The sequence below is a fragment of the Zootoca vivipara genome, chromosome 9 (assembly GCF_965207765.1).
Source record: "Zootoca vivipara chromosome 9, rZooViv2.hap1.1, whole genome shotgun sequence".
NCBI classification, from domain to species: Eukaryota; Metazoa; Chordata; class Lepidosauria; order Squamata; family Lacertidae; genus Zootoca; species Zootoca vivipara.
Window position 1 is genome coordinate 49,239,620 of NC_142592.1, and position 144,179 is coordinate 49,383,798.

The 144,179-nt window shown below is 42.1% G+C and overlaps 5 protein-coding genes across 9 annotated transcripts; 3 read left to right on the plus strand and 2 right to left on the minus strand.

Moving 5' to 3' along the window:
• Positions 1 to 23,848: 23,848 nt before the first annotated feature.
• PMCH (pro-melanin concentrating hormone) lies at positions 23,849 to 25,385 on the plus strand. Its single transcript, XM_035128445.3, has 2 exons — positions 23,849 to 24,238; positions 25,022 to 25,385. Exons 1-2 carry the CDS (start codon positions 23,969 to 23,971, stop codon positions 25,256 to 25,258), a joined length of 507 nt encoding a protein of 168 aa, XP_034984336.2. The 5' UTR covers positions 23,849 to 23,968; the 3' UTR covers positions 25,259 to 25,385.
• On the minus strand, positions 25,323 to 60,883 carry PARPBP (PARP1 binding protein). 2 transcript variants are annotated; one of them, XM_060279904.2, is made up of 11 exons: positions 60,757 to 60,883; positions 51,945 to 52,098; positions 46,670 to 46,894; positions 44,726 to 44,836; positions 43,911 to 44,081; positions 42,189 to 42,343; positions 33,314 to 33,497; positions 31,714 to 31,880; positions 29,968 to 30,049; positions 28,267 to 28,429; positions 25,323 to 26,202 (listed from the first exon to the last, which is right to left on the minus strand). In XM_060279904.2, the coding sequence occupies exons 2-11, from the start codon at positions 52,092 to 52,094 to the stop codon at positions 25,877 to 25,879; spliced, it is 1,734 nt and encodes a 577-aa protein (XP_060135887.1). In that variant the 5' UTR covers positions 52,095 to 52,098; positions 60,757 to 60,883; the 3' UTR covers positions 25,323 to 25,876. The 2 variants fall into 2 exon arrangements, with proteins under 2 accessions (XP_060135887.1, XP_034983884.1); XM_035127993.3 differs by having other exon boundaries at positions 25,323 to 26,205.
• A 60-nt stretch (positions 60,884 to 60,943) lies between these two features.
• On the plus strand, positions 60,944 to 83,594 carry NUP37 (nucleoporin 37). Its single transcript, XM_035127026.3, has 10 exons — positions 60,944 to 61,010; positions 63,677 to 63,883; positions 64,624 to 64,748; positions 66,238 to 66,310; positions 68,771 to 68,865; positions 79,017 to 79,107; positions 79,917 to 80,098; positions 80,287 to 80,337; positions 81,361 to 81,454; positions 83,239 to 83,594. Exons 2-10 carry the CDS (start codon positions 63,728 to 63,730, stop codon positions 83,350 to 83,352), a joined length of 981 nt encoding a protein of 326 aa, XP_034982917.2. The 5' UTR covers positions 60,944 to 61,010; positions 63,677 to 63,727; the 3' UTR covers positions 83,353 to 83,594.
• Positions 83,595 to 91,476: 7,882 nt separating this feature from the next.
• On the plus strand, positions 91,477 to 111,054 carry WASHC3 (WASH complex subunit 3). 2 transcript variants are annotated; one of them, XM_035127028.3, is made up of 7 exons: positions 91,477 to 91,612; positions 94,287 to 94,385; positions 98,835 to 98,900; positions 99,365 to 99,496; positions 99,843 to 99,953; positions 106,799 to 106,863; positions 108,815 to 111,054. In XM_035127028.3, exons 1-7 carry the CDS (start codon positions 91,562 to 91,564, stop codon positions 108,897 to 108,899), a joined length of 609 nt encoding a protein of 202 aa, XP_034982919.2. In that variant the 5' UTR covers positions 91,477 to 91,561; the 3' UTR covers positions 108,900 to 111,054. The 2 variants fall into 2 exon arrangements, with proteins under 2 accessions (XP_034982919.2, XP_034982920.2); XM_035127029.3 differs by having other exon boundaries at positions 99,846 to 99,953.
• A 13,323-nt stretch (positions 111,055 to 124,377) lies between these two features.
• DRAM1 (DNA damage regulated autophagy modulator 1) lies at positions 124,378 to 139,586 on the minus strand. 3 transcript variants are annotated; one of them, XM_035128220.3, is made up of 7 exons: positions 139,328 to 139,586; positions 133,166 to 133,233; positions 131,777 to 131,919; positions 129,730 to 129,907; positions 128,353 to 128,411; positions 125,876 to 125,968; positions 124,378 to 124,953 (listed from the first exon to the last, which is right to left on the minus strand). In XM_035128220.3, exons 1-7 carry the CDS (start codon positions 139,531 to 139,533, stop codon positions 124,909 to 124,911), a joined length of 792 nt encoding a protein of 263 aa, XP_034984111.1. In that variant the 5' UTR covers positions 139,534 to 139,586; the 3' UTR covers positions 124,378 to 124,908. The 3 variants fall into 3 exon arrangements, with proteins under 3 accessions (XP_034984111.1, XP_060135888.1, XP_088532884.1); XM_060279905.2 differs by lacking the exon at positions 125,876 to 125,968; XM_088676758.1 differs by lacking the exon at positions 124,378 to 124,953 and having other exon boundaries at positions 125,697 to 125,968.
• Positions 139,587 to 144,179: the final 4,593 nt, after the last annotated feature.

Here is a 144,179-nt window from a genome sequence, read left to right on the forward strand (position 1 = left end):
TGACATCTGATGGAAGGGCATTCCACGGGGCAGGTGCTGCTACTGAGAAGGCCCTCTGTCTGATTCCCTGTAACCTCACTTCTCGCAATGAGGGAACCGCCAGAAGGCCCTCGGCACTGGATCTCAGTGTCTGGGCTGAATTGAAGAATCATTGCTTCGACACTGGTGATCTTTGCTTCTTCCAGTACACTGATATTAGTTCACCTGTCTTCCCAAGTGATATATAATTTTTTTCAGAAACACCATTGATGGAATCTTTCAAGGAGTTGGAGATGGCGTTTATAAGTGGTCCATGTTTCACAACTGTACAGTAAGGTTTGTAGTACAATAGCTTTGTAAACAAGCATTTTGGTTTCCCTGTGAATGTCCCAGTCCTTAAACACTCTGCACTTCCATCAAGAGAAAGCTGCACTCGCAGAGCTCAGGCGATGCTGGATCTTGGCATCAGTGTCGACCCTTGTGGAAAATACTGTAACTGTACAGGCAGGAAAAATGAATGGCATTTTCCAACGTTACAGCGTTACACCATGAAGTTGGATTTGTGGCACCGCAAAGGGGTTGTTTTGTGCTTGTTGGTACAGCACTTTTATTTTTTGGATGTTGAGAGATAGGCCAAGCTTTTCATAAATTTCTGCAAATATATTTAGGATGGTTTGGAGGTCATCCTCTGAATGTGCACATACTACTTTGTCATCAGCATATTGAAGCTCTATGACATAAGTTATGGTAACCTTACTCTTTGCTTTCAGTCTACTCAAGTTAAAGAGCTTTCCATCTGTTCAATATATGATATCTATTCCAGTGGGGAGTTTACATTGACAATGTGTAGGATCATGGCAATTAAAATAATAGAGTTGGAGCGATAATACAATCCCTGTTTAACACCTGATCCCACTGTGAATGGCTCACTTTGACAGCCATTGTTATCCACAACTGTTGCTGTCATATTATTGTGGAGGAGCCAAAGAATGTTCACAAGTTTATCCAGGCAGCCGATTTTCAGAAGGACAGTCTACAGAGCATTACGATTTACAGTGTTGAAGGCCTTATTCAGGTCAATAAATGCCATATACAGGGGTTGGTTTTGCTCTCTGCATTTTTCTTGAAGCTGTCGAGCGGTGAAAATCATGTCCACTGTCCCCCTAGAAGGTCAAAAACCATTTTGGGATTCAAGAAGGGTGGCCTTGGATATACTGTAGTTGGGAGATAGTTTGCTAAAATCCTTACAAGAATTTTACTAGCCTCAGCTAATAAAGAGATAGTTTCCACAATCTGTTCTATCAACCTTTTAAAAGAGATTGCATTCTCTTCAGTACCGACAATTTGGGACTAGGTGCCAGCTTCTAGCTTCAAACAACTGAAAAATTCATCTCCATGAAATTTCTTTGTCTGTCAAAATACTTACATCTCTTCCCTCTCTCACTGCAGCCACGATCCTATCTCTCTCCTTCCCCCCATACACACCTGCATGGCTACTTACATTTTTAATGCAATAATACATTTAACATCACATCAACTTTGGCCCAGGGAGCTGCAGTTTTGTAAACACATTTCTTCATATTCTAAAGTTAGGTTATCTGTATCCCACTTCATCATTTTTATCTCAGCCAATTATTTGAGGGAGGAAGCATGGATAAATACTTAGAGCTGTTCTACCTAAATCCTAAAACCAGGAGGTTAAATTCTACAGTGTCTTGGCGTTACTGCAGGGATGGAAAACCTCAGTCCCAGGGCCTAGATGTGGCCCTCCAAGCCTCTCCATGGGGCCCTCAGACTCTCCTTGGATCATGGCACTGAAGCGCTTTGTGCCTGGCATATATCTTGGTTGCCTGGATGAAGAAGTGTGTAAGCAGATAGGTGTGTGTGTGTGTGTGTGTGTGTGTGTGTGTGTGTGTGTGTAAATCGTTTTGTGTGACTGGAATGTAGCTTAGTGTAATAAAGATAAGAATCACATTCATTCCTTTCCCCTGCCTAGCATGTGGTCCCAGAAGGTTGTTCACAAGGAAACATGGCTCTCTGATTTAGTGAAAAGTGTTTTCCACTCACAGAACAGTGATCTTCATTCCTCCTCCCCTACCTACAGAAGCCCTTCCCACCCTACACTGTTTTGGAGAGTCCCTGATCCTCACGACCAGCTTTTGGCTCAACAAAAACAGGTTGCCACACCTTGCACAAGGAGGCACACTTTCCACTAGTGCAAAGCTACCATTAGTCACAACCCAGTAATGATCCGTGCAATCTTATGCACACCTGCTCAGAAATAGGCCCCACTGACTTCAGTGGAACTTATTCCTAAGTATGCGTAGATCACAACCTAAAGAAATTAAAACCTGTGCATAAGTAACCATAAAGCCATCCTTCCATCATTCAGACACCCATTGTGTGTCAAATTGAAGCTTCTGGACAAGCACAAAGGGCAGTCCTCTGACAATGCGTGGCAGCTGCTACCCCTGCACAACAAAACTAGGTTATGGGGGCAGTTTCAGGGGTGAGAAGGTCCAGCACTTAAGCAGCCTTGATCACCCTCTGCAAAAGTCGCAGTCTTGTTTCCCCAGCACCTTGAGTCTAACTTGGATTCAGTTCAAAGAAATTCTCTCCTGACATTCTCATTTTGCAGGAAAGCTGAATTCCATGGGCAGAAGTTTCAAGCCAAGCTGTCCTCGAAATGACTTTGATGCTGATTCGCAGAGCGGGGGAAACAACCAGCTGTCATTCCACAGATGCAGAATGAGCCAGAAACAATTGGTACTGATTGTAATGATAGCGTTTGCAGCCTATGTGGAAGTCGAAAGCTTTTTGGACTAGGGAGCCTTTCTATTCGGAAGGAGGCCCAAGTGCTTTACTCTTCCTGTTGTTCCCTTCCAGCATGGCAGTTACAGTGCTAATATCTTAGCATGGTGCCTGATCTTCTGACTATAATCATAAAGGCAGACGGCTACGGAAGAACAATAGACTTTCTGTAGTGGGGTAGGTGACATCATGCCTTAATCTCCTGGCAGAAGAATTAAGTGAGATGGGCAGCAAAATGATGCCATATGGAGTGCTCGCTCTTCAGGGTTTCAGTTACCCTGCCCCCACCCACAGTTTCTATTTTATCCCCACCCCACTGTCAGCATCAGCAGAGGTCACTGAGCATGTTCAATATTCATTAGGCTATTGGAGAGGTCTCCCCTTAGGGTTTTTTTTTTCTTAAGATTTTGTATACTTCTGTAAATCTTGGGGTTCCTCCAAGCCTGGTGACACCTCTGTCATCTGTGTGGGCAGAGCCATTTTAGCTATACAAAGACTAGCATCCAGAATATTAGGACTGCCGTTGGTGTACACAAGTGGGATCTACAACAAAATGCTGCAGAGCTGAGTGCTTCTGTTCCAGCCAGCCATGGCCTCCTACACAGTGCTCCATTTCACCACCACTACCTGGGCCCAAGTCAGTCAACAATCCAGGGTCATCAAGCATGCTCAGGTCTCATTAGGCTCAGGAGTAAAAATTTACTTTTGCCAAATGTTGGTGTTCCCAAAAGCCTACTGGTACCTCTCTTGTTAGCATCGGTGGCACTGTTTTGGCTTACGTAACAGCACTTATAGCCTGCATACTGGATATACAGAATAAACGCAAAACAGCAACTATTCAGTCTGTAAGAGGAGATTTCTATAAAATGTAGGATTATTTTTAGCAACCTTGCTTCCCGCCACCCCTCCATTTCTGTCATTTGGGTGGGGTTTATAAGAAGTTGTCGCTGTAATAAGTATGCTTTTAGCAGTCTGGTCTGTAGCCCAAGTCAAACTGACCTGGCTATAAGCTCTGGGGAGCTGTTCTCACACAGCTCTGAGACTAAGTATTACTTTCTGTGACTGCAGCCAATTTGGGCCACTTCCAGGTTAACTAGGGAGGTTTACACAGTTGTCGTCAGCATAATCATGGCATGGCCACAAGCACTGATGTGCTTCTTAAGCATCTGGGACAAGCGTCCTCCCATGGTATTAGGAAATTATAATTAAGCAAAATGAAACTGGCTTTGAAAGTTTATATCTCAATGCCAGGTGTTACTGGTTTCAGAGCCTGGCCTAGAGGATTGCCTTGGGATATTCTTCCTCATTGCATCACCAGGGAAGCCTAGTGCAGGAACCACAGTGATAAAATCTCAGTCCTATCCACAGGAGTGTGTGCTGTGTTCACAAACAATCAGTTTGTTGGCTCCCCTGCTCATTGGTCTCCTGAAAAATCACAGTTCATGTGCATGTCTCCTCATGCTACTGCTCTGGACCATCCATCCAGATTTTCCACCTTCACCTGATCAATACTCAGGTTACAGGACGGAGGCAACACACGACTCAGTCACTGCACTTTATGACCACTCACCAGACCAAGGAAAACTCCCAGGCAGAGCAGTTTTGCAGCCAAACTGGGCACGAAATGCATGCAAGGTTGCTATCTGTCCTGCCCTCTCCCTGTAACCTGGATATTTGTCCAGATTGCAACTGGGGAGGGAAAGATTAAACCTCTCCCAAGTGCTGTGGTCTTGATAAAAATCAAAGGTTGTGGCACCTGCTGCTATTATTATTATTATTATTATTATTATTATTATTATTATTATTATTGCTTCCTAATGACCCATTTAGCATCATATCTGGTTGGGCCCTCAGCAGTCTAGGACTGATATATAGAGGTAGAATAGGACTATGCCCGCTGGTCTATATCAACAACATTGTGTGCCCCACCAGCCTCAGCCCCCAACATCTGCACATTGTGTGTGTAGTGAACCTCTGCAAAAGTGTGTCCATGCAAGAGGTCATGATTGTGTTCAAGGGGACAACATGTAGTTAATACAATCTACATTCACACAGCAGTTTATTCCATTTCCTTCCTTTTAATTTTGGCATTATATTTCAGCTTTCACGTGTCGTAAAAGCCACTTCCAGAAAACTAATGGATTCTAGCATGTGTTTAGCACTCATTTCCATGTTATCTGATTCCAGGAAGAAAAACAAACCTTTGCAGCCACCTTAACCCAGAGACTCATAGGAGTAAAATGATGAGATTTGGGGCAGTATATTGGCATACACTTCTTTCCTGCAATTTCCATGGGGGAACTGTGGGGGAACAAAAACATCCAGGTGCAGAAAGTGTGGGCGAGCAGCAATATTGTCCGATGCCATTCGTTGTGGTGTTGTACCATGCCCACTGCTGTGAATGAAATTTAGCTCAACATGCCAATATATTAGTCAAGAAGGCACAGTTCCTTACAAAGGCTCCGTCTTGTGCTCAACATTGGGGGGGGGGGGGTTTGCATGTGTGTGATGTCATGTGCACACTGCCTCCCCAACTTGGCCTGCCATCCCCCACCCAACCACCGTCCAACACCATACCTGGTTTTTTTGTCGCTGCCACAAGGCTGAGGCTGCCTCACCGGGGCCACCTGAGGCACTTTGGTGCATTCCTTTGATACATTCCAGGGAGCACACCAGTGCACCTTCCTGAGCCCCCTGCCGCCAAATATTGAGGGGGCCGAAGATGCTCCAACCCCTGGAGTTGATGTAACACAACAGGTACTGCCATCTGAAAGGAACATTGGAAAATGGGACAGAAGCACTAGCATTATAATTAGGAAAACTACACAATATTCTCCATGTCTGAATGCATTTTTTGTTGTTGTTTAGTCGTTTAGTCATGTCCAACTCTTCGTGACCCCATGGACCAGAGCACGCCAGGCACTCCTGTCTTCCACTGCCTCCCACAGTTTGGTCAAACTCATGTTGGTAGTTTCGAGAACTCTGTCCAACCATCTTGTCCTCTGTCGTCCCCTTCTCCTAGTGCCCTCAATCTTTCCCAACATCAGGGTCTTTTCCAAGGAATCTTCTCATCTCATGAGGTGGTCAAAGTATTGGAGCCTCAGCTTCAGGATCTGTCCTTCCAGCGAGCACTCAGGGCTGATTTCCTTAAGAATGGATAGGTTTGATCTTCTTGCAGTCCATGAGACTCTCAAGAGTCTCCTCCATCACCATAATTCAAAAGCATCAATTCTTTGGCCTTCTTTATGGTCCATATATCACTACTTGGGACCCAGGTGGCGCTGTGGTTAAACCACTGAGCCTAGGGCTTGCTGATCAGAAGGTCGGCGGTTCGAATCCCTGTGACGGGGTGAGCTCCCGTTGCTTGGTCCCAGCTCCTGCCAACCTAGCAGTTCGAAAGCACATCAAAATGCAAGTAGATAAATAGGAACCGCTACAGCGGGAAGGTAAACGGCGTTTCCATGTGCTGCTCTGGTTTGCCAGAAGCGGCTTTGTCATGCTGGCCACATGACCGGGAAGCTATACGCCGGCTCCCTCGGCCAATAATGCGAGATGAGCGCGCAACCCCAGAGTCAGTCACGACTGGACCTAATGGTCAGGGGTCCCTTTACCTTTACCTTACATCACTACTGGGAAAACCATAGCTTCAACTATACAGACCTTTGTCGGCAAGGTGATGTCTCTGCTTTTTAAGATGCTGTCTAGGTTTGTCATTGCTTTTCTCTCAAGAAGCAGGCGTCTTTTAATTTCGTGGCTGCTGTCACCATCTGCAGTGATCATGGAACCCAAGAAAAAAAGAGGTAAAAACAATGAGGTCTCAAACTTACCCAGAAAAGGGGTCCCTAGCTTTAAGCAGTTTTCTTCTTGCCTGCTTCCCTTCCCTGGTTTTGTCCCCCTCCCCATGGGCTCTTTTTAATGGATATAATAAACCTCCACACCCCTGCTTTATATATTAATGTGGGGGGAAAATTCACATAAACATTTTTTATGCACCAGTGACTTACTGGGTATATTGAATGCATTCCTACTGCACCTAAATACAATATACCCAGTAAGTCACTGGTGCCTAAAAATGAGTGTATGTCAAACACATATAAGTTTAATAAGTCAAATACAAAATAAAAAAGAATGGTTTGGTCTGGAGAATGTACCGGTAGGATAGACACAAACTTTTCTCCTCTTTTTCACATTAATATATAAAGCAGGGGTGTGGAGGTTTATTATATCCATTAAAAAGAGCCCATGGGGAGGGGGACAAACCCAGGGAAGGGAAGGGAAGCAGGCAAGAAGAATGACCGTTCCCCACATAAAGGGGAGGCGCATTTTGCGCAGTCGCGCGCAGCCCCCTGGGATCTCCGAGGCAGCCCTGGAAGTTTGGAAGCTGCACTGCCTACCTGGGGCTGGATACTGGTGTTCTCCACCCACTCAGTCAGCCGTCCAATCCAGCTCAGGGAGGCGTGCCAGGGGGATTGGCCAGGTAGGAACAGGTAACCTTACCTTGCACACAGTGGAAGTTAAGCCATTCCTGGGAAGCAGCCGGCAGATTCAGAGCTTTCCCACCCTCCACTCCCTAAATTAATGCTTGCATTACAGGTTATTTCCTTCCACAGGCATACACGCACACAGGCGCTGCTACGACAAGGCTGCTGTTGAAGGGCCGGAAAGGAATTTCCCTGCATTGGCAGGTTTCGCCTTTCCCGTAGCAATTCGTCACAACTTGGCGGATGCAGGCCTTGGGCGGAATCCTTTAGTCATTTACATAAATGGGCGGGGCGTGGGGCGGTGACCCCCGCCCCCATTGCGGCGGCGATAACAGGGTTCCTGTAAATGGGGCAGGGGGGCATTGACCATACGCATAGACCGTCATTGCCCTCCCCCTCCAGTGGCTGCGATCGAGGGGGGCGGGCTATCTGCTTGAACATATGTTCTCCAGATTTAGCCCAACCCCCACACATGCTGGACAACCCTGAAAATTACCCCACCCCCGGCTGGGGGCTGGGAGGGATATACACCCAAGGCCTGAGCCAAGGTCTCCCTACATCTGAACTCTTAATAAAGTTGTGGCCAATTTTAATCCCATCAAACGTGGTCTTGTGTCATTATTCCGCTCGGGGGCTGCCCGGGGTTTTTTGGGGACTCCGCCTTACTGCGCAAAACTGCTTAAAGCTAGGGACCCCTTTTCTGGGCAAGTTTGAGACCTCATTGCTTTTACCTCTTTGAAAAGTAAATGGGGGAAAACATGTATTTAGCATGTGCATGGTTTCCCTTCCATGTCTGGTTTGCATTGCTGAAAAAGACAGTAAACAGCTTTCTCCTTGCCCTATGCGTCCTGCTGCTTGTAAGGTTGGACTTCTGCCTTCTCTTGCATTCAGATACATAGAGTGATAGATATTCTTTATGATTTTCTGCTTTTACACACTCCCTGACCCATTCCCTCAGACTCTTTCTGGACATAATGAAAACAGTGGAGCTTCAATAAGGGTTTCAGATTGTGATTTGTTTGTTTTTAATTCCTCGAGAGAAAAGAGCCAGACAGCAATCCCCGAAGTATACTAAGTTTTCAAAATTTCCTTCCTCTCTAATTTGCTCATTTTTCTTTTTGTCCTCAACTTCTTTCGTTCCTTAAACTTCCTTCAGCTCACACTTTAGTAAACCTCCATTGGTTTTCCACTCAGTTTCTCTGTCAGCATTTCTATCCCTTCTACTCTAGGCATATTTTCCCTTCCTGCACAATTTTTTCCCCTCATCACCTGGGCCAGCATTAGGGGTCTGCATAGTCAGGCCCTTCCTGAAGGTCTGGGAGCCCAGAAGGGCCCACTGCCAACCTCTCGGACCTTGCCACCAGGATCCCCACCCACTTGCTATCAGTTCTACAGGGCAGAATCTCCCCTCACCCCATGTGTGTGCTACTTGATGGCATTTTTTATGGGAGCCAGGTCATAAGAAGACTCACCCACCATATTAGATCCCCCAGATTGCAGTGACCAACATCAGACATTACCTCTTGGGGAATTTAACAGGGTGGCCAACCACTGTAGCACAGAGCTGAGGACTGGCTCAGTTCCCTTAATAAGTGTCGCCGCCACCAGGCAATATGCTTGCAGGAAAAAAAGGGCTGAGGTAACTGTCTTAACAGCAGCAGACTCTGATGTGGAAACAGCAGCAGCAGATGGGGGGGCGGCGGGCAGGGTCATATCTATGCCATATATTTAAAGCACGTGGCTTCCCTCAAGTAATTTTGGAACTACAGTTTGTTAAGGGTGCTGGGAATTGTAGCTCTGTGAGGGGTAATCTTTCATTCTCAGGATTCTTTGGGGAATCCATCTGCTGGAAATGTAGAAGATGTGACCCAGGTTGACACCAGGCAGGGGCCCATTGGCAGTACCAGCCTAAAGGGCCATTAAAGTCTGGCAGTGGCCCTGCTTACCACTCTTTTATTCCCCACTTTGCCATTCTTCACATCTCCATGCTATTCCTCCCCCCCTTCACAGCTTTATTTGACCCAAATCTGCATTTTCTGTTTTTATTTTCCTGTTTTTAGCTCAGTATCACCCCCTACTTCCTGCCCTCACTTAGTTTTAGCCTTTCCCTCTCCCACCTATTCACCTCTTTCCTCATCTCCCCCTCCACACACAGAAGCACCACTTCCCAGAGCAATGAGGTCACACTTCCAGAACCTTCCATTGTAAGCCACACCTGTGGAAGGTAAGGAACCAGTGCTTTTTTAGGGGTACACATACCCCTGAACATTTTGTGAATCTTTACTATACTTTTGTCCATTTATTGTATTTATTTTCCCCAATTTGAACTACAAAACTGTTATTTTCTTGAGTCAAAATGAGAGTACCCCTAAACATTTTTTTTAAGGAAAAAAAGCACTGTATCTAACAATGGCAGCCATAAACCTAAGGAAGCATGCTTTTTCCTCAACCAATGAGCAACCTTGGTCAGAAGCTGCCTGTCTCAGGGAAAGGTTTGTCTGAAAGGATGGCAGTTAGGGGGGGAGGGGAATATTTGAATGCACCAATGAAAACAGGATCTCTCACCTCACTGGCATGCCCAGGTAGTACTTCCAACACTTCAAAAGTGAGCAGCCATCTTCTTCTTATTCCCCACCTGCTGTATTTTTCTGCTTTGAATCTGGCAGCAATTTCGGTCAATGACAGCCTAATTTGACAGCTATTTGAGCAGCTATTTTTTCTGCAGGTGAAGATGATACAGATGTTTTTTTCATGAATACACATTGAAAATGATGAATTGAAGCCTGTGCAGTATACAAAAGCATCCGATGAAGAGGGGCTGAAACTTGTTCAGCTGTTTATACTGGACCAAACTGAGTTCTAAGATTAGATGGATTTGGGGCTTTTTGAGTTGCAAATTACTGTTTCAAATACCAATATGTATTTGGGTTGCTCCTCCCCACCCCAATCCACTGACCCTGTTGATTGGAAGGTCAATATAAGAAAAAATTGTACTCTTACTAGCGAAATTTTAATAAGATATCCCCAATGTCTACCCTAAACAGGGTCACAATAAGGGCACTTAAAAACAACAACCCATAAACCACAAGTTATAGTATGTAGTCTGTGTCTCTTCCTTTGGGTTTGCAAACAGTATTTTAAGCTAAGCAGAGATATAAAGCTGCAGCATTATTAGCTCCTAAACTAGCTTTAAAAATATTGTTCTTACAATTATTCAATCAAGGGTTTAGTTGTGTTTTTATCATGGTTTCTGTACTCTACATTGTCCTTGTGTGAATAAGCAGTATATAAATTTTGTTAAATAAATAAAATAGTAATAAAAACCTATTAAACAATCTAAAATAGTCATTTAACAGTACCAATAAAAGCAAACATTAAAACAGGTTACATAAAAGCTTTAAAATATAAACTAAAATCAGTAATTTAAAAACAGTTCATAATAATAATAATAATAATAATAATAATAATAATAATAATAATAATATCACATGCTAAAACCGCATGCTAAAATTAAGTTAAATAGCTTTAAGACTTTCTCTTTTAGTACAAAGTGATATATAAGTTTAATAAGTCAAATATAAAATAAAAAAGAACGGTTTGGTCTGGAGAATGTACCGGTAGGATAGACACAAACTTTTCTCCTCTTACAAGATTAGAACATGGGGGGATTCAGGGCAGAAAAAGAGGGCTTCTTCATGCAGTGCTTAATTCAACTTACAGAATTTGCATCCGTGTGATCTGGTGATGGCCACCAACTGAGACAACTTTAAAGGGGGATTAAAATCACAGCGGATTGGCTGGGATAGCTCAGTTGGTAGAGCAGGAGACTCTTACTCTCAGGGTCATGAGTTTGAGCCCCACATTGGGCAAAAGATTCCTTCCATTGCAGGAGATTGGACTAGATGACCCTCATGGTTCCTTCCAACTCTACAATTCTAGGATTCTACAAATGGCTACTAGTCATAATGGCTACACCACCGCCAGGAAAATACAACATACATCTGAATATTACATGCTGCTGGGCAAAGCAAGCAGGAAAGGACTATTGTACTCACATCTTGCTTATAGGCAAGACATCTGGCTGTCCACTGCAGAAGAATGGATTCTGGACTAAACAGCCCTTTGGTCTGGTTCAGCAGGATGCATAATTTCTTAACTATGGCTAGAATATTACATCTACACTAAGGAAAACCTAAATTTCATCATTGTGTTTTGCACACCTATATACTTTACAATCAATAAAAATGAAAAAGTTTCTGAAATAATTTTTTATGCAATCGTGCAAAAGAGTTTGAAATTTAGGTTTAAAAAGATTATTTTAAAGCTTGCCATAACATTTTACATTGGATCTCTTCACCACAACACTAGCTCCAGACAGGAAATATTTTGGCTCCTCGTCATTTGGATGCTTGTCTGAGGATGTTTATGGAACTTCTGGAAACCACTTCAGTCCTGGACAGACTTTGGTAATGATGCACTGAAATATTGTTTTCAAAGCTGATATAGCTCTTCAAAAAGTCATTAGCAGTTTGCACTTATAGTGCGTCTTGTATATTGTAGATTAGATTCACAAAAACAGTACATTATGGTCTCTTTTTGAGGCCTCTCGCGGGGGAGATAGTTTGAAATTGTCGTTTTTATTGTGAATTCATTGCTGCTAGGAAACTGCTGACTGAGAACTCTGCTATAGTTATCGTTTGTATCAGGCATCCCCAAACTGCGGCCCTCCAGATGTTTTGGCCTACAACTCCCATGATCCCTAGCTAACAGGACCAGTGGTCGGGGAAGATGGGAATTGTAGTCCAAAACATCTGGAGGGTCAAAGTTTGGGGATGCCTGGTTTGTATTCACGAAACATGAAGGTGATTGGAGCCATTTTACCATCATGGTCCCACCAACAGTTTGGGCCCCATCTGTACTGTACATGTAAAAACAGTATTACTTCGTGGCTTCCCTAAAGCATGCTGGGAAGTGTAGTTTGTTAAAGAGAGTTGTTAGGATGCCCTTGTTCCCCTCACAGGGCTGCAATTCCCACAGCTCCCTGGGAAGTGGAACTAAACCCCACCCAACAGATGACATCACATCCATCAGGATGATGTCAGCTGATTTGACAGGTGGGCATTAAGGGTCAAATTGTAACCCCAGTTCGATCCAGACTGGCCTGTGGGTTAAACCCTTTTAAGCATGTTCAGGTTGACTATTGGGGAGGGGAGTGGATAATCAGGAGACATGGAATAGAAAGGCTGGAAACCTGAACAGGAACACTCCACCCCAAAATATGCTGTAGCCCAGACATCCCCAAACTTCGGCCCTCCAGATGTTTTGGACTACAATTCCCATCTTCCCCAACCACTGGTCCTATTAGCTAGGGATCATGGGAGATGAAGGCCAAAACATCTGGAGGGCCGCAATTTGGGGATGCCTGTTGTAGCCGAACTTACTTTGTTGATCCTAGGTGTAGTTGTTGTGCAATAAAAGTCTGTTGGCTGCCTTCAGTCTTTTTTATTTTTCATAGCCTGCCCTAATACTTTGTTGTTTGTTCATAAAATGCCTGTACCACTTAAATAAAACTATATAAGATGGAACAGGGCAGTGTACAAAACAGAGAAGGGGAAAAGGAAGAGCTTGGTTTAACATGTATGCTTTTAAGAGGCATTTAAAGGTCATTACCATCTCCACCTCACAAATTACCTGGGGAAGGTAATTCCAGAGGGTGAATGCTATCTCCTGGAAGGTCCACGTCTCCCTTGTCACCAAAAGATAATCCACACTGGATGTCACCATCAGGATATATATGGAATAGTTTCAAGATTAACTTGGTAATAACTAATGGTAGGGTCCCAACAAAACTCAAATGTGGCTCAGTAGCTACTAGGCAGCCAGTGCAGCTGTTATATTTTTCTCTCTGGGCCACCCATCATAGCACCTGATCTCAATCCCCTCTCTGCTTTATACACAATGTCTCAGCCAGACAGAAGCAATGGTCTCTTCAGCCACCTGCTCCTCATCACTGTGTGAAGAACAAAGTACTGGTAAAGAGGCCTCTACCTCTGTCTTTGTTCACCTGGTAGAAAGTCACTGAGTGAAGCTACCATCTCTTATAGAATCAAAACATGATGCAAGTCAATATTACAGGCTTTTGAACCCTGGATCAGTAGCAAATATGGCCCTGAGTTGTGAAAATAGCAGAAATTATCTGGCATGTGTTAGCCTTTAACTTTCTTTGTCTGTTTAAAAATGGCCAGAAAAATACAGTGCAAAATAAAATGGACTGAGGTCTTTTGAATCTAGCTTGATCGTTGGCAAGCTGGAGCATGTGCAAAGGAGGGCGATCAAGATGACCAAGGTCTGGAAACCACGGCTTATGAGAGCTGGGTATGTTTAGCCAGGTAAAGAGGAGACTGAGAGGAGTTATGATAGCCATCTTCAAAAGGCTGTCACATGGAGCAAGCTTGTTTTCACTTGCTCCAGAGGTGTTGGACCTGAACCAATGTCAAGTTACAAGAAAGGAGATTCCTACTAGGCATTAGAAGAACTTTCTGATGGTTAAGAGCTGTTCAATAGTGGAACGGACTCCCTTGGAAGGCAATGGAGGCTTTTAAGCAGAGGTTGGATGGTCATCGGTCATGGATGCTTTAGTTGAGATTCCTGCATTGCAGGGGGTTGGACTAGCAGGGTCCTTTCCAACTTTTCAATTCTGTGGTTCTGTGTAACAATAGCTTACTACCTAAAAGCAGAGTGTATCTTACTGAATCCAAGTGCTGCAAAATTGCAACAACACTATTTGAACTCAGTATTATCACTGGCATGCATGAAACTGCTGAAAAATGCTGAAAGGTGCAACAGTCTTAGGAACTAGTTACCATCCAAAGATCTGCATAGTCACCTTTGTGAGGCAGGCCAGTCACATAGTCTTGAGTGTGATGATACAGTTACCTCAGCCCTTTTTTTCCTGCAAGACATGGAAGAAACAATTCTCTATTGGTAGATCAAAATCTAACCCTTATGGTGCTAGCTAATTGTATTTGTAGCACCTCAAAACTCTGTCTTCTTCTTCTTCTAATTAATTAAAATTTGTTTTTTTTAAAAAAATAGCATAAAGATTATATAAGACCCCTAAAAAAAATAAAGACAACTCTGTCTTCAGTGCACATAATCTCTCTCAGAATTGTTGCAGTGTGGGTTTTTCAAATAAATTGTGTTTGAAAGCTGGACTATTCACCTACTCCCAGCTGCCCTTTGCTGTTTTCAATGGACAACACAGTTTCAAATCATCTGCAAAAAATCAACTGTAGTCTTGGAGTTTTTGGTACAAAAATGAAATATTCCTGCCAGGTCTTTTTCTGGCTGATACACAAGTCTTGACAAGCAGCCAGATTAACATTACCAGACTACCTCTCTTTAACCCCCAACCTAATTACTCTACTTCTAGAGGGAAAAGAATATTTTACTGAAATATCTCATAAAATTCATCCTCTTCCTTTAATCAGAAAAGGGAAGAAATGAGACTGTGGATGAGGTAATGAACTTTATTAAGGTGAACATTAAACATCATGGACTTTTAACTTGCTTTTGATAAGCTGAATAAACAAACTTTTGCTTTCATGGCATATCCAGGTGCTACTTAGTAGTTTCTTTTTGTAAGTATCAGAAATGAAATGACTGCCAAACAATCTAAAAAAACTCAAGGGGTAGGGAATAGATTTTGCAAGTTGCCAGAAAAGTAAGGAGAATAACATTTTCCTGTTAGCTTTTTAAAACTTTCATTCAGTTATGGGGGTCTGGAAACTTACCCCTAGAGCACTTTTCATTGTGCAATTTACACATAACTAGACCTACAGGATATCTTTACAGGAAATTGTCACAAACTGTCATCCATACAACATTCCCTAAATTTCAGCTAGTTACCACCTACCAGTTTCTGGAAACAAAACAAAACAAAACCCTCTAGGATAAAATGACCCAGAAATGCAGTGAATTTTGCCATTCGGGTGTGTTTATTAACCCAGCCAATGTTTGCGGAATGGGATAGTAAAGCAGCCCCTAGTTTTAAATAGACAAGTGGCCAGGGAAAGGTAAAGACTAGAGTGTGTCAGTAGGTCAGCACAAACCATATACAGTAATGTTGTTTGGGGGGCTGCTCTCTAACCAAGGACTGTTTTCTTGTGAGTTTCTTATTAAAGTTAGAAATACATCTCCCAAAAAGTTTGTTAGTTTTCAGTAGAAACAGATTTTTATTGACAGTTTACAATACTTTCATAAATTTTTTACTTTAAAAAATAGTTTTGGTTGTTTGTAATTAAAAATAAAAACTATAGCTTATTAAAGATTCAGAAATTGTGTTGTTTATTCGGTACAGTATGCAACTGGCATAGGGGAACAATAACTACACAGACAGATTTTACCTTCTCTAAATGTTTCCTGGCTCTTAATGTTCAAGTATTGTCAAGCACACTTAATTTGATGCCACAGAAACAAATATTACCTGGGGTATACATTCTAAGTCACGGGGAGCTCTCGCTCATCCTCGCTCATCTGCCTGCCCGCGGGGTGCCGACCGAGGGGCCAGCACCAGGGCGCAGTGATGCCAACCACGCAGATCCATCACCCAATGGTCAAGGGAAATGAGGGACGAGGGTGGCGCTGTGGTCTAAACCACTGAGCCTCTTGGGCTTGCCGAGCAGAAGGTCAGCGGTTCAAATCCCCGTGACAGGGTGAGCTCCCGTTGCTTGGTCCCAGCTCCTGCCAACCTAGCAGTTTGAAAGCACGCCAAAAAGTGCAAGTAGATAAATAGGTACCACTCTGGCAGGAAGGTAATCGGCATTTCTGTGTGCTACTCTGATTTTGGTGTTCCGTTGTGCCAGAAGCGGCTTAGTCATGCTAGCCACATGACCTGGAAAAACTGTCTCCGGACCAACGCCAGCTCCCTTGGCCTGTAAAGTGAGATGAGCAACACAACCCCAGAGTCATCTGCCACTGGACTTAACTGTCAGGAGTCCTTTAACTTTACCTTTTTATACATTCTAACACACACACACACACACACACACACACACACACACACACACACACACTGAAAAACTCATTGGGGTATGAAATGCACCCCAAAATTATTACTGTGATTCCCACCAACCCACCAAGATTGAATGAAGGCTAAGGGAATTGTCAGAGGCGCCTGCGGCTACTCTTGAGTAAAGACGCTCCACTCCGTCTTGTCTTTCAGAGTTTTATTGTGCATATTATTTACAGTGCAAAGATATCAGCAAACATGACTGCCTAGTCCATGTCAGAACCCCGCAATGGCTTCTTCCAAGTTCTCACCCAGCATAAAAGCCTGAGCACCCCAAAGCGCCGCCCCCTGGCCCTACGGGTGGGCACATGCCTCAATTCGGGCGTCGGAGGGAACGGTCTCCTTTCTGGCAGCCCTGTGTCCAACATCTCTCCAGACTCCTCCTCCCCTGGCCCTCTCTCATAGTGGTGCTGGGGTTCCGATACCTGACAGAGCCGTCTCTCATCCCCACTCACTTCCTCATTCCTTTCTCCTGACTCGCTGCTCAGGCTGATGCTGGGTGAGGAGCTTGTCAGGATGACAGGGGGCGACTCTCTGTATGGCGTCCCCCTGACAGGAATGAAACAAAATTAAAATAAAATTTAAAAAATTCATTCCAGTAGCACCAACTAAGTTTGTCATTAGTATGAGCTTTCGTGTGCATGCACACTTCTTTAGATACCATGCACAGGAAAGCTCATACCAATGACAAACTTAGTTGGTCTCTAAGGTGCTACTGGAAGGAATTTTTTATTTTTATTTTTTTATTTTATTTTTTTGACTACGGCAGACCAACATGGCTACCTACCTGTGGCTAAGGGAATGGTCTTATTTTGAGCTAGGCTTTGCCCTTGGATCTGCCAAAAGTTACTGAGCTCCACCACATGGACGCACCAAACTTGGACCCACAAATGCAGCAGGGCTGGCTTGCCAAATATTTAGGTAAATGAAGTAATGCATAACTAAGGGGGTGGGGCTGTGTGACCATTAAGTTCAGAGTTTAAAGTCACCTCAATGTAACAGTATGCAAAGGATTTCTGCAGCTATTCTAACTAACATATACAGTATAGGTTGGAAAACCTTTTTTTCCCTATAGAAATGAAAGCATTTAAAAGGGGGAGGTAGGCTGACATTCAGATACCTTGCTGCAGAAATCAGCCGTCTTAACAAACTGTAAGTAATCCTCAAGGTCTCATTTATAGCATTGCTTTGACACCTTCCTTGTCATCATCAGTTGTCTCTCACTTTCAAAACTATCAGGTCAAACATACAAACAAGCAAAACAAAGTCACAGGGGGGGGGGGAATATAGCCCTTTCCCTTATGTGAGAGGCTTCTGACCTACTTAAAGTTAAATCATTTAGGCCTTTTTAATCAACTTAATGAACCACAGTTCTGGAGTGGAAAAATAAGTATAGTGTACTGCAAACCTGGTTTATTGAGGGCTCTTCCACAGTCATTTATGGATCGTGAAAGAAAACTCCACCCATTTTGGTTAGCTGTGTGTGTGTGTGTGTGTGTGTGTATTTAGTTCATAATTTGAAAGAAATATCACTGCTCACCTTGAATAAACCTCAAACCTTGTTTGAAAAAGAATACATTCTAATTGCAGTTGGTATATTCAAATATGCCACTGGAGGCAACCATTTTTACAGTGACATAATTCTGTGCCATTAACAATTTGGAAACAATCTTCAGACAGACTACATGAATAGGTTCTAGTGTGACATAATATGACTCATTACCTTAGCAGGCTAACATTTCTTTAAATTGATTTGATGTTGAATTCTAATATTTAATTTCATCATTCTGTCTGACATTCAAAGTCAAAACATTTGAGATCTGATAAATCTGTTACCTTCTGCCAAACATAGTTATTCTGAAAAAATTATATTCAGGTATTACTGCTGATGAGAGATGCTCCATACTGAATAAAAATATATTCAATATATTTGTCATACTTGAGAGAACAGGCCTCCAGTTTTGGGGGAAAGGCCATATTATAGTTTCATAAATGTTTTCATTTAATCCCATAAACTTTTTATATATGTATGAATAGAATTTTATATAAATGTGGGATGTAATCCTCTGGAGCAGTCAAGTACATCATTTCCTGTTTGCCTAGAGTAAACATGCATGGGGAATGTTGGTCCAGCCAGTTGAACTTCCTGTTACACCTGGCTGGAGCATCCTTCGTTTTGCATGTGACTAGTAGGTGGGTGTGACTTCTCCAAATCTGATAATAGGCCAAGTCACATAGGTACCCCCCCTTTTTTTTGTCCTGCCTGCTTCCTTATTCAACTGGACTGCACTACTGGCTGTCACCCAGCAGTCCCTAGGTTATCTCCCATATGGGGTAAACCTGTTTGTACATATTTGCAACTTTAAGCCTAAAGCCTGCCTTCAGGAATCACACTGTGCTTTACCTGATCATGAGTAAAACTTCTTTTTGTTACTTATGAATAAGACTGTTGTGTCTTTATTCTTTTAGGAGGGATCAAAGGGGTCTTACCAGGAATAAGAGAACATATCTCAATCTGGGCAAGCCAGACTGAATTGCTTATTATCTTAAGAGACTCACACAAGTCTACAACCAGCTTCCTGCTGTGTAAAAGGGGGGGGGGTGCACTCTGCTGTATAAAGAAATTTGACTGTGTCGACCACAGCAAACTATGGCAAGTTCTTAAAGAAATGGGAGTGCCTGATCACCTCATCTGTCTCCTGAGAAATCTCTATGTGGGACAAGAAGCTACAGTTAGAACTGGATGTGGAATAACTGATTGGTTCAAAATTGGGAAAGGAGTACAACAAGGCTGTATATTGTTTCCCTGCTTATTTAACTTATATGTAGAATTCATCATGCAAAAGGCTGGACTGGATGAATCCCAAGCCGGAATTAAGATTGCCGGAAGAAATATCAACAACCTCAGATATGCTGATGACACAACCTTGATGACAGAAAGTGAGGAGGTATTAAAGGACCATTTAATGAGGGTGAAAGAGGAGAGCACAAAATATAGTCTGAAGCGCAACATAAAAAAAACCAAGATCATGGCCACTGGTCCCATCACCTCCTGGCAAATTGAAGGGGAAGAAATGAAGGCAGTGAGAAATTTTACTTTCTTGGGTTCCGTGATCACTGCAGATGGTGACAGCAGTCACAAAATTAAAAGATGCCTGCTTCTTGGAAGAAAAGCAATGACAAACCTAGACAGCATCTTAAAAAGCAGAGATATTACCTTGCCAACAAAGGTCCGTATAGTTAAAGCTATGGTTTTCCCAGTAGTGATGTATGGAAGTGAGAGCTGGACCATAAAGAAGGCTGATCGCCGAAGAATTGATGCTTTTGAATTATGGTGCTGGAGGAGACTCTTGAGAGTCCCATGGAATGCAAGAAGATCAAACCTATCCATTCTTAAGGAAATCAGCCCTGAGTGCTCACTGGAAGGACAGATCCTGAAGCTGAGGCTCCAATACTTTGGCCACCCTATGAGAAGAGAAGACTCCCTGATGTTGGGAAAGATGGAGGGCACAAGGAGAAGGGGACTACAGAGGATGAGATGGTTGGACAGTGATCTCGAAGCTACCAACATGAGTTTGACCAAACTGCGGGAGGCAGTGGAAGACAGGAGTGCCTGGCGTGCTCTGGTCCATGGGGTCACTAAGAGTCGGACACAACTAAACGACTAATAAACAAAAAGCGCAAGTTAGGAAGGATATTAATCAATATATCCTCTCCTGTTACCCACAACATTCCCACAAAAAAGGTTCTTGATGCATAAGAGCTTTGAAAAGGGTTTAGGAAAGTTGGTACAAAAATACAGCATCTAGGTTGCTGGTAGGAACTTAATTGTTTGCTCATATAACACTATTATACAAACTTCATTAGTTCACAAATTGTTTCCACGCCCACTTCAAAGTGCTGGTTATCACCATTGTATTCCTGAATAGGTTGGGATGTAGATAGCTAAATGCCTGCCTCTTCTTATATACATTTACCTACAGAAGTGGCTTTGTCATGCTGGCCACATGACCTGGAAGCTATACGTCGGCTCCCTCGGCCAATAATGCGAGATGAGCGCGCAACCCCAGAGTCGGTCACAACTGGACCTAATGGTCAGGGGCCCCTTTACCTTTACCTACATAAATGCTTTAGTCCTCTTTTCAACTGCTGTCTGAGATGAGGCTGGTTGTGCAAAGAACAGGTCCTTCTTAGTGGTGGTATCACCCAAGCTTTGGACTTTTCTGCTCCAGAAGTCTTGCCAGATTCCCCTTCTTTCTGCTTTCAGACGGCATATATATACAGCCATACCTCGGTTTAAGTACGCTTTGGTTTGAGTACTTTCAGTTTAAATACTCCGCGGACCCATCTGAAACGTATTAATCCACTTTCCATTACTTTCAATGGGAAAGTTCACTTCAGGTTAAGTACGCTTCAGGTTAAGTACAGACTTCCGGAACCATACTTAAACCAAGGTACCACTGTACAATACTATATAAATACAAGTTTTATTAGGGCTTTCTACAATATATTTATATCTCTTTGCTGATTTATTGCTTCTGCTACCATTTGATCAATCTTTTTATGCTGTATTGAAATTGTTTCTATAATATGTGTTAACAGCCTTGATGTTCTGTCAACAAAAAAATGAGGGAACTTTAAAAAAAAAAAGAAATATTTTAACCCACTCTTCATTGTGGTGCAAACCTAGCAGTTTCTCAATTAAAACGGGGAAAAAACTCAACCAGCATATATATGTATATTTAAGCAAAACAAAAATACCACAAAAATTGCAAGTGGTGAAATCTTTCAAAGATAAACATATTTGGTACTGTGTTATGCAATCTGAAAACTATGATAAGGAGCAAACAGTAGCTTTCCCACTCAACATCTCTAACCACATATCCAGACAAGCATCCAAACACAAGAAAAATGGCAGAAAGTCTTACCACTTGGTAAAGTCCCTATTGCTTCCCACACTTTCGAATATGTCACAAGGGAAAATGAATGCATATTTGCATGAGTATAGGAGACCAAGTCATCATGTGGTAGAAAAATGAAGCACATGGTAAGCAGGACATCAGATTTCAGCTTGTTTCGATCACTTTTACATTAAGGAAGTCTGCTAAGCAAAACCAGCTCCCAGTTTGAAATGAGCCCAGACAAAATGCCCTCCAGGTGGGCACTCTCCTTCCCTGGTGACCTTACCTGCTGATGGCAGTGCTACAGTCTGTGCCATGCTGCCACCCACCATTTTATTTTTTTATAATGCTCTCAGTGCAACATTACTCTAGGGTAGAGAGTCCCCACCCATTTTTGTGATTGTGGCAGATCCAGGTTCAAACACTCAGATCTGTAGATATCATAATGAGAAACATGTTTACTGCCTGATGCTGATTTTTTCCCACCTTATTTCTTTTATATATCACCTTCTTCCCAGTGTAGAACCCAAGGTGGTTCACAACATACCTTGAAAACAGATACAGCTTTTTTAAAGCACCAGTAAGTTATAAATATTAAAAACAATTAAACAAGATACCATATTAAAAAAACAATACTGAGTTAAAACAACTTAAAACATTTAAGAATGCAATAAGAGAATAAAATATCCACCATTAAGAAACCCTGCCACAAAAGCCAGTTGGTGGCCAAAGGCCTCTAGTAATTTTGGTGACTGAGCGCTGCTTTTTTCATTTGCAAAAATATCAAAGTTCACAAGTAAGTAATAGTTCTGAGCCCATCACACACACACACACAGAGAGAGAGAGGGGGGGGAGGGGGAGAGGGAGAGAGCAATTATTACCTATTTGATCTTGTGGGAATATATATTAGAAATCTGAATACAATGAAATCTGTCTTTCCAACTTTACGGTATTAAAACAATATTTCATCTTCTCCCCCTTCTTACCACATACCTTTCACTGTGCTTGGCAGCACAGCCATTTACGAACAGCCCTGCATCTGCAAATACTATTAGTTTAGAATTTTTTTCCTGTACTATGTTGTTATAAAACTCAATTTTGGCCCCATTTCTTGGTATTTTTTTCATGTTACAGGACATTTCCCCCCATTTTCTTTTCCCTGCATAATGACAGTTTTAAATTCAGCTATTTTGGCCATATATATAAGTAGTTTTCCTGAGGCCAAATAAAATGTCAGCCTGAAGCAGGTCTTGAACTACAACCATGAGCTTCTGTAGTTAATTATACTGTTAAGTGGAGCTGCTAAGGCAGACGGTGATGTGTTAACTGAAAGCCCTGTTGTTTCATTGAACTAAGCTGTTTGACTAACCTCACCCACAGCTCTGGTGATCAGGCAGTGGCCACTTTGCTTGTGATAAAAAACATCAAAACTGAATCTGTCCAAACAGGACTGGGGAGACCCAGGTACAAAACCCAGCTTGGCCATGTAGTTCACTGGGTAACCTTGGCCAGTCTGTCTTTCAACCTCTATGTCACAAGGCTGTGGCAAGGGAATCATGTACACCAACTTGATTGAGCTCCTTGGAGGCAAGGTGGGGTATTAACACAAGTAACATTTAAAAAATCCATTATAGCTGCTGCCTTCCACCTGATGTTTCCATTTTCTTAATCTACTCCTGGTGGCTTCTAGTGTGCTTATCTTCCTCCACCACCTCTTCAGCCCTTTCAATCAAGTCCTAGTCAGAGAATCATAGAATTGTAGAGTTAGTCCAAGCCCCTGCAATGCAGGAATCACAGCTAAAGAATCCCTGAGAGATGGCCGTTCAACCTCTGTTGAAAAACTTCAAACGAAGAAGAGTCCACCACCTTCCGAGGTAGTCTCCTTGACTTTTGAACCACTGTTACCATCAGTCATTGGGCCTAGCTGTCGCTTTGCCTTGCCCGATTATGTGATTGAACTGATAGGCTCATAAATGGCAGTCACTTGGCATTCCCCAATGGTGTTGCTGCAGATCCTTTTGGTTGGACGGGTCCTACAATACACAAACTGTGGCCAGAATGAAGACAGAAGTGTGATCAGAATTCTCTTTAGGCACTTATAGGCAAACTACCCATTACCCCACATAAGTGGAGGGGGGGGCGAGGGCATTTGTAGGAGAGAATCAGTACCTAGTGGTGAGATGAAATTCTAGGCCTGATAAAATAAAGCATTCTCAAAAATTTCAAATGTGCAAGTGCTGATCTTCTAACAAAAATATCTAATGACCATATCCATGCTTAGCTGCCTTTTCATAAACAAAAATGTTCATTACTTTAGACTTCCCTTATTGAGATTCCTCTCTCCATTCTCAAGAAAAGTACTCTCCCCCCTGCCCCCCGCAACACACACACATTTCTTCCACATAAGTGCAAATTAGTACTTTAAAAAAATGGTTTCTATTTAGAAAAAGGAAGAAGTGATATAGTCCTGTGATGTTTGGTATATGATAATCCAAAGTATTTCAAGATTATATTACGAAATAAATTCATCACCCATGGTGTAAAATAAAAGAAATGTAATAGTATACAAAAGGTCACTCTCTTAACTAGTGGCCATCTGAAGAACACATAAGCCACTGAAGTGGTTGCTATTCACTCGGTAGGCTATATAAAGACAGCTTTGTCTGTAAGCAACACTATTTTCAAAGTAGTCTCTTTCAAATAATATTTGAACTTGATTCTCTTCCATGCAAACATTAAGGCACCAGAGAATGTGTATCTCATCCTATGCATTAATACTAATTTTCTCTCTCTTTTCTCAAGGTTTCTTTCTTTCTGTCTCAAAGTCTATGCGAAAAGCAGAAGATGATATGCTGCTCAGTACATTCACACTTGGAAAAGTAATACAGAATGGAGGCAAAGCTGAAAAGGCATGGCCCGCATCTTCTCTTGAGCATTATAAAATGGAGGACAACAGTTTTCTGGATGAAGAGGAAGATGGAGCCTCCAAGTTCTCTGTGAGTTTCATCTTTTGAGCTAATATGGTTTTTTAATACATTATTATAAATTATATGAAACAATATAATCATTCTACCTACAAACTCTTAAGAATTCCTGAATAGTTAAAAACTGATAAATATAATCAATCCTTAAACAGTTACAACTCTATTAGTTTAATCCAATTAGATTAACTAGATTGCTTTGAATAAATCTTTTTAAAATAAAAAAAAATACTGGAAGTATTCTTCTGGGCTTTTCTCTGCTTGTAACCCAGTACTGTATTTAACTTTGGCAATTTAATCATTTTCCAACAATTTCTCAATTCTGTATTGCTGAGGCTTCTTCTTTTATTCAGTTCTGAGCAATGAGAACTTTAGCATCACCAACAAAGAATAAATAAGTTATCTGACTTCTATTACTTTTACAGAACCTAGCAAAATTACAATACAATCTGCTTAAATCTTTACTTGAGTTGTAGCCTCAATTTTCCTTAATATTAACTTGCAAAATTTCTGTATCACTGGGCAGTCCCCAACATATCTGCTTTATGCTATTTAAAACTCCAACATTCAGCTTTCTTCTCAACCTCATTCTCTTTATTCATTTATATTATATATATATATATAATATATACACACACACTGCTCGCCCACTTGAAAAAAATGGCGTCCTCCAAAGAGGCTTTCTTTAAGGACCTGCAATCCACTTCATGTTCTGGAAATGGCTCATCAGATCGACTGAGATCACTACACTTTGCATTCTTTCTTTAACATCTAAATTACATTTTTTAAAAAATGCAGAATATAAATCCTAAACACCATGTCATAAGTCATGGCCAACCCATGAACCTGGATATTAAGCAAATTCCTTATTTTGCACTGGAGGGACCTATGACTTCAGCTGATGCTGATGTTCAGAACATTCAATCTGTACAACAGAGGAGAGAGACTGAAGATGATGAGAACTCAGCTAAATTACCTATTGGAAGAAGAGATTTTGACAGTAAGTATAACTTTCAGGTTATTTCAAGCAAGTAAAACAGCTGGATTATTGCAGCATATTAAGTATCAACTACTGAGACAAACACTTGGACTGGAGTCATTTCCTTTAAAAAGTTTATTAAATAAATTGATTCAGAGATTTTAAGATTATTAGCTTAGTGAAGTTATGTAAGATGAAGATGTTCTTAAGCCCAATTTAAATAAATGTTATGTCTGTTAACTATTTATCTGCACAAAAATATCAATACATTATTTATTGGATGTTTTATGCAGTGCTCAGGTGCATGCTGGGAAGAGTCTACCGACCTTGTTGGCAAGTCTAACAACTGCTGAAGTACATCATTTGGAAGAGACAAAACCATGTTCTTGACAATTCAGTAAAGAAGTAGTTGTGGTTTAAGTATTGTTTTGTGTTTGTATTGATCCTAAATATTTGTACATCAAAATACCACATGATTATAAAATGTAAAAGATTACAGTGCATTATTAAAACTGGGAATTCTGCAAAGCTTGTTGATCCATTTGTCCAAATACTGCATACATATCAATATTTATAATCATAAGGAAGATGGTATTACTGTAGTGTATGCATTTTTTCTTCCAAACCTTAAAACGAGTCAACAATTGTTTGCATAAGAATCACAGTAAGAGCATTTATAATCTAAAGAAATGAGTTAGCTTTGCTTGACCAACAATCAGTTTATTTTTGTTGCATTTTCCAGCCCTCTTTATTTTGCTGTCCAAACTATTCTGGCATTTCACTGCAGTTTTTGGTCTCTTACTGTGTATGTGTTGAAGTGATTCGTTTTCATTACTGCATATGACATTTCCACTAGTCCTGTCCACCTGCTTCCTCTTTGAGCTCTTGTTTCTTGGCTGGCAACTTAGTTTTCCTATTTCTTTACTTTTACTTCCATTCTGATGAACATTTCCAGAACTAGTTCCAAGTGCAGCACTTTCAAGTTGTGAATGTAGGCATTCTGCTGGTTAAGAGAAGACAACATTTTTATAAGAAAAAAAATAAGATAATATTATTTGAGTATTTTTTTCTGATGTGTCACTTAAATCCACATCATTACTTTTACACAGATTACTTTCTTATAAAAATAATTAGCACAACCCAAATTAGCGGAGTTAGTCCACTACAAGCCAAATATGATACAGGATTTTACCAATGATTTAGAAGAAACATTTCAGCAATTGCAATAGGAAATGGACACACAGAGGCCAGAAAACAGGAGGAAAGTTCATCTTTAAAAAGTAAAATATATACAGCAAAATGCAACTATTAGTGGATGTAAGAGAATTAAATCAACCATTTGCCCTATTTAAACACCTTTGTCTTCATCTATTTACCACAGCAATAGACAGGAGGCTATAAAAAGTATGTGAAATTTAAATAACTTTTCAAGAATATTTAGAGTATCAATTTTGAAAGAGGTCAATTCACACAACGTACTTTTACACATCAGAAATTCCTGTACTCAGTTATGCACCTGGATGGACAAATGCAAAAGGCGCATCTGGTGACCACAGATATAGTAGCAGAAATTTATAAGATCACATTACACTTATTCTAGCTGTTGCAGCAACAGGATTTGCTGTTTCCATGACTGCATTATATAGCCCTTGCAAATATATACTCGGTGATATTCCAGTTACTTATTTGTAGAAGCAAGCATAGAATAAATATAGCCCTAAGGCAATGAAAAACAACACTCAAAAGCAATGCTGTTTTCAACACCACTGCTTTGAAGGCCTGAATATTCATGGCCAACGTTTATATAAAGGGCTTTTGTGTAAAATAATTACAGGAGAAAGCAAGCAGTGGTGTCTCCTGTGGATCTGCATTGATATCAGTACTATTCAACTAGTTCATAAACGATCATATTAGGAATTATCAGTGAAGTGGCCAAGTTTGCAGAAGACACCAAATTATCCTGGACAGTGAAACTCCAAGTGAACTGTAAATAGATTGAAAAGGCATATCTGTGAACTGTGTAAATGGGTAATAAAATGGCAAATGGTATTTGAATTATGTGTTCACTTTTACACATAAAGTTATGCACCTTGGGGCAAAACATACTATCTTCACATATACACTTCACATATACATATATACTGCTGGGGTCTGAACTGATAATGATGAACCAGGAAAGATATTGTGGAGTCATTATGGGAAACTTGATGAGAACTCAGGATGTGGGGTGCAAATGAAAAAGGCAAATTCCATGCCATGGATTAATAAATATTGGACAGGCATAGCCTATTCCCACATCAACTCTGTAAAGTAGGTAATACTGAGAAAAAGGTATACAAGAAGCGCATGATTAAAAGAACAAAATGTACATAATAAAACTAGTCTAACAATAAGTTCCATGCTGGCTAAATAGAATCTGGATACTAGTTGCAGATACCAGAACCAGGGGCGTAGCTAGCTGTTCTGGCACGCAGAGTGGCAGGGTGAGCCACCCATGGGGGTGGGGTGATCCACACATGGGGGTGCTGTGGTGAATTGCCCAGGGGGGCAGCATGGCGAGCTGCCCACAGCGTCCGTCTGGCAGACGCAAGCCCCACGCTGCTGTTTCGGGCAGCGCGGGGCCCCGAGCCACTGCATCACTCCCAGGAGAGATGCATGGCTCGGTCGTGCTGCAGGCCATTTTGTCACCCCCCTCAAGGATGACACCTGGGGCAGCCGCACCCCCCTTCCTACGCCCCTGACTAGAACCAGCTGCTGGATATCAGAACGTGGAGACAGAGAGCAGTAGCAGGCATGACTGCCTTCATAACCTGTTTGTGGAGTTCCCAGGTGCCCCTGAGTGGCCAGTGTTGGAAATAGATGAGCTAGATGAGTCTTTGGTGTGATTCAATAGAACTCTGATTTTCTTATACAAAACAATTTTAGATGTGATTAGAATGGTTAATTTGAATTTGGCAACATACAAATCCATCTGGCTTATCAGAAAGATGCAACTATATAGTCATTGAAAAGGGGAAAGGGAGAGCAAAGAGGTCTTGAGAAGTTTGATTGCCGTTTCATTTACCTGCAGTTGATTCATCTTTAGAGTCTGGAACAGCCTTTTCTTTCAGTGCTGGATGTTCACATGTTAGGGCTTGGATTGCCTGGAAATGCTGACCCTTTGCCTCAGTCATTTGGTCATCTTTGTAGGTGCAAGAAAACTGAGACCTAATTAAAGGTTGCTTCAACTAAATTGAAAGAAGTGAAATTATGAAATGCAGGTGGTTGCTATGAACGTGGTTTCCAATATGGAAATCTGATGTGGAAATACTTCCAGAAATTTAGATAACTGTATATTTTACATTATATACCGTATTGGCCCGAATATAAGCCGCACTTTCCCCCCAAATTCTGACCATGAAAAATTAAAGTGTGGCTTATATTCGCAACCTTACAAAAACTGGCTTGGAGCAGGCTTGTCCCCAGATGTTGCCTGGTTTCGACTGGGCCGACTCCCAAGATGGCGGTGCGGTGAGGGGGTACCTGAGAGGGAGTGAGAAGGCGGCAAGGAGGAAGGAAGAGAGGAGCGTGGACAAGAGAGTGAGAAGGTCTGCAAGGAGGAGGAACAGAAGATGCAGCTGGTATGCTGGGACTGGCACTAGCCTGAGGCGCTGCCTGGCTTTAGCCCGCTGAGGGGTGCATGAGTCCCACCAGCTGCCGCCTCTCTCCGCCTGTCCCATTGGGGGCCCATGGTGGTGCTGACCCTCTGGAAGCGCTGCTGCCCACTGCTGCCGGAGTGAAAGTGCTGCCTCCTCGGCCCCCCTCGGCCCCCACTCCTCTTTGTATTGTCATCTCTCTCTTTTTCTTTAATTTTAAAGGTGCGCCTTATATTCGGCTGTGCCTTATATTCGGGCCAATACAGTACAGTATATGAAGATCATCTGGTCTTCTCTTGTTCAGCCCATTTCAGTGTAGCGTAACAGCATTGTATGATACTATATTTGGTGATGTTTAATATATGTACTGTAGTTCCAACCTAACACATTGCATTATCACAATACCAGAGGTTGTGAAATTAGAATGAAACACAGAGTACCATTACAATTACTGCTTTACTGATATAAAGGCCCACAGGATTAGATCTAAGCCATTAAGATTTGCTTAAAAGTTTAAATCCAAATTAACTGGGGGGAAAAACACCTTGATACATATTTTTCAACAAAGGACTCTAAGTATGCTTATTCCACTGCAGGAGGCAAACCAATCATTTACAGCAATAGCTTCTGGAAACTGAAGAATGTTCAGATCCACCCCTGCTGTTAAGGTACTTTCTACAGACAAATAAGCAGAAGTGATCAGTTCACAGAGGACAGACCAAAATGCTCTGTTTTACAGCTTTTTCCATCTTTAGAAAACTTTCAGTATGCTAAAGCCAGGTTTGGGTGAGCACCTCAGCCAAACACATATTCCTACTCTCCACCCCATGCACTAGCTTCAGTGCTTCTTGCCTGGCTTGTATTGAGAGTTCCCCAGTATGGGTTTATTATCTTGCTTAGGAAAGGAAGTGTAGGAGCTGGTGCATGAGGGTAGACAGTGTTTACCCCAGTGCTTGTTCATGGCAGTTTTTGTTGTTTTTTAAGGGATGGTGGGGAGAAAGCAGAGTGAAATAAAAACATTATTCCACCTGAAATTGCAAATCAGGCCTCAGACACCAGACAATATAGATATGTAATCAATTAGATTAATAATAGTTCTCCTCAAGGCAAGGATTTTGCAGTTATCATACCTTAATTTTTTTTTCACCAACTGCTGTCCGAATTCTCTGTCTCAAAACTTTTGGAGAAGATCCACTAGATTGTGCTGGAGATCTAAATTAATATAACAGTGACTGTAAGCAATAGTGACCAGCCCAATATATGAGAACATATTACGGTGAATTTTTATTACATGCATATAAAGATTTGGCGTCTGTTTTTTTAAAATACCAAAATAAATGACTTTTTAGCATATGACCAAAAAGCAAATCCAGTCCCAAAACAAAACCTACTGCAGCTGCTCTGACTTGAGAGATGCAACCTGTATTTTGATCTGCAGAGACCTTTGGCTGTGTGGGTGTTTAATTCATTTTAAAGAAGGGAGCCAATTCATATGTACACAAAAAATGCTTGTGTAAATAGGTTCCCGCAATGAAACAAATGCTTTTTTTAGGTCAGAAATCTGCAGACATACAAAGGAGCTCTGTACCTATTGATGACAGCTTGATTGGAAAAGCTTATCTTGGGGGGGCGGGGGAGAGACAACTTATTTTTCATTGGGCAGTGGTACCTCGGTTTACAAACACAATTGGTTCCAGTAGTCTGTACTTAACCTGAAGCGTACTTAACCTCAAGCGAACTTTCCAATTGAAAGTAATGGAAAGTGGATTAATCTGTTCCAGAAGGGTCCACGGAGTACTCAACCTGAAGCATACTTAACCCGAGGTATGAGTGTAATTGGTTCCGGAAGTCCGTACTTAACCTGAAGCGTACTTAACCTGAAGTGAACTTTCCAATTGAAAGTACAGTGGTGCCTCGCTAGACAAATTTAATTCGTTCCACGGGTCTTTTCTTATAACGAAAAATTCGCCTAGCGAATCCCATAGGAATGCATTGATTTTTTTTATTTTTTAACCCATAGGAACGCATTAATTGAATTTCAATGCATTCCTATGGGAAACCGCGATTCGCTAGACGAATTTTTTGTAAAACGAATTCGTCTAGCGAGGCAATCTCCACTAGAAAAACCCTTTCGTTAAGCGGAAATTTCGCAGGGCATTCGTTAAGCGAGGCACCACTGTAATGGAAAGTGAATTAATCCGTTCCAGACGGGTCTGCGGAGTATTTAAACTGAAAATACTCAAACTGAGGCGTACTTAAACTGAGATATGACTGTACATACTTTTAGTTTTTTACCCTTTTTCTATTGTTTTTATTTTATCACTGTAGCTGTAATGACCATTTCTGGTAAAGTCATAAGTTTACTAAACCTTCTGCTGAAACTGAATTTTTCATTAAGGAAATATGGGTAGCTATAAGGCTTCTCAGTTGCCGTATTTTATCGAACTCCAGGCAACATAAAACTGGCTCAGTTAGAAATTATCTTTAGCAGTACTTAAGTCTTGGTATGCTCCTTCTCAAGTGTTTCACTCCAGTTTTTTACTATGCAATTGTTTTCCCCTTTGTTAATGACTTTATTCTTGTTACACAGAATTCCATGACTGATATTTTATTGACACAATATTGTCATCCTTTTTCACCCAAGAGTAATTCCAGCCGAGGACAGTTGAATGCATCAACCTCCTGACCCATTGTCTTGTTTGAAACACACATTCAACACTTCCTAAGTTACAGTATGCTTGTTGTTCTTTACATAGTCTTAGTATAGGAGATAACTGCATATGAGGTGGCCCCACGTCATCAGCTTCATGGGAATAAGTATTCTTGCTCTCACCTCTTCTGTGAGGCTTTGCCAGTTTTCAGCACCTAGCACTTACCTGAACAACATAAACGTACAAGGGAATCCAAATTCATCACCAAACAACATTTGGGCTTTGTTTTTGGGAGGAGGATCGGTAGCTGCTTCATCCAAAAGTGCTAATAAGGCCTTCACAGTATCTTTGCCACAATAAGCAGTGCCATGGTTTATAGCATGTAGCTTGGGCTGAAATTAAATATTGAGTATTATTAGCTTTGCAGGAGGGGTTTGCATCAAATTTAGGATATAAAACCTCTCTATAAAGCTTAAAACCTGAACATAAATGTTTGTGCATGTGTATCACTGAATTGGCCAGGTGGCGCTGTGGTTAAACCACTGAGCCTAGGACTTGCTGATCAGAAGGTTGGCGGTTCGAATCCCTGCGACGGGGTGAGCTCCCGTTGCTCGGTCCCAGCTCCTGCCAACCTAGCAGTTCGAAAGCACATCAAAATGCAAGTAGATAAATAGGTACCACTACAGCGGGAAGGTAAACAGCGTTTCCATGTGCTGCTCTGGTTTGCCAGAAGCGGCTTTGTCATGCTGGCCACATGACCTGGAAGCTATACGCCGGCTCCCTCGGCCAATAATGCGAGATGAGCGCGCAACCCCAGAGTCGGTCACGACTGGACCTAATGGTCAGGGGTCCCTTTACCTTTATCACTGAATTAAAAGTGACTAGTTACAGGTTGGGATTATCAGATACATGGGTGGAGGTTGTATCACATACTACCGTACATCTACTTATCTTAGACCATACTGTGCCCCAACTTAAGGCAGCAAGAACCAACAAGGTGCACCACTGAAGGTAGTCATGCACAAAGATAATGCCAAGGGATTAAAGCAAGGGAGGGCTAAGGGGGGGACAACACAAAAAGACCTCCCAGAGTTTAGGGAAGCTCTTAATGTTTAATAGATTATTGTATTTTAATGTCTGTTGGAAGCTGCCCAGAGTGGCTGGGGAAACCCAGCCAGATGGGCGGGGTATAAATAATAAATTTTATTATTATTATTATTATTATTATTATTATTATTATTATTATTATTATCATTATTATCCAATCCAGCCAAGGAGAAGAAACCCAGCATATAAACATTAGTAACATAATGGTAAGGGTAATCACAATGTCAACCATTACTAAGAATGAAAGGAAAATCATATTTTTTCAAAATCTAAAAAGGTAGAAGTTTATAATATTTGAGTAAAATTGTTGTTGCTGGTACCAATGTCTTGAGACACTAGACAAAATCTAGAATATTTCACTCTGATGTTATCAGTATTAAATTATTAGAAAAACTCTTTTCTTTCAGAATTCTTTAGAAGTATTGGTCAAGTAAGACACTGTGTGTGTGTGTGTGTGTGTGTGTGTGTGTGTGCGCGCGCACACACACACACACACACACACACAATACCTCAGTGAAAAGCAAATACTTTATTTCAACTAGTTAAACCCATATTACAGGACACCTAGATTGCATAGATAGTTCTTACTTTGTATTACATATATTACCTATTATTGTATTAAACTTGTATTACTGAGTTTCTACATTCAAATCATTAAGAAAAATGTCTTTTCTTTTATATATCAAACAATTTAGAAGAACAAAAGGAGGCCCCTTACCCGGGCTGGACTAATTCCAGTGGTGCTAGCTGTCATAGACTCATGCTGAAAGTTGATAATATTGTTAATCCTCAAATCCAAACATTGTACAACTTCCTCTGCTGCTTGACAGAAGGCATCCCTGCTGTTTCTTCCTTTTATCAAATGCATCTTGATTGTTGATAGAATTTGCCCCCCTGCAAGTCTAAAAACAGACCTAGGGTCATCTCCATATTCATCTTGGCGCTATTTTAATATACTTAATAGTTCTGAAAACAGAGCGTCTTCACAGTTAATCAAAACTGTTCAGCCAACAGCTTTGATCTATTCAGTTGCACAGCATCATGCAATAAGATCTTGCCCTTTAATGCAATCTTTCACTTTTTAGAATTGGGAGATTACAAGAGTCAAGGAGCAGGGACAGTAGACCTCTCTAGTTTACAATTTTAAATAGAAAAGGAAATAATTAAAACTTGCTATGCCATCAGGCTATCATTTGTTCACTCACATTATCTAATTCTGCTCATTAGCCACAAGTGGATTAAAGTTTGAAAAGAAGTGAAATCTGCCTGTTGTTATAGAACATTTCCATTTCCCAAACTTTATAAGCTCATAAGCCAACAAAAGTGTTTTGAGTACTGCATAGCAATAATTAAATAGCTAGCACAAACAGGACATTTACAAACATATTTTTAATAAAAGTGTCTGACGTATGCTTCCAGTAGCAGAGGGAAAGACAAGATTTCTGTATTTTTAATACAGTGCATACTTTATACAATTCAGTTCTCAACATTCCATGATGCATACTAGTGTGTAACCAAGAAAACAGAAATTTAGTGAGAACTATGCAAATAGAATAAGCTCAATTCTTAATCACCAGAATAACTAAGTATAGTAGCAGGTTTAATCACTACCCCACGGTGATTCTTACATGATTGTTGGGTGTTTGTTGGTATATAGGTAGGAGTAAAGAATGGAAACTTTCCATCCTTCTCTGACCCCCACCATTCAAACTTGACAGGCCTTTAGCTAGCTTAGTAAGAAATGAAGCTTCTGCTCTGTTAGCTCAATTACATAGTCAGGAAAATCCTCCTTTTCAAGTCTGATTCTAGTGTGTGAATGGGTAAAGAAACTCCAGTAGCCAAGCATTTTGTCCCAAATATGGCCTCTTATAAAGTGAAATTTCATGTTTTGGGTTTTGAGCATTAGATGTAAAATAATTCCATCTTTAGCATTTATTAGCAATTCATTGAGGCTACATATATATAACCATTTCTGTTTTCAGCTGTTTGGAAGCATCTTTCCTATTTTAAAGTGTACTTGATTTACTCTATGTCAAGGAAGTGACTAATATTTTTAACAGCAATCTGGGAGTCTTCAGCTATTGTGTTCCACATTTCTGCTTTCTAGGTCATGTGATACTTCAGAAGATCTCATACTCTCACACTCCAAGCTGTATGTAGTGTGAAGATGTATAGGATAGTGTAGTAACTAGACTCTGGTAAGCTACTATGTTTCTATCTAGTATGGATTTTTACCAGCATAATTTCAGATCCAAAGAGCTCTGAAGTCTAAAATCTGAGTAGTAAAAACCTATGGTACCTTAACCCAGGAATCTCCCCATACACAAACACTCAGTGCTTTTTTTCCCTTAAAAAATGTTTAGGGGTACCGGTACTCTCATTTTCCTACTCATATTGAAATATTGCCCCTTAATGAGGCCAAACTTAGATTCACAAAATGTTTAGGGGTATGCGTACCCTGCGTCCCCCTAGAAAAAAAGCACTGCAAACACTGCTACCTGCCTTCCAATAAGGGACCATCATAATTAAAACTTCTGTTCATCATAGGTATAGAAAAGACTCTTTCCAGGCCAGGCAACCTACAACAGTCTTTTTATTAAGATTCTTACAAACCAATCTCCCATTAAAAGTAGTCTGGCAATTGTGTATGAGGATCACACCTAGTCTGATTGGATAGTTCTACAAAGAGGGCCATTTAGCTATTATTCTTGTTCTGGCAGCACAACATTCAGGAAAACTAAGATCAATGTGTTTGTTTCTACCTATTATTGCTGCTCCAACAGCTAATACCCCAATGCTCATTTTTCTTTCCACATTCTTCATTTCCAGGAAAAATGTTCCCATTCCCCATCAGATATACACAACTCTAGCTGGAGCAATGAAAGGAAAACTTCATTCATTTTTCATATGAGGAGGCCAAGACAAAGTACTGATCTACTGTGTATGGGAATTAAAGACATTATGCCATGGTTTTCTTCATTTTGCATTAAGGTACAGTATAAACAGATTAGTCTTCCAATCCAATTCTATCCTTGTTTACTCAAAAGTAAATCCTGAATTAAACAGGATTTGCTCCTAAATAACTATGCAAGGGGTTGTACTTGAGGCTGATTTTATTAAGTTGCCCAAAGTATTAAATTTGTTCCTGATACATTGCATGAATGATTTTAAGCTGTGCAAAAAAAGCCAAGCAGTTAAGATTTGGTCTACTTCACTTCCTGCTACGTTACCTGTGCCACATTAAATTAATTTAAACTGATTTCTGTCCTACCTCTGACCTGCAATATTAACAACTGGAAAGTTACACTTCTGGTCAGCAGAGAGTGGAGCATACAGTAAAGGGATAGCTCGTCTTCAGAAGGCACGGTAAGAAACAATTCTAAAAATGTTTGCAGTAGTGAGCTGGAAGAGGAAAGAACCACCCTCCTATCCTTTCACTTGGCCTTGATGATAGCATTATGGCTGCAGACAACAAAAACAACAAAAACCCAGGGAACGAAACCTTAACAGAATAGTATAAGGAAATAGCTAGAAAAATATGGAGAAGGGGTGTATTTAGAATCCCTGCTTGGCTTACCAGAGGGAACTGCACAAATGTGACGTACATATACCATTGAATCCCACCACACTGATTTGACTCAAAAGACAGAGCTGTCTGCTAACCATTGTCTGCTAACCAGAAAGAAAAAAAATCTCTGCTTTACAGTAAATCCAACTTTTCATTCTTCATCAGTGGATTATACAGGAAAGGGATTTACAAATGCAGTACCCTCATGGACTAGGCAGAAGGACAATTAGTAATCACAGCACTTGTTGTAGGATCCTCCTCCCAAAGGCTGCTTCTGTCAAAACATATTTGTCTAGTTTGTAGTACCTGGTGAATGTAGAGGGGTGAGCCCATGTGAATGCCCTGCAGATGTCCTCCATTGAAGTTCAGGTATGCAGAGCTGCTAAATAGGCTCAAAAAACCTGGTCGGTGAGTGCCCCAAGTACTAGGTATATGTCCCATGTAGGGAATCTATGAATAAATGCAGGGGGCTGGCAACAGGAGCAGGGGTGGCAACAGGAGAGCAGAACCACGTAAGAACTGCTTGGCGTGGCTATGGGACCTTCCTCCAATCCAGTAACATTCACTCCAGGGCCACCAAGTGCTTTCAAATCAAGATAAGCTTGCACAAACTCAAGGATCTCTCGGACTCCTGAAGCTGTGGCCTGGACACAAAGGCATTTCCACCAGCAATGGAAAGCTTTCCTGGCCATTTCAGATTAAATTGGTGGACAAATATCTGGAAGCTAGGATTTTCCAGTTTACTTTATTGGGAAAACCCTTTGTCTAAAGTGTCAGGACTGACGGGGCTCCCTCTCTTCACAGCAATCACCATGAGATTCTCCCGACATTTTTATGGACTTTCTTTACAGTATTTACAACAGGCAATTAGCATGTAATGATCATCCATCAGAGTCACTCAGTTCAGATCTCTGCTGAGGCCTGCACTTGCCCCTCCAGCAGCAGTAAAATCACGGAATCTTCGTCTTTCAGCCCTCCTCTTTTCTGCACATCTCGTGATAGCTGGGGCAAACTCCCCCCCCCCCAATTCTGAGCTCAAGCTTAACCCTTGCTGCTCCTGTGAACTTTCTGGCTCCCTAGCCTCTAGACTTACTCCAACCACTCTCCCATCATCATCTCCCTCCCTCTGGTCCCCCTCCGGAGAACTGGAAACCATTGGTTCATCCCTGACATAAAGCCACTCATGGTCTAAACCAGGCATCCCCAAACTTCGGCCCTCCAGATGTTTTAGCCTACAATTCCCATCATCCCTGACCACTGGTCCTGTTAGCTAGGGATCATGGGAGTTGTAGGCCAAAACATCTGGAGGGCCGCAGTTTGGGGATGCCTGGTCTAAACACAGAGCTGCTGCCAACATGGGGGCTTATGGGCTAGAAAATTCAGTTGCACTGGGATATGCCAAAGTGGAGACAGTGGTAAGTCACTAGTTGGACTCTGTATCAGAGTGTTCTGACCTTCTGTAAAAGTTTGGATAGGAAGAGAAACCATCAGAGTATTGACAGGGATGTGGCATTGGTACCAGGTGGCCTATCTTTCTCAAAACTGGGTCCTGGATGGGAAAAAGCCTTGTAGGTGCACCATGCCCATTAGATGGACTTCCTTGTTTTGTCCAGAAGCTTGTCTTCTTGCTCCTGGGACACAAATATTTTGAGCTGGATTGTGTCACCCCCTCCTCACTCCCAGGTGTTGGATCCTCTCAGTTGTGATGAGAAAGCTCTTCAGTTGATTTATCATGAAGCCATGTTCCTCCAGTACTAAAGTGGTGGTCGCGATGCCCTTGCATGCTCTGGCCTTGGATACTCACAAGTCTGATCCTATAGTAAACAAGTTGCTGGCGGCATAAAAAGAATACTACTACTCAATATAGATTTTATAGTATGTACTATTTCTGGGAACTATGGGATGGAGAGAGCAATACAGACTGTCAAGAATATGGACAGTATTCAAAAACCTGATAAGACATAAAACAGCTTCCCCAACATCTATTCCAGGAACAGGAAACCATATATCAAAATCCTATTACAGAGGTATCAGCATTTTTATTCCCCCTCCCCTCCCCCCGGTCATGGCAGTTACAGAAAATACACATTGCAATTTATAACAAATATAATGTATTATACCATGTTGTTATACAATAGAAAGACAGCTCATGATAGATTGTGGGCATCAATCAGCATGAGAACTTATGTTATTTTACCAATTACTTATTTCAGAATGCACATTTTTATAGAATAGGTCTTTGAAATGCTAGTTCAGGTATTTTGATGCCAACTCTCTGGAATTTCCTCTCGCAGTATTCAAAGCCTTGTATTATCCCTCATAGTTTTCACAAACCTCTTTTTACTCCAGGGTCAAAGACTTTGGAAAATTCCTCAGCTGGCCAACCAAGCTTTTTTTTAAAAAAAATAAATACAGTGACCAGTCTAGTAAACTCCATCCTCACTAGGTACTGTTCCTCTATGGGTGCCTCATCAAGGGGTCAATGGTTTTTATACTTGAACTTCTCATGTAATGACTGGTATGATGTGATGGGCATGCAGATTTATAGCTATTTCAGGTTAGAAGCATCTTCCATTATTTAAAAATGCCAGAAATATTTGCCCAGTTAATGGTTTAACATGTAGCTGGGCTGTTTGTCTTCTCTCTGCTAAAAAAGCATGGCCAACTAAAGGACATCCCATGTAGCTGTTCAAAGAGTGCACAAAAAGGCTTGTTATATATCCTCAGCTCACAAACTGCTCTAGGATACAGGAATTTTTTCTGGCCATGTGATACTGAAATATATTTACCTAAGGAACCTTCCATTATCATGTCACTGGCGAGAGCCAGTGTGGTGTAGTGGTTAAGAGCAGTAGACTCGTAATCTGGGGAACCGGGTTCGCGTCTCCGCTCCTCCACATGCAGCTGCTGGGTGACCTTGGACTAGTCACACTTCTCTGAAGTCTCTCAGCCCCACCCACCTCACAGGGTGTCTGTTGTGGGGGAGGAGGGGAAAGGAGATTGTTAGCCGCTTTGAGACTCCTTCGGGTAGTGATAAAGCGGGATATCAAATCCAAACTCTTCTTCTTCTTCACCTCTCCTCCCACACTGGCTCTCTGAGAAGCTCTGTAACTGTAGCAGGGAAGGTCAGAAATTAAGGGAGCTAGAGTTGTACAATGTTTGGAGGGTCACAGGTTTCCTATCCTTAATTTATAAACTCATTTTCACTTGAATCCCATGAGCACCTCCCTTCTCTCTCCCTTGCAGATCCTTGCTCTGTCTGCAAAGTTGACCTCCTGTTATACAGCTCACAGTTATCAGGTTCATGTATCAGGTTCTTATCCTACAATGAACTCTTCTTTAATTATTTCCTGAGCTTTTGCCAAAACTGACTGCTTCTTCCCCTGCATTTCTCCTTGTCAATCCCATTCGTCCTTCACCCACCCAGATTTGCTCAGATACTGTGAACTACAAAGTTCTTTGAACATAGATGTCACTTCTGTGGTTGTGCACAGGATGTAGTACAAGGCAAGTTTGCAGTAACAGCACTAGCCTCTGTTACTACTACTGATATTCTTTGGTAACACAAGAAAGCAAGAAAAACTAGAGAAAGAAAAAAATGGAACAGAATCAAGAAAGATTCCAATATCACAATAAAGCACAGTGCAATGTTTATGAGCTAGAATTATTTCAAACAAGTCCCAGTTTCATGCGCTCCTCCCCTCTGGAATTTGGAAGTTTTAACCTTCACTTTTAGTTAAGCTCATCTTGCTATGCCATCTGGACCCAGAGTTATAATAAACTTTATCCATCAGCTTCAGAAACCAGTTTGAAGTTGGCTTCTTTTAAAATTAACCAGAGTTTTAACCACAGTTCGCTTGTCCAGATAACACAACAAACTGTGGCAAACTTAAAGCATAAGCAAAAGCTTCTGAACTCCCCCACCCAGCCACATTGTAGGAGGAAAGAGGAATATTGTGTGTAAACTTCTGGCTTTTTCCCATTTATGCATGTCATGAAAAACTAGGAGTGAGGAACCTCTGGCACAGAGGCCTAATTAGGCTGTCAGGGATCCACCTACCTGCCAGTCCCAACATCATGGCAGGTATATGCAAGTAACAAGATGGGAGCCAAAAGGGCTGGTCAGCAGGGCTTCAGAAGTACAACCATCAGCTGATCACTGGTACTCCAACATGCTACTCAGGCATGTCCAACAGGTAGATCGCAATCTACTGGTAGATCACAGGGTGTTCCTGGTAGATCCTGGTTGATCTCTGGCCCCTCAGTGATCTCCTAAAAAAGGGGGGGCAACTTTGGCTTCCTTAAAAAAGCTCCACAACTTTGGTAGATCACTGCCAGTTTTTTTAATACTGTGAGTAGATCTCAGACTATTGGGAGTTGGACGTCCCTGTGCTACATCATCCAATGTCATTGTGACATCAGGTGATTGACAGGTGAGTGGCCCTGCACAGCTCAAGTATGGCCAGTGGGGGTTGGGGAAGAGAGAAATATAAGGCTCTGGCTTGCTAGATTGTTTAGCCTCTGTGCTAAACAACATATAGTGTGATGTGCAAACCAACTCAAGAGTGCAGAAAGCAAGGAGAAAGAGAGAGACCAAGGCTGCAATTCTATGCCTACTTTCCTGACAGAAGGCATCTTTTAACTCAATGGGCCTTATTCATGAATAGACATGTATAGGATTTCTGTGTCTGCTCAGAAGTAATTTCCAGTGCATTTGATGGGGCTTACTCCAAGTCAAACTATTTTAAATATTTTTTTTCAAATAACCTTTCTTGCCCTTTATACCGAAAACCAACTGACCGACAAACATATCTACATGCCTCTAGCTACCATCCCAAACATACTAAACAATCCATTGTATATAGCCAGGCCCTACATTACAACCACATCTGTTCCAGCTCTACAGACAGAGAATCTCACCTAAGAGATCTACAGCAAACCTTTTTAGAACTAAAATATCCACCTGATGAAGTTAAACAACAGATCAACAGAGCCAGACTGATACCTAGAGAGAACCTGCTGCAAAACAGACCCAAAAAAGAAAATAACAGAACACCACTAGTTATCACATACAGCTCCCAAGTTAAAACAGTACAACGCATCATCAGAGATCTACAGCCTCTCCTAGACAATGACAGCTCTCTTTCTCAAGCTCTGGGAGGAAGAGCTTTCATTGCCTACAGACAGCTACCCAATCTTAAACAACTCCTCACCCACAATAAGACAACCACCAGATTTAACATGGATACTGGTACCAGAGCCTGCAATAAACCCAGATGCCAACTTTGCTGCCACATACACCCGGACAACACCATTACTGGCCCCAACAACATCCAACATATCATCTCAGGACTATTTAATTGCTCATCTTCTAACATTATGTATGCCATCAAATGCCAACAGTGCCCTTCAGCTCTCTATATTGGACAAACAGGCCAAACCCTACGCCAAAGGATAAATGGACATAAATCTGACATCAGGAATTACAAGACAGAGAAACCAGTAGGAGAACACTTCAATCTCACAGGACATTCTATACAAGATCTCAAAGTAGCTGTCTTACTACAAAAGAATTTCAGAAATAGACTGGAAAGAGAAGTTGCTGAATTGCAACTTATCACCAAGCTTAAAACCATGACCTGGTTTGAACAGAGACGTTGGATTCTTATCTCATTATACATGATAAAGCGATCCTCAGCCACCTCACCCCTTGCTTTTTCATGCAAGTCCATTTGCAGTCGTTTGCAGTCGTCAACAGCTATCAGTCAGTCTATCACCCATTTCCACCACCCCTCCCCACCCTTTCTCTACATATAAGCGTCTGGGGACTTCTAATTCAGTGTATCTGAAGAAGCGTGCATGCACACGAAAGCTCATACCAAAATAAAAACTTAGTTGGTCTTTAAGGTGCTGCTGGAAGGAATTTTTTATTTTGTTTCGACTACGTCAGACCAACACGGCTGCCTACCTGTAACATTTTAAACAGTGCAGCATGTACACATACCGTACATAGGAAAATTATTACCTCGGATCCTGGACTTCACCAATAATTTCTTCCAGTTTATCAATGAAGTGAACCAAGTGTGAAAGTCCCTTCATATGGGTTCTTAAAGGATCAGCTGGGGAAGGGGCATAACCTTTTCCTCCAAGTTCTATGGTTCGGATAAAAGATGTTGCCATCTAACAAGACATATAATTTAGCTAAGTAAAATAGTAGTGCAAACATAGAAAACCAATACACCACACGTAAACCACAAATATTCCCACAAATATCAGGATGATTCATGGTATCAAAGAAAAGTCCAAATTATTCCTTAAAATTAAAGTTAACATAATGGCTTTCTATGAGATTGTAAAACAAAGAAAAATCTGTTCCAAATATGATAATTGTGTGCTATTGTGAAGCAAAACTACAAATCTTTGGAAAACTTAAGTATATTGATTGCTCAACCCATTCTACTGTTTCAAGCCAGAAGGATTGTGCCTGCATAGTAAGACAAATTTGATCTTCCCATTAGCCGCCTTACATTTAAATGTTTTGTGCAGCATTTCAATTAAAATTGTGTCTATTAAAGCAGGTACTAGCACCAGGTGACTTCTGGGTCAAAATTCTGACCCCATAGCTGCCAACATAGAGGTAGCCTGTATGGAAGGCACGTGAGTCTGCCTCAACAGGACGTGGGACATTCATTGACCCTCAACCACATCATAAAGTAATCCTTTGGCAAAAACATACACAAACCCAGTTAACCAGTGCAGCAGAATCTTGTGGGTCTACAAGTGTGTTCTTCTTATCTACAAACTGTATAATTAAAATAAAGATGGGGGTTATATATTTAGAGAACCCCCAACCTTGTAGAATAATTCTGCCAGTGCTCATGGATACACTGCAGATTGTGTGGGCTTCATAGAATCTTGACTACTCAATGGAAAATATTTCGTAATTCCTCTTCTTTAGAACAAAGCTGCCAAAAGAAAACCATGTTTTTATACAAAGAAGTTTTCTTTCTTTGGTAACCATAAAAGAGTGGCTGATGAACATAGTCCAAGCCCATAATTCATAAAACACCAAATAATGCAACTTTAGGAATTGAACTGATTAATCTTTCGCATTTTTCCATACTTATTCAATTATAACACCCCAAAAACTTGATGATGCTACATCAAACCTGTTCCCAAGTCATGTTTTGAAAGGAATTAACATTTAAAACCCAAATTATGAATACATGGTACAGTGCTCTGGCCTGAGTGATTTCCTATGGCTCTGTCACTGATAACAGGGAAAGATCTTTGAGTAATGCCCATTTGACAGAGAATTTAGGAAACACTTTTTTCACAACTACTGTACTGCTTCATAAAGCAACTTTAGTGCTCTGAAGCCCTTCAGTTTTGATTTGCTCCCCTCTGGCTCCACCAAAACTATACTGAGCTGTCCTGAGTATATTAGAATGATTTCAGTCAACTTTTTCAGTATTTGGTGTACTGACACAGCGTACCAGACTGCAACAATCCTCACAGAAACTATGCCTATATTCACTTGTCTAAAATTGCAGACTGGAGGATTTGTCCAGCCAGTATGGATAACGCAGTACAAATGGATGACTTCTGGCTGTTACATGAACAATCCCAATCCAGCTCCTACACAGTTTGCTTTTAAAAAAACAAAAAAAAAATCAACCTATGGTATCTCCTCAATGCCTTCAAATACAAAATAAATAAATAAAATGCTTTGATTTGTCATACGTACCAAGAATATGGGCATTTGTCTCTGCTGTGCAGCATGTTTCAGATCAGTAAAAGCTTCCCTTCCAAGTCCTCTGTCGGGAACGTTTAAAATGTAAGCAAATGCCAGATCATTCTTGGAGTTAACCAATATACTTAAATATGCATACAAAATTTTCTTCACCATCAATGGTAGCTACATAAAAGAGAATCCTGTTAGTTTATTCTAAGTTGTTTGCTTCATGAAAACACAATTTAGCAAAATATTAGGAAACTCATATGTAGGAAAGCAAAAATACTACACTAGCTTTCAATTTACTAATCTACATTTTGAAAAATCAAGTAAGCAATTAAAGAAATAAATATGGATTATAATTAATATATAAAAGTACACTGGACAAAATTTTAAATTACTTTTGTTCTTTCCAGTCTGAGATCTAGACTTTCCATACTGACCACCCTGGCAATAGACACTATTTCATCATAGGATTGTTCATCATTCCTATCTCATTAATGACTCCAAGTAAATTTTATTGTGTCAGGCATTCTATCTTCAGATCAAGGTTTGAGTAACTGAAAAGCAGCAGGGGTGTACAGGTAAGAAAACATGGGTAGAGATTATGATGGGATTCTGAATCTTGGAATCTTTTACCATGTTTATCTACATGTTCTGAAATGTCTTTCCACAAAATAGAATACTAGTTTTCTTCTTTCAATGAAAGCAGAGAAGCAGCTAAATTTTAATATTAGAGTCCAATTGTGGTTTCTATACATAAGCAAATACGTGTTATAAGAAACACTATGATAGTTGGGATATAGGACAATACCCATACATTTTACCTCTTCATGATCCTGGTTCACTCTTCTGGTTGGTGTTGAGGGGGTAGGAATAACTGAATGATTCTCAGTGGCTAAATCTGCTGTTCCGGCAATAAATTCGAACAGTTGTGCCTTTGGGAAGCAATAAGATATTTCAGAACTGTAACTAGAAACTCTCCTACCATTCTTTTCAAGGAACAGGTTGTGGAGGCTGTTTTGATTCTTGAGTACCCAGAACAAAGTTTGCTGCACAAGTAGATAGCAAAAATCCCAAAGCAGAAAAGTGGTTGAGGAATATGGGTGCTCAAAAAGAAAAATTTACTGGTTAGCTTTAAACTGGTCCTTGTTGAGAATGCAGAGTTAACCATTAGTGCCAGAATCTCTCAGAGTGCTCCTTTTCTCTCTGTTCACATTCTCCACACCATCCATAATCTTATATACGACAGAAGTATCAAAGATGGTGCATGTTGTGGAGAAAGTGGATAGGAATTACTTCTTCACACAGTGCATTAACTAGAGGATTGGCTCCCACATGATGTAGCAATGGCTACCAACCTGGGTGGTTTAGACAAATGCATAGAGAATAGGGCTACCATGGTTACTAGCCAATGTTCTCCCTCCACTGTTAGAAACAGTGTGTCCCTGTAGACAAGTTGCCAGGAATCCTAAGAAAGAAGCATGCTATTGCACTCACGTCTTGCTTGTAGGTTTTCAGTAGGTATCTGGTTAACCACTGTGAGAACAGGATGCGGGAATAAACATTTGAACTGATTCAGCAGGGCTCTTATTATAATTTTTAAGGATATAACATGCCACAATCACATTTGTAAAACAAAGGCTTGATGGGGAGGGACCTAAAAATTGATCCCAGAATACTTGCTGGATATTCAAATACAATACAGTCGTACCTTGGAAGTCAAACAGAATCCGTTCTGGAAGTCCGTTAGACTTCCAAAACATTCAAAAACAAAATCACAGCTTCTAATTGGCTGCAGGAAGCTCTTGCAGCCAATCAGAAGCCACAGAATCCCCGTCAGACGTTCAGGTTCCAAAACAACATTTGCAAACCGGAACAATCACTTCCGGGTTTGCAGTGTTTGCGAGCCAAAATGTCCGAGTTCCAGGGCATTTGGGATCCAAGGTACGATTGTACAAAGAAATCTCATAACTAGAGAACTTTCTTTATATCCCAGTAGCAGGGTACCTGAACATGGACATATGTAAGGCTGGAATGGGCTAAAATTCCTTTAGATACAAGTTTCTGGTACTGTTGTGTTTTTTTAAAGGTGATTAAGTGAATCAGAAATTTGCAGGCATTTGATGATAGGGAAATAAAATGACAAAAAATATTCAAGAATCAAAATTACAAAAAAAAATAAAAATCAAAACTTCTAAAGCAGGATTTCAACAGGCAGCACTTTCCTCATCACATGCTCATAATTTAAAGTACCATAGCAGTTTGTCTTCATAATGTTTCCGATTAAAGTGACTGCATCCCTGGAATTTAATTCTGAGTTACTCTGACATGAAAGAGCATCCTTTCCATAGAGTTGTGCCAGACACATTAAGAGGGGATTATCTTATTTCATAACCACATAGCTTTTATCCTTACCAAGTTTAGCACAAAAATTGAAGTAGCTTATATGGCTAATATGTGGCTTTGGCATCGATTGCAGGATTACTGTGTAGCTAATTTAGCTTCGTCTACATCACTTTCTTGGCAACATTTTATTCCATTCTTTTGAATAAGCCCACAAAAGTTACTAGCACACAAAAAATGCTTACCAATCCACATTTACTTTGTTAGCCATTTTTGTGGCACAGCAACAGCCTGAGATAAAGCACATTTGAGGTGTTCATTTCCCTGCTTGGTCACCTTAAACTCCAGTTTTACTTGTCATAGGCTATGAGTTAAGTGGCTGTTCATTAGCCTGTTTTAATTAATTAATTAAATAAAATACTTACACAGGATAAAGATTCATTTTCCAGTGCTAGTGCCCTACATTTTTGATAGACATCTATTAGATCCATCATATTGCAGCGTTTTAAAAAGCTGGCATATGCACTTGTGATGTCAGCATAGTTTTCAGGAGCTTCCATATTTTTCTGCAATATGCCCAGTTTGTCAGGTACCAGGTAATTCCAAGTTAATACCAGTTCACTAAGAGATGCTTCAAAATCTCCGCGGTTCTGTAGGTTAATACAAGAGGGGGAAATCTGCTTACTTACACTATTTGGAACAGGAATTGCAGGCTAATAAAATACAAACCATTCTTTCAAAGTTATATTATGCTGAAAAGCAAAAACTAATCACATAGAGCATTTAACTATTTTTATGAAAGACTTTAGGAAAAATACCCATATCAATTTCCTCCCCAAACCTTTTAAAAATGCATTGTTGTGTCATGGTTTGATTCTAATGAGACATTATATAGGAGAAAACATCAAGATAATATATCTATGTGGACTGGTCACTGTTTCTAAGGTTTAAAGCTACATATCAAAATCATCATGTGACCTAGAGCCATGAGACATACTTTAGACTCATCTTCCTATGGCCACTTATAGCCTTTTCTGCTTTGCCCACCCTTCTTTTTCTCAGTTTTCCTTGCATTTTTCATATTTATACCAATGCCTTACTTCCTGGAAATATCAGGCTAGTGTGGTGCAGGACTAGGACATGGGGGACCATGGCTCAAATCCTCACTCAACTATGAAACTCACTGTGAGACCTTGAGCCAGTCACTGCCTCTCAGACTAACCTACATCACTGGGTTGTTGTGGATATTAAATGAGAGGAAGAACCATGTATGCATTTAGCTCCTTGGAGAAAAGGGGGGAAGATGTAACAAATTTAATAAATAAATAAATACTGTATCTTAAAGAGTTTCTAGAGCCTGGTCTCCCACAGACACTGACCCTTACATATTTATTTTATTTATTAAATTTCTATTCTGCCCTTCCCCTCAAAGGAGCTCCTGGTAGCAAACAACACAGTAATAAAACTGTAATCTAATAAAATAAAAACATATTTTAAACACTTAAGAATGACTAAGACAATCTAAATACATTTAAAAGGCCTGCTTACCTTCCCCATGGTGGCAGCATCATATGCCACCAAACCATTCCCTGGAAAAATGCTTGGTGGAGTGGATTGGCTTCAGACTAAAGCTGAACTTGCATCCAATTGAAATGATTTGGACAAGCTAGTCTTTATCTATACCACATTCATTTCAATAGGAAGCAAATGTCATCTGTGTCCAGTCCACTCACCATGTTCACATGTCATGCTATGCCAGCGTTTCTCAAAGGGTGTGGTGTGCCACATTAGTATGTCAGGAGAAGATGGCAAGGGCAGCAGGAAGATTTGAGGACAATCATTCAGTGTAGTATAGTACACTGGTACCTCTACTTACGAATGTTTCTACTTACGAACGGAGCTCCGTCCGCCATCTTGGATGCTGTTTAGATAGGATTTTTTCTACTTACGAATTTTTAGATAGGGTTGCTTCGACTTACGAATTTTTTCTCCCAATGAATTCCTATGGGATTCGACTTACAATTTTTTTCAACTTACGAATGTGCGTTTGGAACGCATTAAGTTCATAAGTAGAGGTACCACTGTATCAATTTTTTTTTATTATTTGCAGAATATGGATAGATATCTTTTCAAAATGAGAGGAAGAGCACCAAGCGATACTGAGGACAATCCTAGCTGTGATCCAGAATTACTGTTTGAACAGAGTGCTTGAAAATAGCATTAGCTATTCTTCCACAGTTCTCCACAACATACTGTTGTGAACAGGGATTTTCAACTCTGACGAATATGAAAGATCTCAAAAGAGAAAGGCCTTGATGAAGACATGATAGTTTGTCTGCTTCAAATAAGACATAATATAAATGAGATTACCTGACAAAAACAAGCTCATGTTCAATGAGAAGTGTGAGTTCATATAAATACTTATGGTACATATGTAAGAGACCTGTCTATTGTGTTTTGGGAATGATTCATATTCTTATTTAGCTGCATTGTTTTATACTTTCTGAATGCCCCCAATCATATTATAAAGTAGTTGTGTTCTATTTTATAAATCAAGTACTGATAGGATTTCTTTCTTATTGTTTTCCAATGTATTTCTTATCAATAAAATATTCAATGTGGTGCAAGAAAAAAATTATTCGCAAAGTGTAGTCCAGAGAAAAAAGTTTGAGACCCACTGTGCTATACTATGGTTTAGTATTACAGAAATGAGCCACAGTGAGAATTCCATCATGCAACCATTTAGAAAAGTCCATAAGTTTTTTACTTTCCTTTGCTTAACTGTGGTTTTGCTGTGACTGAAAAAATGTGGCTAAATTAACTATAGTTATTTTCAAATCAACCCAACTCAAATTGCTGTTTCTGAAGTTGGCTTGTTTAAACCATAGGTGGCTTAACCAGTGGGTCACGAGGCCACACCAGGTGGGTTGTGACAATGTTGCTGCCGACACGTTGAACTTTAGCTAAGGCTAAATTCCACCTTCCTGTAGCGATGCCTGTATTGAGGTAGCTCTACATGGAACAAAGGTACTCTGATCACTTTCTGGTCTATATCTATGGCATTCTAGACTTCTCCTGGAATGAAAGTATGCTGGGAACTAGAATGCAGAACTGTTTTGCTGGGGTAGTTTGGCTGTCTGGTAGTTGCCATCATAGCAGCTGGTGGGGGCCCAGGAAGTGATGGCAAGAGTCTGGTGGTTGCAGCTCTTTTTTAAAAAACACTGTTTTGAAACCAGCTCTTTGAAGTGCAACTACTAGTTAAGCTTCAGAATAATTCAGTCAAAATCTTTTCTCACAAGATGAAGAATTTACAGAGCTTAACTGTGTTTATACTGGTATTGTAAAAACATTTTAAATCCAAATAAAAATGCTGTCCAGATATCAGTTTTCATGATCAGGTGCCCACCGTGACAGCATATTATTCATAGAAAGGATTGTGAGAGTTTGTGGTAGGACTCAGAAAATGTTTTGCTAGGAATAAATGCCAGCTGGCTAATTTATAAAGGAAGTTCACAAAGTTCAACACTTTAATTCTCTGATAGACAACAGGAATATTATATTTCACAAGGATAAAGTGAAAAAAATCAAACTTTTACCAATCTTAAAGCCTTGCAGTTCTTCCAAATGTTTTTTGGAATAATAATGTACTTTCTGAACAGATTACTACAGAGTTTTTTTTGTTCTAAATTCCAAATTTCTAACAAAATTTCTTTACAGAAATTATTAAATATTATTATTTTTTGAATAATTACACCGGAAATGGATGTATGTTGCATCATGTTACTATGGAGGAATTACAAAGAAACCATGCTACCTATATGTTAGTGCAATGAAAAAATAGGTATAAAATTAGAATTCCTGGGTGCCAAGTTTGGGGCAAGTACTCTTTGGTGAGAGAACCCCAGCAGAGATTTAAAATCACTAAATATGCAGCAAACTAAAGCATGGAAATATACGCTGTTAGATCTATAAAATATGCCCTTGTGAGTTCCAAAGCTTCCTTCTTCCCCTAACATAGAAATTTGGTAAGTTAAAAATGGCTTACTTACAAACTCTCCAAAGGTCAAGTCCATGTGCTTTTCCATTCAGCATTCAGAAAAGGTTGCACAGACAGTATTATTATTAGTATTTATTAAATTTTTATACCACCCTTGATCTATATATTTCAGTAAAACTTGGCTTAGTTGCATAGTGGTGAAAGTTCCTAAGTTATTTGTATAGGAATTCAAGAGAGGCTTGTTAGAGCCACGTGACTAAGCTGGAGCAACCAACTTAGCCTCTTCACACACTGCATTCATCAGGTAGATTGAAGCGGCTTCATTAGGTAGTCCCTTCCCCAAAGTGAGCTAAACCTGGAAGGACAGTTTAACCCCTTCGTGCATTAACTAGACTAAGCATGTTAGTTATTTGAGGCTGGTGTTTTATAAGTTTGCTAACTAAGATAAAGTTATAATAAAATACAAATATAAAGCCTCTGCTGAACCAGCTGCCAGAGACGTGCAACAGAGGCCCATACTGGGTACACTCCAATCACATGATTAGCAGCAGGGCAGGCCCAAGACCCAGTGGATCCTGTGCTGGCCCAACCCCACAGAATTGCAGTTGTTTCTGAAAGCAGCTTCCATATACTAACCATTTGGGCAAGCACATTGGGGTGCTCCCTGCAGAGCCCCCACACCAGCAGAGGGGTTTGGATTGCTCTCTGTCTCTTTTAAAAGTGATGTTAACTCATCTGACAGAAATAATGCTTATTTTTGGTCTGGTTTGATAACAATGTTTGCCCTTGCAAACCACCAGATCACGTTCCAACTTTTCACTAAAGATCTTTGTTAAACAAAAATATATCATTTGTCAGAAAAGTGTATATATAACTATAAGCATAATGTTACAGATGCAGCTGAAAAACAAGTTCCTCACTAACCCTCCCCACTTTTTCATCTGCTTATAATTTTATGATGTAAAATCCTTTTGAGCTGAAAATTTCCATGGTCAGTCTCAGCAGAAGAAAGTGAGCTTTCCTGGAAAAGTCTGCTGAGGTACTTCATCCTTCAGCTGCTTGCACTTGGACAGAGAAGAAAAAATTGGTTCCACTGTAACCAAGTTACACAAATGCTAACCTTGCAGTAATTGTAACTTGAATTATATGTACTTCCAACTTTATTAGAAATGTAGTCCTCATTAAGATCCTGGGTCATTTAAGTAGTTAGGCATATATTTAAAGACATACACATGGATATGCTAAACTGATTCCATTCCAAAGAAAAGAAAATTAAAATATATGTAATGTTAACAGCCAAAACATTTAGCATCTAACACTTCCCAACATTCTGTTATGCTTGAGTATGACAAAGAAACAGAAGTCAAGAGCCTTATTCCTCATCCATTTGAGACAAAAAGGGCCAGAAGTAGGTTTGTTCCCGTAACAGTGTTACCCCTTAACTTTCTCCAGTGAGGATGAATGGTTTCTAGTCAATGGCATGGGGAAGAAAGAAGAGTGTTCAGTGGAACTCATAAATATAGCAAAAAAAACCCGCATTTTCCCATTGCATCTGAAACAGCCCAATGAGAAAGATAAGCAAGGCTAGCAAGACTCCTCCCTTCTCAAGCATCAGAAGCAGTAACAGCATCCTTCAGCTTTATCTGGGCACCTTGTGAACACAGTATTCAAGACAGAAAATTTCTCTAACTTTGTTCACTAACCTTTTTATTGACCTCAGCAACCGATAGGTACAAAGCCATCAGCATGCAATCTACACCACACACAGTAGTCCTTTCAGATTCTGAAAATAAGCGCCATTCTTTTCGAAAACACTGAATAATATTCAAGATCCTTTGCTGAAGGGAAGCCATGGTCCTAAAATTAAAAAGTAAAATAATACAAATTTTACTTAGTTTCAGTGTTAGAAACTCAGATGTATAAGCTAATCACCAAATGGCAGCTTAAACCTAAGTTGAGGTTGCCAAAACTGAATGTCTAGGCGTATTTTTGTGCAAGGAGATTTATTATTATTATTATTATTATTATTATTATTATTATTATTATTATTAATATCATCTTATTAATATCATCATCATCTCTATACCACTTTGTATTTTAAAGAAAAAATCCCAAAGCAGTTGCAACACATTAAAATGCCAAATAAAACAATCCAGAATAAAACTAATTCAAACTTCAATTAAAATCTTTCAGACCCTTCTCTAAGTGCTTCCCCCATATTTATTTACCTACTTAATTTATATAGCTGCTCTATAGCAGAAGTACTCAGAAGTGTGGTTTAGTGGTTAAAGTGTTGGACCAGGATTTGGAAGATCAGAGTTCAAATCCCCACTCAGTCATGAAGCTCACTGGGCGACTTTGGGATAGTCACAGTCCCTCAACCTACCTCACAGGGTCATTGCAGGGAATAATTGAGGAGTAGGGTGAACTCCTATGGACTGCAAGAAGATCAAACCTATCCATTCTGAAGGAAATCAGCCCCGAGTGCTTACTGGAAGGACAGATCCTGAAGCTGAGGCTACAATACTTTAAGCCACCTCATGAGAGGAGAACACTCCCTGGAAAAGACCCTGATGTTGGGAAAGATGGAGGGCACAAGGAGAAGGGGACGACAGAGGACGAGATTGCTGGACAGTGTTCTTGAAGCTACAAACATGAGTTTGACCAAACTGCGGGAGGCAGTGGAAGACAGGAGTGCCTGGCGTGCTATGGTCCATGGGGTCATGAAGAGTTGAACACGACTAAACGACTAAACAACAACAACAGGGTGAACCATGTACTCCTTGGAGGAAAAGGTGGAATATAAATGAAATAAATAAGTTCTTCTGCTTACCTGCTTAAGAAAGCTGGAGAGACCAGCCAGTGAGATGGAGATGTCAGTTGCCAACTTGGCATCCAGAGATCTCATGGTAGCAATTGGACCCATGCCAGTAGCAAAATGTGCCTGGCTTCTGGCTAATTTCTAACACTGCTTAGTTTAATAATTTTGAACTACACAAGAGGGGTAAACCTATAAAAGAACAGGATAAACATAATATTCTCCATGACTAGGGGCATGTTCAAGAAGGATACAGACAAGCTGGAACGTGTCCAGAAGAGGGCAACCAAAATGGTCAAAGGCATAGCTGCCAAGTCTCCCGTTTTCCCCGGGAAAACCCCCTTTTTACATACCTTTCCCCGGTGGTCCCCCGTATCACTTCGTCTCCCGTTTTTCTCCGTTATTTTCTCCTGCCGGCGGCCATTTTTTTTCTTTCCGATTTGCCCTTCTATGGGCACCAAAATGGCCGCCGCCAGCTTCAAAAGCCGCATGTACGCATGTCCGGAAGTGCATAGACGTCACTTCCGGTGTTGGCGGCGGCCATTTTGGTGCCCATAGTTGGGCGGAGCAACACCGGAAGTTGCGTCGGAGCACTTTCTGACATGCGCACAAGCGATTTTCAAAGCCGGCGGCAGCCATTTTGGGTGCCCATAGAAGGGCAAAGCGACACCGGAAGTTACATCGACACAACTTCCGGTGTCAAATGGCTGCCGGTCCCGGATTCTGCAGTCCGGAACTTGGAAAGTAAGGTCAAAGGCCTGAAAACAATGCCTTATGAGGAACGGCTTAGGGAGCTGGGTATGTTTAGCCTGGAGAATAGAAGGTTAAGGGGTGATATGATAGCCATGTTCAAATATATAAAAGGATGTCATATAGAGGAGGGAGAAAGGTTGTTTCCTGCTGCTCCAGAGAAGCGGACATGGAGCAATGGATTCAAGCTACAAGAAAGAAGATTCCACCTAAATATTAGGAAGAACTTCCTGACAGTAAGAGCTGTTCGGCAGTGGAATTTGCTACCAAGGAGTGTGGTGGAGTCTCCTTCTTTGGAGGTCTTTAAGCAGAGGCTTGACAGGCATATGTCAAGAATGCTTTGATGGTGTTTCCTGCTTGGCAGGGGGGTTGGCCCTTGTGGTCTCTTCCAACTCTATGATTCTATGAGAAGCAAAGAAGTGTGCATGCACACGAAAGCTCCTACCAATGACAAACTTAGTTGGTCTCTAAGGTGCTGCTGGAAGGAATTTTTTATTTTGTTTTGACTACAGCAGACCAAAACGGCAACCTACCTGTAACTACATCTAAATGATATTCAATAAGGACAGAACATGGCTCAAGAATAAATGTGACCCAGAAACAACAGGGAAATATGAAAGATTATGGTAAAACGAGTTACCAAAGTGACAATATGACAGAAAAATCCTGTCATTTGAAGGTACATAAAAATAACCTGGGGGCCAATTCTACAATGGCTTTGTGTGCCAGTTCTCCATAGGGAAGATTCCCTAACCCTATCTTAAGGTACAACTATCTTGGAGCACCCTAGAATGTCATTTCATCTCATACCATAGTGAGCACTAAAGCTAATGAAGTCAAAATTCTGGAATTATTTTACTCTAAAGCAGCAATCAGTTCTAAACCAAATATTTGTATTTTGCATTTTTCTGTTGTAAACCACCTTGTCATATTTGGATGAATGACAGTTTGGACATTTAAATAATGATGATAAAGTAGCAGCAAAACTATAAGGTGATACTCCTGAGGGAAATTCCCATTGCCTTTTCCTTCATCCCCTTTATTTGTAGGAATGAGGCATCTGGGAGACACATTATATCTTAGGCAACTATCTTGCTCTAGTACTTTGGAGGGGAAAGCCCCTGAAAAAGGCTGGCATTTCCCCCTTCTACTGGCAGAGTCTTTTTTCAGGTTCTGCTAATTTGGCAACTATGCCCATTCCTAAAAGAGACACCTGAACCAGGGGCGTAGCCAGGATCTAAACTAGGGGGGGGCAAGCCATGGTCGTTCAGGGGCGGGGCCAAGGCACGGAAGGGGAGGGGCTACAAAGTGGGTGGGGCTAAAGGGCCAGCGGGCCTGATGACATCGTGGCGGTGGCAGCAGCGGCCACCTTGTGCTTCTGGGGCTGGTAGCGTTGGCGGCTACCCTGCTTGGCTGGAGAGGACGGGAGGGTCGGGCAGGCGAGAGGGGGTGGCAGGGCGGGCAAGGGCGAGGCAAGACACGGCCGCAGCCACGACGGCTCCGAGGCGTTGCTGCATATCAGCATAATATTTCAACCATGGTTCAAGCCCCACCTTAGGAAAAAATTCCTGCATTGCAGGGGGTTGGACTAGATGACCCTTGTGGTCCCTTCCGACTACAATTCTATGATTCTATTGATATATTACCATAGCATATGCATCATTCTGCTTTCTTGAATTGTCCTACTCCTAGGCATAGCAGCCAACTCCTAGAGGCCTAGGTGCCCCCCCCCCAATTACTGGTAAATACCGTATTTGAAAGAGTCATCCCCCCATGTTGATGGGCTTTCTATGTGGGGCTTATCTGCCCCCCCCGTATTTTATTAAGGATGGAAGAGGGAGGGAAGGAAGGAAGAAATAGAGAGAGAGATAACTCATATTTGTGGGTGTCTCTGGATGACGCTGTGATGCTGGAACTCTCCAGCAAGAGGACGGGAGGGTCGGGCAGGCGAGAGGGGGTGGCAGGGCGGGCGAGGGCGAGGCAAGGCATGGCCGCAGCCACGACGGCTCCGAGGCGTTGCTGCATATCAGCATAATATTTCAACCATGGTTCAAGCCCCACCTTAGGAAAAAAATCCTGCATTGCAGCGGGTTGGACTAGATGACCCTTGTGGTCCCTTCCGACTACAATTCTACGATTCTATTGATATATTACCATACCATATGCATCGTTCTGCTTTCTTGAATTGTCCTACTCCTAGGCATAGCAGCCAACTCCTAGAGGCCTAGGTGCCTCCCCCCCCCAATTACTGGTAAATACCGTATTTGAAAGAGTCATCCCCCCATGTTGATGGGCTTTCTATGTGGGGCTTATCTGCCCCCCCCCCGTATTTTATTAAGGATGGAAGAGGGAGGGAAGGAAGGAAGAAATAGAGAGAGGGATAACTCATATTTGTGGGTGCCTCTGGGTGACGCTGTGATGCTGGAACTCTGCATGTACAGGAGCCTTGTAAGCAGCTTTCTCTCTGCTTGATTTACAGCAGGCACGTCCAACAGGTAGATTGTGATCTACCAGTAGATCACTGGATGTCTGTGGTAGATCACTGGTAGGTCACTGGCACCCCTAAAAAAAGCTCACCCAAAATTTTCCACCTCCCACAAAAAGTTGAACTATGACCTGAAGCCCTAAACAAAAATGGGCCTCCCTCCCTCCTAAAAGAAGCTCAACAAGTTTGACCTAAACCCCAAAAAACAGGGCTTCCCTTCCTTTAAAAAAAACTCAACAGCTTTGACCTGAACCCCCCAAAAGGGGGTAGATCAACCCCAGTTTTAAACTCTGAGTAGATCAGAGTCTCTTGGGAGGTGGCCACCCCTGATTTACAGTATACAGATGCAGGAGGAGGGGCAGACTGGAACACCAATGCTTTTTATAAACATCACTGTGTCTGTCAAAGCTACAGCCCCCCCCCTTTCTTATTCACTTCTTTTTAGCCTTGCAGAGCCACCTTAGTCAAATTGAATCCTCTGAGTCTGCACCCTCATTAAATCGCCAATAGAACTCTTAATGCTCCTGAATGCTCATTAACAACTCCCACAATAGGGTGAAATGGTCAGCTATCGAATCTTGCCTGGGGATATATGCTCCATTGTCTTAACTGCTTAACTACTGGTAGCCACTTTGCTTTATTTATTTGATGTGTTTTTGTTACTGCTGTGTCCCCCCCCCCCCCAGCAAGCGGAGACTTAGCTGCTCTTGCTAAAGCAAAGCCCTTTCCACTTCAGTTTTTGGAGGGGGAAAGTGCTGGTTATGGTCTGTAAAATACATTAATTTTTTTGCTTCTAGGGGGGGCAGCTGCCCCCTCCTGCCCCCCCTGCCTACGCCCATGACCTGAACACTCATGCATGCCCTCATAATCTCTCATCTAGACAGTTGCTCTTCAACTGGTCACATATATGGTAAGAAACTAAGAAGTGGGCCCTCACATGTAAGTGTGGGTCCTTGGTGTGACCATGGATCAAGACTAATATAATGCTGTACAGAAGACTGTTTTAAAAATCTAATTACCGGTAAACCAAAATGCAGCAACCAGATTAATGCCTGATGCTTGCAACAGAGAGCATATAACACTTGTATTTCAAAAGTACCACTGGTTGCCAATGTATTCCCAGACTAAATTTGAAGGTGCTAGCACATACTTTTAAAAGTTTGGGCTATACTGTATACCTCCTTCCATATGTTCCTTCCTTTAAGACCTATGAATGAGAACCTTTAGGCACTTATTGTGTCTATTAAGCAAGAAGCCACTGTGATGGCTCTGAAGCTTTGGGAGAAGCTCCTCAACACATTGTGACTGACTGAGGATCCTGCACTTGTAAGTACATAGATGTTTAAAGCCTAATGGCAATAATCGTTTATTGGTTCCTTCTCTCTCTCTCTCTCTCTCTCTCACACACACACACACACACCAGCTGTGATTTTATCTCATCCCTGTTTTATTGTTGAACTGTAACTGTCACTCACTTCAGAAAATCAGGATGATTGAAAGGCTGGTACAAAGTGACCTGAAACGAATTCAACTTTGCGATATCTATCTATATATATATATATAAATGTAAAAATCGTGAAACTGTGTTCTACACTTTTCTCCGTAACCGCTTGACCGATCGTCCTGAAATTTTGACACAACGATCCAGGCCACTCCCCGAGCGTTGTTGGGGGCAAAAATCCCTCAAATCACACATCTGGGCAGGTACAGACCTAGATTTCCACCAAGTCAAACAGCGCCCTCAAGTGGCGTTATACCCTCCTCCACCCCCTCCCTTCCTGTGAAATCTAAGCCACACCCACAAACCAAATGACATCATCAACCAAGCAACTGAAACCACCAAGTCGGCCATTATCACAAGCCGCAGCACGGCCTCTGTTTTATGTAGGCTCCTGACAGGCCCGGGGGGGGGGGATAACCCACAGCAATGCACTTGGGGGCATGGCAAGGGGTTTTTACTTTACCATTTAGCACCACTACCCCCCCAAAAAAAACCACCAAAAAACCAACATTGCCAAGTGGAGGTCGGGGCCTGCCTGGGGGGGGGTGGCACAGACCGCAGCACGGCCTTTGATTTATGTAGGCTCCTGCACGGCAAGGGGTTTTTACTTTACAATTTAGCATCACTACCCCCCCCCAATCCATAATACAAAAATAAATACCATCCTTCAAAACGTCATGAGATATTCCGGTCATGGAGGGGGGGGGGACAAACTGAATAGATCATGGATCGGGACACGTGGGGGCAGTCACAGGGATTAGCCACAACAACGCGCCACACCCACAAACCCCGCCTCCGCACTTTCTCTCCCTAGATATTTGCAGTGGCCACCCCCCATCCCATTTACAATTCCCTACCTTCCCCTTGCCACTTCCTGGGTTTTTTATGGAACTGAACAACTCGGGTGCTTCAAAACGCACCTTCTGTTGCCAGGCCCTTACAGGGCCCGGGCCAGGTAGATAATGTGGCCCTGTTTTTAACCCTTTTGTTACTTTTTTCATTTTAATGATTGTGAATATGCTGACTGAGGCCCCCTTTAGATTCGGAGGCCCGCGCCAAGTGGCCCATATGATCCCCCTCCTTCTGTCTGGGCCTGTCTGTTGCTACGGGGCTATGGGGCTTCACTATTTGACCCCCCCCCCCCGTGTTGGGATTCTTTAAGTAGTTCTCTGGGTCCTAGGGCGCATCATCACCCCCGATAGAAATGTTCATGCTATATATGGAGATACAGGGGGGAGGGGACAACAGAGGGCTCAGACAAAAGTAAATAATGGGAAATGGAACCCAGAAACTGACAGTTCCTTCTCCAAGGCTGGGGGCCAATGTAGGAAGATACCAGGGGTAGGGGCCAACACTCCCCAGGGACAACAGAGGGTTCAGACAAAAGTGCATGCTGGGAAATAGAACCCAGACATGACACGCAGAGCCCTCACTGCTGGCACACGCCCCACCAGCCCATTCGCACTGTTGTTGTTGTTGCTTTCCTCCCATTTGTTCTCCCATTCCTCCTCACGCTACAGCTCCGCTGTTAAAACCAGGATCCTTTTGTTGTTGTTGCTGCTGCTGGTAGCCAGAGATTGGTTTTTTAACCCTTTCTGTGCTGTTTTTTCTAGTGCTTTGGCAGACTATGATTGGGTGTAACGGCGTTCATTTTTAACTCGTTCTGTGCTAGGTTTTTTGGCACTTTGGCAGACTATGTCGGTGCTGCGTGTTAGTTCCAGCAAAGGTATTATTTGTCATTTATTTCTGTTCTCTCCCCCCCCCAAAGCGCAGCAGCTTTGGGGCACCCCCCCCAAAGCAAAGCAACTTTTACACACACACACCCAAAAAAACCTCCAAAACTTTGGTCCGCACCTCCCCCAAAAAAGCTCAACAAGTCTGGACACTTTGTGATAAATAAGGGGTTTTTAGTTTGGTTTGGTTAAATAATTAGTTTTTGGTTTATTAAATACCGTTATATATTACAATTATACATTTTTGTTATTTAAACTATAAATATTGTGAAATTATGTTTTATTTCTCGAAGTGACACACCACCCGAGTTATGCTCGGTTTTTTGGCGAATTTTGACACACCAAGCTCAAAAGGTTGCCCATCACTGACCCAGAACCTAACAGTTCCTTTTTGAAGGGTGGGGGCCAAGGTATGGAGATACAGGGGAGGGGCCAACACTCCCCAGGAACAACAGAGGGAAGGGTATCCTACCGAAACACAGGGATGAGCCAGGGTGGAGGGAGGAGGGGCAGGATACGTCATGGATCGGGACAGGGTGGGGTGGGGGAATCACAGGAAAGAACCACAGCAATGCGTGGCCGGGTCAGCTAGTTTAACATATAAAGCTCTGGTAAAACCAGCGATATATCACTTTTTCCCTGTGCTGGCGGGGTGGGTGGGAGTGTTGCACTATGTTCCAGGAGCTGTAAGGTTTGGCTCCTTGTTGTGAAAGAATGAGCACAGAAGACAAAATTTAAAAACTTTTAAAAGTGGGGTGGGAGGAGAAAATGTCTAACCAAGCACCTGCTAAGAGTTCGAGAAAGCCTTTTCACACATTCACCCTAAAGTAATAGATTATATGCCTAATCCTCCCTCGTGTCCCTAGTCACCGCAGCCGTGCCTTTATTGGCAGCGTTTAAAAACCATATAATTTAAAAACCATATAAAGATATTACTCTGAATCTCAGTACCCCCCGTCCTAATAACAATGTTTACAACTGCTTATCAGTTCGTTGTCCCTTTTTTATTATCCATCTAAACTGTCCATATTTTTTGTTACTTTACAAGCGTGATTAAAATCCTGCTACACATTCCCATCCAGCATGGGATGTACTACTGTTGGGAGCAAGAAGAGACCAGGGCGCTATTGGCAACCCTAACTTCTCGCAGCGCCGTTATTAACGTCCTCCCCGCCCCACCGCTCTCCCTCTCCTCGTCCGGCAGAGCTACGACCACCTCCCTACTCACCCTGTGGTCGCGGGACAGAACCGCCACCTTTCTAAGCAGACGCTGGAACTAAAAAAAAAAAAGCCCGGTGGGTTGCTAAGCAACCCTCCGCACGCTCCGCCAACCGGCTGTTCGCGGCGGTTTAATTTCAAACTCGTCGCCACTAGCCAATCAGCAAGCGCTGCGCTCCGTGACCCGGAAGAGGTTTGTCGCGGTTGGGGGCAGATACCGGAAGTGCTGAATTCTTCGCGGGAGCGTGCGGCTCAGAGAATGAGGTGCGGAAATTTGGAATTGTTTTTTTTAAAATGGTGGGAGATCTTATGAATATTATGCTGGATCAGGGCGGGTGGGGGGTGTCTTGCGGTTTAACGGCTGCTTCCAGTCTCTGAGGGATGGGAGGGTGGAGATTTGCGGAGGTTGCATCGCCTCAGTCTTCAGGGCAGGGGAGAGGGTAGATTTAATTTTTTAACATTGAAGCTCAACGCTGTGCTGTGCGAGGAATACCTCATGTAGAGAGAAACATCGTTCTTAGGGCCGGTTGAAGCGTCCAGGAAAATATGTAGCACGTTTCTGCCGGTGCTGGTGTTTCACCCCTAGGAAATGCTGGATGGGAACGACGCGTTGCTCAAAATACAGCAGCGGCAACAATGGAAGCCGTTTTGTTTTGATATGAACTAATAGGCTGGCTCTCCTTTCTATTTTGTATCAAAGCTTGCTGGCATGGAATGTTTATGCACACTTGGGAAGAACCACTTGATAAGCAACTTTCAAATATTGCAGCCAGCCTTGATTTTCCTAAAAGCCTTGCACTGCCACCTCACTCTGGATAATGTACAACAGCCTTCCCCAGCCTGATGCCCTTCAGTTGCTTTGGGCTACAAAGCCCATCAGCCCCAATCAGTATGGTTAGGAAACGATGGTTCAAGCAGCAACTAGAAAGTGCCAGTTTGGGGCTGGGAGAGGCTGTTGTACAGGCTGCTTCTAATTCTCTCAAAATTGGCATGAGCAGTCAAACCTGAACAATTATTTTTGAGGGACAGAAGAAGAGTTGTTGTGAAGTAACAGCTATATTGCAACAGGAAAAACTACATGCAAAAAGACCCACTTCAAATAATGAACAGTAGTAACCTGTTGTGAAAAAATGAAAGCATTGGCGCTAAAAAAATTTTTTTTAAAGAATCATAGGTAAAGGGACCCCTGATCATTAGGTCCAGTCGTGACCGACTCTGGGGTTGTGGCGCTCATCTATCTTTCTAAATGAACGTGAGAGAAATGTTTTGATTATCTGCAAATCCCAAGGTGGAATTGTTTCATTTTCTTATACATAATATCCTGCCTTTTTTTTCATCATGGAACTCAAGGTGGTGTACATGTGGTTTTCAGGCGGTCACCCATCTAAGGTACTGATCAGATCCCACCCAGCTTATCTACAGCTCATGTAGACCACCACCACTGTGCTTTATGCCTTGATTCTAAAGGGTGTTTAAACATTAGGACCATCTATTTCTATGAATATTCCTTCAAAGTAAAAAACCTTTAGGGGAAAAGATAAGATCTTCATATGCCTGAGGAATAGCAACATTTATATATAACTTGATGGTACAAAACATAAACACAGTGATCCAAAAGAATTATTTTCCCATTATGGTGCTGTTCTATTTCCTTTGCAGCACAAGAAGATATATATTCAGAAGTGAAGCCTAGTCTACACAATTGCTTGTTTTCCTGTTCCTCTCCTTCTCTTTTCCCATCTATATCTATTCTATTAAACTATATATATATACTGGGCATGTGGGTTACTATCCACTTTTCTCTGAAACCGCTTCACCGATTCCATTCAAATTTGAACACAACGTCCAAAGCGAATGTCCGAAGGCTCTTATAAGGTTTTCAAAGACAGATGCCACACCTCCGCCAGGTGAAACCCCCCAAAAACCCTTTTCCAGAATGTACCACTCAGCCAAAAGTGCATGCTGGGAAAAGAACCAGGTTGCAAACCAGCGCCCTCTAGCGGCAGCTACACTGGTACTGCACCTGTAGAACCTTCCCTCTCAACAGCACCTCGGCTGCTGTTTACATACTAGGCCGAAGCCTTTACAGACTAGGCTGAATGGAGGTACTGACTTGCCTGGGTTGGGGGGGAGGGATTGGTCAGGACATGGTGGGATCAGTCACAGGGATGACCCGGGGGTGGGGGGAAGATGGGGCATGATACGTCATGGGACGGGACAGGTTGGGGGGAATCACAGGGAGAAGCAGGGGGTGGCGGGAGGAGGGGGCAGGATACGTCATGGATCTACACAGGGTGGTGGCAGTCACAGGAATTAGCCACAGCAACGCGTGGCAGGGCCAGCTAGTATATAATAAATATATTACTTCAGATGAGGAATTAATAGATAGGTAGATATAAAATTACACTCTCCTTACTATTTCATGTTGTCTGTCGGACTATTTGTATGCTTTATTTAATTCAATTCTTAAAGCTTGTCGGCTGCCCAAGGAGCATGTTTGACAGGTGGAGTAAAAGTGCCTTAACTAAAAAATAGCAGAATGAGGCGGACTTTTTAGACCTCAGGTGAAGGATAATGCTGCTATGTGCAAAAGACCTCGCATATGTTATAAAAAACCAAAGCTAGTATATCAAAAAGTAAAGGTTTACGCCCAGTGCACTCTTTGCTATGCTGGGGTTGTTGTTTTTTACTTGTGCAAAGACAAAGTTCAAAACTTTACTCATTGTCCAGTCTACTACTTCTGAATTATATTGCATTATCTTCCTGTGTGTGTAGACCTTATCTATCTTCCATTTATTTCAATGCAACTTCCAAGTCTCAAACTGCAATTGGTTACTTGAGCAAAAGTGTTATTGACACAGTGGAACTTGGCTCTGAGTAAAAGCAGATAACTAACAGCCCAATTGTATTCATGTGCATTTACAATTCAGTTCCTTCTCCACCTGAGGAGCCTACTGTTGACTTGAATCCATTTACTGAAGATGAAGCAGGAGAATTCCCGAAGTGCATCCTATACTGTGGAGTGTGAAGATTACGTGCATGTGGTGGAATTCAACCCATTTGAGAGTGGCACTGCAGAATCACTCATTGCATATGGTGGCAATAATTATGTCGTTATTGGGACCTGCAGGTTCCAGGTTAGTATGCTTTGTGGATCTGAAGCTTATTAAGAAGGCATTGTAACTTGAAAACAAATGCGGCTATTAGTTTTGAGAAGCTGAAAATGTGAATGATGCACTGGGTAAGAAAAGAAGTTCTATGTATAAGTGCGCACAATAATTTTGTAACCATTGGTTGTCATCTTTTTGTCTTTATTGCCAAAGATACCTAAGGTGGCATATCGCATTTAAAAGGCACAATCTTTTTTTAAAAAAAGATTTTTTTAAAGAAGCATTTATTTATTTGCTTGTTTGGTTGTTTATTTAACAATATATATTTGCAATGCAGTTTATATTTGATTAGAATTGATTTCTTTCTGGGGGAAAGCCCTTCATAAAGCATTCCATAGATAGCACTCACTAGTTTGGAATACTGACAGGAAAAACATGAGGGGAGCTGGGGGAACCAGCATGGCTTCTTTAGGATTCCTCACATGAATACATGGGGATATAATGGTATTGCTGTAACCCAATCCTATGCATGTCTGCTCAGAGGTGTGTCCCTATGAGTCTGATATACCTTACCCCCAGGTAATTATATAGAAATGCATGATCTTTCTCATGAGAGGAAGTGCACAAAGAATCTGCAATCCCATGTAGCCAGGCCCCAAATAAATAATTCAGGGCCCATGTTGTTTGTCAAGTCTATCATATCACAAAATATTTGAGATGGACGGTGTTTTATTACTTGCTCACAAGTGCATTGCATGTATCTGTAGGATGAGGATACAGAAGTGGAAGGAATTCAGTATAAAACGCTAAGAGTTTTTCATCATGGGATTAGAGTTGATGTCATTGCATGGAGTCCAGAAACTAGACTTGATGCTTTATCTCCCCAGATACGGTAATGTATCTAGCTTAAATGTAAACTTTCTTGGTCATTTTTTATTGTGCTAATAACATATCTACAGTTGTACCTTGGTTTTCAAACAGCTTAGCTCTTGAACGTTTTAGCTCCCACCGCAAACCTGGAAGTGACTGCTCCAGTTTGTGAATTACTTTTGGAAGCCAAATGTCCAACGGGGCTTCCACAGCTTCCGATTGGCTGCAGGAGCTTCCTGCAACACAACCAATCAGAAGCCACGCTTTGGTTTCTGAATGTTTTGGAAGTTGTACAGACTTCCTGAACAGATTCTGTTCGACTTCCAAGGTACGACTGTACTCAGAAGCAAGTCTCATTGAGTTATATGCAGCTTACTTCAAGGTAGGTGTGTGTAGAACTGCAGCCTTAGACAACTCATCCTGGAAAGTCAGTTATGAATGAGATGGATAAACCTCTGTGTTTAAAAACAAATGCTACTGTATATATAAAATAAACTCTGTGTTCAACAAAAAAAAATGTGTGCAGGAACAGGGAATGAAACAATGTGGTGATCTGTCATACAAGCAGTACTGGAGTTTCTTTTGTGAAGCAATGCCCATTCCCTGAGAGTCTTAAAGAAATTTGTCCAGATAAGTATTAGCATTAATCTGTAGCAACAATACTGGTGTGGAGTGGGGGAACTTTGCCAAAGTACCTTTTGTTAAACCAAGTTTTAACAAGTTTTTGTAAGCAGCCTAATTCGTCACATGCAATAATTTGCCAGTACAGAGGGACAGAAGCAATTGGTCCCCTTATGCTATTCTGTGTGCACAGCCAACCCAGAAATACAGAGCCACGTCTGCTATGTGAACAGCACTTTCTCCTGTAGCTATCCAAGGCAGAAGAAAACTGTTCATGTGTTCCATGTGGTGCTGCATTGTGCAGCAGGGTCTGAGAGCCCTGGTCACCAGGGTAAATTGTCCTTTGCTTATTTCCTCTGAGGCAACTCAGACTTTGGTAAGGTGTCATAGCAGTTTTTGCCTTTTCAGTTTTTGCCTGTACTATTTTATGTTAAATCTGATTAAGTTACAATATTAGGCTGAAGGAACTTGAGTAACTGAAACTTGAGTAGTTGAAAGTGTTGAATGATATTTAATTATTTGATTAGCACTGCTAGCATAATCGGCATTGACTCAGATCCCTCCTAGGGTTTTCTTCCTGCTATCTTCTTATTTTCATAAATGTTTGGCTATGAGCTACAAGTTACATAAATGCTATTGATTAGCTCCACACATCAATACATATAACATACTAACATACAAAATCAGGAACGGTATTATTTTCTTTAATTGCGAGTAATTCCTGCCTGGCTGTGATCTAATGTATATGTTCAGAGAAATATGGCAGCTTAATTATTTTTCATTTTATAATGAATGCAAATTTACTTCGAGAAATCCATCTTTAATAACATTGCCAACTATATTTCACTTGTATGGAATGACTGAATGTATTGCTTGTCTAATTACCTTAGATTTTGTACTGCAGCTGCTGATAAGAAATTAAGGTTATTCACCTCAGATCTCCAAGAAAATAATGGATATAAGGTGAGAAGGAGAAACAAATTATAATGATAAATGCTATTTTGTGTTCTTTATTTAACATGCCAACTTTTTAAAAGTAAATATTATTGGAGTGGTATTTATGAAGTTACATAAATGTTGTAAACCTTGAATCATTTGTTTTAACACTTTTAAAATCAGTGTGTTCTTGCAGAACAAAACCATTGTATACTTCTTAAGGCAAAATTTTAATAACATGGATAAATGTTCTTTAATTGCCTAGTAATTGTTCAGTCTAAAATAGATACAAATAGGAACATGAAGGTAGAGCAATATGGCATGCTAAGGAAGAAGAATACCAGAAATATGCAGAGTGGTGCCTGCATAATTTATGGAAATAATATGCAGGGAACTGTTTTACAAGAAGAAATTAAAATCTTGTGTCTGATAAATATTCCTATTGAAGCAGCTACTATTTTATAATTAAATATCACTTTAATCCATGATTAAGAATCACTCTCTTGAATAATATTTATCCTTCTTCAAAACAGCCTCCCATACATATCCAAATAATGTTGAGATTCTACAAGTCATAGTTGTGATAGTTTTAAAACTACAATTTACACTATTGTGATTAAGGTGGTTTATTAACACTCCCAGATTGAGCTGATAGTTCAAGCTGCCAGAAAGTCTGTACTGGTGCTAGACTTTATATATTAACACTCTGATTTATAACTAATGTCAGTGGAGCTTCTTTGATGAATGATGTTAATCATGTATGTAAACTGTTTGCAAGATTGTTTTTACTATATAATTGATGTGAGCAATGCTTATTACAGCTTGATCAGACAAGAAATAGGTTTCCATAGGTCCTTGTATAGTAAAATAAACAGTAGTTTGAATGTCAATTGATTAAACGTATAATTGTTTGAATTGGTAACATGCTGAGACTTGCAAGACTAAATACAAAAATGTATAATGATTATTCCGAAAACACTACAAATTATGAGATGATGCTGGTTTTGAATGCCAGTTCTGTAGTATTCCTTCATTTACATTGTTGTCCAGTAGAACTATTTTAGGTGTATGGTTAAAGAAAATGATTGTGTCATCTTATGCTCAATATTAATACTTTGCTACCCACTTTGTAGACAAAATGGCTAATATGCAGCCGAACATGGCCCAGTTAGTTTAAAAACACCAAGGTAGCAGATGTTCAGTCTTGCCCTGGTTCTTCTCTTTCTCTGTTTCTGGATCACTGTTAACCTCTCCCACCAATGGAGAGGCTACAGTCGCAGCTTGTCTGCGAGTTGTTTCAACATGTTCATGTTGAAAGCCAGCTTGAAGAAGCTGGAACCTTTGTCTGCTGGTAGTGGTAATGGAGGAATAAAGTGCCAATTGGCCGTAAAAATATGACTATTTGGCCCTAATTTGAAAGATTGTATCTGGATGAATACTTCTCTAACTAGCTATTTCCCTATTACTAACTTTCCTTCCTAGAAACAACTGGATTTCATTAGTATTCAGACCCCATCAATATAGCTTTTAGATTGTATGAATTTGTCATCCATGGCCACAAGGTCAAACTTTGCTTAGAAATCAGCACGGTCAGTTACACCTTTGTTGTTCTCAATTATTTTTTCTGCAGCCTTTTTGATTATGAAGTACTAATTATACAGCTGTGGGGTCTGCAATGCTTTCTTTGAGCAAATTGTCCAGGAGCATTCTGGCCACACATAGAACCAGAGCAAGAACCCTCATGGGCACCTTTCTCTGAAGCTGAAGAAGAGTGTCTCCCACACTCTCACCAAGGCAGTTGTGCAGGGAGTTCAGCAAATGGGAGGCTATGGGATACAAGAGAAGTGCCTCTATGAAGGCGAGAGGGTGGGCATTTCAGTTCTCCAAAAGGGAGCAGAGCCCAGGAGAGGTGGATGGGAGGCAGGGGCTCAAAAACCTCAGCTCCAACCCTTGTTGGAGCAAATTGCTCACTAAGAGCTCTCCTTGGTGTTGCAATAATTGATCTGCCTTCCCCCTTTATCCTTGGGACCATAATGGGACAATGGTCATCATCCTGTCATGCCCTTTTCTGTGGCATCCTATAAAAGGTCTGCTTTGCTCCAACCCCACTTTTAGTGAGTGTCTGAGGTTGCTAGGTGAGGTTTTGTGCAGGTATGGTGCTAGGTTCCATTGATATGCTCATTTCACGAGGCTGCAGTTAGTGGCTGTTTGGCTGTTAAGCTGTCCTGTTTTGAACTAGCTATCTCCTAAAACAGACTTTTACTTATTGGCTTTATCTGTTTTCCACACACAATCTAGATAGTTATTGTATGCTGCAATGCTCTAAATTGCTTGGGTCCAACACAAGCCATTTCTTTTGTCCCCTGTATCCTACCCTGACAGATAATAATTAAGATCTTCACTTTACATTTGCTTGCTTGTACCAGTTGTTCTTTAACTTCCTGTGTTTATTTTATAACAAAAAATATTTCTGCTTTCTATCAACAGACTTTGGAGGGCCACACAGATTACATTAATGATGTGGTATTTTCACCTAAAGAAGGTCAGGAAATTGCAAGTGTGAGTGATGACCATACTTGCAGGTATGTCTTCTTCTAAACACGTGAATTTAACTCTCTCTACATATTTTTAATTAAAACTAGAGCATTGATCACTGAAGCAATTCTCTAAGTATTAACTATGTAATTTCTAAAAGGGTTGATATTTCATGCAGTGCAGTTTTTCAGAAGATTGCATATAAAACTGACTAAACTTATTTTATTCCTGTGTATTACTTTAAAAAATACTGTGTGCTTGTACTTCCCTGCTAATTACTTATGAAAAATACTGGCTCACTTTGCTAAATATGTAAAGGAAAAACTTGTAATTGCAGGATTTCAAGCCTTTTTATGGAGGTTTTTCTAAAATAATAATTCATAGAATACATGCAGATCCTGCTTTACTGATGCAATGCATTCTCTGGAAATCGTTTATTAGGTGAGCGTTTGCATAAAAAGTCCACAATTGCCATTGTTTCCTTTGGAAACATTTCTCATAAGAATTTCTCAGGCGGAATTTGTCCACTGTCTTTCCCCCTCTCCATGATTTCTTCCTGAAATGGCTGCTGACAACCAGGGAAAAAACAAAAAATCCAAGCAAGTAAGGAAGCTGACTGCTGGAATAAGTGAACCTGCGGAGAATATAGCAAAGTTTGGGCATAAGTCTTTAAGTGCAGTTAAGTGAATTTTCATATAGCAAGCATGTGGAGAGCGAGATCTGCATGTATAATAAAATATTTGTTGAGAGGAGGGGGACTTGGAAGTTTAAACAGTTTTATTAATCAAATAATTTACTACTCACTTGTTCTTGTGTCCTTCCAGCATTTTTTTCCTGCACACACACACACAGGCCTTTTACTTTAACTCATAGGATGATGTCCAACATTGTACGAGCAAGCTTCTGCTTGTGCAATGGGACTTACCTTCTTGTCCCTCTCCCCAAATCTGCTCCAGAGTGTCTCCCAATATGGGACTGCAGGGACTGTGTAAAGAGGGAGGGAAAGCCCCATTCACTCACTAGTGGAAGTGTGTTCTACAAGCAAGTGGCCACAGTTGATTTTCACTCATCCTGTGAAACTAGATTTTTAAGTATAGTGATGTTTACAACAATTACATAGGTTGCAAACTCTCTCCCTCAATGAGGGGTCTGCTCTACAAAGCCTGAAGCAATGTATTTGGTTAGTACTGCTGTCTAGTAGTTGCTGAGCATGAGTATATATTCCCCATCACTCGTTGTAGCACTTTCCTCCAAGTCATAATTTCCATGTGGTAGGAAAATGTTGTAGTTCTAGTACTTTCCTGCATAACTGCTGCTTTTTGTTCAGGATTTATTTTTATTTTTTTGCCACTCCCCATTTTTCTTTGCTGGCCTATTTGTTATTTGGACAGTTAGGATGGATGCATGCTGTAAGAACTGAAAGAAGAGCTATACCCAAGGGTATTCTAGGCCGCTTCCCCTCCTTTGCTCCTCTCATCACAGCCTCTGCCAAAACATGTTGTTCTGGGAGTCATCCTGCACATTCAAAAACCGTTTCAGCCCTTTGGCAGTGGTTGTGCAGTGTTTTTTGTCTTTTATTCTCAGCGGGCTTCCCTTCCTCCACCCCCCTTTACCCCTCATTTTGCAGTACTTCAGCAATAAGACCAGGCTAAATTATTTTTCAAAATAGCTTGAGAGCTTAAGAAATGTAGCTTGCCTTATCCTAAAATTTGCTCAGGCTATATAAACACATGGAGTGTACCAGCTGTTTTGGCAGTGTGATGTTGAGAGGCCAAGATACTGCCCCAGTGTTGATAGGAATGTTAACTTTAGAATTGGAATGCTAGTTTTGTTTGCAAATAGAGCATTTAACATTTTAGTTGTATGTTTTTAATAGAAAAGTAATTACCGTATTTAACTTTTACCCATGGTAGAAAAATCACCCAGAATATAAAAACACTTTGTTTTCCAATTGTAAATAAATCTTTTTTTCTCTTTCTAAAGACATGAACTTACAGTACAATGTTCACCAATTTAGCTGTTATGTACTGTAATGCTTTACTAGGGAATATTTGGACTTGGATTAAAGATTGTGACATAAGGAGAATATTTGCTGATCCTTGGATTCTAGGGTTTCTTCCCACTTTTTGTTGTATTAAAATGTGTCATACAGATGTGATCCATTCCCCCCTCCCCCGTTTAGCACTTAATCATTACAAAGAACCAAACAATATGCAAGTTTGTGACTTGCTACAGTATCTAGGCATCTCACAAAGAGAATAACTTTCTGAAACAAAAGTATTACCTGATCCCTTATAACTTAGTTATTAGCATTAATCATATTATATGCTCACTTTGCATAATTGTTCTGCTGTGAAACACTTCGCAACAAATGCCAAGTATTTTCTGCTTGTCATTTTTTATTACTGTTCCTAGGACAGGCCTATCGCTAGACTGTAAATTCTTTAGAAATGAAATCATTGTCTTTAAAAAAAGAAAAGAAAAGAGGTCATAGAAATTTTAAGGTCACTGTAGAGAATCAAGTTCACAGTGTGGTGTAGTGGTTAAGAGCGGTAGACTCCTAATCTGGGGAACCGGGTTCGTGTCTCTGCTCCTCCACATGCAGCTGCTGGGTGACCTTGGGCTAGTCACACTTCTCTGAAGTCTCTCAGCCCCACCCACCTCACAGGGTGTCTATTGTGGGGGAGGAGGGGAAAGGAGATTGTTAGCTGCTTTGAGACTCCTTTCGGTAGTGATAAAGCGGGATATCAAATCCAAACTCCTCCTCTTCTTCTTCTTCTTGTAGTATGAGATAAGGATAAGAGTACTTTCAGTATTTTTTCACATGTGGCTTTTCACTCGCCTCCCATAGATTACGTATTGGTTCTTCACTTTTCTTTTGACGCTTGCTGTATGTAGGTTAAAACAATATAGCAGCCTTGCAAAAAACAAAAAACAATTACTATCCTGGAAAAAGTTTTATTTGCCCACCTGTGCAAAAAATACTGATACTTTCCAGGTATTCTTGGACTGCAACTCTAAAGTCCGAGTTAGCCCAATGGTCAGGGATAATGGGAGTTATAGACCAACAATATCTGGATGGCACTAGATTGGGAAATTTTGGTCTAAGGAGTGGGTTTCTTGCATCATTAGTGGCCACTGCCAGTGGGAGGAGCTGCAGGCTGTCCAGCTACCTGTGTGAGGAGAATCTCTGTCTCTGGGTCAGAAAACATTTGGCACTACCTGGCCCTGGTTGCTAAGATCCCTCCTCTTCAGAGAGGGGGGAATTTGCAGGCGGGACCCACTCTACGCTGCGAGCAGGGGGGCGTGTCCGCTCCCTGCTCCACCTTTACCTGCCGCACTCAGGGCTGGCCAATAGGACCAGCTGGGGGCGGGGCTACCGGGTTTTAAAAGAGCGCGGCAGACTCCAGATCGCCCCTTTTCGCCCCTGCACCTCATCGGATCTCCCGCCCACCCTCCCTTTAGGTTTCCCCTTAGGGTGTTCGCTTTGACCTTGCTATGGACTTCGGTTGGTCGCCTTGGTTGCCCAAGGGGCCTGGTAGGAGTTTTTTTAGCTAATTGGCTAATTGGCACCGGCCTCTTGGTTTTTTTGCCTGCCTCGTAGCAATTCGTCACAAGTTCTTCAGTATTTGGCGGTAGGCATTGGAATATGGAGTTGTCTGGTGTGTTCGAGGACTGGTTGTGGCCATCATCCAACCCTCCTCTTATAGGGGTATCCCCTTAAGGGATCCGGCGGTCGTGGATCCCGTCCTACGCACTGCTGGTGGCTAGGGCCATGGCACGACCCCCGGTGGCACCAGGGGGAGCTTTCAGTTGTATTTGCATCAACAGGCTCCTCCCTTGGGGTGTTAACCTGACATGACCCCCCCGCCGAGCGGGGTGGAGTCACGCTTGCTAGCGAGTCCAATGCCTAAGCCAATACCTCTCACTTGCTTTAACCAATAAAGTTGTGGCCTCATTCTACCCATTAACTCTAATACCATGTGTCACTGTGTCTTTATTTATCGCGGGGGGCGGGTCCTCGAACCGCAAATAACACATTTCCAAGGGGTTTATTTCTGTTTCAGACCTTTTAAAGAGCAGCAGGCAGCTAAGGACTAGGGAGAAGACCTTTTGTACCTGTCAGTGAACTCCCAGAGAGTCCTGAGGTCAGATCAGGTTACAGGGATCCCCAGCCCCTCCTCTCCTCCACCACCTCTTCCAGCCGGGATAGTCGCGAGTTGTCCAATGGGGAGGAAGGAGGGATGGTCAGAAGGGTGGAGAGAGAGCTGGGAGATGGTAGCAAAGAGCCCTTGCACTCCCTGCAACAGGAGATTTCAGAAGAGGGGACGTTGCTTCCCTCACCCGGTCTGCGCAGAAGTGTCAAGCGCAAAGAGGGTAGGAGGTGCTTGGGGGTCTCCAAGTTCTTATGCTGGGGGAGGAGCAGGAAGGGGGCACTCCTAGATTCTGGAAGTGACTGAGATGGACGTGTTTTAGTTAGCTCTGCACTGTATATAGTATGCACAATAAACCTGTAAAAAGCCAGGTTGGAGTTCAGCGTCGTTACTCGTGAGTAACCACCTCACGCCCATTACAGTAGCCCTAGCACTTAATCAACACTGTGGTTTGGGGTTTTTTATGTAAGCTTTTGTGTGTGTTGATTTTATCTTGGTTGCCATGGAGAACAGATATAATAGCTATTTTGTGGGCTGACAAGCTGAAAAAATTGCCCCTGCTTTTAAAAGCTTCCCTGTCTGGCCATCTGGAGGCCAAATCTTACTTGCCGCAGGCAAGCAAGTGAGTGGCTATATACAAGTTGGTGAGAGAATTGCCAGTTACTTCTTCAGCACTTGAATAGTCAGTGCCTTGCGTTGTGAAGTGTGCAGTTTAAATGCAAACTTGCAGTTCTCCCATGCAACCCTGACACCCCTTTATAAGGTTCCTTTTGACATGGAGACCTGAATGCACTCCAGAATTTTGCATTCCCAGGGTTAACAAGGACAGCCAAGATAAAGAAAAGATACAGTTTATTGTAGCAAAAATGGAATTAGCATATTCATTGAAGATGTTAAACAGACTCTGTGAATAGCGCTCTAGCCATAGGCTACATTGAAAAGAGTTTAAAATTACTACAATAGTTCTAAATATTTAAAATGGTTAAAAAGACATCACTTTTAAAAGTATGCATGAAAATACATAGAAAAGCTAGGATGTAGTAAAATTGATCAGAGAAACAGAATGGGAAAGATGTTGCCTGGAGCAAAAAGAAGAGAAGCTTGTCTGAATAGAGAGATGAGATGAATGATGACTAGAACAACTTGCTCTAGAAAGAGAACAGGTGAAGAAGGAGGTTTGAACTGTGATTTTGTGAGGCTTTGGGAAAGGTTTTAGGGTCACAATAGGAAGAAAGCAAGTGAGGGACTTTGGGGCAATGCCTGAGAGTATAAGTTCTGTTTTTGCAGTGGGTGGCTATGGGCAGTGAGTAACGGAGAATACGAAATTTTGGGGTGAGACACCCAAAGCATAGCAAGGGAAGGAAGAGGAGGTTTCCCAAGAAACAGGGATTTGATAAGTGAAGGGGAGAGAGCGTAAGAGTTTGGGCATATGATAGACTGGCCTGTGAATCAGGGGGTGGGGCGGAGTAGTACCTTTCCTTATTTCAGTGGTGCTGGAATTGAGTACGGTAGAGGAGATGGTACGCAACAGAAAGGGGATGAGAAAAAGAAATGGGTGGGGAGAGTAAACAGGAGACCTATGGAGGAAAATGAGTTCTCTTTGGTATCCAAAGTGATAAGCGAGGATGGCAGAGATTTACAGTAAAGGAGACAGCAATCAGTGGATCTAGCAGGTGATACAACTCATCTTTCTTGACTGTGCCCTTCCTAAGTTACTCTCCAGGCCAGAACAGTACTTCTGTGAAACAAAGCCTGGGATCAAGAGAGGCTCATCTGTGCATGTACATGGACATTTTTCTCTGGCAGCTCTTGGGATGATATTTTAGATGACACACACACACCCCAGTCTTCAAGGGGATGCTGTTCAGAGGGCAGCTGCTGTAATCGATCGGGGGGACAACATGTTTGTGGAGAACACATTGGGTTGTATCCAACAAAGTTATACTCTGAGTAGTTAACCATGCCCATTTATTTCAGTGGGGGCTATTCTGAGTAGGGCTAGTGTTGGAAGTAGCCCTTTATGTGGTGCTTTGGCTCCAGGCCAATATAAAATATGATAGGGAAATTCCAAATGTATTAACTTAGAAAAGGAGCCTCTTGAAATCACTGGGAATTACTTTCATAGATAGGCAATATTAACCACAGGAAGGACTGACATTCTAAAACCTGTACTTAAGTTTTCTTCCCAGGTTAGTAATAATTTAGCAGTTTTCAAATAGAGCTTTCCAAATATGCATTACATGTGCCTCTGAATCAAGCCATCTCCCAAACGCAGTCAGAATGCCTGCAAAGAAACATCTGTTAAGGATGGTCCATATAATATGAATTATGACTTCTTTTGATTTAACAAGAAGGGAGGAAGGAGGGATTGTCGTCATAATTTGTGGTTGCCTGGAAATCTGAACCAAACACTATTAAGAAAGTATATTCCAGTTTATAAAAATTCTCCAAAACTAAAACTTGGATGTGCATGAAAATGTTGACTAAATGCCTGAACTTAAACGTTCTATTTGCATAGTTTTATGCTTCCTTTGGTACAAACCTCTGCCCAGTATTTTTATTTTTATTACTGCATTGATTTTTCTTAATAATTTGTTCTTTCTTTTCCCCATGGATTCCGGTGCCTTTCAAGGATTGAACAATTGTTTTCAGTGTTGCCTGCCTCTTATCAGTCTGCCTTCCATCAAGAGCTTTATGCTTTAAATCAGGAATCCCCAAACTTCGGCCCTCCAGATGTTTTGGACTACAATTCCCATCATCCCTGACCACTGGTCCTCTTAGCTAGGGATCATGGGAGTTGTAGGCCAAAACATCTGGAGGGCCGCAGTTTGGGGATGCCTGCTTTAGATGGACTGTAGAGGGGGAAACCCAGGAGAGCAAATTATCATTTTTATTGTTAAGCATGTGCAGTCCTATTTGCTCCTGATCTGAATTTTACCTGTTTTTTGTGCAGTTAAAATGGAGAAAATGACAGGATGTTTCATTATTAACAAACATGCCATATCTCAACTTTCAACTAGCTTAATTTATTCAAAATTAAGTGCTGCTTGAATACATGACAGAAAATATACATATGAAAGATTTATTTTTAGTTTATTTATTTATAAAATATTTATATACTGCTGTATCATAAAAATGTATCACAGCTGTTGGCAACAGTATAAACACATAAAACCAGACAATCGTATGAAGTTAAAAACAAGAGCAAAAAGACACAAATATCAATAGTCCATTGTGGGGTGTCCTCTTAATTGCCTGCATAGACCTGGTGGCATAGAAAAGATTTTAGCAAGGGTTTAAAAGCTGGCGCATCACTGGCACTATCTTGTCCACATCCTCAGGCCTCATCAACCGGAAATGATCCCACAACACCAGGCTCAATGTTGCATTGGAGTCCGCCTCAGTTTATACTGTCTCAGTTGTTGTTGTTGTTGTTGTTTATTTGTGAACTCTTTGTGACCCCATGGAACAGAGCACACCAGGCACTCCTGTCTTCCACTGGCTCCTGCAGTTTGGTCAAACTCACGTTAGTAGCTTCGAGAACACTGTCCAACCACCTCGTCCTCTGTTGTCCCCTTTTCCTTGGTCTCGGTAGCAGCATCTGAATCACAGCGGAGCCAAGCAACTTTATCCCCAAAGTGTTTAACCATCCAGTTACAGCTAGTTACCATGTGTCCCAGAGGTCTGCCCCCCTGGTCAGGCGCAACCAACCTCTGGACCACGTGGAACAGCTCCGCCAAACGGCTTCCCAAGGATGCAGTGGAGGCAACAAAGTAGGATCTTTTTGCTGCCCTCATCACCACATGGAAGGCCCAGTTGTGAGCCTGAACACATGGTCAGGTGGCTCCAACTTTTGGTCCACCCCTCTCCCACCTGGCAGGGCTTTGCATCCCCTTTGGATTTCCCCTCTTCCTTTGGGTTGAACTTTCTGAGACCAACTACCAAGGAATTCATAGTGGAACTGTGGTTCAATGTGGAACTTCCCAGTTCTTCAGCTCATACTCTGTCAGCTTTCATGTGACTGCGCATGCATTTGTTTGGTATATATGTGCTTTTCTTCTTTTCTGGCATGGAGATCTGGCCATCTACAAAATGTGTAGTACCTGAAGGGGGCTCTAATAGGACTATATTGTAGTTGGGGCAGTGGTAAAGGTTGTTGGACATATTTTGCTCTCGGAGGATGTTCTGTTACTGAACATGATCTTTATACATCCACAAAACATAAAGCAGATACAGGCCTGACACTAAAGCATAAATCAGAAAAATATTGCTGCCTGCACCTCAACTCGTTTGCCTTTGGGGAAGGGACATGATGTTCCCTGGCCAAAATGATTCACCATCTTGAATTGTACTACGCTCCTTCCCTACATAGTAAACACATGCAGAAAGTGTTGATTTGACTTGGAAAGACCTACAAGGCAAAACCTCTGGCAGCAGAAGAAAGGGCTTTGTCTGTAAATTACCTAATCAAGTAGATATTCTTTGTTTTCACAAAATGTGGAGTTTTTAAAAATAAGGATGCTGATCTTTCCAAATTTGGAGGCCCTAGGATTTTTGCAGGGAAAACAAATATTTGATCTGTTGAGGTTTGGCACAGAAAGGCTCGCACTGTTAATTAATTGTATTTATTTTATTTCACATCTATTTTGTCTAGACTTGACAAGACATTTTACTAAAGAGTATGTTCCGATGCTAATATAAACTTTTCACAGCCCTGGTGAGAAGTGAACTCAAAAGATCTCTAAGCAAAACTTAACTTATAAAATATTTTGCTATTTGGTATCTTTTAACAGAAGGTTAAATGGAACATTTTCACTTATACATTTATGAACAAGAATACTTAACACCATGATAAAATCACGCAATTAAGTCAAGTGATATTTTTATATGTTGAATGTGGGAGGATAATCCAATTGGTCATGGTTCTATTTTTTCCTGTAATCCAAGTTATTGTATTAAAAAAAAGATTATAGTTAAGGCATACTTTGCAACCACCCCACAGTAGCCTCCCCTGATCAGGAGCATGGCTGTGCTTGCTAGGGCTGATGGAAGTTGTAGCCGAAATTTTTTGGAAGTCATCAGTTTGCAGAAGACAGCCTTCTTTGAACAGCTTCCTGTTGCATAAATATGTGAATTGAAGAGCCTGCAAATGCGAGGGAGATAAATGGTAAGGCATCTGCCTACAGTGTCTTCTGTTTTACATTGGGGAGCACACCCACCCCACCTCCATTTGGGAAAGTGAAACAAAGAGGTTATAAGCTCTTTATAACCTGCAGATGTATAAAACACTGCAGAAGAAATAGGAAGAAAAGGGTACATTATAGGGTTATTCAAAGACTGCCCTTGACATATTTAGCAGGCCACTTTGCAAAGTGTTACTGAAGCCACCTCCAAGTTTTAACAGAAATCTTACAAAGGAAATGCTTAAAAAGGAAAAGGACATGTAATCTTCCTGCTACCCCTCCCTCAGTTCCATAGCCTTTATTAACTAGAGTATTTGGTGTGTTGGTTTGGAAATTGGAAATCTCGAAATTGTGGACACTGTATAGATTAATCTTTTTGACTGAAGTATGGGTTGTAGTTTATTATTATCCCTTTGTTATATAGTGATGTACTTTACTGTAAAGTTCATTTATAGATTTATTGTAGCATTTTTATTGTTGGATTGTTTTCACATTTGGTTGTCTTGATGCTGTATTTGTTCATGTCTGATGTGAACCCCTTGAACTTCCTTCTGAGGGCAACAAAAGAGAGTTACAAATAGGTGGCATGATCTCTGTCTTAGAGAAATAATTAATACTTCCTGTGTAGTTTCCCCCCCTAAAATCTCTCCTATAGGATACCCACCACCTCTCCATATATGTTTTCTCCATCTATATAATTTAAATGCTAATTGGCTAGCATATCCTGTCTTCTGCCAACTGAATTTAAGATCAAAAACAGCACAGTTCTTCCCTGTTGTAACAACTTTAATGAGGTGGTTGTTCTAAACTGGGCGTGGTATGAAACCTTTTTTACAACGCGACTGTTCTCTGGTTTTTTAGGATCTGGGACCTGGAAGGAAACTTGACCACTGACTTTGTTCTACGTTCTCCTGGAGTGAGTGTGGGCTGGCATCCTGAAGATGCATTCAAGGTCAGTATGCTGCAGGCAATTTTTCCTTGGTGAAGCACCTTTGATTTAGTTAGTGATAGGTCACAAAACTGAAGCTTGTCTGAATTCGATTGTTTTTTGAACAATCTAAAATGCCATCTCCAAAGCCAACAAGAGATAACTCATTCCTATCCCCCAGCAACATGAAAGTATTCACAGACTTGCGAATCAGCATCTTTCAAGCACTGCAGCAGGCTGAGGGCTGTGTCATGGCACAACAGAATGAACTGAGTTGTCCTGGTACCCGATCCTACAAAAGAAGTCCAAGCTCTCCAGATAGTGAAATCCACCCATGAGTTCTTCAAAATAAAAGATTTGAAGTAGGGCAGGGGTTCATGATCTTTGTATGGAGACATTACTTGTGGTCACCACTGATCTTCCCCAAAGGTGGTCTGGCATATACTGTGGAGGGGCTTATTCCAGACTTTGGGGGAAGTTGGAATGCCTGAAAGCACAGGGCAAAATTAGAGATCAACCTGGCCTATCCGTCCCCAAGTTCAAGACTGGGGAGAGCGGGCACGTCTTCATCCTACACTTCAGATATATCTGGATAGTACGAAGGCATGGAGCAAGCCAAAGATGTGACCTCTTGTTTTGGGAAAAGGTGGGTCAGTCATTTACTTGAGTCCCTAAAAGGACAGTGTGAACAAGATGGGGTTTGTAAAATATAAATCCCTTAGCTGATATTGTAATATTTCTTACAGGGATTCAGGTTTATTTAGGTTTGGGAAGTAAAAAATTAAGGTTTACTGTTCAAAAGTTATTGTAACCTCATTTTACTTTTCTTTTAGTTAATGGTCGCAGAGAAGAACGGAACAATACGATTCTATGATCTTGTCACCCATCAAGCTATTTTGTCTCTCACAACTGATCAAACACCACTGATGTCAGCAAACTGGTGTTTAAAAAATAATTTTAAAGTTGGAGCAGTTGCTGGAAATGACTGGTTTATCTGGGACATTACTCGATCTAGGTATTTTTATCAAAAGCTCTGCTCTTTTTTCTATTTGCATAACCTATTCTTAAACTTTTACATTCCTATAAACATAGGAGGTAACTATGTCAAAGATGCATGTCCAATTCCTTTTCTGGGGTTTTTATAACTGTCCCATAAACTGAAGTGTGGGTATCACTTAGAAATTGTTCTGTTTTCTTTTACAGTTATCCTTTGGATAAGAGACCTGTCCATGCAGATAGAGCTAGATTATTCAGGTATTTTGTCCTAAACTGCATCTGCTGAAGTGGGCTCTACCCTATGAATTTTTTATTAGGGATTGTTTGGTTTTGTCGTACATGTACTATTTACTTTTCGGAAATACTATGCAGCTTCTCTTTTTGTAGGTATACCATGCAATATTTGCTGTGGTCTATTAGTCTGTTGAAGAATAAGACTGTAATAAGATAAAAAAATTCCTTCCAGTAGCACCTTAAAGGTCAAGGGACCCCTGACCATTAGGTCCAGTCGTGACCGACTCTGGGGTGGCGGCGCTCATCTCGCGTTATTGGCCGAGGGAGCGAAGAAGTGTGCATGCACACGAAAGCTCATACCAATAACAAACTTAGTTGGTCTCTAAGGTGCTACTGGAAGGAATTTTTTAAATTTTGTTTCGACTCTGGCAGACCAACATGGCTACCTACCTGTAACTGTAACAAGAGATCAAATAAGTAAAGGGAGAACTGCGACACAACTTAAAAATATTTTTAACAAGACCATTGCCTTCTAAACCTTTATTTAAACATTTGGGGGGGGGAGGGGGGAGAAGAGACCTTGAGGTAATAGGTAATAGTAAAAACCCTAATTGAGAAGCAGCTTATACCAACCAAGTAAAAATGAGGTGGGGAGGGTGAGAAAATTATTTTTAAACAAGCAATATACTTTTGCTTTTCTCCATATATATCTGATAGTGCTACAGATCGATTTGATTTCTCACTTTGTGAGACAGAAATACATATAAAGTATTTACTGCCTGCATGATTGGTTGTAGGTAACGTTTATACTTATAAATGCAGGAAAAAAGATGTTTGCGTATACACGTGTAAAATACATATATACACATTCTCTCTTACCCGGAATCACCCAGTCAAATTTAAACATTCTCTTGAGTCTCAAGTGCTTTACTCTCATTGAAATTATTAGATTCAAGGGTGCTAACTTTGACTGTATTACAACATGTGTATTTGGTATACTCTAATATTTTTTCTAAGAACATTTGTGGTTTGGGCTTTTGTATATAGGTGGTCCCGAGTCAATGAAAACTTGTTTGCCACAACCGGATATCCAGGCAAAATGACCAGCCAGCTTCTAGTCCATCATTTGGGACATCCTCAGGTAAAGTTCATGCAAATATAACATGCAGAATATCATTCTTACCTTCCCCCGCATAAAAATATAAAATGGGCTCTTTCTAAGAACTTAGCACGATTGCAAGGCAGATAAGACACAGTCCAATGTGGAGGTTTTTGTTCTTTCGTCTTGTGTCTCAAAATGAATATAAGTGGACTCAGTGTACTTTGAAACAACCTTATCAGAACATCTTTAGGAACACTGTCTACAACTGTAGTGTCCAGAATAAAGGGGATGAAAAGCTCATAGGCTGTGATCCAATGAGCTACTTTAGATGTGATCAAGGGTTTAGGCATGCCGAAATGATTTTTTTTTACTTTCTCCTTTTAAACAGCAAACCCACCTGCCATATTGCAAGCTGTTTTTGTTTGTGTTTTAAATTGCCTCAGTTTCAAAAACAATTTGCCGGATTGCATGGAGGCTGCTGTTCAAGAAGGCACATCAAAACGAAATCTGGATTCCATTGGCTTTACATTGTAAAAGGCAATTAGAAGTTTTGTGACACTGTGATTGACTCTTTTTGAAATGATACCTCCACTCCTGAGGCTTCATCTAATTTCTGTTGTCTGTACAAGTTAAACTGTCTGTAAAACTTAACTTTAGAGGAGAATGTCCATGAATATACTATACTGTACGGGAAAAAACTTTTTTAATTGTCTGAATATTTGCACTCAAGTCCCCAACTTTCTGTCTGGGACAGGAGTGCAAGGATGAAGGGACTCATGTACACATGTGTGTATTGCACATCATATGTTACATACACATGGCTGAGCATGCATAAAGGCAGTTCTAATGTCCTGTTTGCAGGACTTCAAGCAGGCAAATTTTGAACCAGTTACTGAAATCAATGAGATGATAGCTTGCGAAGAGCGAAATATGTGCAATGTTTAACTGAATTTAAGGCAGGTAGTATAGGTTCTTATTTTATTATTTTTAAATGTCTATTATTTAATAACACCTTTGAATTGATTAGTTTACATCATAATCACTCATCAATGGCACTAAAAGACCAGCAGGTAAAAGGAGCAGATTCCAGATTAAAAAGCAAAACCTGGGGGGTATAAAAAAGCTCTGCATCCAGTACTGAAAAGATAACAAAGGGTGTGTCCAGGCAAGCCACGCCTTTGTTTTCGTTTTCTAATCCATGGTTTGCACATTAGGGTTTGCACATTATTACATTATTGGTTCAGGATGCTTCAGAGAGCCACCTTGCACCTGGACAAGCCCAGCTTCTGTCCAAAGCAGCCTGCTTTAACCTGAGATTTGCCTGAATCCAATATACATCCTAACACAGACTATAAACTTGAAGAGTGAGTGGGTCTTGGTAGTTCTTGGGTAAGAAATTTGAAATATTTCCATCTTCGCTTGAGCTGACACAACAGACTTTTATGAAGTGGGAGTAACAGGACCAGACTGAAGCAGTTGCTTCAGATTGCAGGTTCTATAGATGCAGTGCCAGGCTTATAGCAAGAAATTTGAAGGGGGGCTTCCAATTTATTTAAAAGGGCTTGGGGCTGGAGACATTTCCAGTGGCTTTTGGCTCTTATAACCCTTTCTTTAAGTCATCCTTTTCTGGCTTCTTGCTGCAAGTTTACAAGCAAGTTCCCCTGAGATAAATGAAAACAATTTGGAAGGCAAATGCAGGAGGTGATTGCCGGGTCATAGCATTGCAGCTGAAGAGTTCTTTAGAAATGATTTTAAAATTTATGTCTTGTTGCGCTCTAGATGTAAGATATCTAATCTCCCTCTCTCTCCCTCTCTCTTTCCAGCCCATTCTTATCGGTTCTGCACCTGTAGGATCTGGCTTAACATGGCATAGAACACTTCCATTATGTGCAGTGGGTGGAGATCATAAACTTTTTTTCTGGATGACAGAAATGTAACCATTTATATAAAATCTGGGATTTTAACGTGAAGATATTCATTAAATTTAACATATTTTATATCGCTGTTTACTTGCCAAATGATACAGATATACCAAATGACTGCATACAAGGAACGAAGAATCTTTGCTGTACTTTTTCTTTTTCAAGGCTACAGATGCAACCAGCTCCATCAAAGCAGGTTTTGTTTTGTTTTGTTTGTCGGGGAAGGGAGTTTGTAATAAAATATTATTGTCTCTCGAGCAAGATGCATTGTTGCTTCACCTTGAAGACAGGCTAGCTAAAATATTAAAATTAAAGTTATGCATTTGGTCTTGGTGGGGACGGTATACCTAGAACCTTCCGTGCAAATCTTGTAGAAATACAAGGAAACGTCTTCTTGTTCAGTTCTCATTTATTTAGTAGGGTGCACATGAGAAACATTCCAGATGCATGTGTCTATATTAAAGTACTATTAACTTAGCACATAATATGGTTATAATTCAGATATTTATATTCTCGATAGAGAACCAGACCAGTGTACTAGATAGGATGCTGTGTTTGAACTGGAAAGGTTCTGGTTCAAATCCGTGCTCAGACATGCACTCAATGGGCAGGTAAGTTTTTCTCTGCCCGACTTAAGTAATTAAGTATTGTGGGAAGTGGAAGAGAGCTAATAGAATAACCCTCTTGCTCCTTGGGTGTAGAATACAGTTGTGATAAATAAATAAAATTGCATGTAAAGACTAGCTAAAAATAATCTTTCTTTTTTTTTAACCTATGGTCAAACCTGTTTATCAACTGATTTGCCTCTAGGTGCCTTAGGTATGCTGGATGATGGGTGTGATTTGCCTCCCACCCACCACCCACCCCATTAAATTGCCTTAACCTTTTGCCAGCCATCTAATCACCAAAATACTGTATCACATCTGTCTACCAGTGGGTAAACCAGTCTACTTCACACGTGGGGGGACGACAAATTGCTAATATTTTAAATGAAGTTCAAAGGCAATTTTAGAATTGTTTAATGAGACAATAGAGCCTAGATTTCAATCATGGAAGAAAAAAAATAAAGCCAATTTTTGAAAGAATAAAGCTACATGGATGGAAGCTTGTGACAAAACAAAGGACTTTTGCCAAATAACTAGCAACTTATATTGAATAGTTAAAGGGGGAGATCTGAGAATTGATAGCCATTATAACATCAAACCACTAACCAGGATTGTGATGGGGATGCCTCTTATTGAAAAGCATCTGAGGAGATGGGAGGGCAGATTACCACAGAGGGCACTGACAGAAGGGCAGAGGGGCATAGCTCTATGCTTTCCATTCTAGAAAAAGAGGGAGCCTCCTATTTTGCTTAGTACAGAGTTGCATGTTGCGACGAACCCGGGGCGTTGCCACCAATTAAATGCGACAATCCCGGCGTTGTCACTAAAAACTTTCAATGATCCCACCTAATATGTGCGGATCCCACCAATGCGATGTGCCTCCCTTTCTATACCACTAGCAGAGTGTTGAAGGAAACTGGTTATTTCACAAACCACCCACCTATCCTTCTTGCGCCCAAATAAACTGCCTGTTTAGGTTTGGGGTCTGCTAGTATTCGAAGTGCAGTTCCAGTTCTCCCAATAATGTGGCTCTGTATCCCTTTTAACTCCCGGCAAGTGTATCAGGAACCACCTTGTGCTCACAGTCAGGATTCCCTTTTACCTAAGGTTCACCCCAGCAGCCTGTTGCTACTTTGTGGCACCTTCTTCCTGGCACTTGTCTTCCCTGGGCTTGACCTTGAGGTTTTAAACTATTTTCCTGCTCCTCAGGTTTAGTCTAACCTCCTCACTACCGTCACCACCCTCTTGAGTTAGGATACGTCACTGGAATAACTAGGCACATCCGTTTTTAAAGTAACATTTAAGAAAGCTTTATTAATCTAGAGGACATGTAAAATGCGTAATGGTTTCATGCGTACAAGCTCTTAGATCATATTCTTAGTTTCATATAACACTGGCTAACTAATTTAGTTCTAGTAACCTTCTCAAAAAGCTCTAATAACTCCTACTACTATCCACACGCTCCCCAAAACTTCTATCAACTCTAACCACTCTATCAACTGAAATAACTGCTCCCCATTCCTTTTAAACTCATGGCAGTCCCGCCCCTCAGGAATGGAATGTGTCACTCAACAAGGAGTTTGGGATTAACACTTTCCACCCTGGGGTTCTATCGCAAGCCAGCCCTGTCCGTTACACATGTCCACAGTAAAAATGTGTTAGCTACATCAATGTGGTGATTAAAAATTCAGCTAGATTTTGTTAACCTTGGAATGGCATTTTCCAAGCTATTTTGTTCCTAAATACTAGATTCCCCACATGGATCATTGGTGGGACTTCCATTTTTAAAACAGCTGCCTTTATGTGGGGAGGGGAAAGAATGTGCATGAGGCTAATGATGGGAGGAATGAGGGTTCATGACATATTTATGTGTCCCTTTGCGATGGTGCAGCAGTAAAACTGCTAGCACATTGGCAAAGCTAAGCAGGGCTTCAAACTGGCTTCAAACTGGATGGAGCACTGCATGTTGAGATTGCAGGGGGTGGACTAGATGATGCTCTACAGCAGGGGTCAGCAACCTTTTTCAGCCGTGGGCCAGTCCACTGTCCCTCAGACCATGTGGTGGGCCGGACTATATTGGGGGGGGGGAATGAACAAATTCCTATACCCCACAAATAACCCAGAGGTGGATTTTAAATAAAAGCACACATTCTACTCATGTAAAAACATCAGGCAGGCCCCACAAATAACCCAGAGATGCATTTTAAATAAAGGGACACATTCTACTCATGTAAAAACAAGCTGATTCCCAGACCGTCCGTGGGCCGGATTGAGAAGGCGATTGGGCCACACCCGGCCCACGGACCTTAGGTTGCCTACACCTGCTCTACAGACCTATGATTTGCCTCTTGAGAAACATACCTGTAAACTCAAATACAAAGACTGAACTCATTGTGGGATCCCAAAAATATGTGCAACAGTGTAGTGGGACACTTGGTGTCTTTGGTAGCAAAAAATATTGTCCTAGGTCCAGACAGACGATTAGCTTTTACAAAACAAGTCCAAGATCTCCCAATAGTTAAATCTACCCATGTGTTTTTTGAAATTAAGAACTGCATGTTATTTCCTGTTCATTTGAATTTCCCAGAGATTTTACTGGAGCACTTTGCTTTTATGTAAATCACAACTGCAAAAGTCAAGCAATGTTTCATTCTCATTTGAGTAAAAAGGAGGGAAAGGTTTCTTACACACTCAACTGACGTGGCTGCAGACCAAAGCAAACAGACATTTTGACTAAATGATGTTCATTGTGTGTTTTCAATTAAGTTGAAATTGCCCTAAGCAGAAGAGGCATATGTCAGTGTGTCATGACCATTCTGTTACACATTACAATTCTGACTCTATTGCTTGTTTGACTTGCTGCCACAAATATAAACCAACTGCAAAAAATTATGTGTATCTAAAAGATAGACTGTATGTATTTATACAGAAGTTAATGTTCCTGGTGCCCACTAAATGGCATCCTCTTCAACACCCTGCCACCGGGTTACCATCTGTTGTTGGCTTGTATTCCATGTATCCTTAGTCAAACTAATGCTGGTATTATCTCACAACCTCTTCCACTGAAGCTTGGTGAACAATGTTAAAACACACAAATAGAAGCCATTTGTCTTCTTAAAAGTACTGTATGAGATTGAGCATTCCTGTATGGATCAGTCTTGGAAGATCTATTTATATATTTCACACAAAAATGGGGGGAAAGTTACAAAATGTGCAGTACAGAAACATTTCACGTACATGGTTTCATTGCAAAACGAGATCATAGCATCAGAATTGGAAGAGACCCTGAAGAGCATCTAGTCCAACCCCCTGCAATGCAGGCATATGCAGCTGTGCCATATGGGGATCGAACTTGCAACCATGCTCTAACCAACTGAACTATTCAGGCAAGTGTTTATTTTAATATTAAAATAGGGGGAAATTAAGCACATATGAATAATATTAGGAGAAGCATGCCAGGGCTTTTCTTAGAATAATGCAGTAGTGAAATTATATATACATAAACAGCAGGTGTCCTCAGTTTCTCTCAGAAGCCTAGGAACCTTAAACCACATCCTCAAGGTGGTGGTAGAGAAACTGGCAATATTCTGATCCCCAGATCAATGGGGCTTATGACCACAGAAACAGAATTGCAGCACAAGGGCTCACCCAGCACAGATCATGTGGGGTTATCACTTCAATCAAAATCTGCCACCATCTATGGGAAATGTGCTGCGCACATGTGTTCTGCTCTTCCCATTCTGCATGATCTCTCCTCCCACATTTTAAAGTTAAATCTTGCAGGTTCACCCTAAACACATTTGCATTTAACAAAACCAGGATCCATAAGTAACTAATTCAGAACGAGGATTCTATGCATGTTTGCTCAGACATATGTCCTGTTTGTTAGAAGGATCTTGCACCCAGCTAAATTTGTACTGTATAGGACTGCAATATCAGTCGCTTTTTAACAACTTTTATCCCAGATACTGTATAATGACAATGCTGATCCTCAAATGCAGTCTTGTCAGAATGTTTTTTGAATACATAAAATTGGAGAACTTCATGGGAAATTGGGGGGGGGGGAGAGAGACGGACTACTTTCTGACCTTTTCAGCTGTTCACTGAACTACTTTAGTAAACACAATTGTTGCCTCATGGAAGATCAGGTGACACATGTCTGGAAATTGTCTTGGATCAGCTTTTTCGTTCCGTGTAACTTGCTGCTTGGTTGTATAGTTGTTTTGACTTCTATGCTGATTATTAAGAGAGCACACTGAGAATTGTTACAGTGGTTTATATGAATGTCACGTGCTCATATAAATGTAAGTCAGAGCTTTGGTCGTTTGCCTGGTTATTTTGAATACTGATAATTAAAGTGAGCTGTTGTAGAGGGAAGGACTTTTTGTTTAATCTGAGGGGCCTAGGGCCACAGAGTATTATTCTCAGTAATGCAATTATCCTTTTATGCCACAAACTCAAATCAAGTCTTCCTGATACTTTTTCATTGTTTTCACTGGGGATGGAAGACACAGCTTGTGATCTTTCTGCAGACATGGGCTTTGCATTTCCATTTGGCTACACTCCATAGAAGGCTGACTCCCTCCTCTCCTCACACACACTAATGTTCATCTTTAACTTGCTTTCTTTTTAAAGTTGTTCTGCAACTGGACTGCCACCCTTTAGTGGGAAAAATAATAATTTGACTGGCCCAGAGTTCTTTAGTTGCCACTATTCCCCCCCCCTCCTGTGCCTTTATATATTTTCCAGTATTAACTAGAAGGTTGGTGGTTCAAGCCCACCCAGGGACAACTATGGGCAGGATTCCTGCGTTGCAGGGGATTGAGCTAGATGACCCTCAGGGTCACTTCCAATTCTATGTTGCACTAGGGCAGGTATGGGGAACCTTTGGCCCTCCTGATGTTGCTGAACATCGGCAATTGGCCATGCTTGCTGGGGCTGTCAGTTGTTGTTCAACAACATATCAAAGCCCCAAGATCACCCACACCTGTACTAGGCCAACAGACCACTTTAATTCACTCTAATTGGATAAATCTACATAAAGCATGATAATTGTCCAAACCTATAAAGTTCCAATGCATGCTTGAATCCTTTCCACAAAATAGTCTGGAGGCACCACCTATCTTGAGCATTTTTTAGCCCTGTGGAACGCCCTCCCACCAGATGTCAAGGAAATAAACAACTATCTGACTTTTAGAAGACACCTGAAGGCAGCCATGTTTAGGGAAGTTTTTAATGTTTGATCTTTTATTGTGTTTTTAATATCCTGTTGGAAGCCGCCCAGAGTGGATGAGGAGGCCCGGCCAGATAGGTGGGGTATAAGTAATAAATTATGATTATGATTATGATTTCCTACTGTTATAAGAATTTTGAGGTCATATATATATATATAATAATTGTTCATAAAACATGTACATGAATGTACAGAAACATGTCTGAAGCAGCACAGGAAAACAGGCCTGACTGACACCATTTCGACTCTCTCTGACCAGGTGTTCCTCTGCAAGGAAGAAGTGGGGTGGGGGGAACCTTCTCATTGTCTCAGGAATTAAAGTGATAATCCCTGGCATCCTGATACCTGACTGCCAGACAAAAGGGTGTGATTAACTTGGCTGGGAAACAGGGAAATGTAAATATCTCTCAATTTTGTTGATTAGGTTTTGGGGGCAGGGGGCAGGGTCCAGGGTGCTCAGATTACTGCCACCAGACCTCCCCTTTCATGATGTACCTATGATGAATCTAGGGAGGGGGGGTCTTGGGCTACACCCCTTCTGTGACATATGGATGATGCTTCTGGGGGGTGGGCTGAAACCAATTTCAAATCTCTTTTTAAGGGCAAGACATCTTTGTTTGGGGTTCCTTCCTTGTTCTCCTGTGTGAGAGGAAGGACCCTGTTGCAACAGCGAAAATAAAGGCTTTGCTTCTCAAACTTCTCTGGTTGGCCTCTGTTATATTCTCCAACCGATGGAGAACCCAATAAGGGAATAAAGGCAGATTTTTGCCTATATCACTACCAACCTACTAGCAGTTCAAAAGCATACTAGTGCAAGTAGATAAATAGGTACTGCTGTGGTGGGAAGGTAAACGGCATTTCCGTGCGCTCTGGCACTCATCACGGTCCTCTGTGTGCCAGTAGTGGTTTAGTCATGCTGGCCACATGACCCGGAAAACTGACTGTGGACAAACGAGAGCTCCCTCAGCCTGAAGCGAGAGGAGCGCCACACCCCATAGTCGCCTTTGACTGGACTTAACCATTCAGGGTGCTGGAGGAGACTCTTGAGAGTCCCATGGACTGCTAGAAGATCAAACCTATCCATTCTTAAGGAAATCAGCCCTGAGTGCTCCCTGGAAGGACAGATCGTGAAGCTGAGGCTCCAATACTTTGGCCACCTCATGAGAAGAGAAGAATCCTTGGAAAAGACCCTGATGTTGGGAAAGATGGAGGGCACTAGGAGAAGGGGACGACAGAGGACAAGATGGTTGGACAGTGTTCTTGAAGCTACGAACATGAGTTTGACCAAACTGTGGGAGGCAGTGCAAGACAGGAGTGCCTGGCGTGCTATGGTCCATGGGGTCACAAAGAGTCGGACACGACTAAACGACTAAACAACAACAACAACACAACCATTCAGGGGTCCTTTACCTTTATTTATTATTATTATTAAATATATAAATAAAAGCAGCTGAGTACGGTTCCTATTGAATTTAACACATTTGGTCTCAGCTCCTGTTCAGAGATATTTGAACCTTGGTGGTTAGTATAGTACGAATTCCCAGTTGACCATCTCATGTTCAGTAGCATCTTAAAGACCAGCTACCGGTAAGTCTCTCTCTCTCTCTATAGATTGATTGATTGTACAAAGTGTGCTCAGGAGGACAATTGTTTCCTCCAACCTGGAACCATGGGAGTAGCCGGGGGGGGGTGCAGCTGCCCCACCCCCTAAATCAATAAAATACATAGTAAACTGAGCTGAGGGCCTGTCCCTCCCCCCAACAAAAGACCTTTCCCCCCCTAACAAAATCCTGACTACACCCAAGCAACCTGGGACATTTCATTCCTATGGGATTGCACTGAGTTTTGTTGATGACGCCTCTCATACAAAATATCAGAGCAATGTACCAGCAACATTACAAAAGAGACAAAATACCGATAAAAACATGATTCCCCCCCAAAAAATCTACCTCCTTTTCGAAATGAGTACGATTCTCCACCCCACCCCCTGCTCCGGGTTGGACAAAACAACAGCAACAGAGAGAGAGAGAGAGCGCGCAAAATTTGCATTAATAAATCATTCAGGTGTTGTAAATCTGATTAAGTAATGAGAACGGAGAGAAAACAGTCCACGCCCCATTTTCAGGACGAGTTTCGGTTTGCCAGACCTCGCCATTAGGGCTTCCTGCGGTACGAACTACAAGCCCCATGATGCAACGCGGCCGGCCTTGCCCGGAGAGCCTCTCCTGCCTTCCCGTATTGCCGCTCCGCAGGCAAAGGGCGGGGTCGAGGAGCGGCAAGGCGGGAATCGCTTCCGGTGCGAGGGGTCGCGAGGGGTTCCCTGCCTGAGAGGCTGCCTATCTCCCCAGTGAGGTCCCTCTTGGCGCCTGCGAGTGGCCGCTTGAGGATGGATGAGGACGGGCTGCCCCTCGTAGGCTCCGGCATCGACCTGACCAAGGTACAGGCGGCGCCAGGTTCCTGGCGTTGCTCCCTGAGGCCGGCGCCAGGTTCCCAGGGAGCGAAGGAGGCAACTTCCCCCTGTAGGACAACCCCCCCCCCTCGTCGTCGTCTCTTAAAAAGGGAATCTCACAAGCTCGCGGCGGCCTCCTCTTTCCCCATTGGGGGACCTGACACATCTAAGCTCTTGGGATCGGGGCTGCTGCTTTTGCCCTTGCAAGGCTCCTCCTGGACCTTTGGCAGGCAGAAGTTCGCCAGGAGAAGCTGCGCTCCTTCGCCTGTGGTGTCTCTCCGCATCGTGTTTTTATTAAAGATGCAGAAACTATGCTGGTGGGGAGGTGGGGGCGCGGGTAGGGCAACCTCTGAGGAAGCACAAGTGTATGGAGGCTGAGGGTTAGAGAAGAGGGCAGTTGCGAGGAACTGGGGGGGCGGAGGGTGTCCTCACAGGAGTCAAAAGTGGCTTAGCTTCCTCTGCCATTCGTCTCCCGTGGGAACCAGTTGAGTGAAAAAAACAATACACGCTGGGCCTCCTTCATGGAAGTTACAAGAGGCTTGCATAGTAAACATATATTTTGTGCCCTTATATGCCAGTTTGTTAACAGGTAGTAGCAACCACTGGTCATCTGACCCACCCTGAGTAGCCAAGCCTTGAAGGTTTCCAAAACATCTTGAACAAAGAGCATTTTTAGTACTTGATCATCAAGCATCCCTCTGAATTGGTTGTTTGCCCTTCCATGCCCTACTTTCCTCCATCCATAAGATTGCCTTTTTAAACCATGTCCCTTTTTTCATTTTTAACTCGTTCAACCAGGCCTTCCTGCACTGTAGTCAATTTTGGGTTTTTTATTTTTTTCTGGCTCTGATTCATGCGTGAGTGCAATTGTTCTGGAGCAGGCTTGATAACCCATGTCGCATATTGAAACTTGTTCAGACCCAAATCCCCTGGGGAAACTTAAATAGCTACACTGCGGTACTGAGTTGGAAAATAAGGCAAAACAAGTTAATGGGTCTGGAAGGTTGCAGGAACAGCATGAGCTGAATTTTTCAATGTGTGCTTGCAACTCATCCAACACTAATGTAATGCAAATTTGATTCCATAAATCAGTGACTTTCAAGCTGTGTTCTGGAAAATCCAAAGTGTGCTGTTGGACCAGGACCAGGGAGACCCTGGTTAAAATCCCCACCAGCTCTTAAGTTCCTTGGGTGATCTTGAACCAGTCACTCTCTCTCAATCTAAACGTCATCACAGTGTTGTTCTGAGGATGAAATGGGTGGTGGTGGTTGCATGCTGTTCTGCATGCTAAAATGTAATAAACCCTTGCTTCAGATACTACATGAAATCAGTAATGGCAGATAAAGTTCCCTGGCAGACAGTTTGTCAGATCTGCCAGTCTTCTTTTGCAGTATGCCAGTACTCTGCATGAACTTGTTGTATTCCCCTAAAACAGGTCTTGCATTCTACTACAGCAGACACCCCGGTAGCGCTTCCTTGGCAGATGACAAGCCAGTGGTTCCTTGAAGGCAGGAAGCTTCAAATTCACAAGGGAGTAAACTTAGTGAAATATAATCCAATGACAGTAGCAAGCAGGTGCTGCAGGTAAAATGGGGAGAACTCAACAACACTTACTCCATAAGAAAATCCCCTTTTAGATTTCTGCTGTGGCAACACATTGCGCTTTGATCATGTATGCAGGACCCAGTAGTCCCTAGGACAACATTTTCCATGCCAGACACCATACTGGAAGATGCATGATACTTTAAAAAAAAGCCACACTTACTGGAAAGATAAATTCCTTTTTGACTTTATTAGATAACTCCTAAAGCATCTAATTTAACATATCTCCATGAGCTGTCACTGAAATATTTCATCATAAATGCCTATCATAAAAATTTTATTGGTTGATTCATAGATAAAGCTGTGACTTGATGGCTGTTGTGGATTTGCAGTAGGATAGTGATGATGATGGAAGTGCTTTTTAGGCTAGCCCATGCCCTCACAAATAACTACAAAAATAAGGTTGTCGGAGAAACTGTTTAATAGACTTCCAAAATCCATCCACTACCTTTTTTTAGAATGTGAGACTTGCAGCCCCTGCATATTCATACTTACTCAGAAGTAACTGCCAGTGAATTTGATGGTAGTGGCCCAGAGATAGCAGTGCAACCTTAATCTCTGTTCTGCTTTACATTTGTAGTCTGTCCCATTCTTGTAGATGAGCGTTAAGGAACCTGTGGCCTTCCATGTGTTGCCATCGTGCTGCCATCATCCCTGACAGCTAGTTATGATTGGTGAGGCTGATGGGAACTGAAGTCTCAACATCTGGAGGTTTTCCGTCCCAGTTATAGAACTACCACGTTTACATATTTGAATCTTGTGACTCAGATGGAAAACAATATGTCCATCCAGTTTGCATATGCTCCAAAAGTGGGAAAAACTGCAAGCATGATAGAGCACAGGATTACACTTTTATGTGACTTGCATAACTTGAAGCATTCATCTGAAAAAAAATAAATTGGATCTCTGCATATCCATAGCAAAAGTGCAACAGATATGTGTATTCAAACACTGGACAGGGGTGTTAGGAGCAACTTTGCTCAGTTTTATCACCATATAGGTTTTGGGTGTTACAGAATGAGCCTTGCTATTGTATTTGTTTGTGTTTTGTATAATGCAGGTTCCCGCCATCCAGCAGAAGAGAACAGTGGCATTTCTAAACCAGTTTGTGGTTCACACAGTTCAGTTCCTTAACCGATTTTCCACTGTTTGTGAAGAGGTAAGTAAGTATACACTGTACTGTACTGTACTGTACTGCCTTGGGGAAGGGGGTGGGTGCATGTTGCAGATAGGATTTGCGTTGTTGGCTAATATTCTGCTGTGTAGTGGCCTATTCCCTCTGATGAATTTTGTAAGACATAGTTAAAATACAGGGTTCATACAGGGTTACCGCTAACCTTCCTAAAGAGATGGTGCTTTGGAAGTTCAGTAGCTCTTCCTCTTTCAAGGAGGAAAGAGACACTGGCTGTAAAGTACATGGGGTCCTTTAGCTTTTTAGGGTCTGACATGGTGCAGTAGATAGCACCAAGCATGGCTATTGGAGGCCCACATTCAAATAAGGAGCATAGGAAGCTGACTCAGGTCAGATGAGCCTTCGAACCCAATATTTTCCATTTTGATTGGCAGTCTTTCCCATCACCTGCTACCTGATTCTTCTAAGCAGAGATGCCATGACATGTTATCTGCCACACAGCTATGGTCTCCTTGTTCAGCTGCGAAGCTCACTGGAAGGTCTTAACTCCCTAAATCATTCTGGGTTGTTGTGGGGGTTTTGTGTGTGAGTGTGTGTGTGTGTGCGTGCGCGCGCGCGCGCTCTTGTTTTTTGTTTGTTTAATACAAAGTATCCCAGACAGTTCATAATGTAATAAAAATTAAAACAGTACAGAATTATTCATGTTTTATAGATATTTGTAGATTGATTTTATTGTATTGCACATGCTGTAGGCTACCTTGATATATTTCCCAAAAGTGCAGATTATGTACTTCAAATAAATAAATAAATATTATCATAAAAACATCAATAATCAGATAAATAATTAAAAAGGGACCTCTGGAGAAAGGATCAGACCAGGTGGACTTCCCTCTTCCGGGCATAGCATTGCCCAGGCACCACTCTAGAAAAGTCCTATCCCTTGTGGCCGTCTGGTATTCTTCGTATGGCTGGGCCTCCACATGAACAAGCCACGATGGCTATGCAGAACCTCCACCATTAGAGACTATGCCTCTGAAGGCCAGTTGCTGGGAATCCCAAGTAGGGAGAGTGCTCAGTTGTGCTCATGTCCTGCTTGCAAGTTTCCCATATGCATTTGGTTTGCCACTGTGAGAAAAAGATGCTGGACTGCACAGGCCCTTAACCTTCTCCATCAGGCTCTTCATATGTTCAAAGGTGAGACAGATTCAGAAGTAGAGGTGATTCTTCAGATCCACTTTGTCACAGCCTAGTGCCCTCCAGATGTTTTGGACCACAACTCCTTTCACCCCTGACCAGTGGCCATATTGTCTGGGGCCAAGAGGAGTTTGAACCCAACAACATTTGTAGGGCACCCTCTTGGGGAAGGCTACTTTAGATCCTAGGGTCCCTGGATCTATCCACCTACTAGGGTAATTGGGATGATGAGAGAAGAATAGGAAAGTGTTCCATACACTGATAAATGCCATAAGAATCCTGTTGTATAGAAACAAAATTTTAAAAAATCCTTCCAGCAGCAACGTAGAGACCAACTAAGTTTGTCATTGATATGAGCTTTCGTGTGCATGCACACTTCTTCAGATACACTGAAACAGAAGTCACCAGACGCTTATATATAGTGAGAGGGTGGGGAGGGGTATTACTCAGAAGGGTGGTGGGAAAGGGTGATTGGGAAAGACTGGTAGCTGTTGACGACTTGTATAGAAATCAGCTTCTAGTGTTCCATCCTACTCAATGCACATCAACAAGAAATGTAACTTGTGATGGGGCTTTGCAGATAGCAGCAAAATTTATTGTCAGTAATTGCGGTCCCATTGGGTATCTAGGGCCCTCGACCAGGCTTAGCCTTTCCCGTTGCTTTATCTTCCATAAGTGAGTGTTTGCTATTCACCCATGTGGGGTAAAGTGAAGCAATGTTGTTGATGACACTGTTGGGTTTGAAGGTAAACCTGCCCTTGCACTGTGTGGCCTTGTCATCACTGATGGTGAAACAGGGGAGGGGTGCCATTGGTCTCTGTGCATGCTGCCCCCTGCAGAAGTCCTATTTTGACAAAATATTTCCAGACTGGCCTTTGTGAGCAATCAATATTGGTTGGCGCCAATAGGATTTGCAGACTTACCTGCATTGCTGCATTTAAGTTTTAAGTCCTATCACCTTCCTTCAGCTTCATCTAAAAAGGCACCGCCATAATGTTTTCTGATATATACTGTAAATGACTTCATATAAATTGACTTTGAACAGCTAAAAACCAGATGGCTAGTTCTTTTTCTTTCTTTTTAATCCCAATGTCTTGACAGCCCTAAATACTTTTGTGTGTAAAATAAAAAAAATTCCTTCAGTAGCACCTTAAAGACCAACTAAGTTTTTATTTTGGTATGAGCTTTCGTGTGCATGCACACTTCTTCAGATACGAAAGCTCATACCAAAATAGAAACTTAGTTGGTCTTTAAGGTGCTACTGAAGGAATTTTTTTATTTTACTTCGACTCAGACCAACACGGCTACCTACTTTTGTGTGGTCATTTTTTTAAAATGACATCCATTCCAAAGAACAAAGAGGCATCTATAAAGAAAGAGATGGAGACCAAAAAGGAAAAACAAAACCCCAAGCTCATCAACATCTGTGCTTCTTTGTCTCTATTATGTTGGCTGGTTGGCATATTTCTCAGGGTGTTAAAGATTTTGGCTCTAAGAGCCCAGCAAAAAGTTACTACCGTGCCAGGAGGCAGGGAGAAAAATGCTACAGATCTGCCAGCCAACACACTAGCCAAAGGTACAACACAGGCTGGTTGCATATGGCAACAATTAGTTGAAGCCGCCATATCGGTTCTTAAGGTTTGGGCTTTTTTTAAAATCAGCTTGCATTTTAAAATATGTCTTATGTAGCTTTTGGAACATTGTGTCAGTTCACCTGACCTTTTATCAGATTTATTCCACCACTTCCAAATTGGATTACTATTTACAAGTAGGTCTGAATGCTTTAGTTCAAAAATGGCTTTGTGATACTAATTGCTCAGGTTTCACTTGTTTTGTTGTGGAGCAGGTGGGTTAGGCTATTTTGATTGTGGCATATCATGGGATTGTAATACTGTAGGCTATAGCATTTCCCATCTAAAGATGAGCAGTAACTTTTGTTTATTAAATTGTTTCACTATTATTCTAACCTTTTGCAAAAACTATATGGGGAGGTTTGTGGCGTTTTCCCCTCCCAGAAGACAGGTTTATTTAAAGGAGTAATTATTCTGTTTACATCTTTCACATAATCTTTCATCCCCAAACCTTTGAAATCAGTAGAGATACACACAGCAATCTATATCCAGTCTGAGTAAAATTCACATGTGTTCATTTATAGTCTGGTCCATTTTCTCATTAATCTGCAATTTTTTAAAAAAAATTGTACAAAAATTCTTCTATATGCCACATTCAGCATTCTCTGACCACCAGTGCAAAGGCTATTGTGCTAATGTAGCAATGAAAATAAAGGATGGGCAATACCAAGTGCAGTGCAACATTTGTGCTAGCGGAAGCTTGTTGTGCAGGAGTTTGTTCAACAGGAAATATTGGTACTACAGTGGCAATCTGTTGCACAATCAGTAAAGAGAACCACAGCCGTTTCCTGTACTTTCTCTTGGTTGAGCCATTCATCTAGCACAAGGACACCACTAAGCAATTTTAAATCAGCGCGACATTGAATTCCTCTCACAATCTCAATAGACACATTTCTGATCCTACTTTACCATAAAATGTGTATTTGTTTAAATATTTTGATACCTTCTGTGGTGAGAACTTTATTGCAAAATTTTGAGAACTGCAAAATCCAAAGGATAATTGCCTTGTGATCCACATATTTGTTTTAGAGGTGTGAATTAGGTTAGTCACTTTAAAAACTAACCAGTTCTGTATCCTTTTGTGCAGCCCTTAACACATGACTCTTCAGGCTGCCCAGTTTTATCTTGTCCTATTCAAGGGTTTAAGATTCATTTTACACAATACTATTGTGTAATAATTTGAAATAAAGTCTATATGGCAGGCTCGTTCATAGACACTGTATTAATTGTCTGTGCAAAGTAAAAATTGCTTCCAGGTAGCCAATGACAGAAATGTTAAAAAAAGTTATCTTTTTTTAGGCCACAGGTAACAAACAGCTGTTTTGGGGTAGATGGGCTGTTAAATGTTTTTGAGAGCTAGCAACTATTTACCAGGCTTCTCTGTTCTATATGCACCAATTCTGGTAGCAATGAATTTTACAGCCTAATGTTGTAATCAGCGATTGATCATGAGGTATTTTAGACCACCTGTGTGACAAGGCTTACAGGCTCATTGTATAATGTACCACATATTATCCTCCGAAAGAGTGAGGCAATAAGTATTTTTTGGGAGGGAGTGGGATGCTAAGTATTCCTGATCAGGGAGTGCAGAGGAGAGAATTGCCAGTGAGTAAAAGTATGGAGTAATTTATTTCCCTTCCATCTTTCCCAGAAATTGTCGGCACTTTCCCTCCGTATTCAGCAGATTGAAACTACACTGAATATCCTGGATGCAAAGGTTTGTGCATGATTTCTCTCTTCTTGCTAGTTGTAGTCTTGAGCACAATTAAAGGACTTGCCAGTATAATTCCTAAAGTCCAGTTTTTATCTGAGCTACATTCGTCTTCAGGCAGAACTGAGTATATTTTTTCAGAATGTCGGAATGTAAATGGAAACAGATGGCAAACGGATATCTGTGATAAGGCAAAGAGGAAGTGAAATTGTTGGGTGCAGGCAGGGCCCGAGTGATAAACACTTCACCCCCTCCCCCCTGCTTTCACGCTCAATGAAGAGTTCTGGAGAACTTAAAAGCTGGCCAGAATTTTGTGACATGTTGGTTTGTCCTAATTAAGGTATTGCCTATTAGTGGATTTTGAGGCCTTGGTGAAAAATAGCATGTACTGAATGCTCACTAAACAGCTACAAGTTTTATATTCTCAGTATTAAAATGTTGTCTGCTGTTCATGGTGTTCCCATCTTCAGTTGTCTTCTATACCTGGGCTAGAAGACGTCAAGTTTGAAGTATCCAGCACCAGTGTCAACAACGTTACGAATGGCCCTGTCCCACAAGTCTCAGTAGATCCACAGTCAACAAATGTATCTCCTCAGCTGGAGGTAAAGTATTGAGCACTTCCTGACTTGTTCTTCTTTTCTTTCTAGTTAGCCTTTCTAAAGCATGCAATGACTTTGTTCACATGTGATTTGATTTGCTTCCCACAGACCACAATCCGTAGTCAGGGTTTGTTCTTGGCTTACTGATTGTGGTTTGTTGGATCTGTGGTTTGGACATAATTCATAGCCAGGGATTGTGGTTTGTTTCATCCATCCGCTAGAGAGGAGGACCAAAACAGCCCCAATCTGTGCGCTCAGGCTAAACTTAACCATGGTTTGCCATGATGTGTGAACTGAATCAATGTCTGCAGATGTTTAAAGATTGGCAAATAATGTTTTCTCTTTACAGCAGAGCACCGGTCATGAGATGGGGCAACAGAAGACAGAAGGAGCCACAGAAAATATCATCACAGTAGCAAAAGATCCCCGCTATGCAAGATATCTCAAAATGGTTCAAGTGGTAAGACAGTTGTTCATCAGGCTTCATCAGACACCAAATTTGTGTGTATTCTGTATCAAGCAGCCTTTGAAGTTAGCCCTACTGGCTGTCCACTCTAACTTCTTTTTAACTAATCCTCTAACTTTTGATAAACTCCCTCTTCTGAAAGGGTATGTGACTCTGTTGGAATTTGTGGTGGTGGCTGTTGTCAATCAGTTCAGAACTCGTATTTCTCACCTGATGTCATTTGTTGAATTTATTAATGTCTCTTTATCATGAGCTGACTGTGCATATGCTCTTTCAGTGTGATGACAATTCAAATCATCTATAACTAGTGGCTTTCCATCTCTGAACTTCCCCGTTTAGAGACCTCTGCAGCAGTTTCCGTGTTTGATGGTTCTGTGCCAGGCTTGATGGGAACAATATGTGTGAAAAGCCACTCAGAGATCAGTTTTTTTCCTATTAGTTTGTTTCCACTGATGTCCAGCCAAACCAGTTAAATTGCTCAACATGTGATGGACCTTTGCATCTAGAACATGCTTGCAAATGAGCTCTTTGTAAGCAGGCCCTGGCTTCTTTCCATTCTGATTGAGCCTCCAAGCCAATTGTCTCATTAGCATTTCCTAACCTCCTGTTGATGAAAGGAAAATGAACAGAAGTCACTTTACTCTGAATTAAACAGTAGTAATAGAAAAGAAAAATATGTGCCCAGAAAATTGCAGGTGAGCAGGCTGCTATTGTGCTTGTGAAAAAGTCTTTGTTGGTTGCTGTGAGAACAGGATGCTGGGCTAGGTGGCCCATTGACCTGCTTCAGTAGGCTCTTCTTCTGTTCTTAATAAAAATTATGTGAAAAGGCAAGACTATGCCACTCACATTTTTTCTAGAAATAAGAGACAAAGGTCTTCTGAATTTCTATGGATTAAAGAAAGCAGGAGCGAATGATTCTCTATGAAAGGCCAAAGCCATTCAGTATTCTTATTCCACAAAGGTGTTTAGTGGGACAAGGGAGAGGCACATGCCTGTATTTTCCTTAGCTGGAGCATAACATGGAAATAACGCTTCACACATTTTCCTAAGAGATGCTTTTTAGCCATGGCGCCATGCAATTGGTCTTATTTTAACCAGCTATGGGCAAACTTGCCCCCCCTCCATCTTTGGACCATGCTGTGCAGCCTTCCTGAAATTAAAATGAAACTAATGGCTTGATTTCCTTGCTTGTGCCCTACGGTTGCTGTTGAATCAGGCTTCAATACAAAGCGTTCAGATTCAGTATAGTTGTTAGGATGTTCCACCAGACCTCTTTTGCTGGCCTGAACATTTTCCTGTGAATTGGGAGTGGCAAACTGGCGTTGTGTGGCTAGATAATTACCAGTGCATTTGGAAAGACTGATGTGGTGGCTGAAAGGAGAGTGCTTGGCTGATGGTTCGTTCTAATGTCCTTTTTTTGGTGATGGGATTTGTGTTGGGGGTGGGTGGGGGAAGACAACTTTCTGCTCTCCCCCCCCCTCTCACACACCCTATTAGATTCTTAACCACATTATTTGAAATCTACCCTTCTTCTGTAGAAAAGCTTCTTCTATCTATGCCCCCTCCTCTTAGGTACAGCATATGAATGAGATGTTGGGCTGTTGAGGAGCACAGTAGTTTTATGTATATGTTACAGATGCTTCAGCAAGCACAGCTTTACCCAAGTAAAGCTACACATGAATTTTGGAGCCACAAAAAAGTGAGGAAAGCAGGCATGCACATGGTTTGTATTTCTTCTTTAGGAACATATAAGAAGTGCTTTATATAAGATCAGGTTACCAGCATGAAGTAAGAAAAATGGGAAGATATTAGTTTTTCTCCCTCTCATAATACTAGAATCCATGGCCATCCAGTGAGAAGCTGAATGTTGGAAGATTCAGGACAGACAAAAGAAAGCACGTCTTCAGACAGAACAGAGTTGCGTGGTATAATTCACTCTCCCAGGATGTAGTGAGGGCCACCAACTTGGAATTGTTTTTAAAGTGGATTAGACAAATTCCTGGATGATAAAGTGATTGTCGGCTACTAGCCATGATGGCTTTCTGCTGTGTCTAGTGTCAAAGGTTGCTGGGAATCAGAAAGTGGACGAGTTCTGTCATGCTTCATCTCTGCTTCTAGGCTTCTCATAGGCTTCTGGTTGGCCACTGCGAGAACAGGATGCTGGACTAACTAGACCTTTGGTGTGATTCAGCATAGCTCTTACATTATTATCTGGCCCAGTATTATCTACTTCAGCTGGCTCAGGCTTTTCACATCATTTGCTGCTTGGTTGTTTGTTATTTGTTTGATATATAAGGGATTGGACCTGGGGCATTCCGCACCCCAACTTGTGAGTTCTGACATTGAGTTAAGGCACCTCCCTTCCTTTGTGAGATCCAAATGTATTGCAAATGAGTTTCATCATCTGAAGCTAGTTTCATCATCTAGCTTCATCATCTGAAGCTACAGGAGGGTTGGGAAAACCAATGATGTGAGTTACTCACAGTTCAGCTCTTCCTGCTTTTTTTTTTTGTAATGTTTGAAACAGTATTCTGTTCAAAGCTGAGGGTGTTAGTTCTCATGACAGTCACGCCAATGACACCCTCTATGTATCCTCCATATAGATAGCACTGTCAAGAGGTTGTAGAGGAGCAAGCTTATTGTGGGTCAGCTTGAACAGAAATTGCTTTGTGGGAAATTGACAAAAAAAGTCTTAACGAACATGGACCAGCAGAACTTTGTGGCCCCAATCCAAGATAGTTAGGCATAGTTAAGCCAATGCACCTGATTCTGTGTTGGAGTGTAGGCGTATAGCATAGCTGTGAGATTTAAGGGCAGCTTCTTCCACTCCCGTAGAGCTTGTGTTTAGGCTAGGGCTTGCTGATCGGAAGGTTGGCAGTTCGAATCCCCGCGACGGGGTGAGCTCCTGTTGTTCGGTCCCAGCTCCTGCCCACCTAGCAGTTCGAAAGCACGTCATAGTGCAAGTAGCTAAATAGGTACCGCTCTGGCAGGAAAGTAAACGGCATTTCTGTGCGCTGCTCTGGTTCACTAGAAGCGGCTTAGTCATGCTGGCCACATGACCCGGAAGCTGTCCGCAGACAAACGCCGGCTCCCTTGGCCTATAGAGCGAGATGAGCGCCGCAACCCCAGAGTTGTCCGCGATTGGACCTAATGGTCAGGGGTACCTTTACCTTTACCTATGCAAGTTAGGAGCTGCAGGTAAGCCACTATGGAGATGACTATATCCTGACCTGGTAGCCTAGGAATTGGGACAACCCAGCTATAAAGATTGAAGCAATATCAATGATGGCAAAAATCCATGAGAAGAAAATTGCTTCAGTGGGTGTAACAGGTTCAACTATTTGGTGGAAACATCAGAAAACAAATTGTAGCAGTAAGCAAGCCAGTTCTGACCCTTAAGACAGATAAGCTTTCTCTTAAATTGCAGAGGAACACTATTCTCAAGTTAAAAATGGGTCTGGAAGTAAATGATATTCCATTTGGGACAACTACTCCACCTGTTTCATAAAACCCTAAGCTAACTGTTTATAGGCCTCCAGGATATGATCTTAAATTCCTCTCGCATTAGTTATGTAATACAGCCTGTGTTTTTTATTTGATTATAAATCATTTTAGTGCCGTACGTATGTTAGATAAAGTTTTTGGCAAGTAAAAAATCCTCTACTGCATCAAAGCATAGGTATGTAGGTGTGGGTCTCATCTTCTCAATTTCTTACTTCATATTTCCCATGACACTTTCTGGAGTTGAATCTTAGGTGATAAGCTTTCAATTCTTCTCCCCCACCCCCCATGCCAGTCCAGCAATTGTTAAAAGCTCTGAAATGGCAAGAAAATATTGGGGGAGGGGTGTAGCTCAGTTGCTTTGCATGCAGAAGGTCACAGGTACAATTCCTGCTATCTCTACGAAGGAATGGGAACATCCCCTGCATGAAACCATAGGGAGCTACTACCAGTCGGTGCAGGCAATACCAGGCTATATACACAAATGGTTCGGCTCAATATAAGGAAGCTTCTTATGTTCCTATGACACTTTCAAGGTGACATAAACTGGGTTATGATCTATACAGCATACAGTTTGATGGAGACCTCTGAAACAGAAAGCTTTATGTAAGACGGTTCCCTTCTACTACAATATTGCATAGCTTTTTCAGCTGCAGTTCTTAGAAGCTATTCTGTTTCCTGGCTAACAGTTGTTTGCTATTTCTTCCATTGGCCTTTTTTCATGTTTATAATAATCGTTCCCATTGTAAGATACAAAACGTTCTGGATAACAGAATCCTCAACACGTTTCCCCCCCCCCCAAAAAAAAATCTAGCTTCCGTACTTTGGGTTATACTTTCCATATGGCATATGGTTAGTCCCAGTTATAAAAGATCTGTGTGACTCCTGGTAATTACAGTTCTGTAGATCCCCGCTATTAAACTGCTGAGTTTAATTGTTTTTATTGGAGATAGCCGGTTTATATAAAGGTGGGGGGAAGCCCCAAATACAGATGCACACAGGAAAATATTAATCACCGAATTAGCATCACTATTGCTCTGCCAGCCTTAACCACTCTCTCCACTTTCATGTGTGACGCTAGTACAGACACGCTTCTCTGAAACACCCGCCATGGCTCCTTTCTCCTTACCTTGGCCAAAGTACATTTGTTCAATGCCAAAACCAACCACACACTACTGTTCACTTTAAGTTTGAGGTCTCTCACGTCCTTTTCAGACCTCCAGTAGACCTTGGAACTCAGAAATTGGACTCTCTTTTTTTCGTTTTTGACCTTTTGCATCAATGATGGCAAAGCAACAAGTTCTCTTTGAGCCTCAGTGGTAGGAACACAGGAGCCAATTCTGTTAGAACACCCCTAGCAGATAGTTTGGACTTTCACAAACTGTTCTCTAGGATCCTACAAGAAAATATGAAGGGAAGATGTTTGAGACTTGGGGAAGTGGACCTCAAGTAGTGGGAGAGCTTGCATTGAAAGGTCATTTTCATATGCATAGTTGTCTAAAACGTACCATACCTTTGTGCTAGCCCACATTTAAATGTTGATCTTGTGATGGTAGATTTGGAGAAGCCTGTCTGAGGAGCCTCCTGTTGTTACCAAGAAAGTGCTGAGGGGAGCTGAAGGAGAGTGGCATAGTTACAAATTGCAAGATGAATGAAGCTATTTTTCTGAGATTTCACAAATATAAAAATAGCAGTTCAGTTGATGGATAGAATTAACTGCTGGCCCAGCAAGTGGGAAGTCAGTCTGGAGGTGTTTAAACAGGAAAAAAAAATATTATTAATAAAATTAATACCCCACCCATTTATACCCCACTTTGGGTTACCCCAGTCACAAAAGCTTGGTAGCCTAATACCAATACTTATGACCTAGGTGAAGATGGGTCACGACAACCTCTAGACCTTCTCCCAGCAACATCAGCCAATCAATTTTATTGGAAAGGACAGTTTCATTACATACCCCTCTTTATAGGTGGTTTCCTGTTAGTAGGATTATGACGTGATCCCACCTCTGCATGTTGTGATTTTGGAATTATAATGGCTGAGTGTAGGTTCCAGTTGCTGCAAGCAAACTGATGAGAAGAACTGCATGGGTAGAGCTGTATCTCGGGCAAAGAATGGTCACAGATATTCAAAAGGTCCAGGACCTGACCACTGTACTACACATGCTAGTCCTGTTCTTTACATCTTATTTAGCTGGTTACTGGTTAAAGAAGAGGATGAGAGCAATGTGCAGAGCTTGAACATTGGCCTGCCATCGCTGCATCCATTTCTTTTTCTCCTTCCTGCATCCACATCTTGAGTTCTTTGACTCCACTTCCGTGATCACCTTTCCAAACTCCAACCATTTTTACACTGATAACTTTGACTGATGTTTGAGCATAATTTATTTAGTGCCTGGAGTGCATTGCTGACCATCTCTTGCATCTTTTTGTGGGGCAATGGGGAATTCAAGAAAGAGCCCTGCTGGACCACCTGTCTCATTTCAGCTTTGTACTCCTGCAGTGGGAATGGAAACACAAGACGAATAGCATGCTTCCACTCATATTATCCAGCAACTGGCTTTCAGGGGCATGCTGCTTCCAACCCTGGAGGCAATATAGCCATTGCGATCAGTCCATAAATTTGTCTAATCCCCATTAAAAGTCATCCAAGGTGATCACTATCACTGCATCTTGTGGAAGGGATTCCATAGTTTAATTTTGTGTAGTGAAAAGAAATCCTTTTGTTCATCCTGAATCTCCCACCATTCAGTTTCATTGAATGACTGAGTTCTAATATTATTGGGCGTGGGCATTCTCCATCCACTTGATCTGCACCATGCATAATTTGGTTCACCTTTAAACCCCCCCCCCAATTTTTCTAAACAAAAAAGCCCAAGATCTTGCTTCATAAGGGAGCTGCTCCTGCCCCTTGATAGTTTTGGTTGCCCTTTTCTGTATCTTTTTACAGCTTGACAGTGTCCCTTTTTGAGGAGGGAGAAACTCACATGGACATTGCGGACACATAAGAGATATTCCACAGCAGCAAACTTCTCTAGGTGTTTGAAAAATGAAAGAAAATGGTATGCTAGGCTGCAGCCTCTGAAGTAAACCTAAGTTATTCAGAAATGTAATTTGGGTTTTCAACAACTTCTACTCCCAAACTTTCTATAGGGGCACCCATAGGAAATGTAGCCTTCGATCACCCTCCTGCTGTCAACGAAATCAATTTCTCAGATCAGAGATTTTTCCCTTAACATTTTTGTGTTTGCTCTTTATTCATTAAAATGCTGCGATTTTGATGGGACTCCCTTATACAGTGCTTTTCTAGACTTTTATCGTTCTTTCCCCCCTCCACAGGGTGTTCCTGTAATGGCAATAAGAAACAAAATGATTTCTGAAGGATTAAACCCGGATCTTCTTGAGTAAGTGACAACTACTTGAGTATTATGTGTGCAGAGACAGGACAGAGTTGGCTCTTGCAATGGATGGGGTAGAGAAATGGGTATCTTGGTCATTTGGAAGCTTCAGAAAAAATTCTAATTTGAAATAAACCTGCAAGGCTGAAAAAGCTATTATACCCAAAAGCTATTACACCCAAAACATTCCATTTCTGCTTTCCCAATCAGGTTATTATTTAAGGCTATCCCCACCCCCACCCCCAGCAGTAGGATTACCTCCCCCACTGCACACTTTTAATGGCTTGAGGATATTATCTTGCTTTTTTCTAGACAGTAGCCACAGTTAAGCATGGCTGGGTTTTTTCCACTATTAGTGATGGAACAGCTTATTATTATTATTATTAAAACAAACTTTATTTATTTCTTGCACACATTAACACAAAAAACACAAAATACATTGCCAAACACAAAAGCATTACAAAAATTCCACTTTTTTAAAAGAAAAAGAAAAGACAAAAAAGATAGAATTGAAAAAGGAAGGGGGGGAAGAAGAAGACTAAGAAAAAAAAGAAAATATATTTATTACTTATGAAATTACTCATGAAAACAAATTATAAAATATACAAAATCATGCACAGTTTCATATCAATAATTGTTCCTAAAATACTGTAATACTATAAAGAAGAAAAAGAAAGACTTCCACTGACCACACAACTCTTCCTTATTCTCTAAATTTACCAGTCTGTATTCGTTGTCGTCTTCTAACCTTCATAACTTTATTTAAACCTAGGTGATGGAACAGCTTATACATGCAGGTCCACCTCTTTATTGCCAGAATTTTAAAGGAGAATAGATAAAGTTTTAGAGATTTGTTTTACTACCAACAGAAAAAAAAAGAATTGGCTCACTTATTTGGGATTGAAACCCAACGGAAGCTTCAGTTCCTTGTCAACAGAAGAGCTACAGGTAGCCTGATCCCAAAATTTAACTGTACTGCCTATAATAACAGCGAAGGATTGAGGCATACCTATTGATTTTAATCCATGATGTTCAAGGAAGATTCTTTGGTGCATATGTTCTGGATTCCTAAATCAATGTTCTCAAGCATAATGAAACTGTATAACCCCATCTTAGAACATACCCACAATCCTAGAATTCTGACTTCTAAATACATATCCTGACCAGCCCCTAAGCTGCCCACACTTCTCCCTGGCTCCCCACATCAGTAATGTTACAGGGGCCACGGCAAGCTCTAATAGGACTCTGTATCCCTTTCACAAACACCAGTAGGGCTAGGACCTGTCCTCGAGAGAGAGTGTCTTGGACCTTTACAATTGATAGGTCTACGGTATTACCATTGTATGTGCAGGTAACCCTACAGGCTGAGAAATGTTGTCCTGCACGATGTACTAATAACTGCAGCAACAGTACTTGGCCTTTATGCTGTGCTTTTGGAGTGTTCAAAGAGCTTTGCATCCATTCTCAGTCATCTTTAGAGCAACCCTATAATGTCAGCCAATATTATCATGCCACTGCAACAGAACAGCAGCTGAAAGCTACCTCAGTGAGCTAAACGAGATTTGAATGGGACATTCCCCACCTCACTTCCAAGGTTTTCTGGATTTTGCATCCAAAGAGAGATCTCTGAAATTATTCCCCCTCCTTCCTACGGGAAACTAGTCTGCTGCAGTACAAACACCATCTACCCAGCTAGGAACTTGTCAGTCGACTTCATATAGGCAATGATGTAGGCATTGCCTATGAAAGCCCATGCCACAGTAAACATCTGAAGTCTGTAAGGTTACGGAGCATGTTTTGCTGCTGCATAACAACACAACTACTCTTCTGAAAGTAGCTGCAGCATTGACACTTAACATGTCTTCTAGCGTTGTATGTGATCATAGAGTTGGGAGGGACCCCCGAGGGTCATCTAGTCCAACCCCCTAAGTTGTGGTTTCTTATCTTTCCCTTGCAGGACACCAGATGCTGCACTGCCTACCTTGGGAAGTGAGGCAAATGCAGAAGACAGTTCTGACAGTGAATCCTCATTTAGTGACTGACAGCGCTGATCCATGTGCATCTTTCCTTAAAAGCCCTCTTCGCAAGTGCTTTTGTACAAAACTTAAATCTGAAAGATTTCCTGATAGCTTGAGCCATAGAAAGTATTATTCTTTAATGGAATCGCTACTTTGCACTGGGGTCTTTGCATCGTCTTCCTCAGAGTTTTGAATGAAGGCCCAGGCCGTCCTGAAGGGACTGACAAGATGTGCTGTTACTCACGACACGGTGCCCCTGATTTATTGTTCCAAGGAAGCTCAGGGTAAACCTGGGGCAGGTGGGATAGTAAGTAGACCATGCAAGCATGGCAGGTGGGAACAAGTGTACCAGCTCTGTCACTTTCACCCTCCACAAGTTCTGAAGATGACCAACTCTAGCGGGGAGTCTCCTGCATTTGTGGATTTGTGTATATTCCCTGTGCCACATAGAACCCTGATCTCCCTACTTCCTACACTGCAAGGAGATGGGTGCCCTCCTATTCATGGAGGGGGGTCAGGACAGGAGAGGGCAGAGCCAGCATGCTCATTCTTGCTCTCTCCACTGGCTTTTCTGCTTATTTGTGAGTAAGGCATCCCCAGAACAGCTTTGCATTTCTGAGTCAAGGTGTTTCTTTGGACAATACGTATAGCCTTTTAAATTACCTCTTTATGACTGGATTCCACTACCCCTCCCTTCCTGGTAACTGTCTATATTCTGCTAATGCTGTTTCCTACACTGCTTTTCTTTTTAATCCTCCAGTATCAAATGAGAATTGAAAGCACCAATTGCTTGCTACATTGGGATAAGCACAAATATTCTATTTGCCCAGTGGTCTAAGAGCTGTGGGTACGAAGGGCAGTGACAGAAAGACCGAGGGTGGAAGACGGTGGCTCTTTCCACGAGCATCTCACACAAATCACACAGCATTGCTACTACGGTACACCCCGCCAAAGTTTTTTTTCCAGTGGAGATCCCAAACTAGGCAAGTGCAAATCTTAAGTGGCAAAATTTTGCATATTGTATCACTGCCATCATAGACAGCAATCAACTTCTGTGGGTTATTTCTTGTTTAGAATGTCTCTCGTGATTATTATAGTGTACTCAAGAAATAAAAGTCCAAGTTACTTAGGAGAGTAGAGCTTTAAATTCTGATGGGTAAGAAAGTTGTTTTCTGATAAGGTTTTTTAATGCAATAGCAAAGACTTCCATAGCTTACAATTTTGAAAGACAGATACAACTAGCAAGGAGATTATCTTGTTTTCAAAAGCTTATTCAGGAAAGCAACACTCACAGAAACTGAGACCTACCATTTTTTTCAAAGCATGAGTTGCCTTATAGAGGGATCTAATTAAAAAGAAGGGGTGGCCCTGCCTTAAATGAAAAACAGCCTTTTAAGATCAAAATGCAATAGTATGTTACAAGACTGCATAAACTTTCAAAGGTCTTTTTTTGTGCAAGATTGGCTTGCATTGCTGCCTGGTGAATTTCACTAGTGATGTTAAGGACCACTTCACTTTATGGATTTAGAGCATTTCTAAAGTGCGCACACAGTGTACACTAAAATACTCAAAAAAGAACACTAATGCCCTTCCACCCCATATATGAATAGGGGGGATCTGCTGTTGTCTGTGACTTCCCAATGTGGCGCAGAGAGGTGTAAACTGGCCTTCAGCTTTTGTCCTTCAACTTTTCTCCCAGCCCACCAGTGTTTTCTCACACTACCATTCTGAATTTGCTGCACATGTGCTAGCGCCGTCATGCTTTCAGCAAATGCTAGGATAGCCCATTTATACATCAACATCAGATCCGAGTATGAGCCAAGAAAGGCCAAGGATGCACACACCTCTTGGCCAGGAGAGTTCTGTCTGCAGGCATGAAGCAGAATCTCATGCAAGACATTCCGGGACATTTGTTTTTGTCCAAAAATATTTCGGAGTAGAGCAATTTGTTTCAAGCAACAAATCTAAGATGTAACCTTTGTCTAGGTCTTTATTAACCTGGTCTTCAGCAAAATGCAACTAGTCTTAACAGTGTCTGCTTTGTCAGCCATAAATAATCAATCAAATACTCTTTACCATGCTGCCTAATAACACATATTGTATACTACTACACACAGAAGTGGATTCTGTATATTTGAAAAACACGCATCTATAAATAAAATTATGTTTTGTAAGCAAATGTTTGATTCTTTGTGCAATGTGTAGATAAAATTGCATGTTTTGACGCAGCCTTATTAATTTTTATTGTCACTAAAGTGCACTGCAAGAACATTTGAAACTATCCTTCCCCAGAAGTCAAGGGAGATAAGAGTTCGAGAAAACAAGATTGCTTAGCAGCAGAGAGATTTCTTACATCTGCAGGCAGACAGCATTTGAAATCGTGCAGTGGAGTCTAGAAATATTATTTTTCTGCACTAATTAGTTATAAATACAGTTAGGTATTGTTTATGTCAGTTTTCAGCTGGAGAACATTGGTGGTTGATTTCAGAAATTCTCAAACTTCAAAGGAAAAGAGGGCTTCACTGTATGTGGATTAAGGATGCAGTGTAAGTTTAATTCCCTCCAATGTTTTTTTTGTAAGAGTTACTGTTAATGTAAAACACAAAAAGCCTGTGGCTATTATTTATAAACACAGCAAAAACAGAATAAAACAACCTGAGTGATTCCAGTATTTTAACAAATAATACAGTTTGACCTATTTCAGGAAGATGCAGATTATACATCTCTCATCAAGTGAGGAAGAAGTTGCACCGTTTTAACAATATAAATCAGTTTGCCAGCTAGTTTGCCAGTTTAGTACAAACCATGGTTCGCTGTAATGTTTGTTTGAATTAAATCAAAATTAAGCACTTATATCACAATGTTCGATGGAGATGTATCTGCATTTATACACTAAATATTAGTAAAAGTACTTCTAGCTAGTTCTGGAACCAACTCCTTCCCATCTTCCCCCCCCCCCAAGCATGACAAATTAGTAGCAATAGTTTTTTATCCCTTCTTTTTGTCAAGGTGAAGACGTTTGTGAGTTATAAGGATGTTGGGAAGCCATCAGGCTGCTGAGATTGCTTTGCTCAAGGCTGACACGTTTTAGCAGCTTTCTGCTGGAACCTCTGAATCATTCAATAAGAAATCGGAAGGGAACTTTTATTTTTATTTTTTTATCAGCTTTGCTAGCTACTGAAGAAAAAGTATTTCCCAAAACTGCTGGAATGAAGGGGGAGAGATTTATACGAAGTTTTAAAAATAAAATGTTAGGCATATTTCCCTCAGAATATCATGGATTGCTTTTAGAGCTAGATTGGAATATTTGTGTAAAGCTGCAATGTTTGGCCTCACAAAGATATGATATATTTTACGCCCTTAATTGAAATTTATGGGAACTTTAACAGCTCATCCCAACTGGAACTGGCAACTTTATCCCCAATATGGGTCTGGAGATAGGATACTATCTTTTTATGTGCAGTTTTATGGGAAATAGTTTACATTCAAGATGGGGGGATTGATAATTATTTTCCATATTTTGATCACCTGCCTGCAATCTTAAAATATGAATGAAATTGCCCATTGTTTCACAATAATCATAAGATGTACTGTTTGTGGGAAGGCTTGGTGAGCAAAGCACTTTATTTATTTAGAGCAAGTGTGGGGGACGTTTGGCCCAATGGATGTTGCTGAACTACAGCTCCCATCATCCCTGGCCATTGACCATGCTTGCTGGGACTTGTAGTTTATCAACATCTAGTGGGCCAAAGGCTCCTCTCATTTGATCAAGAATAAAACTCAAAACATTAGGCGTGAGAAAAGCCCACCAGAAATCTAATTCCTCAGCTGCCTTAGGACAAGATCTCCAGAGCTTTGTGTAAGATCTGGACTGGAACACCTACAGAACATGATGCACTGGAACCAGGACTTTTTCCCCAGCTGGAATTTGCCAGGACTCAGTTCTGGCACCTCTCAGGTGGATGCCATTGCCACTCTAAGAGAATAAGGGAGGAGGATACACACACACACACACACACAGTTTATATCAGAGCTTCAGCCACAGAAGAGGCAGCAGGTAACAAGTCAATGGCAACTTCAAGGCCTCAGCTCTCCATCATCCCTGACCACTGGTCCTGTTAGCTAGTGATCATGGGAGTTGTAGGCCAAAACATCTGGAGGGCTGCAGTTTGGGGATGCCTGATCTATATGTTGCCTGACTGGGTGCTCCTGGGTTTCAGCTATATATAGCAGTATATGTTGTACAAGCGTTAGGTACACAGAACACTGTCTTAGAATGGAAAGGCATCTAAGTCCCACCTTTGAAAGGAGCAAATTTTATTTACAGATGCACTATATTCAAAAGCTTGCATGCACCTATGTCAACGGACACTCGAGAGTTATATCATTTGCTGCAAGAGCTGTTTATACCAGGGGTATAAACCAAGGCCCGGGGGTTGCATGTGGCCCAATTGCCTTCTCAATCCGGCCCCCGGACGGTCCAGGAATCAGCATGTTTTTACATGAGTAGAATGTGTCCTTTTATTTAAAATGCATCTCTGGGTTATTTATGGGGCATAGGGATTCATTCATATATTTTTTTCAAAATATAGTCCGGCCCCCCACAAGGTCTGAGGGACTGGACCATTCCCCTGCTGGAAAAGTTTGCTGACTCCTGGTTTATACCAAACTAGTATCTTGAAGCCCGTTAAATTAAGCCCGTTAAATTAACAGGTGCTAGAACATGTGACTCCCCCCGCCCATTGCCGCTCTCTCTCTCCCCCTCCCTTCTTTTCTCCACCCACACGCGCCGGGACTCTCCTGGGCTGCCACCGGCACTGCTCCTCCGGTGCTGCTCCGCCTCCTCCGCTGCCGCGGTCCATGCCTAGGCAGGGGAGGGGGGAAGGTAGGGTGGCCAGGGCTCTCTTTCCTTCCTGCCCTCCCCCTGGGCTCGAGCCCCCTCCTTGTCCGCCGCCACCGCCTCAGGACCAGGCCTAGGCCCCGCCGCTCCAGTGGCTGCTCCCACCGACGCTCTCCCTGTCGTTCACCCGCCCCCCCTTGGCCGCCGTCACCGCTGCGCTACGTGGCCGCTGCCATAGCCAACCAAAGTCAGTCAGACACTCAGCCTCGTGATTGCACCGCGAGGGAAACGGTGGGGGGGGAGTGTGCCCGTGACGCCCGCTTGCTGCTGGTCACCGGGGGGGGAGCGTAGGGGGGGAGGGAAAAAAGCAGCCTACTCCTTGCACTTTATCGCAAGCGCAGTGAGGCGCTGTCCGGCCGGGAGCGGCGGTTGGCGGCCGCAGGGAAACGGGAGGCGGGGGGGAAGAGTGTGTGTGTGTGTGCGTCCAGTCTCTGCGTCCAATCCCTGTATCCCTGTGCAGTAGCTCAAACCCAGGGACACAGGAACTGGACACAGAGACACTTGGACTTTATTATATAGGATTAAAACCATTCTTGTCCCCTAGTGGTGCAGCAATAAAACTGCTAGCACATTTGCAAAGCTAAGCAGTGCCCGGTATGGTTTCCAATTGAATGAGGGATCCTGTGTTGATATTCCGGCATTGCAGGGGGTTGGACTAGATGACTTTTGGGGTCCTTTCCAAACTCTACAATTCTATGAGTCTATGATTCTAGATTCATTACTAAAGACAGGAATGGGAATTCTACTCATAAGGAATCCATTAAATGGGAAGAGCCTTTGAAGCTACAAGCTGTCTTTTCAGACTCTTCTCATCTGCCAGCCACTGATTTTAGGAATGTTTTAGAAATACCTGCCAGTACAATAATGGAACTCATTTTGGTACTGGGAACCAAGGTTACAATCTCACAAAAATACTAGAATGTATTGTACCTTCCAATTTATTAAGTAATAGTATCAACTTGTCTTAGTGATGATGATGATGATGATAAATATGTTTTTAAAAGCAAAGTATCAGATTTGATGTAATAGCAGGGTTGCTAATTTTGATTTTAAAGACCAAGCTTGTTCTTTGAACATTTTTAAACATAACTCCCAACAATTTCTCACACCATAATTTGCCTTCCCATGACCTTGTTTTGGAATATACACCATGCAGATGGTCAGTTTAACAGAAGGGATCCTCCAAATTCTGCCAATTCCCAGCTACATTTAAGTACTCATGGAAGACTTCAGGGCATTTAGCCTTGGGGGAAAGAATTCTTCCTTTTTTAAGATCGATGTGGTAGGTACAAGATATTCTGATAGTTATATTTTGAAACAACTATGCCATGTGCTAGGCACAGATTGCTAGGCACAGGATGAGATCTAACAAATAAGGTTTTCCTTGAGCATTTGGAGAAACACTGGTAGCAAGAGCAGAGCCAGTGTGGCGCAATGGTTAGAGTGTTGAACTATGGCCTGGGAGATCAGGGTTCGAATCCCCATTCAGCCATGAAACTCACTGGCTGACCATGGGCCAGTCACCATCTCTTAGCCTAACCTACCTCACAGGGTCATTGAGAGGATGAAATGCCAAGGAGAGGAACTGTATATACCACCTTGAGCTCCTTCGAAGGTAAAAGTGGTATATAAATGTAATAACTAAATAAATAAATAAGAGCAGTTCAACCGCAGAAACAATTGCCAGCAGGGTTTCCCCAAATGTGTAGTCCAAAAACAGCTGGAGACCCAAGTTTGGGAAACCCTGACCTAGAGCGTGAAGGTGGGCTGCTTCTTGCTGTAGGTCTTCAGACAGAGGCTGGACAGCCATCTGTTGGATATGCTCTAGGTCTGGATTTCCTGCATTGCTGTGTACATCAGGTATGGGAGCCTTTGGTCCACGAGATGCTGATGAACTATGAATCCCATGAATCCTAGCAAGCACAGCCAATGGGCAGGGACAGTGGGAGTTGTGGTTCAGCAACATCTGGAAGGCCCAAAGTTCCCTACACCTTGACCACATGGCGTACAAGGTCCCCTCCAGTTTTATGATCCAGGGATTAGAGGGGTCTGGAACCCAGCTTAACACCCCAAATTCGTAACAAATCAACTTGCTGGAAATCAACTGGAAAAATCAATTGTGCCTTTTGAAAGACTGGCTGCAATCCTTTTTATATATATATATAAAAGCATGGTACATTCTAGAATTGTCATAAGCAATTTGATTTAGTCACAGTTAAACTAACCAATGATGTTAGATTTAGGCAGGAGCCCAGCTGTTTGCTAGCAGAGGGGCGGGTCATAGCTGCCAAGTTTTCCCTTTTCTCACGAGGAAGCCTATTCAGCATAAGGGAATTTCCCTTAAAAAAAGGGAGAACTTGGCAGCTATGGGGCGGGTTTGAGAGTGCCCTGGAATGAAAAATACCTGCATGGCTTTAAATCTGTCACCAACACCGAGATTAAGACGACCGCAAAATGGAAGCAAGCACATTTGTTGACGGTCATGAAGAAAGATGGCTTTGGAGCAACAGGGCTGAAACCACACGCTAATGCTAGCATGCTCTATTTGCTTGCCTTGCCAGGACAATCTCTGTGAGCTGAATATTATGTAACACAGAATGACGACAGTGGACAAAAGCAGAAAGCAAGACACCCTGCCAACTATGTGCCCCAGAACCGAAGCAAAGAAATGTCAAAGAAAAGCTTGCCTATTCTCAAGAGAACTTGCACTTGTTTGTTGGAGACAGGCTTTTTACCTTATGTGTCCAGCTGCTTCACAAGCCTACCCCCACTGGTCAGCAAGGCTCTTTAAAACAATGTTAGCAAGAGAAATGTATTCTTGCAGATCAGAAAATTCAAATTCAGGTCAGAAACACAAACGAACCCATATCTCTCTTCGGATCAGTGGAGTCATTCTCAAGCCTGATGTACTGTACAAACACTTTGCCAATCCCCCCCTCCTTTTTTTTGCCTTCAGGGGAGGAGGAAGAAACAACTCCCTCTCCCTGAACAACAACAAATCCCACAACAAATCTGAGGGCCACTCCAAAGGATTACACCTTGTCCTCCTTTCACCTCTTTCATGTTATTGGCTTTGCAAAAGCCCCCAGAAGAGGTTTGCCAGAGTACTGCCACAAGGGCCAAGTTTGGGCTTTTTAAATACTTTTGCTTTATTGCATTTGCATTAGCAGGGGATTTTATTTGGCCCACGGTGATCAGTGTCCTGAACAAAGCAACAGACATCAGGAGTTCTATGTAAGGGATAGTGTAGCCAGGTGATAAGTGTGGCTGACTACATTCACCAGGGCTGTGGTTTTGGATCTTGGGGCCTAACTAAACACTGCACGCAAATGCATGTAACAAAACTCCCCACAGCCTTTTAAAGAGAGGGGGAGAGGGGAAGACAGAGAAGCTGCCTGAGGAAGGGCCAGTTGGAGCACAGAGGTAGAGAAAGACTGTGGGGGTTGTGGCTGCATACACAATGTACAATGGTACCTCAGGTTACAAACTTAATTCGTTCTTAACCTGAAGCTGTTCTTAACTAGAGCCGTGCTTTTGCTAATGAGGCCTCTTGCTGCCGCTGCACCGCCGGCACACGATTTCTGTTCTCATCCTGGGGCAAAGTTCTCAGCTCGAGGTAACTCTTCCAGGTTAGCGGAGTTTGTAACCTGAAGCGTTTGTAACCTGAGGCGTTTGTAACTTGAGCTACCACTGTACATTTAAAGCGCCCTCCTAAACCCTTCATTCCTCACAGCACAATTCCCAGCACCCTTAAACCACAGGTCCCAACATTTATTAGCGGGGTGGTGTTAAATGTGCTTTAAATGTGTGGTGTGTATGCAATCAGAGGGGGTGTGTGCTTAAATCCTTCATCTCTCCGCCACAAACTACCTTTCCAAATGAGGAGGGAAAGTGCTGTGGGTGAGATTTACTGTAGAGCAGGGAAGTGATAGGTAGGGAAAGGGTTAAGCACCCTGTCTTCCTCCTCTGCCACTTCCCCCCAGTTTAGGCCATTTCTTCCCCCAAGTGACTGTTTTCATTAAAGAAAGGGCACTGGGGATTTCATTGCACACATTTACGTGTAATGTTTAGGTAGGCTGTCCCTCAGTGGGCATTTCTAATGAGATCTACAGGAGTGTTTCCCCCCTTCAAGGAAATAAATTGCCAAATGAGTGAGATGTCACTTTCCACCTGACAGGCATATTCCAGTTCAGGGCCTCATCAAGTGGCTAGTCCCTACAAAATCTCAGATTAAACGTCATGGAAGACAACGTTACCACGTAGGAACTTCAATGCCACTGCTTTGGGAAGGGACACATGGAACACAGTAGGACTGCATTATGTTGGGGGGGTTGTCCTGCACCCCTGGCCTCCTGGCAGCAAATCTGGGGGCCAATCCACACAGGCAAAGTCCAAAGATCAGGAAATGTAGTTCACGGTCAATCCAAGTAGCCAAGTCTGAAGGCCAGCAGTCGGGATATAGTCCAGAGTCAAACCCAAAGCACAGCCCCATAGAAGTCCAGGAGCGTCCGAGCCAAGGCCCATCAACATGGACAGTTGAGCAGAGACAGCAGCTCAGCTCTGTTTTCCTTTTGTACTTTGCATGCTGATTGCAGCATCTGGGCTTGATGAGGCATGGGACCCTCAACTGTTCTGAGCCTACTCCAGCTGAGGAATCACACACCTCCTTCCAGAGCTATTGAGTCCCACCTGGCCAGCAACGGAGCTGGGCTATGGGCCCTGGCCTGCCCCAGCCCATTACAGTGGTACCTCGGTTTAAGTACACAATTGGTTCCGAAAGTCTGTACTTAACCTGAAGCGTACTTAACCTGAAGTGAACTTTCCCATTGAAAGTAATGGAAAGTGGATTAATCCGTTCCAGACGGGTCCACGGCGTACTCAACCTGAAGTGTACTTAACCCGAAGTATGAGTGTAATTGGTTCTGGAAGTCCGTACTTAACCTGAAGAGAACTTAACCTGAAGCAAACTTTCCCATTGAAAGTAATGGAAAGTGGATTAATCCATTCCAGACAGGTCCGCGGAGTACTTAAACTGAAAGTACTCAAACCGAAGCGTACTTAAACCGAGGTATGACTGTATTATAAAGGACCCCTGAATGGTTAAGTCCAGTCAAAGGCGACTATGGGGTGTGGCGCTCCTCTTGCTTCAGGCTGAGGGAGCTCTCGTTTGTCCAAAGACAGCTTTCCGGGTCATGCGGCCAGCATGACTAAACCGCTTCTGGTGCAAAGGAATACCATGACAGAAGCCAGAGCGCACAGGAATGCTGCTCACCTTCCTGCCACAGCGGTACCTATTTATCTATTCACACTGGTATGCTTTCGAACTGCTAGGTTGGCAGGATCTGGGACAGAGCAATGGGAGCTCACTCCGTCGCAGGGATTCAAACCACTGATCTTCCAACTGGCAAGCCCAAGAGGCTCAGTAGTTTAGACCACAGCACCACCTGCGCCCCACCCCCATTATTATACCCTGTACTGAAGCAAGAAAACTTTAATTTTTCAGTCACTACAGTTGGATGGAATGGAAGGGAGGCTGTTCCTTTCAGAGTCAATGGTCCCAGGATTAGCGAAGCAGACTCAGGCTGTGTATACATTCCATTTAATCTGCATTCAATGTGATTCCACCACTGGCTTAGGAAGGGGTGAACACACCACATTAGTACAATGCACATATATCCTGTCGTTCCTTAGGAAACGCTGGGTTTTGATGCATTTCCCCACAATAGTGACCCAGCTTTTTTAAGCCAGTAATCCGGACACAGCCTTAGTGGCACAGGGCTGTGTTCATGCAACAACAGTCATAAGGAGCAAAGGCCATACACACAGCCAACTTAACTTGCCACACTCTGCAAAGTTTCAAGCAAGCAAGCAAGCATTATGTGTAAATACTGCTGGACTTTCTGTTGAAACAGGCACGCACACACAATTCACAAAATTCCCCACTTATTATCATATTAAAATCCTGATAACTTGCTCGATTTTTATGAAAAATTCTAGGCCATTTTTAAACCCTGCCTTTTCCTTTCAGCCTTTCGCTTGACCCCTGAGGCTGAAAGCCTATATACACATTTTGGGAATAAGCGCAACCTTACTCAATGCCGTTTACTTCTGCATAAAAGTATAAGATTTCAGTGTTGGTCTCATGCCCAGCTTAAACACGCAGCACAATCCTATGCAGGATCATTCAAAAATAGGCTCCATTGTGTTCATTTGGGCATACAGTGGTACCTTGGGTTAAGAACTTAATTCGTTCTGGAGGTCCATTCTTAACCTGAAACTGTTCTTAACCTGAGACATCACTTTAGCTAATGGGGCCTTCCGCTGCCGCCACGCCACCGCAGCACAATTTCTGTTCTCATCCTGAAGCAAAGTTCTTAACCCGAGGTACTATTTCTGGGTTAGTGGAGTCTGTAACATGAAGTGTATGTAACCTGAAGTGTTATGTAACCCGAGGTACCACTGTATACCCTTTAGAGTAAGAGCCAAAGCCACATACTGTATGTGTAATTGTATTTCTCTGTGGGTTTCATATGCAGCAGAATAGGAGGTGCTAGCATGGAGCACACCACTTCAGAGTGGAAGTAGGGGATGCTATTTTTAAATGCCCCCCCCACCTCTCTATATATTTAAAAATCCTGCAAGTAAAAAAACTAGCAGAAAGGTTCTAGTTCATATCCTTGTGCGTCAATTTTCTTCTTGCAGTGAGCTTTGGGGGGGGTCCCCACACAAAGGAATATTGAAAATGCCATTTCCCCTAGCTTGGTCTGAAGTGGCACAGTCCATTCTACCACAGCAAAACAACAACAACACCCCCTTGATCCGCTGCATACACAACCTCTGTGGCAAGAGAACCCCCCCCCCAGTGGTGAGCAGTTGGTTAAGCTTATTCTGTAGAATCAGCTGGTGCAGCTCCAACTGGGCTCACCCAAGCCCAATTTCCTGCCATGCGAAAATATCCTTCAAGAGCAATAGGAATCTTAGTCAACAGTTTCCACATTATATGTGCGCGCACACATGGCATAAAAGAGATGACTACTGCTTGGCTCAAGACAACTGCCCCATTCTTTTTTGCCGAGGTGAACAATCCAAGGCAAGACTTTTGTTTCTGGCACTGGGACTCCGCAGACACCGATTAGGTTCTGTCTCCATAAATAAAAAACATAAACCTCAGCAATTTTTCTCCCGGCATTCTGGTTGAACAATTTTTCACTGTTGAAGGAATAATGATGCCATGGTGAAAAACAGTCAACATGGCTTATGTAAGGGGGAAGAAGTCATGCTTCAACCCATTGGAACTATCTGGAGGCTGTCAACAGGCGTACAGATCCTGGTGACCCATTGAATAAAGTGTCAATAGCTTTTTAAAATTATTCTTTAAGCTTCATATTAAGTTTCTTACTCGAGGCCCCTGTGGTGATACAATAGGATACCTGCCATTGAGTGGAACGTCAAGTCCTCTTTATGGTTTGGAAGCGACAGGAAATAAAGGGCAGGAATAAATGCAGTGAAACAAACTGGGCACTCAAGGCTGAATACTAGCACAAGTTATTTAAAACTGATAATCTAGAGCTCTGGTCTTCAGCAGGTAGGTTGGGAGCCACTAGTGGGTCATGGAATGACTCAAGGTGGTGAGCAACAGATGCTTTTCTGCCATGCAAATATATGGTAAAATATTAAGAAATGGATCTCCAAATGCATGTGGGTCTGGGGTCTTGGACTACTGATCTAGAGGCAGGGTAGATAGGTCAAGCTTGCACGAGGATATATTGTTTGCAGATGATGCAGCCTTGACAGCGCACACTAAGGAAGCTCTACAGAGACTCACCAACTGTTTTGCTCAAGCCTGCATGGAATTCAGCCTGATGAAGACCAACATAGTGGGTCAGGACATCACCAGCACTCCACACATCAGCATTGTGGTGATAGATGTTTTTTCCCTACCTGGGCTCCAGTATAACCAGCAAGCTTTCCTTGGGCAAGCATATTGGTAAGGCAGCTATGGCAATGGCTCACTTCTCCAAAAGGAGATGACCCAAGATGAAGGAGTACCAGGCTTGCGTGCTGAACTTGCGTGCTTTATGGAAGTTGTGGGCAACTTACAACAGCCAGGAGGAAAAGCCTCAATGCCTTCCATATGTACCGTGTCAGGAAGATTTGGGGCATCACATAGCAGGACAGAGTCTGAAACAAAGGTGTGCTCTCTCAAGTCTACATTCTCAGCATGTTTGCACTTCTGTCTCAGTGATGTCTGCAATGGGTTGATCATGTACACAGCATGGAGCATGGCAGGATCCCCAGGGATGTGCTTTAAGGGGAGCTAGCTTCAGGCACCAAGCCCGTTGGCAGACCAGCTCTGTGTTATAAAGGTGTCTGCAAACATTACATGAAGGCTGGCAGCATTAACTTATGCTGTGTGGAAATCCCTTGCAGACCGCCACAGTGTCTGGAGACATGCCAGGTCATGTATCCACAGCGGATTCCAGAGAAACTGGGAGGAGCACGGAGAGAAGAAATGCCACGGTGTATCTGGACACCTCCATCTGCCCCAGCTGCAATAAAACATGTCTCTCCCTTATCGGTCTCTACAGCCACAGCAGACACTGTAACTCTCCAATGGTTTACTTTACCCCTAATGGCGCACTCTTCCCTCGTCTCTCAAGACAGACAGATGCCAACAACAACAACAACAGAGCAAGGAGGAAGGAATAAAAAATGAGAGAGAGCTGAAACCTCAACAAAGCAATGAAAAGTACAGAGGCTCAAATAGTGCTAAAATTGAAACTTTATCAATGACATAATCCTAAAATACTGAAATCTCTCTGGAAAGATGTTGGCTTCCTAGCAGAACTGAAGGTTGTCTTTAGCTAAAGCGCATTGGGCATTTCAATAGGGTTTTCTTTCATAGCACAATTTTGAAGTTTTGCTTTTCTTTGTGCCTTTAGGCTTGCACAGAACAACAACGTATTTCAGAGCAATAAAATCCATAGGAGATTGTAAAGAGTTCCATAAACTTCCCTCCACAAGCTGCTTAGTCAATGTGGTTCCATATTTATGTTTGCTGAGGTAACTATGGCACAATTTATGTGACCCGTCAGCTGAACACCCCACCAGCCATGCCTGACAAGAGTAAAATTATTGTCAAGACACTTGGGAGACTAGCTTGGTCACTCTTATACCAGCCAGGTAACAGATTACTTCTGCTGTTAAATAAATATTGCCTGCAACACGAGAGAGAGATTTTAGAGCAATGCAATAATAGTTTTATTTGAAAGCCATCTGAATTAATTTTGTGCTGGTTCAATAGGTCCTTTTTGTTAATTATTATATTGGAAGTCACCTCGGGGTTTGATCCAAAAGTGGCCTATAACGAAAATCAGTATAAATACATTCTGATTAGCAGCTGCTTTTTTCTACAAGCATAGGAAAAAGCAATCAATTTGTCTTTTGGTGACTATCTGATCAGACTTCAAGCTGCCCACACATTTATTTCTTCCCAAGGAAGGAGATCAATTATTATTTAAGGATTTGGGGGCAATACACACTACCAATATGGTCCTTTAGTGCCATCTACTGTGCAGTCAAGAAAGAATTACCGATATATGTGTGTGTGTGTGCGCACACACATACAAAAAACCTTAGCAATCTGATTTGTATAAGCAGCCCCCCTTTTTATTTTGTTCAGATTTTTTACATCTCAGATTTTCACCACAGATATTAATTTTGTCCTTCCTTTTCCAAAAGAACAGTGAAGTTTTTTTAAAAACAACAAAATGATTCCCCTGTCCAGTAAAGAAAAGCCTATATGTGCATTTAGTGAATTTCTAAAGTTACTTCTTATGGCACATGTGCACACCTCTCCTGGAAGTGTTTTTAGTATCACTATTGGAAAAGACGGACTTTGACCCCAGTCCAGAGCCAGTTAGGTTTCCTAACTCCTGCTGAATTCAATAGGATGTTATTGCCAAGTAAATGTGTATAGCATAGATTAGTGGCGTAGCATGGGTTGCCAGGGCCCCAGGGCCACATGGAGGGGGGCAGGTAGGGAAATGGACAGAGTATGCATGCACATTCAACTGTCTAACAGCGTCACCCAGGAGACCACAGCTATAGATAAGAAGGGTCCTTCTTCCTTTGTCTGGAGAGGTCACTTCCTAGTTTGCATGGAGCTGTTTTCAACTCCTGGAGAACTGGCCAGCACTCAATGTAGCCCTTGGCCCAAAAAAGAATGTAGCCACCCCTGTTTGATTTCAATAGGACATGCAGCCCAAAAGGCCAAGTTAGCCATGACTAACTGACGTCCATGGCTAGCCTGAGGACATGAGGCAGACGCCTCAGGCAGCAGATGTTGAGGGGCAGGCAGTGGTGGTGAGGCAAGGACAAAGTTGCCTGTGCCATAAAGGTTTTCCTGCACCCGCTAAACTAGCTTAGTGCCCTCAGGTGCAAATAGAGGCAGCTAGTGCTGAAGTAATATTCAACTGCCAGCCTGGTTAGTTTCTGTAGCCAGAACATCTTATTCTTTTATCTGAAGTAGCAAGAAGCCTTGAGCAAGCCTTGCTGAAGCCCCTTGATGTTCAAAAAGGACCTGAACCACAACAACCTCTCTTTAGATCAGGGCCAGTTTATTTCCTAATACATAAAAGCAGACATTACTACCCACAATGAATACTAGGCATTTTAAAACGCAATCTGAAGCACAGTCAGTTGAAAGAAAGCCCCACCAAGTTCACCAATGGGACCGAGTTCACCAGACTGCAGCCCGAGTTTTACTTTGAGGCCATCTTGACTTCCAACAAATAGAAAGAAGGCAGCAGTTGTCGAGGAGGGACGTCTCTTCCTCTCCTTTTTCCCCCCCAGAAGTTAACATTTTTCAGACGTTCCCATTTTTTAAAATAAAACTGGAAAGAAGTATTTAAAAATACAAAAAGGATTTAGAACACAGGTTAAAAGGGGAAACAAGGCACATGGGGATATTAGTAAAAGTAAAAATAGTCTTTCCCTTGAGTATGATTTTGCAACTTGCAACGTCGATCCACCAGGTTTGCGTCACACCAGATTTTACCGTTCTGGAGTCTCCCCAACAGTTTCTTTAATGCCCTCGACCCCAGCTTCTATGATCCAAACTATAAAAAGTGGTCATAGGTTTCCATGTAACTCTGTTGTTATCCGTATTGTAACTCCCTGGAACAAAAAGAAAACGAGAATAATCGGTCACTATGAAGTACTGGCTGCACATGTGTCACGTGGTGGACAGGCATGTAGACAGAAAAGTGACAAAATATTTGGCATTAGTAGAAAAAGGTTCGTTTCATCTAGTATTTGAAGAGAGCTGGGGCCCCAATCTTAAATATAATTTAAATCCAGGCAAAGCTAATAAAATTGATCTCATCCCAAAACAGACTGGCTGCAGCCCAAAGTCATGCATACGTGTATCTATGGTGAACAGATTCCCCCCCCCCCCAATACACCGGTCTACTGCCAGAGTTGGCAACTAAAGGCTGGGTACGGGCAGTAGTTCTTCAGAAACTCGAATGTGTCTGAAACTGCAGTACCTTTTTCCAGTTCGGAATTAATGGCCAAAATTATCCCCACTGCTGCTCTTTTTGCCCAAGGGTACCATATGCTGAAACCACCACTTTCAGGGACAAATAGGGGCCGTGCAGAAATGATAAGAGGGCCTTTTGGTTCAGACTGTGGAATTCCCTTCCACTAGAGCTATGCGCATCCCCCTTGTTGATATCTGCTCTGTTCAACATAGGAGGGTTAACAAGATTATTGTGTTGTTTGTTTTGTGATAATGTATTTGCTGATGATCATTATTGTGAATTTATTGCTCTGTTCTATTTTGCATTTTATCGCTGATAACCTGTGTTAAAGGGCATCTACAAACAACAACAAGAGCAGCTCCAGCTCAGGTTTTTTTTGTAGCATACTGGCATGGGCCCTTGATACAGATTTAGTGTGCATTCTGGATCATGGCTGCTATTTCTTAAGAACAAAAATGACCTTTAAAGCAATATGCTTATGGCAATGTACAGTTTGGCCCTCAGACTCTGAAGGCCTTTTGCGCTGGACTTGAAACCTTTTGTTCTGCCATACCCACCTGAAAATCTCCGATGAAAGTTAAGAAGAAGAAAACAAAACTGAAGGCTACTACCCATTCGCAGAGTGCACTCACAAAATGAAACACATAATCCTAATGGAAAGGAGAAATAAAAAGTAATTCTAAACACTAAACATGGCAAACAGAAGGCAAGTCAGACATGCAGATACCAATTAATGTATACACCAGGAACACAAAGGAGATGCCTATTTTTATTTTGGAGAAATACATTTCGTGTTTATTTATTTTTTTAAAAAATGTTAAACTCCTTAGAACAATGACATTGGAGACACACAGGTTCACATTTCTTTGTTAATCCTTCCGTAATTTTGAATTACTTTATTACAGTTTTCTCTCTCTTTCTTTGATGGGTATTGCTTTTAAGGCTTTTTTACCGTCTTGTAAGAAAAGCTGTTTAAAAATAATAATAATCTAGATTTTCAAGATAGCCTATTGGTCACTTGTTATTTTGCCATTTTAAGATTTTGAAGTTTTATTATGTTTTTAATTATTTTACTGCAGTCCGCCTTGATATTTTTTTGACCTGGCCGTTTACAAATATTCAAATAAAGCCTCTCACGCCTCAGGATACAAACATATTGTTAGAAAGAATCATTAGGGATTACTTTCACCCATTTACACTCTGTAGCAGGATTGTTTAGCAAGGTGCATTCTCTCCCCCCCCCTTTATTTATTTTATTTTATGAGATTCGTAAGGCGTGTGCTCCCTCTTGTGGCATATCATACCCACAGAAATACTTGCAGAAATTAGGAATTTCCAGCGAGGTTACCGTAGTCTGTTGCTGCAGCAAAAACAGAGTGCCTTTTTGCTCCTTAAAGACTAACAAATGTATTAAGCCATAAGTTTTAATGGACTAAAACTAACGGCCTGTTTCTTTAGATGCATGAAGACAGTGAGGGAGGCAGACAAATGCACCATCAGGTCTGCTCCAGTCAAGACTGTTCCCCTCACTGCAACCAATTTCACAGTATTTTATTTTATTTTGGTATTTTAAAATTGTAAATCTCCCTTCTGGGTGCCTTGGCAAAAAGGCTGCCTATAAATGCAGCAAATAAGTGTTATTCTCCGCAGGCAAGTGCATATATATGGGTGCATAAGCAGAAATTTGCAGGCAAGCACCATCACAATGAAATTCATGATGCTGGCATCCATCTGTCTTGGGAGACAGTGGAGGATTGCAGCTTTGAGGGTGAGGTCAAGCTGTTGGAAGATTGCAGTGCCTGCTGTGGCTGTAGAGACCAAACCAGGAGACACATCTGCAGCTGGGGCAGATGAAGGCGTCCGGCTGCGCTGCTGCAGACACACCATGGTGTCTGAATTTAGTGCACATCTCCTGAATTTAGTACATAAAGGTAGGATCAGTGCTGATTATGCAAACCCCTTCATTTATACCACTTCAAACCCCGTGCACAGCCTCCAAAACCCGAATATGTAGCTTCTCAGCCATAATTCCCACGCAGATGTTGTCACTGAACCATTTCATTCCCAAACTGAAATAGGGCTGCAGCAGCTATAGGAAAACTTAAACCTTAACTGAACACTATGTTGTACCAGGAAGGGGGAGCGTCTCCACCACCACCGTTCAGCCCGGACACTGAGGACCGGTTCCGAGCGAGAAGTGAGGTTACATGGAACCAGGCAGAGGGCCTTCTCGGTGGTGGCGCCCTCCCTGTGAAACGCCCTCCCATCAGATGTCAAAGAAATAAACAACTACCTGACTTTTGGAAGACATCTGAAGGCAGCCCTGTTTAGGAAAGTTTTAAATGTTTGAGGTTTTATTCTGTTTCAGCATTCTGTTGGGAACCAGGGAAACCCAGCCAGATGGGCAGGGTATAAATAATATATTATTATTATTGGCCTCGCTCATTCTGACCCCAAGTGTAAGGAGCCTGCTCGCAGCAAGGAGAGGAGCATTACTGCTTCCCCAAACACAAAGGCGAAAAGCCTGCTTTTTGCTTGCTGCACTTGATGATCCAAAAGGAGATTCTGACAGCTCTGGCCACCTGGTGGAACAAGTGAATAAAATAGGGGCAGAGGTAAGTAACAGTGTATGCCCTGCAATGCCCTTTTTTTGGGGGGGGGATATGTGTCTCCCCTTCTGTATCCTGATGTTGGCACACCTATGCATTCTCAGTGCTAACTTAGAAAGAAAGCTCATCTTGTTCTCAATTTACCTATCACCAAAGTTAAACACGCCTAGATGTTAAAATGTATGTACGTTCTTTTGCATTATATTAAATATCACAAAACAATATGGCAGCTTTTATAACTATGGATATCTATGTAAATGCAAAATAGTTCTTAGCCTTGCATAACTTAGCTTAGTCTGTGCAGCTTCACACTTACCAAAGTTAAGTCCTTTATTGTCTACTTTTGCCGGTCTTAATTTGAAAGTATTGAACAAACCAAACAAAATGGAAGAACGATTATATTTTTTTACTTAGTAAGAATTTACCTTTTCACCTGGATTCCACTCAATCTTTGTTATGGAAACTAGTGAAGCACACGCAATCACTGGAGGAGAGGGTGTTAAGGGAAACAACTGATTTAAAATGTAGTGCTATTTTTGGCTTGTAATGCAGCAATACGTAATGATTCACACAGAGGAATGGAACAGTCAGTGGGAGCCAGCACACATACATACACAAACTTCCACAGATAATTGCAAGAAGTATGACACATGTCTCATTTTAGAATTTATCCAGCCACGAATGTTTGGTGCATGGTCATGTAAGAAAGTTCACCAAACAGGAAAACAGATAAAGTTAGGATCCGGTTTGGATTTTAAATGCCTAAATGTGTTTGTTTCCCGCCCCTCTGGTCACAGACTTGTTATCTCAATGTTAGGACCTTTGATATATATATAAAAATGTTTGTAAGTTCTCAAAAATGATATGAACTGTAAGTTGGCAAATCACAGTCACTTCAGGAACTTTTATTATCATCATCACATCTCAGAGTAGCCACACATGCAATTCTGTCCTCAGAACTGTTTTGGAATAAGGCCTTATCCACACTTCCTCTTGTCCTGCCCCTTTTCCCCAGGGAAAACTTGCTCTTTACTGCTGAATCGGAGCAAAGTCAGCCAGGTTTCCCACGGATTGCTACTGGTTCTGACTTATTGCTAAAGAAAGCGGCAGGGCAAAGGCAAAACCACTTGGAATCTATGCCCTGATGACCTTGGTGATTCTCAGTAGTCTTGTTATTTTACTCTCATGATTGGTACCTCTGATCTCTACTTGCTGTGACTGCATAACTTCATCCATGCCTGGATAATAACCATCACGAGCAAAGAGCCCTTGATCATCCAGGGATTCTTTTCCTTGGTTTTTATTGTCAACCATGCTTTTGAGTTCAACCAAGCTTGGATGCACCCTTAGGTCATATAACCGAATCAAGAGAAAGAAACAAATTCAAAGGGCCAATACCTCAGAATCAATGATCACGTAAACAATACCCAAACTCCAACTCTCAACGTTACTTAAATTTTATGGCTGTAATTGTCAAATCGTCCCATTCTTAGTAGTCTGCTAAGCCTCAATAATAAAAGATCTAGAGAATATCAGAATAAACATGTTACTTTCAGTGAAGGCATTTCAAATAACTGAATGCAATCGGAATGGGTTGTTGTTGTTAAGGTAGATCAGGCATCCCCAGACTCCGGCCCTCCAGATGTTTTGGACTACAATTCCCATCTTCCCCAACCACTGGTTCTATTAGCTAGGGATCATGGGAGTTGTAGGCCAAAACATCTGGAGGGCCGCAGTTTGGGGATGCCTGAGGTAGATTATTCATGCTTTAAACAGGCAGAGTAACATACTGAAAAGGATACTGGGAATGATAGCTACCCAAGTCATTATAGAGAAGACCAGCCTTGTGTGACACGTACACAAACTAGTCCATTGTGGATATGACTTGTAAGAGATTACAGTCTGAAGCACAATGTACAGAGCGCCGGACACAAAAGCTAAAAGAGCACCTCCATCGTGGACAGCAGGAACTGCTAGCTCCTGAAAAGACAATGGGAAAAGCATTATCTACTATTGCAACTTCGCTAATGAACACAAAAAGGAGACTGATACTGCAGCAAATACGCAGAGGGTAAACACGAGAAGACAGACTGGATTTGTCAATATCTCCGCAGATGAGACTGAAAAGAAACCATGAAACTTATCTGCATTGTGCATCCCTGTTCTCAGAATTTTCCATATGGTTCCAGGACAGTCAAAACTGCACAGAAGAGCTGTGAAGCTTTATGGTTTACACATGTTATTCTTTGTTTTCTTCCTCTTTGTTATACTTGCACTTCTTTTTCAACAGATCAATTAAAGGATAGGGGAGAACCACCACATAGAAAAGCAATGTGACCTTGTTTTCCATCATGCTCAATTTTATGCAACCAATAATTATTTTCTGCAGAATATCCACAGTTCCGTGATCAAAATCCTAGCTTCAGAATCGAAAGGTGAGATTTTGGTTCTTGTTATTTGCTAGTTGGCCTTGAACAACCTGCTTAACCTTGCTTGACTTTGGCATCTACATATGAAGTTAATTACCTCATTCACTCTTCTCATATCTTATGCTACAAATTCTTGCAAAACCTAAGGCATGGGGCACAGCTTCTAAATACAGTGGTACCTCGGGTTACAAACGCTTCAGGTTACAGACTCCGCTAACCCAGAAATAGTACCTCGGGTTAAGAATTTTGCTTCAGGATGAGAACAGAAATCGTGCTCTGGTGGCGCGGCGGCAGCAGGAGCCCCCGTTAGCTAAAGTGGTGTCTCGGGTTAAGAACAGTTTCAGGTTAAGAACAGACCTATGGAACAAATTAAGTTCTTAACCAGAGGTAAAAAGGTAAAGGTCCAGATGTGACCGATTCTGGGGTTGCGGTGCTCATCTCGCGTTATTGGCCGAGGGAGCTGGCGTACAGCTTCCAGGTCATGTGGCCAGCATGACAAAGCCCCTTCTGGTGAACCAGAGCAGCACATGGAAATACTGTTTACCTTCCCGCTGTAGCGGTCCCTATTTATCTACTTGAACTTTGACATGCTTTCGAACTGCTAGGTTGGCAGGAACTTGGACCGGGCAATGGGAGCTCACCCCGTTGGGGTATTCGAACCGCCGACCTTCTGATCAGCAAGCCCTAGGCTCTGTGGTTTAACCCACACCCCACCCGCATCCCTTAACCAGAAGTACCACTGTATATAAAAGAATTGTCACAATGCGAAGGGTTAAGGACAATTTGACTTGTCCACTTGCTAATTCTGCACAACAGTGCATTAATAACCATGGGAAAGCATGAAACTACCAACACAGTCCACAGATTTAAACAAAACAATCAAGCAATGGAATTTTGTCTTTGTTTAGCAGCTAACTACTCTGAACAGGTATCTGGACACAGCAATGGGCTGGAGGAGGGCCCAAGCCATCAACAGGTGTGTTAACTGGCTGCCAGGTATATAATAAATTGTTTCTAAAATGCCTTCTCTCATTTATTTCCATACCATCATTTGATGCCATTAGAGCTTCCAAAGGAACATTGCTGGGAGAACCACATTTTTCGTGGTTGTTGACGATCTGTAATAGTGACATACACTCGGAATTATCTGCCCTGCACTCCTTCCATGGCAGTAAGCCAAGAAACACTCTTTAGGAGGACTTTGACCTCTGAATGACAAGGTCATTGGATTGCTCCATGCAGTATCAGTTCCAATTCTTGGTTGCTGATTTTCCTAGAGTCTTTTTTTTTAAAGGACTAGTTTTATAATGTGATATATATACATGGTATTCTTAACTACTTGTAGGCCAGATGAAGGAGAAGCAAAATATCAATTGTGGAAAGACAGGTAGAAAGAAAGGTAAATTTTATTTTGGCCTACCTGAAAGCTTGCAACAATGCCCATTCCAACACAACCTATCCATCCAACAAACAGTGCTAGTAAATTGAAACAGGGGGAAACAAAGCGTATCACGTCATTTTGCTCCTTGACAATCAGGTATCTTGCATACATCGTAACTGCACCTTTGTTTTTGGGGAAAAAAGGACAAAAACATAAGTTATTAACAAATTGGGACTAAAAGAAAATCATCCAACCCACTTTGATCAATACAATACAAGGGAAGAAAGATTCTCCATCCTATTCAGATAATTTATATGCTATAAAGCTTTTCTGTGCAACACAGTGAGCAAAAGATGGGGGCCTCAAATAATGCTTTTTATTTCAGCTCCCAACATTCTGTCCCACTCTGGAACGACCAAGAGCAGAACCTTGGACACAGATGAAGGGCAGAAGTTATGCAGATTTGATGATCAAATGATTGGGACAACCTGGGCTAGTAGCTAAGCTTGCTCCTCGGGCCCAGGGATGTTTCCAAGTACACCCCTTTAATTTCTTCCATGTGCGAGAACAGTTGCTAACCCACCCTGTGGGAAAATGTAAGATACCAATTTATTAAAAGATGTATACAGTGGTACCTCAGTTTAAGTACACAATTGGTTCTGGAAGTCTGTACTTAACCTGAAGCGTACTTAACCTGAAGTGAACCTTCCCATTGAAAGTAATGGAAAGTGGATTGATCCGCTCCAGACGGGTCCACGGAGTACTTAAACTGAAAATACTCAAAACGAAACGTACTTAAACCGAGGTATGACTGTATTCCATTATTTCCAAAGAAAACCAAGGTGACTTAACAAAAAGATCAAAACAAATCACAATGCAGGATGAAACAATACAACTACTTTTAAAACCTAAACAAATTACTCAAATGACGAAAGGCTGATTCGTGCAGAATCCATGGAGTTCACAGTTCTAAACTCTGACTTTTGCAAAATGGTACTTCAGAAAGGAATAGCGGTTGGTCTTAACCCTTTTCCATCCCCTCTCCAACATAGGCATTTCTTGGAAATTTTTCACAGAAAGCCTACTTCCCTTCATAGTGTCTCTGAATGCCAGAATTCAGAAACTACCCTGGATTAAAATTTATAAAGCTAACATTGATGATAAAATTCACTGGGTTTGGGCTGACTTCTAGCGGCCAATGCCACATAAACCCAGAGCAGAGAGAATATGCTGCATTTTTTGGTGGTTTTCCCTATCTGAAAACATGTGCCCATTTTACAGGTACCATTTTACAGGTACCATTTTACAGTAATCATTTTTACCCAGTCAAGTCTTAGGATGAGACAGACTAGAAATTTTAAATTAGAAATGTAATAACAGACACATACATACATACATACATACATACATACATACATACATACATACCTAGGAATGCTGAAATGTTAATCATAAATCCAAAAATACCACTTTCTGGAGGTTTGGCTCCTGTATCACTACAAGAACAAAAACAAAACATGCAGTTGTAACATACAAGGACCACATTTAAATCTAACTGGAATAATAATGATAGTCACTTTTGCTGCAATTTTACTGGGAAGGTTTATTAAATACCATGTAATATCACATTCTAAAACTAGTCCTTTGCTAATCAAGTCAAAGGAACATTAACAATCCAACATTACACTGAAGTCAATGAAACAAAAATAAGTGAGTAACACCTTGAACATAGACACATTTATTTAGAAGAAAGTCCCATTGACTTCAGTTTCAGATTTACCACCAGATCTGTATGGTCAGGTTTGCAAACTAACTTCCTCCTGGGTCGTGTTCAGAAAGTGGTGGTGATGGGGGGGATGAGTGTTCAGACCCCTGGGCTCTCACTTGTGGGGTGCCTCAGGGTTCTGTCCTCTCCCCCATGTTTTTTAACATCTATATGAAGCCACTGGGAGAGATCATCTGGGGGTTTGGGCTGGGTGTTCATCAGTATGCGGATGACACCCAACTCTATCTCTCTTTTAAATCAGAACCAGTGAAGGCAGTGAAGGTCCTGTGTGAGTGCCTGGAGGCGGTTGGAGGATGGATGGCAGCTAACAGATTGAGGTTGAATCCTGACAAGACAGAAGTACTGTTTTTTGGGGACAGGGGGCGGGCGGGTGTGGGGAACTCCCTGGTCCTGAATGGGATAACTGTACCCTTGAAGGACCAGGTGCGCAGCCTGGGAGTCATTTTGGACTCACAACTGTCCATGGAGGCACATGTTAATTCTGTGTCCAGGGCGGCTGTCTACCAGCTCCATCTGGTACGTAGGCTGAGACCCTACCTGCCCGTGGACTGTCTCACCAGAGTGGTGCATGCTCTAGTTATCTCCCGCTTGGACTACTGCAATGCGCTCTACGTGGGGCTACCTTTGAAGGTGACCCGGAAACTGCAATTAATCCAGAATGCGGCAGCTAGACTGGTGACTGGGAGCGGCCGCCAAGACCACATAACACTGGTCCCAAGAGATCTACATTGGCTCCCAGTATGTTTCTGAGCACAATTCAAAGTGTTGGTGCTGACCTTTAAAGCCCTAAATGGCCTTGGTCCTATATACCTGAATGAGCGTCTCCACCCCCATTGCTCAGCCCGGACACTGAGATCCAGCGCCGAGGGCCTTCTGGCGGTTCCCTCACTGCGAGAAACAACGCTACAGGGAACCAGGCAGAGGGCCTTCTCAGTAGTGGCGCCCGCCCTGTGGAACGCCCTCCCATCGGAGGTCAAGGAGATAAACAACTACCTGACATTCAGAAAACACCTAAAGGCAGCCCTGTTTAGATAAGTTTTTAATCTGTGATATTTTAATGTATTTTGGTATTTGTTGGAAGCCGCCCAGAGTGGCGGGGAAAACCCAGACTGATGGGCGGGGTATAAATAATAAATAATAAAATAATAATAACAACTTGAATCAAACTTGAAGCCCGATTCTATACACACATATTTTGGAAGTTCAATTTTGTTCCATGAAAAGCTGCTCTAATGCACATTATTAAAGTAGAATACTCCCAGTATCTCTGAGGTGCATTTGTATTAATAAGGAAGTCCCTTTTTATTTATTTGAATTTCTGCAGGCAGGGGGTAGTGACTCATTTTCCCTTTGTTTCAAAATCTGTTCGTGCCAGTGTAGATCCTTAAAAAAAACACCCCCAAACCAATCAATTTTATCAGGTTATAATCTAGAGATATGAATATATCCATTCAAATGAGTGGGCTGCTGATATACTATTATCATCAGCATAGCTAACAGCCCAGCAGATTGATAATTTCATCAGTGCTGAGACACTTATCAACTGTGAATGGTGTAAGGCTGTGAGAGAGAGGGATGAACTGTCTTCCACTCCTCCAAACACATAATTGGTGGCGGTGTCCAAACTACAGTGCCTGAACTCCCAGTCGTGCTGGGACTTCATTTACATTTCCTGATTCATTGCTGGAAATTCCACATTTGGTTCATAGTCCTTGAAGCAAATATCCGAACCTGGAAAACAAGCATGCTGCATCCTTATGAATGTGTGGTTTTAAATTTAGCAAGAGATATGCAAGATATGCAAGAGATAAGCAAGCCAACTTCAAACAAAGTTGGTTTGTTTAACTAACTTTTGCTTGCTTTAAAAGTGAATACTAGGATTCCTGGTTTGTATGCAGTGCCAAGCATGGGATTCTTTGAAACTGAAAGTAAACTTTGCAGATACAAACTCCCTATCGATGCCAACCATCAGCTGGGTTCCCCATACTTTATTCATCTTTTAGAAACACCCTTACTTTTATTTTAATCTGCAGGATTTTTTAAGAAAGTGTTAAGAGTCACACAAATTAATTATAAATAAGCTCTCTAAGTAACTTGGTAGAAGCAGAAAACCCGTGTCCCAAGTGGCTCACTTGGGACAAATCTGAAGTACTTCTTCAATTAGAGACTGGCCTATACTACCTAAATAGTAAACTGAACTGCGATCACTTCAAAGTGTTTGAAGAGCATTAGGTAAGCTGAGAATGGAATCTGCACGTGACCAATGAGTGATTTGAATTTCTTCTTGGAACACTTAATGGTTTAAGAGCATCACGAATAATTAAAATTGCATTGAATGCCATTCATTTTTATTTAAACCTTTAAAAATTGGGTTTGTGCATGAATTACAGAGTTTGAAAGATTGTCATTAAATAACATCTATAATGTGACTACATTGTGCTGTGAATTGTGTGTAAATGAAAAAACAGTGAGGAAGCAGAAACATAAACATTTAACTTAGAAAAACAGCCTCCAGGTAACCAGTAATAGACACTCTGGTTCTATTATTTTAGGCCAGTGGTTTTCAACCTGTGTGCTGTGGCACCCTGGGGTGGCTTGAATGATGGTCAGGGGTGCCGGGGGCAACACTGGCCTCTGTCCCTCTTTCCTTCTCTCCCTCCTCAGATGCCCTCTCGTGTCTCTGCCCCGCAACGGCTAGCATAGCTGTTTGTTGCAGCAGCCCTGGCTACAAGCTCCCCAGGCAAATGGTGCCTCTAGGGCCGGGCAGGGGGTGCTTCCAGGCCCCTGCGGTGTGAGGAGGCACCTCTCTTTGGGGTGGGGGTCAGCTCAGAGATCAGGGACGGCTGCCTGGAGGACTCCCAAGGAGAGGGGAGAGGAGAGGAGGCTGAGGGCACACCGCACAAGGGAGGGTGTTCAAAAAAGGGTGAGAGGCTGCCAGCTCTGCAGGCAAGGGGTGACATAACTGGGCTCCTGAGCCCCACAGGGGTGCCGCAGAAAGAATGTAGTTGGTCAAGGGAGCCATGGACAAGGTTGAAAACCTCTGTCATAAACCCACATTTATGTGGTTTTCTGTGCAGATAAGAAAACCCTTGCATATCTTATCCATTTCTGTTGGTATGAGTTCTTGAGTCATACTAGTGATTACATGTTACCACAACTTTGTGATGGTTTGCAGTTGTTGCACGCCCCCCCCCCCCAATCTGCAAGCAGTGTGAGGCTCCAGCTGTTTACCCAGGGGTTTGTAATCCTCCATTAGATTTTAATGCCTGCTGGGTCTAAGAATTAGAAGGGACTTGGGAATACAGCCTAACGCCTTCCCCCAATTAAAAAAAAGTGCAGATAATTGTGGATTTCCAGTAAAATTGATTTCCATGACTTTTATTCTTTCTTTTGCAGTTCAGTAAGCACACATTAGCTATAAAATGGCTTTAAACCAGGCATCCCCAAACGTTGGCCCTCCAGATGTTTTGGACTACAATTCCCATCTTCCCCAACAACTGGTCCTGTTAGCTAGGGATCATGGGAGTTGTAGGCCAAAACATCTGGAGGGCCGCAGTTTGGGGGTGCCTGCTTTAAACCATATCAGTAATGCTTTCGCTCCTTTTTACAGATATCTAAAAAGCAATACTGTATAACAAAAGCTCTGGTCAGAAGTCAGTTTCCACTGTGTTAAGGGGAGACACAACCAAACAAAAATACAGTGGTACCTCCGGCTACCAACACTTCGGGTTACAGACTCTGCTAACCCAGAAGTAGTACCTCGGGTTAAGAACTTTGCCCGAGGATAAGAACAGAAACCGCGCGCTGGCGGCAGCAGGAGGCCCCATTACCTAAAGTTAAGGTTAAGAACGGACCTCCAGAACGAATTAAGTTCGTAACCAGAGGTACCACTGTAGCTGTTCCGAAAAGCTTAACTTTGAAGCAGGTTTTTTTTTTTTAAAAAAAGGCTTGAAATTAAGGTTAAACAAAGGTAAAGCACTACAAAGAAAAGTTATGGTCAGCTTTGCTTTTGTTCATTTATTTGTCTCAGACATGATGAGCCAACACATTGATTGTGCAGTTCATGCAGCACCCAAAAGCTGCACTTTCCATTCTACCCTCATCTTTTAAAGTTTTAAGATCAACTCAACGCATGTGTATTCTACTCTTTCGGGCCTAGCATGAGAGAGACAGCAGAAGAAGTAAGGGGTTTTTTTTTTGCGCTTTTATGTGCTTACATACTGATTGGTTCAGCATTATATCAGCCATAAAGACAACTAACTAGGGCCAGGCCATGAAAGATACTCCCGGGTTTCCAGAACCAGCATGGTCATGTACAATTTTATTGAAAAATTGTAGGAAAAAATAGGCAACGACCTTAGATTTGATTCTGGAATTAGTCATGTTGCCAAGGGGCCATACCACAGAAACCAAAAACTTTCCACTAAATATGAACTGCACAGAGGAAATCCCAAATCTGCATATGACTCCATGTCCGTCTCTCTCTCTCTCTCTCTCTCTCTCTCTCTCTCTCTCTCTCTCTCTGTGTGTGTGTGTGTGTGTGTGTGTCATCTCACTAGATGCTGTTAAGTAGTACAGTAACCAATGATGCCCAGGGAAACTATCCAAGTTTCTTTCTTCCACTGGAGACCAACTTTACGGCAGGGTCAGTTTCCTTAGCAGCAGATTGGCAACCGCTGCGCCGTAGGAATACAAAACATTTCCCTTAAGCTTAAGTGTGTTTGAATGCACCCTCTTAGAATCATAGAATTGTAGTGTTGGAAGAGACCCCCCCCCCGAGGGTCATCTAACAATAAGCAAGGTTGCTATTTTCCTTGATGAAAGGTCCGTGGCTTTCATAGCTGCAAGCAAGCCAGGAAGAAAGTCAAGTGCTTGCTGCACTGGTAACAGAGGAAAGACTGGGAAAGCTTCAATTTTGGGTTTCTGCAAATCTTGCCATGCACAGACAACACTTTTGACAGCTTCACTATGTTTAGAGATTAAACGAAAACCTCCAAGTCAAGAATTAGCACATAAAGTACAAATACTTTAACCCAGCCATTTCGCCATACCACATCGCTTGTCTCCTTGCCAGTAAGATCTCTCATACCTCTCATATGAAGTGGTACAGTCTGATCCCATCACCTCAGAACATTACCACCAGGCTCCCCTTCCCTCTGGGCCAGTTTATAGATCCAACAGACTCAAATAGAATCATAGAATTGTAGAGTTGGGACCTTGAGGGTCATCTAGTCCGACCCCCTGCAACCCAGGAATCTCAGCTAGAGCATCCATGACAGATGACCATCCAATCTCTGCTTAGAAACCTCCACTGAAGTTGAGTCAACCATCTTCCGAGGGGGTCCATCCCACTCTCTGACAGCTTACCATCCTAATGCTTAGTCGGAATCTTGGCTCTTGTAACTGGAAGCCATTGTCCTCCCCCCCCCCCAATTAGCCTGGGCCACTTAAAGCAGCATGCGGAAAGTTGCATGTCCAAACACTCCCTGCATGAACTAAAACTCCCTTCTTACAGAAAGCGAGAATGTTAGGAAGAAGCACCCGCCTTCTCTTAAAGGCCAAGGTAGCTTTCTATATGCAGGGAGTTGCCCCGACTCTCCATACAGGCAGCCTTCAGACATAATTACCCGCCAGGGGGTCAAGAAAACCTCCCCCACTTGATCTGGCAAGCCTGTGATCCAATGCACTGGCTTCCCGATGCACGTGTGTACCCAGCAACCCCTCTACACGGGGGTGCCACTCTGTCCCCCGGCTCTCCGACAGAGGGCGCCCTCCTCCTAATACCCCCCAGCAGGGGCTCTCACCTGATGTACGGAAACAGCGGCTCCACGTGGCCTTCGAGGACAGCGATCACGTAGGAGAGGATGAAGGAGGCCGAAGACCAGACGACCAGCAGCGTCGGAACGAAGGCCGCTCCTTGCGTGCAGCAGGGCATCCTGGGCTGCCGCTGCTGCCACCGCCAGCGGCGCCCCCTAGGGATCAGCGGCTGCCTCTCCCCGCCGCCAGGCATGGAGGCAAGAGAGGCCGCCCGGCCCCGGCTCACGGAAGCGGGGAGCAGCCTGGCAGGCGAGTGAAGTCACAAAGCGCCTGAAGTCACAAAACTTTAATTGGGAGACCAGAGGCGCAGCGCGCGCACACGCGCACACACCACGCCTTTTCTCCCTCCTCGCACTTTAAACAAAGCAAACTGCACGAGCTCCGTGGAAGAGAACCAGAACACGCGCAAACACAAGTCCCTCGCTTTCTTCTGCAGCTTCCCTCCTCCGAGTTGCTTCGCTTCGCAGCTCAGTCCGACCCCCTTTTGGGGAGAGGGGGGAGCACCGAGGTCTCTAGCTCGCTTCCTCCTCCCACACACCTGCAGAAGTTATCTCGCGCAGAGAGCAGGAAGTCTCTCTGCCTTCAGAGAGCGCAAGTCCAACTTCAAAGAAACCGATGCGAGCCGAATTCCCCTCGCGCAAACCCAATGCTGTCCTTTTCCAGGAAAAAGCGAATTCCGCTCGCATTCATCACAGTTCCGTTCCACCCTCCCACAGAAGCCTCCTCCTCCTCCCAGCCCCATACAAAAACTTCCTCACACACAAAGTTTTTGGTTTTTGTTTTAAACTGGGGAAGCTATTCAGATGAACTCGGTTTCCCGCCTTGCAAAGTCCGGGTACTAGTTTGCCCTGGCAGCGAGAGACGTTTGCTGAAAGTTCATAGGCACGCAAAGTTCTGAGAGGGCATCCTTGCGCAACAGGACAAAACGCGGTGAAAACTCCCACAGCCACAAAGCGGAACTTTTCGGAGCTCGCCTCTCGACAACCTCAGCAAACCGGAGGGAGGAATTCCCCACCACCACCATTGCTGAGATGTTTCTGGGATACATATTGTGCAATTCAGTTCTGTTTTTTTTTTAAAAAGCAGGCGCTTTCCTCCCTCTCGAGTTCATCACCCGGGGATGAGCCTGAGGAAAAAACATCCTGCATCCTTTCACCAGGGAAGGAAGCGGGCCTTTCACTTTCGTTTCTATTCTTCCGTTAGCCATGGAACCACCGCTTCTTCTTCTCTTTTACAAAAAGAGGGTGAGGGGGAGAAATCCCATTTAGCTAACACATGAGAGGGGCTTTAAATAATGAGTCACAATCATGGGATAAAGCAATGAGGATGGTTGAGAAAGCCCCACTATTTCTCAACACCCTTCTGTCTGGCCTAATGAATGGTTATCTTCTTTCTAAATTAAATTTGTCAGTAAGCATTGACATAAGAGTAAAATACAGATGGTGGCCACCAAATAAAACATTTTACACAACGGTACAAAATATTGCATTGCATCTGTCAGAGTTTACAAAAGTATTCATTCTTGGTAGTGAAAGTCATTGCACAGATGTTAAGATAGCCCACTCCAACTCCCATCAGCCCTGGCCAGGCTAGAAGAGGGTAAAAGGAATCCCACAACTTCAGGAGGATCATAAATCCCACATACCGTACTTGCGTACTCAGACTCTCCAAGCCAAGAGTCCCTATTTTCCAGGTCCCTATCCACAGGCTCACGGTCTTAAAAATGTGCTCTAAAATTGTGCAGCTGTATTAAAAATTGGGGAGTCCACCAGGGACCATATATAATTAGACAGTACAAAGTTATGATTTATATAGGAATAAAATTAGAAGGAAAAGCAGAAAGATTAGATTGATTAGACAAGGCATAGGCAACCTTTGGCCCTCCAGATGTTTTAGCCTACAACTCCCATGATCCCTAGCTAACAGGACCAGTGGTCAGGGATTATGGGAATTGTAGTCCAAAAATCTGGCGGGCCAAAGGTTGCCTATGCCTGGATTAGATATCGATTAGATTGATGTATTCACTGATGTTCTTTGCCTTTTATACAACACGGCAGTCTGTTTGTTTGCATGTCTGACTCATTAAAGTAACATATGAAGGTTCCACTTCATGTGTTTTATCTCTTTCAACTTGGCTCACCATGAGCATTGGTCAAACATTATTACTCAGTTGTACAGTACTATAAACAATACCCTGAGATTTTAGTATCCATGGTGGTTGTTAGCTACATCAGGACTTTGCACTTTGCTTACGTGTTTAAGGAAGTAGCTATGGTAAATGGGGCTTTTTGGCTGACAAGGTTCCTATTCACAATCCAACTGAAATTGAAGGAAAAACCAATTGCACATAGAGCAAAGGCATAGTAATTCTCCCTCTTTCTGTATCTTGTTATACAGGGACCACTATGGGCAAAGATTCAAATGTCAGCATTAACTGGAAAATATAGCTCTTCTCTTTCTGAAGTTTGGTCTGCAAGGAATAAAAGAGCGGAGCTAAAGAGTGTTGCCATAAAACCTAAACACATATAGTGGTATAGTATACAGATTAAGAAATCAGTATTAAAAGGATAAGTGCATATAATGGACTTCAAACAAATTAGAGGGAGAAAAAGCAAGTACGGTAGTTATTGCCTATAATCCACAATACACTTTAAATAAGTTATGTTGTCTTTCATGGAAGAATGCAAGTGTGCATAAACAGTAGTGCATATTTGATTTCCAGAACTGACTGACATGAAGGAAATGGACTGCTTCATTTAAATAAAAACCATGCAGGTAGTTGATTTGAGGATTATGTAATTATATTGCCTGACTCAATAGTCTCCACTTTCTGAAAAAACAACCTAGAGCATGTCACAAATTAATTAAAGGAAAGTTGTTGCCGATAACCTATGACTACCATAGAATATAAACAATTGTTTTCTTCTAATGTTTTGAATGTTTGTGGATTGAAACACAAATCAAAGGTAACTTCACGTTATAATTAGCCAGTGAATTTCTTTGACATTCAAATCAGGGTGAGTCTCAACAATGGGACACAAACAGACAAATGACTTGGAGGATTTTCATACCTTTATTTTATTATAACAACAACAACAACAACAATTTATTATTTATCCCCCACCCATCTGGCTGGGTTTTGCCCAGACCCTCTGGGTGGCTCCCAACAGAATAATAATAATAATAATAATAATAATATGCGACAAAACATCAAACATTAAAAACTTCCCCAAAGAGAGCTATCTTCAGATGTCTTCTAAAAATCAGATAGTTGTTTATTTCCTTACATCTTATTTCCTAAGAATCTTTTTTCAACCTTCTAGTAATTTTTTAATCTTAATTAATAAAAGTTTGTGGTCTCTATCAGTAGCGTGAAAGTAACTGAAGTTTCAAATATAGTTTCCTTTTTTAAAACTAGGGTAAAAGTTTACTACCGTGAAATAGTGCTGGTATGTAGTGCCAGACAGTGGAGGCGTGCAAAGGAAAAAGCTACGATTATTGTGATTTTGGCAACTGAAAATGGACTCTTTTTTTCCTTTTTTGCGTGGGTTAGGCCCTGTGTGTTTGAACAGCTAAGCATTAGATTAGCACTTAGGTGCAGTAATGGGCTGGGGAGAGCCAACAAACCGAGGCTGAATCACGAGAAGAAGGCGGCATGGTGGTACGGTTTGCAATATCCAGGAAGCAGCAGGTACATAGTTGGGAGGTTACCTCCTGGATCCAACATGGTCACTAGAAGCCCAAGTGGCCTTCGTGACAGAGAGTGCCTTTTTCCAGCATTGGCTGATTCACCAGCTATACTATTCCTGGACAGGGATCTCTTTATATTTGTATTCCCATAATCTCAGAGTCAGCAAACACTTAAGTATCCTTCCTTTTGCTGAGATACCCAGTTCTACCATGAAAACAGTCGAAAAACAACTGCCTACACAACACCCCCAACATAATAATACAGAAAGTTTTAGGCACCACCTAGTGGCAACAGTCTTGTGGTTACAGAAAGGAAATCTTCCTTTTCATAAGTGATAAGGGATGTGGGTGGCGCTGTGGTCTAAACCACTGAGTCTCTTGGACTTGTCAACTTGAAGGTGGGCGGTTTGAATCCCCATGACGGAGTGAGCTCCCATTGCTCTGTCCCAGCTTCTGCCAACCCAGCAGTTCGAAAGCGCGCCAGTGCAAGTAGATAAATAGGTACATTCTGATTTCTGTCACAGTGTTCCGTTGCACCGGAAGCGGTTTAGTCATGCTGGCCACATGACCAGGAAAGCTGTCTGTGGACAGACACCGGCTCCCTTGGCCTGAAAGCGAGATGAACGCCGCAACCCCATAGTCACCTTTGACTGGACTTAACCATCCAAGGGTCCTTTACCTTTACCTTTTACAACCTTATGAGGTTCTGAAACAAAATGTTGCCTTTTGGAGTGCTTCTTTTCAGAGTTCCAACTAGTCTCTAGACCAGTGGTTCTCAACCTGTGGGTCCCCAACAGTCAGGGATTGTGGGAATTGTAGTCCAACAACATCTGGGTACCCACAGGTTGAGAACCACTGCTCTAGACCAGGCATCCCCAAACTGCAGCCTTCCAGATGTTTTGGCCTACAACTCCCATGATCCCTAGCTAACAGGACCAGTGGTCAGGGATGATGGGAATTGTAGTCCAAAACTTCTGGAGGGCTGAAGTTTGGGGATGCCTGCTCTAGACCAACCCCTTGGTTTTCTTTTCACTTGCAAACAGTCAGTCAGGATTCCAGATCCACTGAACATGCGCAGAGTTCTCAGATCTCCCAGTCTGACCTGAAGTGTCCAGGTTTGCCTAGAGGTGGAGGACTTGAATCTTCAGG

Excerpts from the sequence above, each read along its gene's own strand:
- DRAM1 (XM_088676758.1), bottom strand. The coding sequence starts at position 139,533 with ATGCCTGGCGGCGGGGAGAGGCAGCCGCTGATCCCTAGGGGGCGCCGC. Across the intron at positions 133,234-139,327 it reads CCGCTGTTTCCGTACATCAG|TGATACAGGAGCCAAACCTC; the intron begins GTGAGAGCCCCT and ends TTGTTCTTGTAG. Across the intron at positions 129,908-131,776 it reads GCATTGTTGCAAGCTTTCAG|GAGCTAGCAGTTCCTGCTGT; the intron begins GTAGGCCAAAAT and ends TTGTCTTTTCAG.
- WASHC3 (XM_035127028.3), top strand. The coding sequence starts at position 91,562 with ATGGATGAGGACGGGCTGCCCCTCGTAGGCTCCGGCATCGACCTGACC. Across the intron at positions 91,613-94,286 it reads CCGGCATCGACCTGACCAAG|GTTCCCGCCATCCAGCAGAA; the intron begins GTACAGGCGGCG and ends TGTATAATGCAG. Across the intron at positions 99,954-106,798 it reads ATCTCAAAATGGTTCAAGTG|GGTGTTCCTGTAATGGCAAT; the intron begins GTAAGACAGTTG and ends CCCCCTCCACAG.
- PARPBP (XM_035127993.3), bottom strand. The coding sequence starts at position 52,094 with ATGGCTTCCCTTCAGCAAAGGATCTTGAATATTATTCAGTGTTTTCGA. Across the intron at positions 33,498-42,188 it reads GGTGAAGTCCAGGATCCGAG|ACTTGCAGGGGGGCAAATTC; the intron begins GTAATAATTTTC and ends GTCTGTTTTTAG. Across the intron at positions 30,050-31,713 it reads TGTACGTTTATGTTGTTCAG|ATCTCCAGCACAATCTAGTG; the intron begins GTAAGTGCTAGG and ends ATATTAATTTAG.
- NUP37 (XM_035127026.3), top strand. The coding sequence starts at position 63,728 with ATGAAGCAGGAGAATTCCCGAAGTGCATCCTATACTGTGGAGTGTGAA. Across the intron at positions 64,749-66,237 it reads GCTTTATCTCCCCAGATACG|ATTTTGTACTGCAGCTGCTG; the intron begins GTAATGTATCTA and ends TAATTACCTTAG. Across the intron at positions 68,866-79,016 it reads AGTGATGACCATACTTGCAG|GATCTGGGACCTGGAAGGAA; the intron begins GTATGTCTTCTT and ends CTGGTTTTTTAG.
- PMCH (XM_035128445.3), top strand. The coding sequence starts at position 23,969 with ATGCAAACATTAAGGCACCAGAGAATGTGTATCTCATCCTATGCATTA. Across the intron at positions 24,239-25,021 it reads ATGGAGCCTCCAAGTTCTCT|AATATAAATCCTAAACACCA; the intron begins GTGAGTTTCATC and ends TAAAAAATGCAG.